Source organism: Nesoenas mayeri, assembly GCF_963082525.1.
Source record: "Nesoenas mayeri genome assembly, chromosome: 4".
In the NCBI taxonomy this organism is placed as follows: Eukaryota; Metazoa; Chordata; class Aves; order Columbiformes; family Columbidae; genus Nesoenas; species Nesoenas mayeri.
This window is the reverse complement of record NC_137540.1, coordinates 24,031,291-24,174,371: the sequence shown is the minus strand read 5'-3', so window position 1 is coordinate 24,174,371 and position 143,081 is coordinate 24,031,291. Positions and strand designations below refer to the sequence as shown.

The 143,081-nt window shown below is 42.8% G+C and overlaps 2 protein-coding genes across 3 annotated transcripts in view; one reads left to right on the top strand and one right to left on the bottom strand.

Annotated features, from left to right (window-relative positions):
• The first annotated feature begins 25,871 nt into the window (after positions 1-25,871).
• Positions 25,872-129,410, top strand: AFF1 (ALF transcription elongation factor 1). The gene is made up of 21 exons (XM_080343533.1): positions 25,872-26,927; positions 58,082-58,202; positions 58,726-59,637; positions 90,528-90,572; positions 95,944-96,030; positions 96,842-96,878; positions 97,250-97,301; positions 103,771-103,825; positions 103,957-103,994; positions 105,470-105,626; positions 109,197-110,114; positions 112,614-112,711; positions 116,138-116,384; positions 117,405-117,496; positions 118,491-118,554; positions 119,370-119,506; positions 120,700-120,771; positions 121,373-121,466; positions 121,569-121,612; positions 122,950-123,179; positions 125,839-129,410. The coding sequence occupies exons 1-21, from the start codon at positions 26,899-26,901 to the stop codon at positions 125,958-125,960; spliced, it is 3,651 nt and encodes a 1,216-aa protein (XP_080199659.1). The 5' UTR covers positions 25,872-26,898; the 3' UTR covers positions 125,961-129,410.
• A 5,887-nt stretch (positions 129,411-135,297) lies between these two features.
• KLHL8 (kelch like family member 8) overlaps positions 135,298-143,081 on the bottom strand; it is a 14,718-nt gene continuing 6,934 nt past the window's right edge. Inside the window, exons 4-10 of one of the 2 annotated variants that reach the window (XR_013922056.1) lie at positions 142,743-142,886; positions 141,835-141,946; positions 139,608-139,776; positions 138,933-139,092; positions 137,772-137,973; positions 137,136-137,337; positions 135,298-135,620 (exon numbers count right to left, since the gene is read on the bottom strand). Coding sequence is in view for 1 of the 2 variants with exons in the window: in XM_080343224.1 (XP_080199350.1) it covers positions 137,214-137,337; positions 137,772-137,973; positions 138,933-139,092; positions 139,608-139,776; positions 141,835-141,946; positions 142,743-142,886 (911 nt within the window). In the remaining variant the exon portion in view is untranslated. Of the gene's footprint in view, positions 135,621-135,753; positions 137,338-137,771; positions 137,974-138,932; positions 139,093-139,607; positions 139,777-141,834; positions 141,947-142,742; positions 142,887-143,081 lie in introns of those variants that run through there. The other variant, XM_080343224.1, reaches the window with a different exon arrangement.

Here is a 143,081-nt window from a genome sequence, read left to right as displayed (position 1 = left end):
GGACATGGTTTAGTGACAGTGTTAGGGTATGGTTGGACTCAATCTTGAGGGGCCTCTTCCAACCAAAAAGATTCTTTGATTTTATACTGAATTGATTATTTTTTCTCATTTCTACTTTTTATATATGTTTAATCTACCCTTATTCTTGGTGGGCTTGGGTGTTTTGTGGATTTTTGGATGCTTCCTGTTACATATGATTTGCTGCTGTATCTTACATGAATTGGAGACTGTTTTAGCACTCTTAGCTAGGTAACTTTCAGGCATTAGCAAGCCAAAATTTCCCCTTCCATGACTGATGGTCAAGGGGTGTTAGGTGTCACCAGGAATTGTGAGCAAGAAGCTGCCATTGTTGGTGTTCTTCTCTTAGTAATCTTGCTGTCTTTCTGCCAAGATGAGGGAAAATCATCTCCCTGCCTTTTTCCTGTTCTGTTTTCAGTGGAGTATTTTTATGTACATCTTTGGCTACTTAAACTCTTTTATGTTCTGCTTGGATGCTGCTCAACACTTTAAAGTCATAATCTCTTAATAACTAGTGACAAATGTCATAGAGCAGTATAAAGAACAATGCAGTGCTGCCCTGAATATCCTCTTTCTTGTGTAAATGGTGTTCCATAGTCTGCACCTAATGGAATTCACTTCTGTAGATGTGGCAAAAACTGAAGTAAGCTGCTTTCCTTTTCTCAGCGCCCACCTACAATATAAGATCCTATTATAACAGCTTTGAAGACCCATTCTGCCTGGGATCTTACTTAGCTCTTTTTTTTTTTAATATCTGATTTTGAAGGCACCATCAAGAGAGGAGTGAACAAAATTTCTATTTTAATCCCAGCTTTAATTTTGTTCATATATTTTCTGTATACATAAAAGGAAAACTGACCTTCAGGCTTGATGAAACGCTGAGAGTCAATCAAAAATCTATTCTCCTAAATCCAGTGGGCCTGTGTCAGGCTCTCTTGATCTAGAATGCTTAGGTTACAGCAGGGAGAACAGAATAAAATGGAAAAATGTACAAAAGATATAAGGAGATTTATTAGGCTTCTGAAGTTTAAATCCATTTGCTGCCCTATCCTTTCCTGGCATTTGCCTTTGTAGAGCATTTGAAGAAACGTTTGTAAATGGAAAAAGTAGTTCAGAATTTTTTTTTTTCCAAGTAATAAATGCATCTGGTTTTCACTAGTTGCCTGAGTTTTGTTTTGTTTTGTTTTCCCAGCTGTCTGCTGTCCCTTTTCACTTGGAAACTGTAGCTATGGTAAATTAAAGTCTTTGTTTAATTTTCATTTTAAAGAATCAGAAAATATAAATCATTTAGTGATAGTAATGGATTCATTATTTAGACAATACAGTGCTTTGGGAGTAGTTGGAATCTATTTGACCACAGAAGAGGCTGTGGAAGAAAAGTAGTTGTGCTACAGATGAGCACATGAAATACAATGCAGGCAGATCAGGACTGGAGATGCAGTAGGGGAATATATCTTGAAGTCATTTCACAAAATCTTTGCTAAACGACACAGCTAAGAGAAATGAGTGTTTTACTTGAATGCGTTCAGTATTATTTGAAATAGTAAGCTGAGTGCAGGTAGTAAGTTAAGAGTAAACAGTCTGGCTCAGTTAAAAGGTGGAAAGAAACCTGCAGATGATACAGCATTTGTTTTGGCACATTAAACCTGCATCATGACACCCAGTGGGTTTTTTGTGATGATTGAAGAGGCAAACAGTTCATAGTATTTATGTTGCTAGTGGAAGAAAAGCACTACAGACAGAAGCATTACTTCCCCCTGCTGGTGTTTTGTGTAAGAGCAAGATTTGCCCTGAAAGAAAAAAAAAAGAAGAGAATCACAGATTGCAATTTGGTAGCTAGAACTGGCACGGTGCTGTGTGGTCTTCTTACTGGTGTATAAACTGCATGGGGTTTCTTTTCAGGGATTCCTTAGGACTGCGTGAAGGGGAGAGACAATGCAGTTAAATGTGCAATGACTGGTGGTAACTAGGAAATGGCAAACTTGTTTGCGAGAACATTTGTGGAGAAGTAAATGTGGAATTTTTTTAATGCTGAAAGGGTAAAAGGAAATAGTTCTTAATTCTCCTTGTAGATCTGGCATGGGAAAATGGGACACAAGAGCTTATGTCCTTTAAAACACAATTACACTGTTAAAGTTGAGGAAGTAGAAAATTTTATAACAAAACTTTAAAAAAAAAAAAAAAAAAGCAAAGTGAAATTAAACCTCTGATTTTATTTCCAGGGATACCAGTGTGTGTAGGAGTTCAGACTGGGAAACTGGAAAGAAGCTGGGCAATAGCGATCATGTCCCTGAACAGCACAGGTAGCAAAAAACTCACAAAGTCTGGTGTCCTTGGGCTTGCCGGCTGGAAATGACAGTGCAGTTTTGCTTCTGAATTCAGTGCTCTTTGATGGATCTCAAGAATCTTGTAGGAAGAGGCATACTGAAGATGAGCTGCTCCGTAATCAACTACAGGTTAAACTGAGTATAGAAATTAAATCGTTCACTCAGTATGCTTTGGTTAAAGTCTCTTGTGACTGTGTTTTTCTCAGAAACATGCAAAGGAATGTCGAGTTTTGTGCAGGGAGACTGAAAATGAGGCAGCTGAGTACATTGTGCGAGCCAGACTTTTCATACTAATCCCCCGTGGAAAAGACTGGAAGCTTGACAGCTTGTTTTATTGTGTGTACAAGTCATGGACATAAAGACACAGAATATTATTGTTAATTTGTTTAAATAGTATCATTTTTATGACATCAAAGTGTTCCACTCCTGTTGGCTTCCAGAGCATTAGGGCAATGCTCCTCTGGAGACCAGTTAGTCACTTAACACATCAAGACCTCTTCCAGCAAAGCTGATTTGTAGGAAATCGAACTTCTAAGTGCTGTTAGTGTTGTGATTGAAAACTATCCTAAGCAGGGATTTGATCCAGGATTCCCTTTTTCCACAAAAAATTTTCTAACATAGAGTTACAGTGTAGTGATTGAATGTTAAAAAAGGTTGTACAGCTGGCAGGTAATTAGAGCACTTGAGCTACATGAGTTGGCTCTCATAAAAAAAAAATTCTGATAAGTATTTCTCATTATAGAGCTGAGCAAATCATCTCCTTGATTTGTTCACCAAATTAGGAACTCTTTGAATTGATAATTTGTATCTTATCAGTGATGTGTTAATTTATTATTTTTTTCACGATTGTGTATATTTGACTGAGATGATTTAATACTACATTCACAATCAAATGGGGTGACTGGGGAAGGTTTGCAAAAGCCTTTTCTGATATTCTTTCAAGAAGTAGCTGTACTTGAAGGAAACATGAAGAATCTGTGAATCATACAGCCCTGCTCAAAGTTAGGTTGCTGTGGTGTTTTGCTGGCTCCAGAATTTGTGTTGTTCTGTTTTTCTCATTCTATTAACAAATAACTTATGTATTAAATTCTTGCTGCAAAGGACCCAGGCCTACAGTTAGCCTGTCTAGATTGGTAAACACGGCCTCTTTGTGTTTCCATCAGTACACGGTCACCCACAAAATGTGAAAGTCATATTATTTAATTTCATTCCTTGCTGCCTTTTTTCATTTAGTCCCTCTGAGAGTGCAGCCTTTGGGGAAAAAAAAAAAACAAAACAAGCTGCATGTGTGGTCCTGGTATTTAAGAGTTCCGTAAATGGCTCCTCATCATCTTCTGGGCAGAGGATTGGGAGGTTCTGTCATACAGGTCTGTGCCATATATACCATCCTAATGCTTGTCCTGACATTCAGAAGTGCTCGGTTGCCCCATTTTCAGCTGGGTTTGTGGTTTGGGCCAGCCTTGCCAACCTGTCCCTGGGTCACTGGCCCCAGGGGATGTCCCCACACAGCTGGGTGCTGCCCGGGCAACCCCTTTATGACATCAGGGCTTCTGTCTCCCGGACGCTTGGAGACGTAGCACCGGTTCCTGCAGGCAGAGCGAGAAGGTACGCGTAGCAGCATGTTGCTCGTTAGGTCTTTTCCCTAATTTTTTTAAAGCATTTCTTGTCTGGAAAAGCCTATTTGTGCTTCAGAGAATAGGGACTCCAAGGAAATTGCTTATCTGAGAGGGGAGGAAAAAGGGCAGACACGAGTCTCCTCTCCGTGACATCAGTGTAAGACCAACAGGACCCCAGCAGCCAGGGCAGCACCTGCAAGTTCAAAGTCAGGCACTCTGTATTGGGTCATGGACGATTTGGTATGAACCTTGAGGAAAGACCATCCACAGCTGTCAATTCCCTTGGATGCATTATCGCAGGACTAATTGCTGTGGGTGGGCAGCACCGTGGGGGTGACACCAAAGCAGGACGTTGGCAGCTGCTGCTGCCTGCAGGGTTGAAAGATACAGGATAAAGGAACTTGGGTTTCTTGCGTTCTGGTCTTGCAGAGAATAAGGAAAAGGAAGAAATTTGATGTGATGAGAAGTGGAAAAGATCTGGTGACTGGGTAATAGAAGGGCTTGAAAAGGCATGATTACCTTATTGTGCTATGTGAAGCACTGTTTTATCACCAGCTCTCTTAAAAATCATGCTGTCGTCCACCTGCCTATCAGAGTCATGCAGCTCACTTGAAAATTAAGGTCTCAAAAAATCATAAATACTGGGTTTGGTATATTCGCCTACTTAAATTTTTGGTTGTGTTGCTTAGTAATATCATAAAATTGTGACCTGTCCCCAGAACAGTTCAGCGTTAACTTCTGGAAAATTTCAGAAGTTGTAAACATAACATCCACAAGTTCAACTGTGTTCATCCTCTTGAAGATTCCCTGTACAGGCAGCCTGGGAAATGGTCACAGACTTTTGCAGTACTGTCTCTTAGTTGTCATTCACAGAAAACACTGACAGCATCTTAGACCTGGATCTCTGTGCATACAATACACAGGATAAGGACCACTGAACCAAATGACTCTTTGCTGGTTTTCCAGCAGTTCTGGATTTCTCTTATTTCATTTTTAGGAGAGAAAGACGCTCCTGCAGCTTTAACTATACATTCTCACCTCTTTGCTCTTCAAGCTGGATGCTGTGAATTGTTTTCTCTGCAAGAAGTCAGCTCACCATCCAAATTGCAGGTAAGGCTATTTTTATGGCTTTTAAAATTATTATTATTTAACAGCCTGCAGTGTGTCTCATTAATTTTGAGTGGAGAGAGTAAGATTCCAGGAGGGCTTGCTGCTCATTTAGCTTTAAGCAGAAGTGTCTTTGGGGAGCAGGACAGCAACGTAATCCCTCTTTTACAAGTGCTCTGTAGCAATAGTATCATGCTGTAATTCAGCGAGTAGCCTGGCCAAGTACAAATTCTATGTCGTGTGCGTGATATTTCTCCATTAGGGAGAAGGGTAGACAAAAAGAGATTTCCAGGAGCGTGACTTTGGCAGCAAGAACACATCTCCACCATAAAATTGCCCCTTTAGCTTTGGTTGCTTTGGAAGCATCTTTCCCTGCAGAGTGGTCCAGCTAGTGCAGAATTGCACCAAAGTGGAGACCATGGGCTACTGGGACAGTTACTGATTCTAAAAATAGCTTTTTGAGGGTTTCTTGAAGTTTCCTCTGAATCAGCTGCCCCCAGCAAGTAACCAAACCAAGATCAGAAGACTGGTGTGAGCTGATGCAGCAGTTGCAACGTGCCAGGCACGGAAAACCAGCATGCAGACAGTGCACATACCAGTCACCGTATTTCAGAAAAACTGGTAAGAATAGGAGGTATTTCAAAGTATTTTGATGTGGAAGGAATCAGTCCTTTCCCCCTCCTCTTTTCAGGCCTGAGATATTTGATATTTTACTTGGAGTTAGGAGAATTAAAATGTGTTCCCAAAATTATGCACTGGTGTAACAGTTCTGTTAGACAATCTGCTAACACTTCAAATTTGAACTTAACACAATCAATATGTAAGTAAAGTTGGAAAAAGCAGCTTTGAGACACTGGCTTGCACTGAATTCACATTTTAACTCCACTGAGTCTGAATTTAGACGTGGATACACAGATGTTACTAAACTAATTACTTGTTTTCCTACTCTTCCATACATTCCCAGATGTGTAATAGCTGCCATTAAAATAGTTGCTGTTGTGAAGAAATAGTTTTTGCTAAAGGAATATTATTTTACTGAAACAATGGTTGTGTTAGGTGTCGTCTTTCTAGCTGTAAGACCCTTGTGATGACGTTTTGCTTTCGTATTTGCTGATAGCTGCTATTTGCTCATAATTACATGACTGTAGGAGCCAAGCGCTAAGACACCAGTCAATGCCTTTGTCTCATGTTTTCCAGACTGTGGTAGGTTTGCTGCAGGCCCTGTGATGAGATAAATTTCACATACCGTTTAGTTATTGGCTTGAGCCCTTCAGTAAATCAAGAGGTCCTCCAGGAAGCTGTGTGAAGCATGGAGTATTGTGGAAATGGTTTATCTCTGGTGCTCAGGAAGCATTTGTATCTGAAGATTGGTCTGCAGAATCTGGCACAGCTTTTATGAACATCTCTCAGCCTGCATACGTGTGTGTGTGCTTGTGTGAACGCTGAGGACATTCTCTTGTACTCTGATATGAGCCATACAGTGGAAATGTTTATTTGCTTGTTAAGGAAAAAAAAAGATGAGAGCCATTTTTATGGCCAAGAAGCTTTTCAGTCAGTCAGCTCTCCCAGTATTTCTAATTGCTACTGTTTTACTTCCAACACTAATGAACTCCTTAGGAATGTGCAACATGTTTGAAGATAAGATCCTCCTCATCTGCTGCTGGAGTTTGAGCAGAAACACAAGGCAAGAATTTACAAGTCTTGTGCACGTACTTGTATGATGTTTTGATAAAGTAACTCCATTGCATCTTGCTTATGTTTATGAAAATTCACTAGCTACTTGGAAAGAGCTTGCTTAGGTAAAGTTGGTGTGCCTGAACCTTTCATTTAAGTATGAGGTAGTCCTTGAGGCAGAGGAGGATCTGGACATCAAGCAGCTCTTGCACTCCACAGCAGACCGTGTTGCCTGACCCTACGATGACACAAAAGAGCGATGCCAAGGGGCCTTTTATTTCCCTCCCACCATGTACACCCCTCTTCCCAAGGATAGCAGCACCTTCTCCCCTTCCCTCTTGGTTTAATTCTTAGCTAGGTAACACCTTTCTGAACTCTAACTTTTCTTTCATAGCCCATTAACCTTGTAGTAAAGGGAGATGATTCTGTCAGTGCAAAGCACACTTGTTTCTGCTTTTTATGCTATGGAAGGATCACACTGCTGAAAAAGACATGGTGGAGAGAAGGCAACCAGATCTGTGGAAAGAGCAACTCTTAGCACCATCTTCCATGATAAGACATTCAGCAGCTTATCTGTGCTTTTAACGAGCAATGCCCTCAAACAGGTAGTGTCACTTTTAGTGAACTGGAAGCTGATGAGGAGCCTCGGTCAAGTGCACTTGCAAGGTGATCACCCGGCAGGATGACTGTGAAGCTGTTAGGAGATATGCTGCGTGGGTCACATCACTCTACAATAGTAAATCATCCCATGCTCATTTCCCTTCAGAAAATATGCGGGTTTGGGGTCAACCTCGGTGTCAAATTAGAAACATTGATTCACAATCTGAAAGAAAAAGTAAGTGATTTAGTTCTAGTGGAAGGAGAGTTTTTACTGTTGGGCTGCTGCAACGTTCACTGGAACTGTGCTCTTGTCTTTTGCTAGAGCCGCAGGGGAATTTAGGAACCTTGTGAACGCTGTCTTTCCCAACCCCCAAACAGGTCCAAAAGCCACGACGTTTATTTCGGCACAGCCATTAGGATTTCACCCTGGATTTTGTGTCGTTCCTTACATCCATTCTTGACCCGGACAGGAACAAAACGCAGCGCGGGGGTGTTTGAAAGCGCCCGAAATCGCTCGCACCGGCTCCGGCCAGGACAGCCACGAGCATCTTCGGGCGCTTCCGGAACCCTCCGGGCGTGTCCGGAACCCCTGAGCGGGGCGGGGCGGCCCGACGCCGCTCACCTTGCTCCGAGCAACAGGTCGCGGAGGCGGAGCGGCTTCTGCGGAGCCCGGCCGGCTGCGGCGCGGCGGAGCCGAGGTGAGGGGGGCCGGCGGGCCGGCTTCCCTTGCCGGCCCCGCTACCGGGGGACAGCGGAGAAGGGGCCGGGGGGAGGCGGCAGCGGTTCCTCCGGACAAGCAGCAGCCGGTGCTCCCCACCGCCGTTTTTCGGACGGCGCCCCTCAGCGGTGTCCGGGCGGTTTGAGACCAGTTGCGCGATCTCCCGCGGCCCGTTGCGGGGGGGGCTGCAGCGCCGTCATTGATCCGCTGCTGCGGAGCGCACGGTTGGGCGTGCGAGTGCGGTGTCTGCTCAGGGCGACAAGGTGGTGACTGGAAACCGGCTTATTTGTAGAAAAGTGTTTTATCAGGGTGGTTGTGTCCAAGTTCCTCGACGGTTTTCCTTGGCTGCTTGGTCTTTTCTGCTTGTTCTCACCTCCCGCGGTTGTGTAAGTGGGATCTTATTAGCTGGAGATCTGCTTGGGCAAGGAGCTTATCTGGGTATTTTTATTCAGGTGAGTAATAGCACTCTTTTCACCTGGGCACAGGTATTAGTCTTGTAGTTGGCTGTAGCACTGTGACTTAGAGGACAATGGTAAAGTATATGTGGAAAAACCCACATTGGAGAAGCCAAAACTGTTGCGTTTTTTTGTTGTTGTAATAATTGAAAGTCTTATGTGACTGTTCATTGATGTGTCCCTTCAAATAATTTTATGTGTAGAAAAAATTTGCCCATAATAATACTTATATTAGTAATAACAGTGTTGAAGGGAAGCAAAACTCTTAAAACCATAGACTAGTTCAGGTTGTAAGGACCTTCAAAGCTCATCTAATCCAACCCCCTGCAATGAGCAGGGACATCTTCAACTAGATCAGGTTGTTCAGAGCCCCATCCAGCCTGGCCTGGGATGTCTCCAGGGATGGGGCATCCACCACCTCTCTGGGCAACCTCAGCCACTGTCTCACCACCCTCAGTGCAAAGAATTTCTTCTTTATGTCTAGCCTATATCCTCCCCTCTTGGTTTAAAACCATTACCCCTTAAGAGATGGGTGTGTGTGGTTTAGCCTTCCAAGCAGCTTCTGTGTTCCATCAGAGCAGCTGTTTGCCTGGGGTTGATGGAAAAAGGCAGAAAGAAGAGGAATAAAAATATATCTGGCTAAGGGATACAGAAATTAGTTTTGCCAAATACAGCACTGTAAGAAACCTGTAAAAATTCAGAAAAGGGCCACTCGGGTGCCTGCTTTCTTCTCCTTTGTATGCTGTGGTTGTCAATATCTAGCTTTTTAAAAATCAAACCCAGTGATCATTAAGAGTACAGCTTCACCAACAACTATGATTGCACCTTCTTTTGGTGTAAAAGTGAAGAATTGGCAGCAGTGGAAAACTGACAGCTGGAAATAATCTATCCATAGGTAAAGCTAATTAAATATATGATTGCCACTAGCCCTTATGATAATACTTTTTGCAGTTCCTGGGGTAGAGGATCAGAGCTTTCCAGACTCAGCTCTATCAGTTTTTCCCATTCATAAATACTGTCTTCAGTGTTGAAATCTATTTTAGATTTTAAAGTAGGTACATGTGCATCTCACTAGGCTTTTAATTAGTAGTAAGTTTTAAGCCATGGTACTATCTGTATGTTTTACTTGCTTCTGGACAGTTTGATGGGAAATACAAAATAACGTTCAATTTGGATACATTTTCTGTTTGCTTGGTGGAAAATCACCTCTCAGTGTCCGACTTAACCCAATATTCAGCTAAGAAGTCCACCTGCATCCATGAGCTTTGCAATGCACTAATGAATTTTGCAGCTTCCTTTCCTTTGATAAAAATCTGAGCTCCTGCAGAGTCAGTTCATGAACATTTTTGTCACCTCTCAGCATGTGTCACCTTCCACAGCTAAATCCTCGAACCTGCCCTTATTAGATGTTGAAAAAGCACAAGGTGTGCTTGATCTGTCCCCCTGTTGGATTGTATCTTTAGTTTAGATAGGTTTCTCTTTTAAAGACAGCACTGGAGTGGTGGCATGGTTTTTTGTGTTGTGGTTTTTTGTTTGTTTTTGGTGTTAAAAAGTTGAGGTTTAATGCTAGTGATCTAGTCAGTCACAAAGCAGTTTTAGGTCTTGGTTAGGTTGTGATGAGGAATATAGAAGCTCCTGAATATCTTATTTTTCATGACATTGAGGACAGTTTTGAGCTTGGAACAGAAACTGCTTGTTGTGGAGGTTCTGCTGGCTGTTTAGCTGACGCATGCAGCTCAGGTGTTGGTTTGAGAGTGGTTACCCCCTCAGCTGCCCTCAGCCCCCTGCGTTGGGAGGCATTGGTGACTCATCCAGGGTTGGGAACAGATATGGACAGTTTCTTCCCCTGGCAGCTCTCAGCTTCCTCAGTTTTAGCTAATCTTGTGATTAATTTGTATCCAAGTGTGTAAAATTTGGCTCACTAGGGTATGGTGCAGGTGAATTATGAGATGGACATCATGGGCAGGAGGTGGTGCACTGTCCCCTCATGCAATGTGGTTTCATCCTCCAGGTGTCATCAGGGGCTTATTTTTATAGTATTTTTGCATATGCTCTGATGTGTAGTGCTAATCTTTCCTCTTTCTCATGGAAGAGTTACGATGTATCTTAAGTAGGGTTAGAATTGTTATTTCTAAGACTTCAGTAAAGCAAATAATAAAAAGGTGACTTTTTCTCATGTAGCAAACTCAGTCTGTTTCCTTTTGCATTGCCTCATTTTTGCATGAGGGTTAGCAGCAACATTTTTGGAGGACAAGTTAGCTGCTGTATAAATGCACACAGGCATTAATTTCTATTTTCAGTCTGTTTTTATAGCCTTGATTCTTAAAGAATGAAATAAACCACAAAAATGCTGAAGAAATAAGTTCACAAAAATTGTTAGCATTTGTTGTATCTAAAAAGCAATTACTACCAGACTTTTGCAAGGTAGGGTGCTTCCTGAGTGACTGGGAAGGAAAACCTTGGCACTTAAGAGTCCCTGAAACATCAGGGAGGTGTGCAGGGGGCTGAAAATAAGTGAAGGAAGAAATTATTTTAAGCACTTTGAGCAAAAAGTGCTGTTAATAACAGAACAGTTGCTTTTAAAATAAGAAGAGGCATCCTAAGTGAAATAGCTAGCTAGGCTAATTGACATCAGAGAGGAAAGCCTTTGTTTATTAACATAGCTTGGTTTTAGAAAATAAAAGCATAAGCATTTGTAACATGTTGAAATATGTCAGATTAATAATGTCCAGAGGACTTCAAATCAATGCTGTGTCAGTATGGTTCAAAACCTGGCCCTGTCAAAGGCGTTTGCAAAACTTGTGGGTTGTTTAATGGAATCTAGATTTTACTGCTGAACACTCAAGCTTTATAGCCGTGTTAAGGATAAGCTGACGCCAGAACATGCTTCCCTAGAACCCTGCTTAGACAAGTGTGTGCATACGTCTCTGTCTGCCTACACTATTACAAGGTGAGGTCCATCTTCTGGCTGAGGAAAGAACAATTGAACACCAGGAACATAGAACTAAACAGAAGTTGAAAGAAAGCTGGAACAGCTTCTTCCATTACATGCTTTCTACTTCTTGCACTTCCGTTTATTTTTAATTTCAAGTAGGCACCTTATTCCTTTGAAGCTGTTTACTTACCAGCAAAGGTTAGGGTATTCATGATTCCTAGGGGGGAACAAATATTTAGGATTTGTTTGCTTTCAGATCCGTACTCTAAACTTACTACGAGTGCCTATTACAAAGATTTCTTAGCTGCAGGTTGAGATGGGTGTCTGACAGGATTCTCATCTTTAGTGGCCTGTGTCTTTCTGTGGTTATCTGATGGTATCTTACCTGGCATTAAGACCATGACCTAGAGGTCAGCTGCTTCATCTGATCATCAAAGCATCTGTGCTCCTGTTTAACATCAGTTGCTCTGAGTTCACGTGTCTTCACGTAATGCTACTGTAGCCTGTCCTCCAACCATAAATAATTTTGCTCTCTCAGGAGTCTGAAATGTTACAAATAAATGTCACAAACCAAAATGTAAACATTTTCAGTCATATTTCTTCCTGTTGGAGGTTTTTGCTTCTGCTGAGGTGATCTTGCACTTTCATTGATCTAAGCTTGCTTAGGGTGCCTTTATGTCTCCAGATGTGTTTCTTTCCTTCACGAGTCCTTGTAGACCATATCTCTGCTGCACAGGGCACCCATGGGACGGGCATCACAAAAACTGTTTTGGTGCCATCAGTTCTGCACACGCTTTGCATTGTCTGCCCTGCTGTGAGCTAAAGGCAAGTTTAGGGCAGACAGAGGATGGTGAGGAAGAAGAGGCATTGGGCACAGAGTGAGCGAAGAGCTTTGAGTCAGAGTATGCTCCAAGTTCATCCCTTTTGTGTGGATATGAGCGAGAGAAAAACTTTTTTTTTGGATGTTTTTTTCTGTGATCGGGCAAAATGGCACTAGTGATGTGGTAGCTGAAACTTGTTGTCTCTGAGTGCCCAGCTATGTGGAACTGCCGTCATGCTGGTGTGAGGAGCTTGATTTCTTGCAGTAATTGGCACAGCATCCTTACCTTTCTGCTTCCTTCTTGCTTCCTGAACACTGCTGCTTTGAATTTTTATCCGGTGCTACCCTTTAATCTATAGCTGTATTTTTAATGCTTGTTTTTTGTTTTTTTTTTCTCTCTCCTCTCCTCCTTTCCACACATGTTTCTATTCATCAGAGGGCTATTTGGTTGTCTGAAGGGAATGCCCTAATGTTGCATTTATGCTTAAAATTGAAGTGAACATCCTGGAGCCTGTAGCAATAGCCTGGTTTGTCATGCTCTTGGCCAAGCCTGTAGTTGTCTTTAAGAGCCAACCTGAAATGCAGCGTCACTGCTGGAGGAAGGGGAAAATAAATGTCTTGCTTCTCCCATTCTTACCTTACATATGATCCATGTATTTGGATCATATATATTTAAGAGCCCTGCAGTGACTGCCAGTTGGATGTCCCAGGCTCTGGGCATATAGCATGTTCCTGGGGATCTCTACCCAGTCTCCCCACTTCAGGCTCATCTAGCTGCAGTTTAGCTCCTATTCTGAATGCTGAAGCACTCGGCAGAGATTGGCACAGATGCTGGTTTAGGTAGCTGCCAGTCCTTTGACAAACCTGCTTGTGAGAGCCAGTGTCAGCATGGCGGGTCCTGCTGCCTAGATGTTCCAGACAGATGATTACTAAATGTATTTTGTTGTTCCTAGACAGTTAAGGACAATTTCTGCAAACGCTCATTACGATATGTAGTAATGAGTGTTTGTGGCTCTAACAGGTCTCTTTGAAATCAACAGAAGTGTTTATAGGACCATTCCCAGCATTTACAAGCTTTTGAGAATTCAGTTTTTGGATCTGTATGTTTAATATCAAGATTGTACCTCAGCTTGTTAGTATTGAGGATAGTGGAAAAAGCTGTCAGCCTAGTGAACTTGAAAAATTCAAATGATTTGCTGCTTTGAGTAAGCAATCTATTCTTTAGTTACTATACAACAGGAAGGTTAGATATATTTCACACCATCTTTCTGAATATAACTGAAAGATGATTTAGACTGCTAGGGAGAACTGGAGGATTCACACAACTCTGAGAAGATCTGTGTGAGAGTGTTGGGGGTGAGTATTGTTTATCTTCCATTTTACAGTGCAAAATGATTTTGGAGAGTTAATTTAAAATTGAGATTTCAGGTACACATACAACCCTAAATGCAGAATATGCACGCACAGACACACATAGACAAAGGAAACAAACATTTAGATTTAGTTTTTGTTCATGATATCAAATGTTTTAGACATTGTTATACTATAATGACTTGCTACTTCAGAAACTGAAGATCTTTCAGTTTAATTCTCCCTTTTCCCCCTCTGCTGACTCTGAGGAAGGATGTTCCTGGCTTGGTCTTCATGACTGTTGAAGCAAAGCTTGAGTGGCATCTACTGAGTACACTGTGCTATTTTTCTGTAAAAGAGATGTTGAATATCTGTTTTTTTTTACCTCTTCCAGATGAGCTGACTCAAATTAAGACATCATAATGGAATCTACAGACAACCAGAGCAGCAACAATGGGTAAGAATGAGTTTCATGTAATTGTGGCTTCCCAGGTGCTCTGACAAATCTTGAAACGGTTTAAGAAAAATATAATCACCCCCCCTCAATTCAAGAATCATAATGACTTTTACCAGGGAATTGATACCTTTTGTAACTTGAATCTGTTGTGAACAGTGTTTGACACAGAGTCTGATGACTCTCAATGGAACTCTGGCTGAGAGTGGCCTCTTGTCCTGGTTAAACTCTGGCCGTCACATGGAGCTGAGGTGTTTGCTTACAGTGCATCATGCCTTGATCTCTAGTTTGCAACCTTGGTGTAGCAAGCAGCAGCATTGCCATCCCAGTTATCTGCATGGGGCAACCCAGCCCATAAAACAAGCATTTCTGTACTCTCGATGCATTTGATTTGAGAAAGGCAGTCCTGACTGGGGCTCTGAGTCTTGCAAGTACACATCTTTGGAAGTTTGGGCAATGAGGGTTTTTCTTTTAAACATCTAACTTGCAAAATTGATTTTTATTTTGGGAGGATGTAGTTTTTCTGCAGTTCCCATTTATTTCTCATTTAGCTCTTTACAACCACCAATATCTTCACACTACAGATCAGTGTTCATTTCCTCTATTATACATGCCATCCTGAGGCATGAAAGGGCAGTGATCAGCGTGCAGTCATGTTGAGGGGTGAGGTATGGATGGACATATGCTTAAACCTAGATATTGCAAAGACATCTAAACTCCTTACTGCACCTCCTCTGCTATCACTCTCCAAAGTGCATCTAACTTCATAATGTATGTTTTTTTAAGTTGGCAATGCATCTGCAAGGAATGGGCTTAAAAAAAATAAAAGGGGGGGCAGGCTTTAGCTTCTGATTAGAATATTGTGTATAGCAAACCAAAATCACGGGCGTTACTTGCTCAGTGTCCTACATACCTCCCTGCTTCATCTAGGGATTTGATATCACCACAAAATTAATCTGGCAGCTGTAGTGAATCTGAAGGGTACATTGTGTTCTGTACATAGATGTTATCTTGATTCAATTGGAATATAAATCAAGATATTTAACACTCTTCACAGTGTGGCTTCTGACAGCTCCAGTGCCAAAGCCAACAAGGACTATGAACTTCTCGCTGTTGTTTTTAACTGTTCGTGAAAGTTTCATGCTGGTTATGGAACATTTTAAGGCATTTGGCGTGATAAATGAGTAGTGCCAAGGAAGATGATGGAAATTGTTCCTGATGGCTGCCAAAAGCTAGCAGGGTGCAGCCTGGTTCCTGGGAGAAGGTGGTTTCTTTTTAAACGGATTCCTTCAATTTAAATATTGAAGGACGAAGGGTTGTTTTTCTCTCTTTTCTCAGAAATGTTTGATTCCTAACATCTGTACAGCATGTTTTTTTCATAACTGGCTGCATCCAACCTAGTCTTCCGTTGTTAAAGTCAAAATAACTTTTTGGTTATATTCTTCCCTACCCTTTTTTTTTTTTTTTCCAGTGTTGTACTCAGCAACTTTTTTTCCCTTGGCCCTGCTGCTCCTCTAGCCTCACTGTAGCTATGCTGTGTGGGTTAGACCCAGTGAAATTTAAGTGCTTTTCATTATTTGCCCAGTAAGGACGTGTAGCTGGCAGTCAGCTTTTCTCTGGAAAGTGCTAAGTTTAAGAAGGTGCCATAAAGCAAGCCTTTGGAGAAACGCTTTGCTGAATCAGAGTCAACAGAGATTTTTGCTGCCCCAGCCTTCTTCAGACTTGCCATTGCTCACAGTGCGCAGCTTCGTTTACCTTGTTAAACTGGTTTTTGTGTATGCTTGCATGTATGGGCTTCTTCATTTTGCTTGCTTTCCAACTGTACTTTGGTGGCAGGAGTTTGGGGATAAGATTAATCTATCTCCTTTCCTCCAGATATGTGGAGCCCTTGAAATTCTACACTTTATGGTTGTAGCAATGTATGTATTTGTTGCGTGGCTTGTTCTTCAACTACTAGTGGAGAAAGACACAAGAATGTCAAGCCTTTTACAGGCTTGTGTAGGGTTTAGGATTGCCAGAACATAAGCAACTCTTTCAGAATTAATCTCTCTGTGGCCTCTGGCTTTCTGTAGAGGTAGCAAGCAGATGCAAGGAAGAAGGATGCTGACAGCTTGGGGGGCTGGTGGGGCTGAGAGCTTTGGAATTGTCCTGCCAGTCTGGGGCAGCAGAGCCTTTATGGAGCATGGTCCTTGCCTTCTCACCCAGTGCAGAATTTCTGCCTGGAATGAAAAGGCTGCCCTCCACTGCTTCACAGGCCCGGGTTCACAATATCTGTTTGACCTTTTTCACTTCCAAATATGAAGGACTCATCAGTGGCAATAATGGCAGTGGTAAGATGGGTCTCTTGTCAACAGAGCTGGGAGAAGGCATCTTAATTAAAGGACAGCAGTGAGTCCTGAAGACTGAAAGTAAGGGTGTGTATCTGTTCGAAAAACCTGATGTGGTACAGTGCAATGAGATGTTTTGACAAGCTTGATAGGGGCTTGAATTTGACCGATTTCTGGGTATAAACAAATACATGGTTTACTTTACAGCAAATACGATACTTCTGGAAAGCCTACTGGCCATGTATTTAATCTAATTATTTGAATATAGCTTGGTATCTATTCCTTCTTCATTGGTCCTCTATGCTTGATTGTTTCACAATAGCATAAGCTTCTGTTATTTGTTCCACAAACTTGATGTTTATTAGTATATTAGTTTATTACATATACACTTATTAGTATAATGTTATATTGCCTTTTTTCCTGAGTTAAGGGATGTTATATTTCTCTTTGAACAGTCCCTGATTCAGATTTCTTGGAGTCTTGCAAGAAAAGCTAAGTACTGATTGGTAACATTTTTTTGTCTTCCTCTCCCCACAACTAACACTTATTGAAAAGAAAGATATGCAAAGATTTATTTTAAAATACCATCCTCGTGCATGCCTCCCCAGCCCCCCCCAACAGTGTTATAGCAGAAAAGGCCTGGGAGCAACTGAATTTCATAGCAGGTGAAAAATGAGTAACTTGAAGTGAAGATGTTCTCTCTGGAGAAGTGGGAGCTCTGTGGAGATGTCAGAAACTTCCAGATGCTTCAGGAGGACTAAGTTGAATAGATGAACAAGGCTGAAGATAAGATACTGTGTGATTACTTTGAAAATCCATGTGTGTGTGAACTGACTAGCACTGAGCTAACACTGGGGTATGTCAGGCATTGTTACTGGTGAGCAAAGCGATGTGGATCTTCCTTTTGTCAGGAGTGCCAGGTCCTGGTGGAGGTTGTAGGTACTGGCTTAGGCAATGTGTCAGCATCTGCACCATATCTGAAAATGTTGTAACTTGATGCTTGCAACTTCTGCGTCTTCTTTTCCCTGGTAAATTTTGACTTCCTTTTGGTCAATATCTCCAGATACTGGTGGGTAAATGGCCAGACGAGGTGGTGCTGTGTACATTAAATGCACACAATGTATGTACCCACATCCTGTGCTTTACTGATGGCCTGAGGTCAGTGGTCTGGCATATTCAGGAATTCAAAATTAAGAAACAGTGGCATCCAGGTAGCCTGCAGAGCTTCATTTACTGTTCGGTTGGATTTGCATTTCTATGCAGTGTTTAATCACAAGCTTCTTCTCTGGAGAACTCTATTCTTATTCAACGCATAGGTAGATAAGAATGGATCTAAAATTAAAATGCTCATAAATAGCTTAAATACATTTGGAATTATGATCACTTGTAGGAAGCTTCTCCTGTTAGGTTTTTAAGTAGTATTACGTTTGTAATCCTCTTCACCTCAGGAGCGCATTTCTGAACTTATGATGAGCTGAAGACTACAGAAAGCTTATTTTATTGATCTGTTGTATTTGCATTTTACTTAACAGAGGCTGTTTCCTTCATTTGCCATGTATCTGTCAGAGACAAGGACCTGAAAGGGGAGAAATTCATATCACTGATTGGTGAATAAAAAAACAAAACAAAAAAAAGACAAAACAAACCCCAAACAAAACAAAAAAAAAAAAAAGGAGGAAAAAGCTGCAGCCTACTAATCTTGAAAACATATGTAAGGGAGGGGTGTACATCTGACAGGGTATATTCTGACAGAAAGTTTTCTTTTGGGAAATGCTGATTTGTTGGACTGGAAATGTTCCACAGGAACTTATCAGTTTTCATCAAATCTTCCACCAAAACAGCACAATTTTCTTCTTATGGCAGCTGATGAACCAGCAACCAGAGGCGGGGAATGTGGGGCCTCTCGGCTGTTCCCTTGGTTGTATGTCTGAAACATTTAAAAAAGCATCAGAATGGCATTTGCTTCACGTGAAACTTCCGTGGCGTAGGATTTCTAGTGCTTTATTCTGGGTGGAATGTTCTATGCTCAGTCCCCTTTCTTCTTCCTTAAAAATGGAAAGTGGCTGCCAGCACAGCTCAGGAATTATCAATTATTTCTATTACCAGAAAGCAGGCACCTGTCTATCCTTGCTGTTTGGAAAACTGCAGTAAGCACAAGTGGGATTGTTGGCAAGTTTTAAAAAATCTGAAAGTAATAAAATGTTGTTCAGGTTATTATTTTCCTTGTTAAAGTTTTAACAGAGAAAAGGCTCAGTTTTATTTTCTTTTGAAATTCCTTTTTTAATCTCCAGCAGATATGAGATGCTGGTTTCACACATGACACTTCTCGTGCTCTTTGCCTTTTCTTTTCCTGAGGAGATCTTCCTAGGAGAAGAAAACAAAAAAGCCATGCAGTTCAGCAGTTGTATGTTACATCCCTGAGCAGCACTGCGGGAGGTTTAGTCTTACCATCCTGTGTCTCCTGGTCCTTTCCTGCTTTGATTCCTGATAGTGTTTTTCTTCTTTTTCCAGTAGTTGAGAGGATCTTGGTATTTCCCACCTGTGCTTTTTGATTTTTGTGCTAAGGATTTAAAATGATTTGATAATGGATTTTACTTACAAGCTCTTTTCAGGGGGTATGTGTAGCATGGTAACTATGGTGACTTTGGTTTAGATTTAGATGATTTAAGCAAGGTTTGGGTACAATCTAGTGACAAAGGCAGGATTTCCCAGGGTGCTTGGCTTACCTACCCCTTTGTTTTTCTACCAGTATCATCACTGAATGCTGTTCTGTAAATACCACAGGGTCCCTGGAAATCAGAGATAGCTGTGCTACTGCTTCAAGAAGCCCAGCTGAGCTGTGGGCTGAGAGGAATGTGGTGGAGACTTCAGGACTAAGGCCCAAAGAGGTAGTTGTAAACATCAACTCCCTTTCTTCTGTAAGCAGGTGTTTTACTCTCAAGATAGGTTTGTCCTGAGGACTAACAGTGAGATCTAGGTGGTTCACGGTCATCTCTTGACAGACTGTATCATCATTGCCCAGGTGTCAGTGATGTTAGCATTTCTTAAATTTTGAGTGCTTGCCTTTGCAAAAATAACAGCATCCTTTTCGTCACAGTGTATCTATGTTGAGTGGATATGTAAATGTGAGATTAAAAAAAAAAAATCCAGCTGCTGTTCCTATGCCACAGTTTTACTTGATCATCCTTTTGATTTACCTGCAGGTTTGCAAGCTCTTCAGAACCTCAGCAGAGGTCTCTTCTATGTGCTTTGAAGAAATTAGAATCATAAATAGTTTGAGCTGGAAGGGATCTTCAAAGCTCATCTAGTCCAACCCCCTTGCAATGAGCAGGGACATCTTCAACCAGATCAGGTTGCTCAGAGCCCCATCTAGCCTGGTCTTGAATATCTCCAGGGATGTGGCATCTACCACCTCTCTGGGCAACCTGGGCCAGTGTCTCACCACCCTCAGTGTAAAAACTTCCTTCCTCATGTCTAGCCCGGTGGTAGGCAGTGCTCATGTGGCAGTACGAAGGGAGTTTAGGCTTCCTTTCCCTGTCTCAGACATTTCACAGGCATTTATGAGATAAGTGCTGAAATGCAGAAGTTAAATAATGACGTGGAGATTTGTCTCCTCCTGCCCCATTTCTTCATAGTCATTCTCTTGGAAAGCCTTTGTGCTTCCAGCCCAGGTGCCTTGCCTTGGCACAGCCTTGTATACCTTGGATCGATGCGAAAACCCTTGCCATAAAGCCAACACCCTGTTAAACATCAATCCCTTTTCACAATACTGGAATCAAGAAGCACTTGAATAAGCGCTTTTCAAGGAGGTGGGGTGGAAAACTGCTAGAAACTTTTGATGCCAACAAAGCATGTTGTTCTTCATGTTTTGTTTTGTTTTGTTTTTCCCGGAGAAAGATTAGCTGTTGTATTGAGTTTGATTATATTTTTTTTTCTTACATTTTTTTTTTTCTTATCAGTTCTGCCCAAAATTTCTGAGATGGATTATATTTAATCTTCAGGGAGATAAGCTGTGTGGAAATATGCAGTCTGGGCTATCTGGATTAAGAAAATCTATACGATCAGCTGGAGAGGGTCTTAAAACATAAAGCAGCCCTGCCCTGGTATTTGTTTCTCCCTTTCCCTTGGCCTTTTTTGCCACTGGACAAGAGCAGTGTCTGTATGTTGGTACACATGTGCTATGCTTGCAGCTGGTGTCATCTTAGGCATTACTGTACTCTAATAAATAACAGAAATTAAGCTAGTGGCAGGCCAGATTAGTGTTTTAAGAGGGGAGAAAATGCATTTTGTGGCCAAAAGTAACTGAATACCGGAGAGTCATGGAAGAGAAGCAGACAGTTTCTACCTTTCAAGTTGTTTCCAACAATGAAAGTGATTATGTAACCTAGAGAATCTCCTCTTACTGGCCCATTTAAGCATTCTTAAAACAGAATGAAAACCTACATCTGTTGCATAATTATATCTGTATATGTTACAGATTTCTTGATTATTTTCACTATATTCTCCACTCCTCCCATCCTTGGGAAGATGTAACAGTTAATTGTTACTTATTGATCCTGAAACTATCAAATAAAAATGTAATTGCATTCACTATTATATTCAAAATGCTGGCTTTTCCTGTGAAACCATGATTATGTATGCAGTGAAATAGCTTATTAAAGCTTTGAGTAAGAGAATGTGTGTTTAAATCCCAGCACACATAGCAAATGTGAGACAGCTACATACATCAAGTGTGCATATATGGGTATATATTAATATAAATTTGGCTCACTGTGTTTCACTGCATAAATTTTAAAAGCCATTCACTGCATAAACCTTTAAATGCCATGATAATAGTTGGTGTATGTATGTTCTCATCCAGCAAAGGAACCTGCTACCACCCAGAAGATGACAAATCATATTCCTTAAAATTTCTTAAGCAGTGTGTCTGTGCAGCCTGTACAGACAAAAGCTGCTTTTTTTAGTATTGGAGACCAAGAAATCTAGAAGAATATGGTTTTTAAAGTTTCCTTGAATAGACAGTAGGTTCCAGCCTGGTTAAGTGCAGGCAAAAGGTTGCAGATATTCTATACCGCTCTGTTAGTCTCTTTATAATGGACTGAAGCATTGAGGTATGACTGCAGAAAATTTGAAGCAGATCATATGGATCTTATGGAAACTGACCCTTTTATTATTTTCTTTCACAACTTTCTTAAAAGCTGTGTCTCCTGGCTTGTGTTACACATCTGGAAATGTGGTCTGAACTGCAGGCCCTGGTCCAATTAATTTCTAGCCAGGCAGAAGGTCTGATGTGTGGTCAAAGTCTTGATACTTCCCTAAGTGTTTTTTTGGAGCCCAGGGTACTTGGCATTCCCTTCACCGGCGGGACAGGGTGGAATTAGTTGAAGTGTAGATCTTGGGGGAGAAATGCTGAATTTTACTTCTGTTGCAGGATTTCTGCAAAGTAGATGTGAAGTAACTTGATTGCCTCTCTTGTGCATACACTTACCCATCTATATCATGATAATGTTTTGCACTATTTAGCAATATTTTGTAGCAGCTTTGATACAAGTGCCAAGTCTCTTGTAACACATAGGAAATAGTTACAACCTCTGTGCTCAAGTAGCTGTGGAAAACACCAGTTAGCAGGTTCCTGGAGAGGTGTGGATTCCCCAGGTTTTAGCAAAATGTGGGAACTGTGGGGTAGCCAAAAGTGTCGATCCCCACATTGGTATTCTGCATTTGCAACGCTGGATGTGCACAGGAAGTAGGAACTTTGTTGGTATAGCAGTGCATTTTGTTCCTTTGTTTAAACAGCAGAAGGTCATGTTGGAAGGACCTTAAATTCACCAGCTTGGTAGAGCTTTCTTCCTATCAATAGCTTACCAATGTTTGAAAGTACTGTAATAGTCTAGATAGATATGGCGGGGGGGCGGGAAACCACAAACTTGATAATGATACTTTCATATAGAGGGATAGATTTTTGACTCCTTCCCTTACTTTGCACAGTATCCCCTGTTTCAGAAAGAGTTTTGTCATTGCTTGTGTGAAAGATTTACTTGACAAAGACTAAACAAATTCTTAATTATTAAAAATAAGGAGATAGTCTTAAGTAACTGTCTCCCCTTTTCTGTTTTCTAATGTTTATAGCTGAAATTGCAGAAGATAATTACATATATAACTCTCCAGGGGAACTAGGATTTTTGCTTTTGTTTGAAAAACCGCTCCAAAATGTTGGCTAGGTATGCAGTTTTGGTGCTGGTATCAGTATGTTAAATTATAGGTGCTCTTAGTTGTACTTATTAAGAGCTTTCTAGCAGCAGTTAAATATATTCTCTTCTCTGAAGCTGTCAGACTCTCAGCATTATTATCTTCCACAGCTTTTTGTAGGGAGAAGAACAAAGTTCCTTGGAGTGACACATGAGCTTGAGAGAGGATGTGGGAGTTTTTTTTTTCAAGTACAACTTGGTCTAAATTGGTTGGGCTTTTGAGGGCAGAAGTTAGATTAACCGATGTCTGAATATCCCAGGCACCTAAATTATTCTGTGATTCTGTCTTGCAAAATAAAAATTTAAAAAACAACAACAACAGAAAAAATCCCACAATTTTTTAAGACCTGTTGTCAATTTGTTTTGCTTTAAATTAAACCTTTTGAAATATGCATTTAAGAATCTTCAGTTTCTTGTGGCCCCAGATGACAGCCTGGCTATCTTTAGTCTCTCTGTCATAGCTGTCTAATAACTTGTCAAAATGTGACAGCTGATTAGGAGAGACCGGCGATGGTCCAAGGACTGGGGTACTCATCTGGAGTCTGAAACTTTTTTTAAGGCTAGGGAGGGAGGAGATCTGTTACCTGAGAAGAGTTCACCATTTGTGAATCCAGCTCCAGCACTGGTAGTCCCAACAACTGAGGAGGTTTTGTATGAGTTTTTTGCTTTGTTTGGATGTTTTGTGGTGTTTGTTGTTGTTTTGTGGGTTTTTTTGTTGTTGTTTTCAGCACTGTGAAGTGCCGAAACCCACTTAAGCTGTTCTCCTAGTGACAAAGGTTTGCACATCATGTATCTGCATAGCATTTGTGCTTCGCGGTTGCTTTCTATGTTCCTTTGGCCTTTTTCCTGGCAGGAAAAGGGGTTGAGGATAGGGTGTGTTTCCTTGGGGTTGTTTTATCTGAAAATGATAAAAAAAAAAATCCTCTCATTAGAAAATCAATGAGTTTAGCTTCAATAAAAACACATTAAAAGAAGCAGAAAGCCCCTTTCAAGTTATGACACAGTTGAAGCCAACAGCAAGAGGGTGTAGATGAGAATTTTCTAGCTTGTTTTTCGGAAGTACCTCGCAGAAGTTTTAATTTGTAGAATGAATGGTAGAATGGTGAACTCCAGACCTGGACCTGAGATTGTTTGAGCCATTCCTCAAATCAGGCCTCAAATCTGTGGAGTGGAAAGGGAGTGTAAAACAAGATCTACCCTGAAAACAAGCCCTAGCATGATTTTTCAAGATTTTTGAGGATGCTCAAAATATAAACCCTACTCCAAAAATAAGCTCTAGTTACAGTCCATTAAAAAAAAAAAAAGACAACTTAAATATGGTCCAGGCAGCTACACATGTAATAAAAGCGATATGTTTTGGAGCAAACATTAATGTAAGACGCTGTTTTATCACCAGAGAAACAGCTTCCCTGGGAGCAGGCTGCTCATGGAAGTGGTGGAGTCACCATCCCTAGGACAGTTTAAAAGGAGTTTAGATGAGGTTCTTAGGGACATGGTTTAGTGCTAGAGTGAGGTTAGGTTATGGTTGGACTCAAAGATCCTGAGGGTCTCTTCAGCCAAAATTATTCTATGATTCTAGGTATGTGTGGTAAACTACCTATAAAAAACCTGACTGAAAGGCCTTGTGGTCACCAGTCTCAGCAGAGTTAAGAGCCTGATTTAGGTGTCTAGGGAAAAGAGCTGCTCTCCTTCCTTCTACAGTGCTTTGAATGTACAAAATGCTTTGAAATAAGAAGTATTAGCTACCAATGTTAGCAACCCCAATACCGGTAGGTAGTTTTGCCTCTTTGGAGAGCCCTGCTGCAATCCAGGATGCTTGTCTTCCCTTCTGAGATTTGCTGCTAGGTGATGTTCTGTCTGTGATGTGCTGTCGTTCTGTTTGTCACCTGGTGAGATGGAGATGGGTCTCTGTGGAGATGCCCTTATTGAAGAGTTGTGTGAGGATTTCACGTTAATCTCATTACCTCTGCATCACAGGACGTACACAGTAATCAGCTCTTGGCGCCTTCTTTGCTGTCTCATTTACATACAACCCTCGCACTAAATGGCTGCTTCTGCAAGCATAGTTTTAAGTTAAAAAGTGTGTATGCAAGCATTTGCATGTGTGTGAAATGTTTATGAACTTTGCTGGGAGTTGGAGGTTTTGTTTTACAGTTACTGTTTCCAAGGACAGGTGTCTCCTGCTTGCAGAACTTGTACTGTTATCATTTTGTAGTCCTCAGGGGTTTCCTTATTTGTTGTGAAATTGTCATCTTGTCTTTAGAGATGATAGTGGTTTTACTGGCACTTTCAGGGCTTCAGACAATTTCACAAAATGTTGGGTGTGAATTTTGTCTTATGTTTTTTTAATCTTGAGTTGTGTTTTTTATTAATCTTGTGTTGTTTTTTTAAATTTGTCTTATGGTTTTGATTTTTGGTTTGGTTGCTTGGGTTTTGTTTTTGTTTTGTTTGTTTGTTTTTGGTTTTTTTTTGGGGGGGGGTTGTTGTTTGCTGTTTTTTGGTTAGTTTGTTTTTTCTTGGTTTCCTTTGTTTTTTATTTATTTAGTTAGTTAGTTAGTTTAAATTCATAATAGCCATTGTCGATTATCAAGGTGACACCCCAGATCACTGATGAGCAGTTGGGTCCATGATTATCTGATAGAACAGTGGTATTATCTGCTTACTTTATAATCAGAGCAACTTTTTTTCTTGCAGTTTTCTATTTACAGTCTTTCCTTTTGGGGCAAAGTCAAGGAATGGGGGGAAAATAATCTGATAGTCTAGCTAGAATATTTTAAGCTATGTACTTAATATTATGTGCTTCTAGAACTTTTAAAATATTTATTATTTCCAATGAATTGGGGTATAAACTCTCTTCCGGTGTCTGCTGAGCATTTTGACAAGATGTTGGGCTTCAAAACAGAAAAATAGGAGGAATGTAACATTGTCACAGTGTTGGTAGAAATCTTAGCCATATATAGTCTGTCCAGAAAGGTTGAAGGGATCTTGGATCCGTTGTTTTGCTTACTGAATGCTTGGTTAATTACTGACTGAAAGGAATTGTAGGAGTAGTTTGTTTTTACAATTGTGTCAGGGAACACCCCGAGCAAGGGACAGGTATTGCTGCTTTCTGTGTGAGTCTACAAGCCGCAGTCAGGACCAGCACCCAGAAGAAATTACTAACACTTCAAATTGCAGGCTAAGAAACTTTTTTCAAGTATGGACACCTGCAAGTTTAGTTGGTGTAGTCGGGTCTTCATCTGCTATGTCGGCGTTGCCGGGTGGAATACCGTGTTTACATCTGGGTCCTGTATTTGTTTTGAAGATGGTCTTGTATTTGGAGAGCTAGGTGAGACGTGTCCTTTGGTTTTTCTTAAAACAAAACAAACAACCAAACAGCAAAAACTCCCAACAAAACAAAAAACCCACAAACAAATAACAAGGAAGACGAAGCCAAAAGCGAAACAAGCACCAATAACACCACCAAAAGAAAAAGAAAAAAAGAAAGGAAAAAGCCCCACGCCCCCTGGGATGTGGGACTCGGGAGCGGCATCCACAGCCGCCACATCTCCCGGTTCCCCACGCGTGCTCTGTCCCCACCAGCCCGGGCATCGGCGGGCGACGCCGCCCGCTTTTGTGCTGCCGGGCCCGGGTCAGAGGGCCCAGGGCCGGGGCACGGAGCGCCGTGCCCGCGCTGCTCTCCGCGCCGGGCGCTGCCGTGAGCCCGTCCCGCAGCATCTCCATGTAGGGAGGTTGGGTTGTACCACGGAGCCCTGGCAGGAAAGGGGGAGGCGCGCACGGTGCGGACGCCCGCGGTGCGAACCGCGGCGAGACCCGCTGCCCAGCGAGCGAGAGGGAAGAAGCAGAAATAGGCGGGCACCGGTGGCGAGCAGCGCTGAGGGCCGCAAGCTGCGAGCCGGCGCTCGGGATTTTTAGCGGGGCTGGCATGGTGTCCACCCCCCCGCAGCTGGAAGTGCGGGGCCGCCTCCCCCTCCCCGGGGCCGGGAATGCGGGCGGCCGGGGGAGGGCCCGGGTGCCCGGATGTCGCTCAACATGATGAGTGAGAGCGCAGCCTGCGCCAGGCAGCCCGGGCTGGGGACGGCGCGTTGCGGGGGGCGGCGGCCGCGGTGACATTTGAGAGGGACACGGTCGCGGGCACCGGGAGACAGGGCGGGGAGGCAGCCCGGCAGATGGAAGAGAAGGTTTTGGCAGGGGGTTAGAGCCTGGAGAGCCGGGGGAAAGAGCTCATGGATAGAGGACGCTTGGCTGTATGAACTTCGCCATGGCTGCCCAGTCGAGGTACGGCATTAAATAACTTTTTGTCGCCGTCGGTAGATTTCATTGCGGGTTTTGCGTGGGCTGGCAGTGTTAGTGATGCCCTCGCCCCTTTTCAGGCGCAGTTCGCTGTTTTTACACCGTCTTTTAGCGAAATGTGTCTGAAGACGCGTCCTGGATAGATTTGTTCTTATATATTTTTTTTCTCGCTGAGTGTCCATTACATTTTCTCAACATAAACTTTCTTTTAACAGGAAAAGCAAAGCCTTAATTACTCGCTATCAGATCTCTCCCAGTCCAACAAATTAATAGCTATTTGAAACTGATTTTCTTCTCCCTTGTGGACTTGTCTGTTGGTTGTTTTATTTTTTCCTGTAACCAGACGAGTGTAAACAGGTTTCCGAGATTGCTTACAGCAGTATTTTAAGATAAATGGTTTATATTGGGTTGGATCGGGGGAACCGGCTGTATAAAATGGAAGCAGGTTGTGTCTGCTTGTGTGCAAATCTGGGTGGGGGGGGGGGGTAGAAGCTGGTTGTAGAGAAGAGCATGAAAAAGAATGATTAGATCTAGTTCCTGTCAGGGAGCAAAATTAAAACAAATATACCAAGCCTGGTTAAATGCTTTTCAACTAACTGTGCTTTTAAAGAAACAAGTTCTTGCTTGCACTGAAGTGTGTGGAGGGGGCATCCCGTCTAAAGTAAATTTCACACTCAGCATGGGGGAGGCAGCTTTTCTCAAGTCATAGTACTTGATGAAGCAGTGCTATTTAAGGTACCTGTTAAATGCCTTTTAAGGTTTTATGATGCTTTAATGGGCATTTCAGAAATGCGAGGAGAGAAACTCTTTGCTCTTTAGTCCCATACCAAACAGCCACCCTGTTCCCCTTTCCTCCAAGCAAGAGGAAAAAAACCCCAACAACAAAACGAACCCAAAAAACAAACAACAACAACAAAACAAAAAAACCACAAAAAACCCCAACAAAAATTTAAAATGGTGACATATCCTAAACAGAAGTTTAGCAATTGCAGTGAATTTTCAGAATGGTGCTCTTCTGCAGCTTTGAGGCCAAGACCTGGCTTGAAATTACACATTGCAAAATGACAGAACCCTGAGGTTTGGGGAGGAAGGGCTTGGAAGATTGATTGCTTCGTTAGCAGCTGAACTCTTCTCTAACTCAGGCTGCCTGCTCTCTCTGCGTGTGGGCAGACTGGGAGGACTTAACAAAGACGTGAAGGTTTAATTTTCCAGTTGTTTTTTTTTCCCCGTTGTACGATCACTTATTCGCAGGATTTACCAACCTGCGTTATCAGTGCATTACTTTAACAGACTAAGAGAGGATACGGCTCGAATCTTGGCGCTGCTGGCCCAGCCTTGCAGCTTGGCTGGGCTCCAGGGATGTGCTTGATGTCTCAGAGGTTGCACGACCCTCTTCTTGGGTGGTGAGAGGGCAGGTGAGGCTGAGTCCCAACAGCAGCCCCCAGCCTCAGCAAACGGGCCAAGAAAGGGCGAGTTTGGCAGCGGCATCGGCAGTCTGCTTCCTGAAACTGTAAGGTGGATGGTGCCAAGAAGAAAGTTCTATATGTTGAGCGGTTCAAACTGAATGCGAGGAAGGTGGAATGGAGGGCTGGGTCTGCAGGGCTGAGTACTGTGGGGCAGATAAAAGGACCGTGCCCCACGCTTGCTGTTTGAGACAGGCCTGGAGAGAAGATGTGCACCTGCCGTTCTGTGCCCTCCCTTCTCCTCTGTTGCGTGCGTCAGCTTTGCTCTTGTCAGGATGCTCTCAGGTGCTCGAGCTGTAAAACTGCGTCAGAGTGTTTTAGCATCATAAGGTAGCCTCTGCATGCGCTACCATCAGTGTTAAGGTCTGATTATTGCTCGCTTTAAGATATTTAAAAGGGAACAAGAATGAACATGAGCAACATAAATGAATCTCTTGCAGGAGAAGAGGCTACATTTGTGTTGCTTGTGGTATTCCTGTTTTGGTGGCATGGATCAGCAGGGGTATGAATCTCAGTCCAAGAGATTTATACTTTGAGAGTGTGTAGAAGCTTTTATTCAACAGTGAAAGATGAATTCATACTCATAATAAATAATTGGTGTTATACTGCATGGGACTGAGAGGCCAAATGTCTCCAGAATTCATTTGTCATAACATGTTACAGGATTTACTCTGCGAGGTAGCTGACAAAAGCTGTGTGTGAGCTTTTTGTGTTCTTTTTTCCTTTGTAAAAAATACAAACAACTTCTGCAAGCTCAGTAAGTTGCTTACAAGGTGGTGTGATACAGAGCAGTGTAGTAATTTTTTGTATCACTCAGTATGAGGCCTTCGGGCCTCCTTCTGTCTGCTTGGGTTTGGTTGCTCTCATGCTGGATGTTTCAGCTAATGACAGGGTTGTGGCATTGGGGACGATGCGTGTTTGGTAACAAGAAGATCCCGTGTCCTTTCTTCAGCTTCAGTGCTGTGATCTTGGGTGGATCAACTGGAACTTGGGTTTCACTGTTCTGAAGGGTGGAAGGGTAAGGAAAGCAAGGCGATAAAACATGTCTTTTGCTGTTCATCAGCTTTTTTAAAAACTATAATAACGGTGACTGAGAAACTGATGTGCTAATGCGTGCCATAACTTTTTTTAATAGTAAATCTTGAGAAATGATTACGTGGTGAGTTGGGTATGCATTTGTTTCAGCTGCTGGAGGATAAACAGCTTATACCAATGGCTGCTGTAAATAGCTTATACCTAGACCTATTATGTAGAGAAGCTATCCCCCAGTTTGCATTGTTTTGTGTACAATGTAGATTTTCTTTTTTAAGTTGCTGGCTGAGCTGTAGGCTGGCAGCTGTAGCTTTCTATGCACTTGCTTCTGGAACACACAGATGATCTGGTGCCTGTAGTGTCCCGTGGGCTTGTGTCAGATTTTCGTGGTATATTCAGGAACATGCGAGCAGAAGCAGAATCAATCTGAATGAGGACAGGTTTGTCGTCTTGTTAGATATGGTGTGGTTATTCATCACGTGCCATTCAGCTGCTCTGGAATGGGGCAGGACCTCTGGGAGGTGTGTGGGACGGGATAGCTGCTTTCCTCAGGCTGGTTGGGATAACACTATCTGTAGACCCTGTCAGTGACACTTAGTTTATTTAAAATCGGTGGGTAAGGAAATACTTTTGTTGTTGTGGATGCTAAGAATTTCCAGTTACATAACTCACCTTTTGACGTGGTCAGGATTAGTATGATCACAGGTATGCAGAATGAGTGCAATTTCCTAATCTTTGTCTGTAGCATGGTCAGAGCAACATGAAACCCGAGTGTTGTGCCGTCATCCCTGCTGGGCTCGCCTTGCCCTTTCTCCTGAGTCAGCCCTGCAGTGAAGGGTATTGATGGGCAGCAGTCTGGGAAGCCCTCTCTTTCCAGCCCATAAAGCCAAGTCATACCAGCTAAACCCAGAAGAATCTTGAAATGAGGCTGTACCACTTGTGGGAGGGGGGAGGAAAAAAAAGTGACGCTGTGCATAAATAAAATGTGGCCATGTCTGCATTTAAAGCATGGTAAATGCAGCAAAACATTTAATTTTAAAGAGAATCATGCTGAGGCTTTTCCCTGAGGGGAAGCTGCATTGAGTGATGCAGCTTGATTTCATTTGGTGTCATTTCACAGCTTTCCAGGCCAGATCTAGAGATGTTTCATAACTGGTTTGTTTTGTGGGGCCTGTTGACACAGGGAAATGCCAGTGTTGGTGATGCTGCATTCCAGTCAGCTGATGCAGGTGAAGAAGGGCTGCAACAGTGTCTGGTTGAAGTTTGCCTCGCTATTCTAAGCTAAAACATCCTGTGAACCCCTGACAGGTTTGCTAGTATGCTGCTACCAGTCCTGCCTGTTGAAATACAACCCTGTTTTCTCCACAACAAAATGCCTGCCTGATTCACAGCATGTTTTGCAGGCTGCTGGGGATTTTCAGTTCGCAGTTAATTATTACCTGGGCTTTCTGAGCCTGGAGTCCATCGCTTTGGGGCAGGCCTGCAGGTGAAGCTCCCCCACAGAGAAGAGATGTTCATAGGAAAGTTTGTTGTTTGTTTTGGTTTTTTGTAAGTAGGTTTGTTTTGTTTTGTTTTTTATTTGTTTGTTTTTTTGCGGTGGGGGTTCCAAGTTTTAGTACAGCCAAGCACCCTGAAATCTCTGAAACAGTATTATCATGGCATACTTGAGGTGGTATGAGAGGGAATGTGTCCTTATATCACATAATTTTCCTGGGTCTGGATCTGTACTGTAGAGAGGAACCTTCTTGCTGCTTTTTATGAGAAAATCACTTGCTAGTTCAACGGCAATATGCAGCACAAATAGCAGGAAACAAGCTTTTAATGAACTGCATAAATTCTCCACGGTGCTTTATTTTTGAGTGTGCTCATAGTGAATGACAGCATGAAGCTTTTAAAGGCTTTAAAATATGATAGAAAAGCCATCTCAGTGAATGGGAATGTAACATTCATAGGAATGTTAGGAAGACATTGTTCTTCACCAGGTGGACTACAGTGCGGTGAGGAAGAGTTTTCCTAGCTCATGAGCAACTTAATGAAAAAGTTACTTTAGTGTAGACATGCCTGAGCCTCCAAAAAAAGAAAAGGGAAAGTACTCATCCTGTTTAGGCTTGAAGACAATGTGGAGATTCTTTTTTTATGTGTGTTATGTTACTGTGAAAGAAGTGACTGGCCATGTTATGTTTTGAGGGTTTGGCTGCTGCAGCTCATCCTTGTCCGTGATAAAAACGAGAAGGCACACATAGCGCTGGCTGGGGTGGAGCAGCTGGCTGAGGCAGATATTCCTGCAATATGTAGTGCTATCATCGGCAGACTAAGACTGTATTGCTCCAGCAGAATGCTTTTATGGGCAACAGGCAAAAGCTGCTGCTGCATCTGCTATGAGCAGGTTTTCCACAGTCACCCATTCATAGGCAATTTGGGGAAGAAAAGTTGCATTCTAGATCCGTACAGAATCAGGCAGCTGTGGAGAGCGGTGAGAGAGGCAGGATCCTTCCCCCCATCTCTCTGCTCTCCTGCTACAGCTGCTTTGTGCAGAGCCAGCCCCCAGCTGGCTGAACACTGCTGAGGTGCAGGAATCGATGATTTCCTTATTTTATTGCACAGGTTTTAAAAAATGCATTTGTTTCACTGCCGTATTCTTGAAGGGGAAGGGAGGAGAGGCAAGCAGGGAGAAAAAGCAGGCATGTGGCACAAAACTGCATTTGAGGAGGTGCTCTGCTAATGTTAGTACTGAATATGTGACTGTTCTCAGCATTGTCAAGCTGAGGTGTCTTGGCAGGTTCAGATAGTCAGTCTTCATCACAGGTGCCATATGTTTCATGGAGATGTTTGTCTTCTAGATTAGTTTAGGCTTAAATATAGTTTAGTGTGTAGACTTGTCATTGCGAGTTGTAGTGAGTGTTTATTGTACCAGTGACCTGAAGTTTTCCGTTAGTGTTTTTGCAATGCTGCCCGTCAGGTGAAGAGAAGATAATGTCCCTGCTTTAATTTTCAGAGAAAGTTCAGAAAGCAAAATGTTAATGTTTAACCTCAGAGACAACAGTAAAACCCTTTCTCAGAACAGTGAAGAGTAGAGCAGAAGCCCTTTTTAAAAAGAAATGAGAGCAAACTCACAAGCATATGGTAGTATTTCTATTCTGTATGCTTTTGGGGGCTTAGAATACCATATACTGTGTAATCTATAAGCAGCAAATGGTGTATCTATCAATGTATGAATGGCTCGTTCACGGCTGTGGTGTTTAGCAGCTGATGTGTATGTGAGGTACAAGCATGAATGCATGTGCGTCTTCCCCAGGCTGAGTTATGGACATGGCAGTTCAAAATATAGGTAGCTACCAGCATCTGAAATTGAAAGAAGTTACTAAAACGTATAGCAGTAAGGGGATATTTACATCTTTGGGGAGTTGTAGACATTTGATAAGAAATGGCTTTCAGTATTCTTGTGCTTCTGCAGTTTGTTACATTGTGTTTAAAAAAGATGCTATAGAGGTAATTAATCTTTGCAAGTACGGCTTAGAAACACTCCCTCATAACTGGTCTGCAGCTATTTCTCAAGGATCCTCTCTCCACAGGAGGCTGTTTTGGAAAAATCGTCCCAATCGGAACACAGGGAATGCGCTAGCAGTTCACAAGCGCTTTGGTGAAATGCTTCTCTCTTCTCCCTGTCCCCACAGCCCTCGGCAGAACTCGTTGTTCTAGTAAAAGTTGTTTTCCTGGTGCCAGTAAGCCTGTGGTTCTGCTGAGAACATGCTGTCACTCCAGGGACCTATTTCTTCATACCTTTGCTAAAATAATGTGTGCTAACAGAGAGATGGCATGGACTGACTGTGCTGTGGAGTGGGACACTTTTTTTTCTTTCTTAAGACTACCTTAGCATTGCCATGACCTGGAGACCCCCATCCCTGATGGCTGCCATGTCTGCCTGTCTGTCACTGCAGCTTATAGGCCTTGTTTGCCCTGAAAAGTTTTGCTGGCATTGCTAAAAGTAGGGGGAACAAATATACTGCAGAGCTGAGATAACTGTGTTGGCTGAGTGTAAACTCCGTGATATCGGTGAGTGAAGGCTGCTTTTTCTGGCATGCGGCTTCTGCGGCGACAGGTGTGTATGGTGGCTGTAAGCTGTGTTGGCTAAAGAGATGTTCTGGACCATGGGGTTTCCCTTTGTACAGGATGGTTTGCTTTTTCCAGCAGTTAACTCTTGTCATAGGTGAAGGACCTGTCTCTGTCCAGTGAGACCATGTGATGTTTCCTGTAGTCCAGCCTGGGAGTCTCTCTTCAGTTTTACCAAAATGTCACACCTGCCTTTGATGTAGTTTTTAAAGCTACTTCTAGAAGTGTCTAGCTATATAAATTAAAAAGCAAAAGAAAAACAAACAAAAAACCACAACAAACCAACAAAAACAAACCAACCAAGAAAACAATGCACTAAAACCCACATGGTTCTATAAGAAGAAAAATGAAATTGCCTCATGCATAAATCACTGGGTTCATAGTACGTGCCTCTTTCTTTTGGAGAAACTAGTTTTTTCCACTACTAGTACAATATTGTCTGACACGAGGTTACTTCTCTGTTCCTGCTCAGTGTCCTTTGGCAAAAATATTTTGTACAGTTACTCTTCCTTTTTTTTTTTAATTTTTTAAAAACCATTATGTTGCCTCTTCAGTGTGTGAGGTGATTGTATTTGGTTCTGCTACTTGTTCAGAGGGAAAATGGAGAGAAGGGAAAGCAGATGTTAGAAATAATGTGATTATACTTGAGCCTTTCTATCATGTTGTCTCTCGTGATTCTTGTGCTAAATTGTGATAGCTGTCCGAGTTTGCACATCAGAAATAAAACTCATTGCCCTTCTTGGAGAAGGGCATGTCGGGGCCTGCTTTCACCAGCACAATACCTGCTCATGGTGCGTGGTTGTGCAGCCTTGGCTGCTTGCCGTTTTTTCACTTGTGCTTCTCTTTAATATTTGCTACCTGAATGTCAAGCTCACTTGTAAACCCTTCAGTTGTAGCCCAGCTTGCAGTTAATTCTTGCTTTGTGCCGCAGGGTTGATTGTGGCTATTGGATACCCACATTTGAGGTATGTCCCAGTCTGGAGAAGGAGCTTTGCTGAAGATGCTTCTCCATGCTTGTCTCCCATGCAGACTGATGAGAAACTTAGGGCAGTACTAAAAGCAGTGCTTCTCCCTTCAAAAATAGTTATCTAGTTTTAAAGCCTTAAGAATGTAAATACAGAAGCCCTTGGAATTTATATGTTTTTTTCCTTGTGTCTGAGGTTGTTTTTTATGCACTTTTATTTTCAAAAGCTCATGATTTTCAACTTGGTTGGATACTGTGTGTCTCAAGTATTTAAATATATGAAGTTCTGGGGTTGAAGGTTTCTAATTTAACATGATATTCTTTAACTTCCATTCTGGAAACAAGATGAACAAGTCTCATATTTTAAGGGAATATTTTAAGGGAATGTGATTGCTTTGCTGAGGTTTTGGAACACTTTTATCTGTTTGCAAACCTCTATCCCTTTTACATGGGCTGGCTTCATTGAACTGGTAATAAGCTTTCTTTGCTTAGCTGGTAGTTTGTGACCCCCCGAAAGAGGAAATACCTGTTTTTGTGTAGTGGACTACAGGAGTAAAAAACCCTACTAGTCTAGAGCCTGAGAAAATTCTATGTAGCTACTGAAGTCAGAGAGAGACAGAAAAATGTGTAGAATTGTGTTCTGTTCTTTGAGAAAGTCTAATCTCCTTTTAGAAACACCACAGTAATGAGGTGTGGTATTTGGAGACATGGGGGATTTTTCCCATTGCATTCTGCATGAAAAGCAGTTGACTCACACATTGAGGCATTAAAAATAATAGACCAAAAAAACCTTCCTAGATTGGCTGACTTTGAAAAATTCAGTAACTCAGTGTTTCACCTTTGAAAAAAGACTTTTAGTCATGTAGTGAATTAAGTGCTACCAAGCTTTCCCTTGCGGTTCTCTCTTTATTTGTAACAAAAATGGCACCACTACTCCCAACCTTCTCTGTTCAAAGCATATGCTGATAAAGGAATACCTATGTGGCTTTTCTTCTTCTAGGTATAGGGAAATTTTAATGTTATCATGCTATCGGGATAAAAATGGCACGATGTATGAAGCAGCTGGCAGAAATTCTTCCCTGCTGAGAAACTGCAGAGTTGATAAGTTACATGGTATAATGTAATCAAGAAATAACAAGTAAGAAAGCTGAAAAACAACATGGGTGGCACTAATAACACTGTAAAGATGTGCCATCTAGTCATAACAGATGTTGGAATGTTTTTTTCCATAAGTTACCTTTGGGGGAAAAAAACTTATTTTTACCATATCATTCAGCAAGTTTCATTTGAGGGGGGAAAAAAGCACTTTTCTTTCTAGTCTTTCTTAGCAGGATACAAGTGTTTGAGCAGTTTCGTAGCTTACTGTGGAACCATTAATACCAACAGCTGAAGGGAAAGTTACTGGCTTAAACTCATCTGTCACAAAAATTAGTATTTCTGAGTACAAAGGTGTGCTTAAGGTTTGATTGTGAGTAGCTATACATTTTATCTACAGACTGCAGCCTTTTGTGCAAGAATAAACCAAGCTGGAAACTTTTTTTTTTAAATCAAAGGCTTTCTGTGTAGATGCGTGAAATTGTGCATACAAGGCAGCCTAGCCAGTTTGAAATGAATAATTTAGTCTGGGAAAGGAGACCCAAAAAACCCACAAGTTTTGCTTTCTTTTCAGCAAAACCTAGACTTTCCCTCTGAAGATGCCCTTAACTTTTTGTGGATGTTGTTCTCTCTTCCTCCCAGACCAGATGCAAATTTGGCTCCCAAGCCTGTACTTCCGTACTTAAGTATGTGAGTCGGTCCATTTCCTAATGATTTGGAAAGTGTGTTTTCTTTCCAAGTCGGTTAAGTAAACTGAAAGAACTGAGGAGATGGGTTTTTCTCATTATGCATTTTGATATACCTTTGGAGGGACAGGCTGAATTTACGTGCAGGGAGCCTGTTGCTATTTCTTTTTCCTACAACATAGACAGCTGATAGAGTCTAGCACTGTGTTTCACAGCCAGAACCTTCTCTCTGAAATTCTTAAGTAAACTAAAGCAGTTTGTCATTATAACATAATCTGAATATTGCAGCCAAAACCTTCGCAGGCTCTGTTTTGGCAGCCTAATTGGTGTGTGCTGTTGCTTTTCACTGAATAACTTGCAAGTGAATTTATCATGAAAACTTAGGAACTATGCTATTTAAAAATGAAACAAAACACTCAAAAACCCACACAAACACCCCTGTAATGTTTGTAAAGCCAGACGTGATCCGGGTTAATTTTTAAATCTAATGAGCGTTTAGTTGACATTCTGTCCTTTGGGCTGAACGTTGTGTTGTTTTGTGGCCAAATACAGTTGTTTGAGTCCTTACGCTAAGAACTGACTCTGTGCTGTACTTAATTCTAAAGAGACATGCATGAAGCGCCCAGTATCTCAGTTGGGGATCTTGCATTCGATACTGTTTCCACTCAGCTCCCTCAAGAGTACTTATTTCTGTAGCTTTCTGATTTGGCAGTAATTATTTGTGCTAGCCAAAACAGGGAGGAGGAGGAAAAAAGTCCTTTTTTCAGCTACAGCAAAAGAAAAACTCAAAAGTCCTGTAGAAGTGCTGTGTAAAAGAAGGTATTGTGAAGAAAACGATTTTCTTTTTGTGTCCCACCCCTATCTTTTGCTTCTATTTTGATGGATTTCTGTATTAGCCATACTTTCATTTTTTCCTATGGTCCGTTGTTTTCTAGCTGTTAATTTGGTGGGCAAGGGGTATCATACATGGAGCAGATGAAAAAGCAAGCAATTTACAGACAGGGGAAATACTGGGAAGATTACTTCTTTGCTTCCCTGTTCCTTTGTACATTGATTAAACATCAAGTTAATGGTTTCCTTTTTAAGAAACTGCTTCCTTGAAAGCAGGCCATCCTCCTCCCTCTCAGCCTAATGACAGAAACGCACAGATGATATTGATATAATCTATGCTTACTTGAGTGTAACAACTTTAAAGACCGTTTATGTACAGTAATCTGCCAAGCAAATAATGATTTGGTTTTGCTTGTTCAATGTTGCTTTCTTTCCTCTAGAGAAGTCCCTGAACACACAAGAACCAGAGTGTGAGGGCTGAAAAACCGTTAGCAGTCACTGGGGTTAATACGATGCATTTAAGAGTCTTTAATTAAGTCATGGCGTTTTCTTAGAAACGCCTTGAACTATTTTTTCACCCCTTCCTCTGTGGTGAGTGATTACAAATAAGAGAGAGTGCAAGCAAGGTGCAGGCACTGACTAGATGCAGATCTCGGATCCTGCTGATGTGCAGTGAAGTCTTGATGGAAAGTAGGAAACTGGAGGAGGGAGTTTGCATGAGTTGGCCCTGCCAAGGGTGTGCTGGAAGCTGAGGCGACGTGCCATGGCTCAGCAGGGTGTATGTGCAAGGTGGTTTTACTGCCACTGCTCTGGACTTCGTGGTTTGCTTTGGATTTTTCTCTGTTGGCCTCATTCAAGGCCACATTAGAGACTTCAGCATGTATGCTCAGTTCCAGCTGATCCATCCCTTCCACATCTTTTTGGGGGGCTTAAACTGTGTGTTATAAGGCAACAAGCTACTTTGTTGAAAGGAGCGATTTAGACCAGTATCTGGTTTTCTAGTTTCCTTTTGGCTTTAAGCTTTCAAGTCCAATTCAAGAGAGCATTCCTGTTCAGGAGCTGTGCTCGGAGCTTGTGCTCAAAATGAATTCTTGACCTGGAGCTTTTATGCAGAGGGTGGTTTTTGCATGTACATGTATATAAGCAGATGCTTGAAATGGGTTCCTGATTCACAGCTTGAAACTGACTAATGACTTCTACATGTACGCAGGACAGAGAAAAAGAGAGGTGAGAGAGGGAAGGGATATTAATCTTTCATATTTTCGCTATTTCTTTTCATTCTCTGTGTATTGCTACAAGCCTCATATTTCTAATCAGGGCTGTATTAAGTGAAAAAATGTGAGGCTAAGGCACAATATGCCAGCTGAGGAGGATTCTGAGAGTTGATCCAAGGTTGAGTAAAAGGAAGGGTTCAGGTGGAATAGGAAAATGCAGAAATATTGACTCTCTCCATTCTTTCTTTCCTCTCTCCCATTTTTCAAGCAGCCTTCTACTCTTTTGTGTTGTATGTTTAGTAACTGTGACAACTAAGGAATTGAGTAATAGGAAAAGACGCCGAATGTGTTAGAAAGTATTTGCTGAGGTTTTAGGGAGATTTAGTTTTCCTGTGGTTTAAAAAGAAAAATTTTTCCAAATCCCTACGATCAGCTTGCATTTTCTTGAAAACACTTAGCTTTCTACTGGTGACTTGGCTGGATGTGATTCAGGTTAATTGGGGTGTTAGCTGATGTTGGAGTTGTTACTCATCGTGTTTGTGGACGCTTCACGAATGAGTCTCTAGGCCAGGCAGAGACTACAGAGCGATGAAGCAACCCAGAGGAAGCGCGTCCCCGTTGATGATGCAGGAGGCTGTTTGGAAGCAGGTTGATTGAGAGACTTGCAACACTTGATGCTGGATGTAGCTCCAGACAGAGTCAGAGGGTGAGGGGAAATTGCAGCAGCCTCCACAGAAGAATTTAAAACCTTCTTCAGAAGTTTGACGCGATGGTTACTGTAGGACATCTGCTCGGTCCCTGGCAGGGCAAAGCTCAGACCTCCTGCCTTGTGCTCAGGAGGATGAATAAGTGTCATTGGGAATGTGCATGAGAGGGCAGGGGATGAGGAACCCCAGGGAGAGGCAAAGCTGATTCATTCTCCTTCCATACTCTCTGTCGCCAGCATGGCGTTCAGTACAGGCGCTGATAGAGAGGCTGTTGGTTGCTAGTGTAAAAATATTCATAAGGGTAGAGGTTCTTCTGGGTTGTATCAGAGAAAGCAATGTATCCCTGAAAGACGTCCTGAGTCACTGCTGAGTGGATAAAATTCTGCGTGTGCCTGGTGAATCTCCTCCTGTGTATTTCTGTAGCACTTCAGTGCAATTTTCCAGCCCTGGTCACACGCTTGGCACAAAAACACCACCATTATTGTCTGGGCAGATGTGACTTCCTTTGAAAGTGGTAGTTTCCCCAGACAAAAGGACAGAGGGTTGAGAGCACTCTTGGAAAGGTACCAGTTTCTCAGAAGGTTAAAACTGGAAGGAAAATGATACAGTCTCCAAGTAGAAGAGCTGTAATGTAATTAAGAAGTACTTTGACTAATTGCCTTTTACCAGTTGGCTGTCAGGTTTTGCTTTCTTTGAAAAAGGAGAATAGCTGTGATGTGACTGTATGTTCTGATGGCTGAGACAGGCCTATTTTTAATATGGCTAAAGCTGAGCTTCCTCTTTAATTTCCATTTACAGGAGACACATCTAACATCTGTTCACCCCGTGTGCTTCCTGTCAAGGTCCAAGGAAGAACATCTTCCTCATTTGCCACAGCCTTTGTACTTTGCAAGGGCTTTGCTGGTAATGACCATTTCCAAGGGCTGAAATTTTGTGCACATCATGGAGCAAGGGGGAGCTATCACCAGTAACCTCCAGTTCTCATGGGCTTAAAATGCATCTGTCAGAGGGCAGGGATGTGGGAATGATCAGCAGAGCTACATCACCCACAGAAAGTGTCCAGTTTTCTTGGTGGTACTCATATTGACTGAGGCTGCATGAACACTGGAGATGTCTGAAATATTTGAATTACTGAGCCCCGTGTGTGTACTGAAATGTAAGGGACCAGGGGAGGTCGCTTATCACAGAAATAAAACTTGAAAGCTATTTCTTACTTGAACCTAGATACACAACAGAGAAACTCATCCTACACATAGGTGTCTAGGCAGTGACTCTTCCCCAGTTTCACCGAAACATGATGACAGTCAACTCTTCTATTGCTCACTGCACACTGGCCCATATGTAGTCATGCTACCTGTCCTCTCCCTGATTTTGGGACCCCACATGAGATGAAGGTGTCTCTGACCCATAAGTGCTGCCTGCCCTTCCAGGGCTGCTTTGATGGGCATCTGCTTGTGAGACTCCTGCGGTTGCATTACATTGGGTCGCTTGGTTGTTTAACAAAGTGCTTTTAATGGAAACGTAAAACCGGATAGAAATCCAAAGCCTAATGGAATAATCTCTTAATTGCAGTGCTGTAAAAGACTATTCAGCACATGATTACTGTACTTGCAGGGGGGACGGTGGGGAGGGAAGAGTATTGAATAAAAGACACTAAACACTTCAGCTGCTAAGAATGATGATTTATAGACAATCTGAGCGTGAGGCTTAGCAGGGCAAATAAATCAACAATAGTAAGTGCTTTTGGAGGTAGAAATTACCTCATTCAGGGTATTCACTGTGTAGGACACGTACATTCTATCAGGATAAATGCACAAAGAGTGATTAATTAATAGTGGCGAGATACTCATGCATGCACTGTCCTTAGACAACCCAGAAAAACTATTAATCAGCAGATTGCCCAATTATTGGCAGATAACTCCTGGTATGTTGTAGTTTGCCATTTCAGCTAGAAAACTCTTTGTCTGCAACCCTGGAAAAAAAAAAAAAGGTGGCTTTTGCTGTGTTAAGTGGTTCACAAAAAATACTGTGTATTTTTAAACAGATGTGCTCAAAGACACATCCATGTTGTCATTTTTCAGTATTACTGCAAGCCTTTCAAGGTGCATTAGTCCTTACAGAAGCTGTGTCCATCTCTCAGGTATCTCTCATCTAGGTTAAGCAGCATCAGGTGGAAATAGCTGAACTCGGTATTGAGCTGGCAGCTGACTCAGTGTACAGCTGTGTGCTTTCCAGAACAGAGCAGGGTTATCAGGGAATATGTGCTCTGGGACTAGTGAGTGCTGCTCAGAGGAGGCAAGGTAAACATTTTGGAAGTGGCCCGACTGGTTCCCACCAGCTCTCCCCTTTCCCACAATTTACAGCGTGTTTTTCCTGTGCTACCCTGTGCAGAAGCCCCTTTGTCACTAAAACCTTTCTTCGCAGGTTTTGGGCCATCCCACATGGCTGTTGGGCTTTCTGTCTGGTGCACACATCTGTGCACCTCACCGAGCACAGTCGGAGGGGTTTCCAGTGGGTCTTGGCAGTGCCAAACCCACCCTGCTCGCCCGTGGGAACCAGAGCTGGCTGTTGCTTTTGGTGGGAGCCAGCATGACGTTCCTACTGTCCTCACGGAAGCATTGTGAATGACGGTGAAGCCAAGCAGTCCGTGCTTCTTGTCCACCTTCTGATACCGGGGAAAGGATAGGAGCTTTTCCCATGGAGGTTCAGACGATGCAAGGAAAATGGTCTTTATTGATTTATTTTTAAATTTGGAAAAATTAGGTAGACATGTTCATAATAAAAGGGGGAATTATTTGTAGCTTTTTTTATTTTTTACTGTTCTCCTAAAGAAGTAGCTTTTTGTAGCTGCTGATAGTAATAGCTTGTGTAAAATGAACTGTGCGTAAGTATTTTTAAAAAGCATGAAAAAGGAAAGATAAAGATACTTCAGAGTGTATTTTGGAACGGTATATGGTCTGCAATGTGCATTAGGCATGCATCGGTACCTGCCTAATGCACCCTGTCATGGATTATTGCTCTTGCGTAGTTTGAACGCTTTCCAAGTCCTTTTGAATGACAATGAGATGCTTTGTTATATAGACGTCAGGCTAATGATTTGAATGCAGTTTGAAACTCCAGCACAGAGAGGCACTCGGATATGAGCATGTGCGCCTCTTAATAAAATTGAGCAATAGTTACAAACCATAGGAAAATTAGCAGGTGCTTGTATGTAGATGGAAAAATTAGGAAATACTTCTGGAATAATTATGTTCTGGCAGAGACTGCAGGAAAGATTTTTTTTTTAAATAGGCTTTTCAGTTTATAAAGAGATCTTTTCTACAAACATTGCCAATCTCTTTCTGTTCCTACTTAGTTCTTGCTAGGCAGATAAGACTTGTCCAACCTGTTACTTGGTACATGCTGTTATATAAGTGGAAAACTCAAAAGAATAGGAAACCTTCTAATTTGCACATGATTTGTTTGCTGCTGCTTTTATGAATGTATAAAAGAATTTAGGTCTTCAATATTCTTTAATTTTTTCTTAAGCATAAATTAGTTACAGTACTGTTTCTGTTCGCAGCACGTTAGGTCTGATTTAGTCAATTTTTTAGGAAGAATTTTACACGCAGTATGTTTCACAAAAAATATTGTAAATATGCTCGTGTTTACTAGGTTGATGGGGTTAAAATTCAGGAGGCAGAATTGCACATCTCCATATTTGAGACAGTTTCAAATGCTTATATTGGCAGGTTTTCCTTTTGTTATGCTTCATAGCAAATTAAACCACCAATTACACTTTTTAGAAGTGCAGAAGAAGGGAACAGGCTTTACAATGGTTCTGTTGCCTCAAGAGAATTGATAAAAGACAGGACAAGATGAGATAGGACAAGGTTAATGGCATTAAAGTGAAAGAGGGGAGATTTAGGTTAGACATAAGGAAGAAATTCTTCCCCATGAGGGTGGTGAACAGGCTGCCCAGAGAAGCTGTGGATGCCCCGTCCCTGGGAGTGTTCAAGGACAGGTTGGACGGGGCTTTGAGCAACCTGGTCCAGTGGAAGGTATCTTGCACCTCATGGCAGGGGAGCTGGAATTAGATGATCTTTAAGGTCCCTTCCAACCCAGACCATTGCATGTGTTTGTGTATCACGCAAAGCAAGATGGAAATGACGCTGAAGCTGGTACTCCACCGATGTGACGTGGTTTGGGGAGAGCATGGGGGCTCTTCGTGGAGAAGCCGTGCCGCGGTTGAGCTGCCTGTGAAGTGAGGACGCGATGCACCATGTGGCAGTAGGTGCGTGGTGTGGCACCCGAGGGCTGCGTGGCAGTACAGGTGACGGGCTTGGGAGCTGCTTGACGGAGTGCGGACACAGCTGGCAGTGGGCTCCTCCGGAAAACCGGTCACTTACTGACTCAGCTGGATGTACAGTGTTGCTACCCACCTGCGAAGGACTGTCATTTAAGAAGAGATTTAAAATGCAGACACATGAAGCAGGTGCTTACTAAACATTTCCATTTCTTTTTTACTGAGTATCTTATTAAAAAAATCTTCTTTAGTGCAGAAAAGAACAAAAATGCGGGGTTTTAGCCAGTTCTATAAAACCAGTGAACAAAAGAGATATCTGCTTGAATACTTTTAAATGTAGTTTTAAAGCAGAAAACTTGTTGTATTTGACTTCTTGCACCTGCAGTAAACATCTATGTATACTTGAAGAAATTACGGAGAAGAATAGATTGTAAGACTTGAATTACTGATTTAACTTGCAAAATTATTTCACATGGAAAATTAAACATTGTATTTTTTTCTGAAATGTGATAGCTGATACCATCTATATATATTTTTTTTTTTTTAAACTTTGCTGTAACCTACCTTTTTCTTAAGACCGTTTAACTGACGTATTTCTTTGAAAGGTTTATCATTTTTTATGAGGAACCTGGGGAAACAGTAAGTGGGTTTGGTGGCAGCCACTGGGCTTTGCTTTACCGAGTGCTACTGCGATAGGTCAGGAATAAAGGGTTTTGTCAGTTGACGTAAAGAAACAGTAGGTAGAAGCAATCACAGTATTATTTTTCTACAATCAGTAAGGTGGAAATGTGTGTGTGAACCAAAATCTAGTAATTATGTGGAAAAAAATGAATTAAACAGTCCTGGGAAGTTAATACGAATGGCAAAACTTGTGTTTTCTTGATCCTTTACTTGTTTATTTTGCTTTTTCTCAACCCATACCAGTTTGCAACAGCCTTTTGACTTAATCTCTCAGATCTCCAGGATTTACCAGTAAAAACCCCATTATTTTAAAGAAACAGAAACCCGATTTCATTTTTACATTCAATTTTTTGTAGATTGCTACTGCAAATGCACAGTTATCTTTCTGCCTTTAAACCTATTACCAATAAAATGATTGTACTGAAGAACGATAACAACAAAAAAAAGATATGTCAAGGCAAAAGCAAATGAACAGGTAGGATAGGTCTCATATAGAGTAGAACGTAGGTTTTATTCTCCCTTTTCCCAGGCAAACCTGGAGCAGTTCATTTGAGGTGCCAGATTTCTGCCCCTGAGAGGAGGACTTCCCAGGCAGATGCGTGTGATGGGAGATTTCATGCCGCGCTTCGCTGCAGAAAACCTTCAAATTCATCAGGCAGCAGCTGATAATCACTTGTGCCTATCTCAGTATGCCTTATCAGTGTTAGAAACAGCGATACTTTGCTAGCAGTGGGTGAGCTGATGAAATGTTGCAGTCGTGCACACACACGCACACAGCAAAAGATTCTCTGCTCTAAAAGGCTTGCTGCTTACCACCTAGGAGCTACCCTGTTCCTGTACTTGTATAACTGACTTAGAGCTGGAATAGAAAGATTTGGCACAGAGATAAAAGCTGAACTGCAAAGATACTGGAGGATCTGGAAGCTTCACAAAACTCTAGTTTTGGTGCTCTGCCACCGGTTTTACTTCGGTCGCATCATTTTCCTGAGCTGGGATTTGTAAGCCAGCGCTTGAATTAGGTTTATTTATGTGTCTTAAGTGACTGGGAAAAGCACATGATCTTTTTATTATGAGTGGGATGCAGATAATGAAGAGGGAGAAACGTTGTGGGAGTGGATGATGCTATAGCAGAGTCTGTTTCTGACAGGTGAGAGTTGTTCCAGCTGCTGTCATTTTGGCGGAGAACAGAAGATGTTGAGCAGGGTCTCTAATGGGTGTACTTGCCTCATTTTTTTTCTTATTTATAATTTTTTGTGTGCTCATACCTTCTGAACACGGTCTTATCCAAACAAATGGCCACTGCACTGCTCTAACGTGGCCCCATTTGAGTTGATTTGTACAGTCTCAATTTATGGCAGTTGCTAAGTGTTTTACCTCTGTTTTTATGAAGGGGAAAGAAAAAACATCTTGCAGCAAGCTCTGGGTGCTGCAGGGACAGGATCAGTACCACTGAAACAGTTATTTCAACAGCAGCTGATGCCCAGTGGCTTGTTACTCAGTTGCCCTGCTTACCTGAGCTTGCCCTGTGACAAGTTAGGAATAATAAAAGGTGGCCTTTTGTTGATGGAGAGACTGACGGCCTTTGACTTTTAAATCCATAAAAATGAGAAAAGGTCACTTCTGAGAAAAGGTCGATCTTGATCTTGTGTTTAGGATGGGTTTGCATGTGAAACAGCTGGTTTAAAAGCTGAGCTCTTGCTCCAGGAACATTTATCATAACTGCAGCTTTTTAACAATCAGGCTGCAAGTAGCACACTTAAGTAGAAGACTGGTTACTTTTTCAGAAGGCTGTGTGCTATGATAACAGTGCTTTTACAACCCTGGGTTACTACAGTACATCTGTGGTTACTTAAACACACACTTTCCCTAGTGAGATTTGATCCTCCGTCACTTCCTTTTAAAGTTACTTTGTCTCTATCTTGTATGGTAAGATTTAGATTGGGTGGAGCAAGATCAGCCCTGGAAAGCGACTGGCTTGTGTGAATGTGTTTTTCATCTGCATCTATCTTCCTCCTCCTTATCTGAGGAAATCAAAATGAGAGTACATCATTAGCGATAGTTTCTTCCTTGCCCATTGACACTTTTATTTGGCAGGTTTCTCAACGTCTGGCGTTCTTCTGGAGGAAGAAACCCTGGAGAAAATTCCAACACTTGTTTCTCCCTGTCTTTTTCCTCTCTTGTTTCCTAATTCTTTTCTCACATCATTTTTGCATTAATTCTACAGAAGTATGTGTGAAACTTGGTGAAGGTGTTGTAACAATTTTTTCCATACGCAGTATTTGCTAGAAGTCTGGGCTTTGATCTGGCAGTGTGTCATGGTTCGTACATGGGCATCTCTGCTGGCTTTAGGAAGGCAGGTAAAAGTATGTTCATCTTCACAGGTACAAGTGCTAGTAAGTTTGGTCTCCTAGCGTGCATGACACTTGGTAGGTAAAAAAAAACACACAAAAGGAATAGCCATTTTTTGTGGTAAAGGCGCATCATAGACTTTTAGGATATCTTTCTATAGCTGTTGACAATCCATTGTTTGTAACTAAGGAAGGCTTGTTACTGGGGAGTAGCTTTTTACGAGAGAAGGCATTATATGTGCACATGAAGTGTTTGATCAGAAGTGACCCTCTATGGACAGTATTTTAAATGCAAGATAGACTGCACCTTCAGTATAAAACCCCTTATTTTTCTGTGCTCATTTTTTATAGGACTCAGTCAAAGGGAAAAAAATAAAGGACATGGAATTCTTGTGTGTTGATTGTTATACTAGGCTCTTCTGAAAAAGAAAAAAAGTATTGCTTTATTCTGTGTTCGTTGCCTTAGAATTATGAGTATGTGCTAGCCAGAGTTTCTTTTAAAAAAGACCATGTCAACTCAGAAAAAAATTATTTTCAAGGTTGGAGAAACATGGAAGGATCTAAAGCCATCCACCAAGTATTTGCTCCTTAGTAAACTAAATAAACTTATTTAGTGGTGTCTTTTACCTTCTTGTCCACTTAATGTCAGAAACTGCCTGTTTCTGGTGGTTTCTTGGGCAATCCAGATGAATTTTTAAGAAGCATAGTATAAGCAGAGAGTGGCGTGAGTTACTACAGCAAGTCTGTGCATAGCAGTTTCCAAGATGTTGACAGCTGTCAGGTATGTCAGTGAAAAGTTCTGTTCTGCTCCTGTGAGAAATACTTTTTGGTCTTGAACCAGCGTGGTTGTCTGAAGGGTTCAACTCAGTTGTCCTTAGCTTGATTCAGCCCAGGCAGCGTGCATCTTCTGGTCATTTGGTCAGTCTGCTGGGGCTTAGAGAGAAGGTGAAGTGTTGCTAATGATTGCTCTGTCATGTGGAGGTATTTGAGGTGGTGGTCTAGGCCTAAAATAAGCCACTGCAGAAGGAGTTTGTCTCAGCACATATGAAGCATCAGGAAAACAACATCTAAGACTTGCCAGAATGGAGCCTAAGGTAATGCAAGATGATGCTAGTGCAAATCCAGGAGAAAGCTGAAAAATGATAGATAAAAACTCAAATGTGGTTCTGCACTCAGTGTGGTGGTGGCTGATGCTTAATGACGACTGCACTAGGAGTCTTGTAAAAAGTCCTTTCTAAATAGCTGGTTACCTTGCGTGCTGAAGCAGGTTTTGGGAGGGGCAGCAGGATGTGCTTAGAAATGGTGTGTGGGACCACTTGAAAGAAGACAAGTTGAACGGAGTGGGATAAAAATGTTAATTAGTTGCATGAGTGCTGTTGAGGCAGTGAGAAGAACAGAGTGGCTTGGCCTTTGAAATTTTCCTGTGCTTTGACAGTAGATGTTTTCTTTCCGAGCTAAACTTCCAAGCAGGCCCAAAGTTTACATTTGGGTAGAAAGGCTACACCCCGTATGTTTGTTGATAGTGCCAAGGCCTTGTATTTACTTCGAGCAGCCTTTGATCTAGGAAAGCATGATGTAAGTACCTTTGAAGGGTAAATGTCTTTTCTGTTTGTGTGATTGTTTCCTCTGGCTTTTTTGCAGACAGGTCTTGGGGTGATCATGGGTGACTCAGAGTCCCCTCCCTGCTAGAGCAGGAGCTGCTCAGCAGGGAATGCTGTTTCTCCAAACAGACCGATTGTCAGACAAAGCCAGGATGTGATGTGCTCTCAGAGGGATCTGGGTGTACATTTCTCAAAGTCCAAGCTGAGCTGAACCACATCGGTGTTGGATCTGCGGGCGTGCTGTGGAAGCAGCTCTGGAGGCCCTTGGGTCTGTGTGAAAATGATTGCTCAGCTGAGCAATCAGAAGCACAACAACTGTTAGCGGCAGAGTGAAGTCTTTGATTTTGGTACAAAGAGTGAAGCTTAGAGTAACTTATTCTTGGCTGTCACCTCTGCAAAGTAACCCCATTCATTAGGGTGTATGTCTATCTGTATCCTGACCAGGCTAACATTTTGATCCTTGCTGATGAAGTGAGAAGAGACGTGGGCTCATGTTGCCTGCAAAAGCTACCCCTCTGTTCAGTCTGTCACAGCTGGGTCACCACAACCAAGGCTGCTTGGTGTGCAGCTGTGAGGGGACTCTCGGAGCCTGGGGATAGCACTAGGTTCAAGTCTCATCCTGGGCTGCACATCTAGTGCTGCTCCATCAGTGCTGCAGCCAAAGCAACAGCAGCTTTGTCCAAATCTTTCTGTGCATACTCAATTACTGAAATAGCACTTGGGTTGCAGATCTTTCCTTAGCTACCCGGAAAGACACATGGGCCTTCAGGGCTGAAAGGCAGTCAGACCACTTACTGAGCATGGGGAAATCCTGAGATGTGTGCCTGGTGAATTAGGCTGCTGTGTACAGAACGCCTCACCTCTGAGAGGCAGAGTGGTCAGGATTTTTCATTGCATGTACCTGGTGATTTAAATTTTTCACATTTCCTCCTTTGCCTGCCACATCCAGATCAAACAAAGCCTTAAATTCATCATTGTTCCAACACCCTGTCTGCTCTCCTTGTAATTACACTTCACACATCCACAACTTCTTAGAAGCCCTCCTAGTATATTTGCATTTAGATGGAGAATGACAACTTTCGTGTTCTCTGTGTAACTTATAATTAACACCTTTGCTGACAGCATTCTATTAACAGCATACATGGGGTGAGGTTGAAAGCCTGGGTGTCTTCAGAGACTTAATTTCTGCAGCATCCTGAGCGGGAAGTCTGCCTCTCAGTTCGTTCAAGTGCTTCAGTTACAGCGATATCGTTAAGTACTGTTATTGAAGGCGACTAAGTAAAGATTGTATAAATTAAAGTGATTGTTGCATCTTTCCAAATTTTCTAAGTTGCTGCTGTATACGGCTGTTAAGTGAGGCTGGTCCTCAGTGTGAGCTTCTGCTTTTTGTTGGGAGCATCTTTCTGCTGACAGAGTCCGACTGCATACTGTGTTCTGGCTTCTCAGGGGTTCACTGCTTTGGAAGGGGGTCATTGTTCCTCTGATATATTAATTGTGTGAGGCTTTCTGGCCTCTTTCAATCAAAAGCTGTCGTGTCTGTGGAGACCAAGGAACAGTCGACGGGGATATGAGAGCTCCAGTTGCTGCAGAGGGGAGGAGGAATAGGATGCCTTACTGCTTAGGGAATGGCCCAGCTTGGAATGCTTCTATTGGAAGCATTTTTGTCTGGAGGGCGCCACATCTTTTTCAAAAGGATCCAAAGGCCTGTCTACTGCAACATTGCTGTAATGGCCTTCATTTACACTTAAGTAAAATTAGATTTTAAACATTTCAGTGCTTGAGGGAAAATCAAATTTATAAACCTTTCATTTGTTTGTCTTTTTTGAGTAGGCAGAGAAGAGATTGCTAGTGTTGATTATTTGCATCTTTTCACAAGGCTTTTTTATCTTTTGAGCCATCAGTGGTTTGTAGAGCATAGGCCATGAAATACTGCTCCAGATCTTGGGCTGTATTTTTAAGTACATAGCCATTTGAGTGTTTTAGGCTCAATCCTGTGAAGGGTTTGTCACGTTTGAAGAACATCTGAGAGTTGCCAATTCCTGCCAGAGTCACTGGGCGCTGCAGGGGCTCAGCCCTTCTCAGGAAACCTTCGGGCTTACTCTTGGGAACTGCTTGATGAATAAAGGCCCATTGATGCCGAAAGGAAGCTAAAGCCTTTTAATGGCTGAGTAATGAATATGTTTTAAACTTGGCAATGGAAATAGGAAACAAGTAAGAAAGTAAACCCAAAGATTACTGTAAAAAGGCAGAGTGAGAAGATACTTAACGTTACATAGGTGGAACAGAGTTTTTTTTCTGGCAAAAGCCAACTTGGCTTCTGCTTAAGCAAACTGGCAGTCCCCTGCTGCCTGTTATAACATCCCAGCCATTTTCCACATCAGCCTTTTGGTATAACCTAAAGAGCCATGTATTTAAAACATAGGAAGAGGTGTATTCAGCATCATGTTTTTCATATGGTTTGAAGGAAAGCTTGCAGCAGTACTGGATTTTCTTGGAACATTGGTTTTTTTCAAAATTACTTGCCAGGAGGTTTCTTGCAGTCACTGTGGAAGTACAGACAGACTGTGAGGCCTTGCTCAGCGGTCTAACGCTGCTGTCATGCAGTCAGTAAACAGGATTGGATGCACTTGTTGAGTTGAAGGAGGGAGAGGAAGCAAAAACTTGAAAAACAAGTTCCAACTGATTTGTCCAGTGTGAAGATATGTATTTTTGGAAAGCACTTTCCAAAGCTGGTTGATGATGATGCAGAAAATAATTGACTAACTGTACCATCTGTTGCACTTCTGCCATATGTTTTCCTCTTATCATTTGTTTCTGTTCAAACTGTGTATGTTCTATGAAATAGCGTTTGATGTGAAACAAACAGAACTTAAAAATATCCAGCAAGCCATAACTTGATGATGTTTCCATAAAGGAAAGGAAGGAAACCTTGGGATGAGGCACTTGTGATGCTGTTTAATATTAACTTTAATGTCCTGCTTTCATCTGCTTGTCTTACAGTCACTGCCAGGCAAGTTGCTTAGGTGATACAGTGTGAGAGTCGAGCACATCTGTTTTGCACGGTACCTTTCTGTGCCATACGTTTATCCATGTTTCTTTTCAAGCAGATGAATGGAACTGCATATTTAATGTTTGTAGGTGTGATCCTGTCTGTATAAATGGGTGGCAGTTCTTCTGTGAAGACTTTCAGGGCAGCACAGCTGAGGCACTGCAGTGAGGCTGTTAGTGCATCCTGTGTAATTTCCATTTGATCTTTTTTGGGGGGGCAATGCGCCTTGCCTTCAAATTAAACAAGAATGTATGTCTCAATCTTGAGAAAAGTTGATCAGCAGCTTCTCATGATAAAAAAGGATCTGTTTTAATGACAAAAGGGCTTCAATAAATTTGTGATTTCCTGCAGTTGTACTGAAAGGAAGTGTTCCCTCCTAATGTTTCAGAGGAAGAGGTTCTGTGCATTCAGAAGGAAGTGGGCGCTGTGTGTGTTTGCATTTCTCCACCCCCTTCCCTGCTGCTGGGATAATTCCTTTTTGGACCCAGCAACAGGTCTTATTACAATAAAAAATGAAATAGATTTTTATTCTCATTTTATTTTCATACGGAGAACACAGAGGACAAGAGGAGAGACAGAGTTTCTTTCTGCACTGCTCTATTTTTTGAAAATGTTGTCATGGGCTGGATTATCACATATCAGCATTTGAAACTCCATACTAAAGATTATCATGTCACTGAACCAGTCTTTTTAAGGTTTCTATTATAGATTCAAGCCTGGGTGATGTTGTGAGTCGGGGTCTGTGCTTTGCGTAACTTTCTGAACCAAATCTCTTATTACTTGAACCAGTGGACTACTTTCCCCAGCATGTGCCGATTTAAGCCAAAGAGTATTTTACTATTTCAGTGTGCAGGAAAGCATGATTTTTTTTTTTTTTCTTGTGGGAGAGGAGGGGAGATTTGTGCATATGCTTACTTGTTTTGGAGCTCAAGAGATCATAAATTTATGCATGTTTGAAGATCATCAAGACTGAACTAATATTTCAGGGCAGACATCCAGTCTCATCTGCCTGTTAGAATATATGGGGGTATTTGGGTTTGCCTGGTGACATGTCAAGCACAGCCCAGCTTGCCCATGGAGCACTATTTTAACTCCCAATTTTTGAACCGTTCCCTTCTGAAGAAGGACAGGGTGAGACCGTGGAGCCCTACAGTTCCCAAGCTCCTTGTGCGTTTGGCACGTTGGTGTTGAGCCTGGAGGTCCCGTTTGCCCAAAGCATTTCCACAAAGCAGTGAGGAAGAGCTTGGAGGTGGGTTTGTTTTGGGGTTGTTCACAGAATCACAGAATGTAAGGGTAAGGGGTTGGAAAAGATCATCTAGTCCAATTCCCCTGCCGGAGCAGGAGCGCCTAGATGAGGCTACACAGGAATGTGTCCAGGCAGGTTTTGAATGTCTCCAGAGGAGGAGGAAACGTTGTGGTTGGTTGTGTGGGGTTTTTATGTTGTTGTTGGTTTGGTTTGGTGTTGTGTTGTTTTGGGTTTTGTTTCTTTTTTTTTTTTCCCCCCCCCCTCTGAATTCTTGTGCTAGGAAAACCTAGATATAAAATCTGCTGATCTGGAGAGGTTCCTGAGGGAGAGGAGCTTTGGCACTGGCACTGTTGGGTCCTGGTCAGCACATAGGTGAGGGAGAGCGTGCTGGAGCCTGGCTGGCGCTGTGGCTGCCGGGGTTTCCTGTCATGGCGCCTGGCAGGCCCTGGAGGCCTCCGCTCCCCTTGGCACGGCTCCACGCAGGGCTGGAGCCCACTGCGGTTCTCCAGGGCTTTCTGCCTGGCTTCCTAACACTGAATCTGGGGAAAACCATGTAGTGGTACGTTACAGCATAACCCAGATTTTCAGAAGCGTATGGACAAATACCATAAGTCACCTGGTTGATGGCAGACTGAAGCAGTGTCTCTAGATATGTTTGGAGAAGGATAACTACAGGCTTGCATTAAAAAAGTGGACTTGTCAGTTTACTGCAGACGCTTCTGCTCTGAATTAGGAATGCCATCTAGTGTAATACAACTTTATTTTTTATTATTTTTTAAGAAAAGCCTCTCAGTATGAGATGAGGCAGTGTGCACAGGAACTTGGCACCTGTGTGATAAAATACATGAATTAGAATGAGTTTTAGCTGTTGTCTTCGGGTAGTTCAAGGGCTTGTCTGTAATTTAAAGAAGGGAGGGCAGGTGCTTTCAACTGCATGAGCAAATGCATAGCTACTTGGTGTTTATTCCCTAATCCTTCTGCTTTTAAAACTGTACCTCCCCCAGTGCACTGCAGCCAGGGGAAAAGTCCTCACAAGCATATGTTTGATCCCTTTCAGAAAGGGAGGCAAAGGGTGTATGGCAATCCTGAAGGGCAAAATGGAGGGGAATGACCCCTCTTGACTGGCTGGCTGGATTGTCAGTGATGCGTGGCCAGCAGCTTGGGCCACTGGTCACCATGAGAGCACTTATGGCATTATGGCAAAATGTGCTGTCCTTTCCCCTCCCCTCTGTCCCTCCTCGCTTTCTCTTCACACGCTCTTTAGAAAGAATTTATTGCTGGGGAGAGAGCTTTGGGGTCAAGGAAGGTTCAGGGAAAGAAAAGGCCTTTAGATGTGTTACAGCTGCTGGTTTTGCAGCAAGCAGCATGTAAGATGTTTTATATTCAGTGTTGGGATACATACAGGAAAGAGAACTACTTCTCACCGTAAATATTATCATTGCAAGAGACACAAGTTATGGTTGTTTAGTGTTTTTCTTTTGTTTGAATGTAATCAGAACCTCTGAGGAAAACAGCTTGATTGCTCTGAATTTGGATGCTTGCCAGCCTAGAAATAGCAGGATATCCGTAATCCACATGGACGTAGCATAGTGTTTTAGTAGAAAACAATTTGCAGAGTCATAATATATTGCCTTTTTAATTTTTTTTTTTTAATTGCTACTGTTATTTTTCAAATTTGCAAGTTATGGGCTTCTCTTGCTCTAAGTTGGAGTATAGTAGAGATGTTTACAGCAAGATGTGATATAAAACAAGAACACTGATCAGTCAGTGCTGATAGCAGATTTTATCCCGGGAAAACAAATGAAAACAGCCTGTGAGGTTTTCCCTAATCCTTCCAACACGTCAAACTGATGTTCTTCTTGCCTTCTTTCCAGTAAATTTTTGCTTGTGCATGTATGTGTACACCCATGTTCTGTTTTAATAGACTTGATGTCATTGTTAAGAGAGATTGTGGTAAAGAGAATGAAATAAATGAGTAGTAATATTGTGCTAAGGCTTTGGTTCAAGGTTAATATTTATGAATTCAAGCTTTAAATGTTTGAGGGTTGTTTGGTTTTGGTGTTATGTGAGTTTTAAAAATTTTTTTTAAAGGTGCAGAAGCTGAACTTCTTGAGCTGATATGTACTGTCCAAATGATGACTTGCCTTCATTTTGCAGGAGGTCTACTCATGTGTGCCCTAGGTCAGGCCTGTTTTGCATAACTGAAGAACACACTCTCATTGCCCAACACAAAGTCCGTTGAAACCAATAAGAAGTTTTTGCTGATTTCAGTGGGCTTTGGCTCACTCCTCGGCTCTGCAAGTTGAAACAACAAAACAAAACACAAAACCTCTTGGTCAGAATTTCCACTTGTTTGTTTTGCAGCAAAGTCTCAGTGTGGAGTGATTCATCCTCTCAGTGCTCTTCCATCTAAAGTATCTTGTGCATTTTATTTGTTTGTTTGCTTTAAGAAAGTTGGTCTACATTATCTACTTGGTCATAAATCTTATGTGAAGGAGCTGATTGGGGGAGAGTATTTTGTATTACTGTTGAAAGGTAGAGAAGCAGGGGGTAGGGAAGCCATCACAAGGTACGACGCTTGACTCCTAGAGTGTGCGGGGGCTGATACTCAAAGTCCTTGGTGCTTTACAGGAACGACCACTGCTACGGCAGTGCACCTTGAAAGATCTTCAAGTCCTATTGGATGTGCCTTACTAAATAGTAATGCAGATTGTAAAGTGCTGCGGTATACTCCAGTTGTGACGTTAGAGTTTTTGAAAGGTAACTGAGGTGGTTAAGGAGGTCAGGAATAGGTCTATGAAAAGAGAAGTTGTTCCCCAAGTGTTCCCCAAGAGACTTGTGTTCGACCTTGTAGCTTTTATGTCTTTCTCCATCTCCTCAGAAAGAGTCATCTAGTCTCTTACCTGGGAAGATAAAATGAGATTGCCTCATTTTAAAGCAATCCGTTTTAAAAACAGATAGATTGGCTGTGGCTTTTGTCCTTTCGTGTTATGTAGATGAGCTTTTAAAATCACTTTTATTTTTATGATCTTGGGCTTCAGCACAGAGCTTTGCCAGCTCAGCAGCTTGTCTCTAGGAGGCCTAGATCTGGTGTGTGCAGCAACAATCTGCAAAGTGCCGTAACAAAATCTATTTGGAGGAAAGCTAGCACAATTTCTGTGTGTACTGTGTACCCCAGCCAACACTGTGAGTAACTTAATAAGTACTATAATTTATTAAGTACTAGGGAGAAGGGAGAAAAAAAAAAAAAAGCAGTGCATATATTTATTTGGTGTTGCAGTTGTATTAAAAACTACTGTGTAGGTCTGAGTGCTTTGGTATTCACGGTGTGGATCAAGACAGAAATAGTAACAGGGTGGGCTGACATGTTGACAGTGTTGTGCAGGCCAAAATATCTATGTGTATCAAAAGACACTGAGGGGCAGAAGGAGCTTTGCTCCCTTCAACACAGTTGTCACACTTGTAAAAAGCAGATCTCCCCTTTGTGTCTTTTGATTTCCTCAGTGTCCCACTGTCAAATGATGAAAATTGTGGCTGAAGAACTGACAGAGAAAAACATGACAGGGAAATCAGCTGATGCTCAAGGAAATGGTGAGAAGTTTTTTGTAGAAAATCAGTTCCAGCCTGAGATGGGATTATGTCTGAAAGGTGTGTCTTCTGCTTTGCCCACTTGCTGTAGTTTGTGATGAAACAGAAGTAAATGGGTGGCGTGTGGCTTGAGTAAGCCAACCTGCATTGTGTGTGAATTTATGCTTGTAATCTCAGATCCTGTCTCCTGGCAGTGCCGGGAGGAGGGGTTAAAACCAACTTTAAATTATCCTTTTGTCAATTAAGCTTTTTGTTTATAAGCTTTTGAAAGGAAAAAATACAAGGTGTGGGTAAGGGAGAGATGAACCTGAGCACCGAGTTGCTGTAAGAGTCTTGATGAATCCAGATCAGAAGAACTCCTTGCAAGAGAGTTGTGGAATTTGTGAAGGGAAGATATTGACTGCAGGTGGAAGAGGCTTGGGAAACAGCAAGGAGCCAGGACTGCCACCGGGGGCAGTGGTTTTGTTCCTCTGCCCTCCCTGTTGTGTTGGCTTGAGTGCTTGTGCGGCCATGGAGGAAATGGACTGGGGAGCAGTGGGTGAAGAGGAGCTGATCCAGGTTAAATTGTGCCCATTAAAATAGAAAAATAATTTTTAAAAGTTTGCTTTACAGTTGGTGCTGGTGTTCCTGAAACTGTGATGTGTTGTCAAACACAAATTGGTGAAGAGGAGGTTTCAGATGTTTCCTTCACACTAAAAGCCAGCATCTTAGCTGTTAAAACCATCTTTTGAGGCTTTGTTAAGGGAATTTTTTTTTAAGTTTGTATAAAAAATATTTATAGGGTCATTTTTTACTTCCTGGAATGTTTGGAAAATGGTGCTTCATTCACTAAAAATTTTCCAGATAATTTGAACAGATTTGTTTAAGAAATGCGGTCAAGTTGAAATGCGTTCCCTTAAAAAAAACCCCACTCACATGCATACAATTTCAAGTAGTAGATGTAGCCAAGATTTCTTCTAGTTTGCCTTAGAGTTGCTCCGAATATTTTGTCTTCTGCAGTTGGTATCAGTCATATCTGGCTGCACGAATCTTCCCCTGCACACACTAGGCAACGGACCAACTAACCGATTATAGACAAGAAATTGCTCACATGCAACATGACATCGGATGCACAGAGGAAAATGTTTCTATTATATAGTTTGTAACAGAAGGATTGAGTATATTTACTGATTTTTTTTTTTTTTTTTTTTTTTTTTTTTTTTAGAATTATTTGCATTTTTTGCAGAAGTGGGGCACATAGAGCTTACTGGATACTTCTGTTTTGCTATGTTTGGAAACAGTTCAGCCCTAACGAAGTTGGAAACTATTTTAAATGTGCATAGTCTAACCTCTGAATATGTTTTTCTGTGTTAGTGGCACAAGTACATCCTTGCTGTGGTTCCATATATGGAAGTTTGCCATTTTCCAGAGCTCCCCTTGAGTCAGGAGGCCCTCTCTGCAGTGGTCGGGCCTCCTGGTTAACTGTGACAGCAAAGCCAGTTGTCTACCTCTCCTTTAGGGGTGATTAAACTTTCAGTAGATTATTATGTGTGTATGGTATTTGAGAAAATGTCACTGGTGGGGAAAACAAGGCTCTTCCCTTCCAGACTGGGACATTTGAGAAGCTGAATGTACGAAGAAGTGTATAGGAATTCTACGTATGTAGTAGGCTATGCAATAGAGTATAAAGAGGAGAGAAATACCTGCATCTGCATAGTGTGTCTGCACATTTTTTCTTCCCAAACATCCATAAATATCAGAGCAATGGATTCCCTTATTTTGCACTAATATTTTACAGAGGAGCTGTGGTTTCCAGGATCTGGTTTTCCATGAAGTCATCCTGTGCCTGTTGTGTCACAGCTTTCCTGCTGTTTTGATATGTGGCTGACAGAGTTGACTGCGTGTGTATGTGGTTCAGGTGAAGCAGAGAGATTCTACCAGGTGTTTTACAAATTCCTGACACTTTAAATACATTTATATGATTGCTTTAAATGCAGCTACATGATTTGCCAAGTAATCAGCCTTCCAAATGTCCATTTAAAGTGGAGGGTAAGTTTTCAAGCCTGTTTATAGTGTAGGTAAAGTTTAATCTCTGAAAGTGGCAACACCTTCAAAATAGGGGATTCTCTGGGTTTTGAAATTACTTTCGTGCTCAATGCATTACTGTTGTGTGAAAACCACAGTTTCTGCACAAAGTATATACTTGTTGATAACACTGGTGTAAAGTGTTAACCCTCCTTTCATTTTCTCTTTCCTAAAGCTTGTACAATGAGGACAGAAACTTGCTGCGTATTCGAGAGAAAGAGAGGCGTAATCAGGAGGCTCTGCAAGAGAGAGACATATTCCCTGAGAAGACTCCCCTCTTTGCAGAACCCTACAAGGTAATGGTAGGGGGTTGCGTGGTGGAGGGAGAGGAGAAAAGAGGTTTGGGGTCGAAGCTGTGGCCTCTGTGTACAGTATAGGAGATGAGCAGGATACATGGAAACACAGCATCTTCCTATCTGCTCATCAGAGTACATACTTAAAGCTCTGTAGATGATGGAAACACAGTGTGGGCTTTGGATTGAGCAGGGTGATTCGGGGGCCTCCTGTAGTCTGGGGGTTTTGAGGGAGGGTACTCAAGAGCAGCTTGGCTGGCTGTCTGCAGCTGTGATTGGAACAAACTGGTCTGATGTTAGTGCTCCTGAACAGTGCAGGAACACCTGCAACCTTGGCTCAGAAGAGCTAATACTGCCTAGAGCAGTCACACTTGTTTTGAAGAGACTGCTTGCAGGATCAATGTGATCTTGTGTAACTTGATGCATGGTAATTAAAATAAGATCCTGAAGAAAGTCTCTTCCTGAGCTGGGTCTCTTGGGACGGAGGGTCACTGCTTTTTAAATTTCCCCTGCCCTTCTATTGCAGACCAATAAGGAAGATGAGTTGTCAAGCCGAATTCAGAACATGCTGGGCAATTATGAGGAGGTCAAGGAGCTTATCAGCAACAGATCCCATCAGAATCTCATAGGGATTCCAAAAAATGTTGCTCCTCTGATTCCACATGGAAAGCCTGATCACCCATACTTCCCTGAAAAGACCAGCCATACATTAACATCTTCATTCCACCGCACAACTCGACATCCACACATGGGACCTACAGTTGTAGCTCCTCCCCCTCCGAGCCACTCCATGCACTACCAAAAGGCACAGTCCAGAACAGAACCAGCTTCAGGTTTGCACACCAAGAGTCACAGCTTATCCAATGGTCAGAGCCAAGGTCAAGAACACAATCGTGGTGGCCAAGAAAGTCATGCAGGCTTTCACCACAAGAGAAATGACAGGCGTGCAGTTGGTGAAGGTCGTCCTAATGAACTGCAGGCCTCCTTTCTGGCGCTTTCTCCATTACTGTCATCTTTGTCTTCTCCAGTGGCCCCTCTGTCACCTCTACATTCCAGCCAGCATATCAATTCCAGGTCACAGAACAGCAGCAAAAGTCATGGGCCGACCCACAGTCAAACAAAATCATCTCAGGACCTAGTGGCAGGATCACAGGAGAAGGAAAGTCGGGACAACTCAGCTGTTAAACTGACCAGCACCACTCAGCCTTCCTCTCAGACTTTTCCCCCGCCTTTACCATCAAAAACCAGTGCAATGCAGCAGAAACCAACTGCCTATGTCAGACCAATGGATGGCCAAGATCAGGCGCCAGTTGAATCACCAGAGCTCAAACATCTGCCAGAGGAATACCATGGAGAACCCTATGAAAAGATCTCAGATTTGAAGGCGAACGCCAAAGCCAAACTATCTAAACTGAAAATCCCTTCTGAGCCCATAGAGGTGAGTGCAGCTGTTGGGGGGTCCCTTCTCACAGCAGGGTAAGTTCAGCTGTGGAAGCACAGGTCACTAAGGAGCAGAGGCCACCAGAAGCAATGATGGCTGTGTGCGTGTTATCACCTGTAGAAAGTGCATTTTGAGGGTGACTTTTGCTGACCTGGATAAGATGTCTATTTGGTATGATTGTCATGATTCTGTGGTTTTCTCAGTGAGGCTTCAGCAAGTTTTATGGTTAGAGAAACTACTTAAGTTGCTGAGATTTTTGTTTTGCCTGTGTAAGATTGTTGCAAAGGAGAAGGGGGAAATGATGTTCTGAGAAGGTCAAGTGGTGAAGCACCTGCAGTTGGGACATGCAGAGTGTCAGTACTCTGAGTGCTGTGGGGTACAGAGGCCCCAAATCTTCACTGAATATTGGGACAGCTGACTGTGGTCACCCGATAGGCTGAAGGTTTGGGAACTTTCTGATAAGTGACCATGAACATCAGAAGGTTCTCCTAAGTAAGTTTGCAAGATCTCACGTTAGACCGTCAGGAAAATATTGATATGGATAAGAAACATTCTCTAGGTTTCTGCCAGATGGATTTAGCCCAGCTTCTTCAGGAAACATGACACCATTCTGTCTCCTACTTCACCAAATACCTTTTGAGCAAGTTCTGAAGATTTAAGTAAATTCAGTGTAAAGGTGGAGTTCTCAATGATAAGCAAGATGCTAAAAGTTGTGTAAAATTTTGCCCTCGAGCAAAGAAGACAATGTCTGTCTTGTCCCAACCATGAGCAAAATGAGCAGAACTCTGCTGCATGTTTGTTCCTATCAGCAGAAAGCAGCCCGAGCAATGAGCTTAAGTAAACCTTCCTTCTGTAATATCTGTAACACTTGTCCTTTCTCCACTAAGGACTGAGAAGGGAATCGCAAAAAGTGTGGGATGGAAAGCTGCAGTTGTTACAGTCAAGAGGTGGCACTTGGGCCAGAGACCAAAATGTGTTGCATGTAAATCTCTGGTTCTTCCTGCTCATCTGAGAACAGCTTCTTCCTCATGTTTGTTATTTTCTTGAAAGGGAAATGCTAGCTTCTTCATCTGCCCCCTGTTTATAAATGAGTAATGTTTTGGGGCTTAGATTTCCATCTTGAGTGAGAATCTGTGGTTTCAAGCTGCAGTCAGATTTCTGTCTTCAGGTGCTCTTTCATCTTTCATTCTGTTCTTTTGGTCATTGGATTGCTCTTTTCCAGGTTGAGACATGTGAATTGATTGCAGCAAGGCTGAGTGCGGGGAATTGCAGATTAGCAGATGCAGTTCAGAACATGATGCTGTTGTTCTTTTACATAAGTAGCCCTCTTACTAGAGAGAAGAAAACTTCTGAGAATACAGATATTTTGTAGAGTTCTCCCTGGATCTTGAGTTGGCTAGAGATCATATGCAATGTGTGGTAGAGACTGGCACAGTTGACCTGGGTTAGATTTGGCTGGCTTAGCTTTCACTGGAGAGGAAAAGGAAAGGGCAGTAGTCAGAGTGTTTGGGAAGGCTCTTCTTAAGATTTCAGAAGGCATCTCTCACCTGTGTTTGGGCTGTGCTGTGAAATGTAGTGGCTTTCAGGTGTGTTGTTTAAAGGAGGGGAATGGCTGGAAGCATACTAGCTTCTTAACCAGGCAGTTGAGAAGCAGTTCTTTCCTTTATAATCGTTTTGGTACAGCAAAATTCCTTGTTGTACTCCATCAGTTTTTTGCTGACCCAAGATCTCCTATCTGATTTGTCATGTGTGATGGAGGCAGAAGCCTCGGATTTCTCAGACCTGCCGTAGGATAAAGCAGCTTGAAGCTCATGCTGGTAGAGCAGTTGAAGAGGAGAAGCAGTGCTGTTGCGTGTGTGTTGTTCAGGAAATGCCCCTTGTTTCAGCTTTGCTGAGGGACCGGCGCAGACTCTGCCAGCCTTGTGGCTCAGCCTCCTGCAAACTTGGGGGCACTCAGTTCCCAGGTACTTTTGGCAGTTTTGCCACACTCATCCTTCAGCTCTTAGAATGTTGCCGTGCACGAGGGGAATGTGGGATCCCACGGCACTGGCCTAAGGCAGCTGGGTGAGGAGAGCTAGAGAGATAGCTTTCAAATTGTTTTGCCTTTGTAATAAAAAGGGAGGGTGGGGGACGTGGTCTACATTCTGTGGAAAAGGGTGGTGTAGGATTATTTGATCAGCTGCAAATAACTGTAGGCCATTTCTTGTGGAAAATGAGAGGAAACTGGCAAAATGACATTGTTGAGAAGTTGTGAAAATACTTTTGTGCTCAGAGACTTCATTTGCTTTGAAGTAGGTTTGGCATTGCACAGTTCCTCAAAATAGGAAGTGCAGTGTGGTCTGCATTTCATTATTTGCTTGACTGGGTATTTTACTCCTGGGGGAGAAGTAAAGCAGTGCAGGGCCTTACCTTCTGCATTACTCATTGCCAAAAAGATAAAGGGCATTTCTGGTTTTAAAACTCTTTGGTTTGGGTGTAGGGTTTTTATTTTTTTTTCTTTTGAGAGAGACCATCCTTATTTTTCAGAAGTGAGACTTCCTTGTTTTCTCTCAGCTCTCCTGGTCCTATTTCTATTTTCATCCTCTTTTCCCATCTTTGTGCTTTTTATGTCATCTTGTGTATCTGTGTTTTAATCTGATTTTTAGATAGGACAGCATTATCTATGATGCTGTATGCTGAATGAAACTTCTTTGTCACTTTCCATTGAGCACAGGACTCTGAATCCAAATCCCCATAAAAATCCTAGGACTGCCAGAGCATTACCAAGTAGCATTACCTGTGCCTGTGTGGGAGTGCTACTGGATCTGTGGCAGAGTAAGAAAACAATAAAAAGGGAATTAAAGCTAATGAAAGAAATGGTTCTGCACAAGCCAAACCCTTGGTTTTAATTATATACTTAGTCCATTTCAAAGCTGATAAATGAAACCTTTTGTGAATATGCTGAATGATCCTCATTTGAGGTAGGTATCTTTAAGCTGTGGCCTCTGACTGTTTTCTGTGTGCAGGTATTTTGGGTAATGGCTCTGTAAGCTCTAGTGAAAAATCTGTGACTTCCTGCTTGTGTCAGGCTTGTCGTTATCATATTTAGTTCTGCTTGGTTTCAATGATTAACATCCATTTGATGATACCATCTTTCAGCACTAAAGCCTGGAGAGCAAAGAGGAAGAACCAGTATGGTTGCACACCTGGGTGTATTCCCTGTGTGTTGGATATGCAGGATGAGAGGTGACTGGGGAACAGAGCTGGGCTGGTTTGCTTTTGGGAAACAGCCAGTGAGGTGTGTTGCGTGGAGGTGAACGACTCACCCAAAGGAGGGATCTTGGGAAGGCTAATCAGGGGGTATTTTGCCGAAAGGTTGGGCCTCCCTTTTGTTTTTGGTGAAACAGGAGCTGCAGGGAGGCTCCTGCCCTCCTGTGACCCTGACAGTGAATAGGTCTAGGCCAGCAGAAACTCTCCTGTTCTCTTCTCTCTTCCTCCCAGAAACCGGGAGCATGGTTTTACACATTTATTATGCTCTTCGGCCTCAGTTATACTGAACAGCCACAATACAGTTTTTCCCGTGATGTTCCTTGACATCATTTGGGAAAGCCATTTCTTCTACCGCATTGGCTAATTGAATTTCTAAGGCATATGTCACCTGCAGCTGTGAATTCGTTATTGACAGCTTCTGTTCATGGCAACACTGACAAGTTAAGCCTTCCAGTCTGAATAGACAAGCAGATTCACTGTAGAGTGAATTAATCCACTGGATAACTGTGCAGTGACTCACTTTGCATTCACACAAAGACATTGAATGGCTCTTTCCCCTCTTCCCCAAATAAAAACCTTCACTTTCAAACATCATCCCCTTCTCTTTAAGGCATTTTTCCAAACTTACTGTGAGAAGACTTAAAAATATAACATACGTGAAGCTTAGATGTATTCCTTTTCTTAATGTGCCAGGTTTTACCTCTCTGACTAGCCCCTAAACAAAGATGCTTTTAAAGCTGTTCTCTCTTTTCATGTCTTTAGGAGAGCCACAGCACCAAAAGCAATCCTTGTATTACCTCTATTGACAAAGACTGTGATGTCTTCAAGGGAATTGGCTTGATGGCACCACCAAGATGAAGTTAGGCTGTCTTGAGAGAGAGTGTTTATAAAGCTTAAAGCATTACCAAGGGCATAGTGTCTGAAGGAATGTACAGGACTTGATGCTCACTGAAGATTTGGCTTTGTTTTTCTAGCTGTTTCATAAAGTTAGCAAGTAGCTCCTTTTATCTCAATGAGACTCTCCTCTTTCACCTGCAAATGAGGAAGCAAATAGGGAAGCAACCAATTTTTAAAACAAACAAAACCCAAAACTACTGGTAATCAATTAAAAAGCCCAGACATATTAAGTCTTTTTGGTAATACTGTATTATCCTGAAGCACAGGGTACATACAAAGATCTCTGCATTCAAAATGGGATTGCTGTCACCAAATTCTGTTCACTCAGTACACATTTATGAACAGTCACCCTTTAAAACATGATTGGTGCATAGTATATAGAAATAACTACCTAGAAAGAAGTTTGGATGACAAAAATAAAAAGTCCACTTTAGATAAATAATTTTTCATTGACCTCTGTTCACAGCAGCTCTTCTTCTGGCACTAGTGGTCAGACAGGTGCCCTGTAAACTAGAAATAAATTTTCATTTAAAAATGAAAATCTTGAAAAATATATATATATAGTGATGCCATTTGGTCATACCTAATGAATACAAGAATATTTAGCATTAAGCTACTATCATCTTCTTTCTACCAACCTTATACCTATTTGTCACGTATTGAATAGGATGGAGATTAGTGATGTGGGGGTTTTTTTCTGCCTTATGTGATTGGAGAAGGATTTCCTTGTTTCAGTGTGCAAATTTGGTTTTTTGTTGGTATGTGACTGTTAAAGAAGCAGTTCAAACACTGATGACAATTGTTACTACTAGATTTTTAATGTTTGCTTGTTGCCTCTGTAGCAAAGCACGCTCTGCAAGAGCTGAAGGGTGAGGGCATGTGGGGCAAGGAGCAGCTGGTTGGTTCAAAAGCCAAAAGGACATCTTGTATTGTTACTTCAGTTGAACCATACTCTGATGTTCAGAGTTCATGTGTCAGACTGCAGAAGTCATAAATTAGCTTGTTCATCTTCCTCTTTGTGATACTTAGAGAAGGCACATTCAGGTCCAGTGTTCAACTAGTGACTCAGCTGCAAGTCTTTCCAAGTTTGAGATCCTTGCTTGTTCACTGGGCTCCAAGGTGTGGGCTTGGCTTTTCTGCAAAATACTATTAGGGGATTTTGTTTGTTTGTTTTGTTTTTCAAAAGAGATGAATAATGCGTAGTGCTCCATTCAGCCCTCAGGCCACCAGAGCTGGGTAGTTTGTGTTCTTGTTGCTTGGAAGTCCAACTAGGGAGCGTCAGTGTGAGGAAAGGAAGAGGGAACCTGCATCCGCCTGGAGCGTGTGGTGAGGAGGGGAAGGAGAAGATGCCAAGAAACAGGGTTTCTGGGAGAGTGGTTGAGTCCTTGCCAGCTTCTCCCATCAGGTATGGATGGGCTTAGCTCCTTGGCTTAAACCAAGCCCAGCTTCCCTCCACAGAGTGTCTGTGGGCACCATTGCAGAACATTTGTCCAAATTTGGTTGGTAAATCCATCACTTTGCAAAGCAACAGGAGACTGAGAAAGAGTAGTTAGATGGGGATTTCAAATCCTGCAGAGAGCAAGAGCAGGACAGATAAGGTACATAAACTGCCTTGCATCTTTCCAGATGACTTTAGAAGTTAGTGTGTCATCTGAAGTGCTGCAAGCAACTTGGGTTTAAATTAGCTGCCACAGCATATTAATCACTGGGAAGTATTTTGGTTGAGGTATTTTAGGTTGTTGTTCTTCCTATGAAGGGCGTGTGATCAGCCATCCTTACCAGAATGAGTTAGGATTCCAGCACAGCATTTAGACCGTTGCTTTTCTCTTTGGTAACTGTGAAGAGTGCTGTTTTTAAAAAGAGGAGACAAAAAAAACCCAAACACCCAACAAAAGAAAACTGTAGTCCTCTGCAGTTTGCAAAGTCAGGAGCCACCAAGCTGAATTTAAGGAGAACTTAAGAGCACTTCTGTTGTCACCGTTGCTGTGCAGAACAAAATTAGTGCTTGTTAAATGTTGTGTATGTAAACAGCCACTTCTTTTCTGCAATAACCCATTTGATATCGGTGGCCGCATGTCAATGAGTAAAATGCACATCCAGCAAGAGTATGTAAGAATAATTTTGCAAACCTTCCTGTGTACAATGGGGACAAACACACACAACAGTTACGAAGGTAAGTGAATAATTGTCCATAGAAACAGATGTAGTTATGTGGAAAAAGTGTAATTGATAACTCTGTCTTCATAGCACAGTGTTCGTTGTGAGCTCTGGTAAGTGAAACAAGAAGCAATAGTTTGGAATTGAGGGGGAAAACCAGCAAGTGCTGTAAGTTACTCTGTCAAGCTCTGTCTAGCACAACAAATCGCAAAACGTATATATGACAAATTCTCACATTTCTCCTGAGCACTTGACATTGTCAGGTTAATATTCTTGAAACTCAGGGCAGCAGCAACGTGTGGATCGGGACAAGTGCCTAAGTATGTAAAAGCATTAAATTGCATGTGCTCAGTGCCTTGTGAGCGAGTATGGAAAATTTCAGTCAGATGGTTTTGCTGGATCCCTGAGGTTTCCTAACTCTTTTTCAAGCTGTAATTGTCTGTTGCCAACTACGTGAGTTTGTATGGGCTGGAGAGAGTGAGAGGAAGGTAGCTGTGCTGCTGGGGCTGCAGTGAGGTTAGGGTAGCTGTGGTTTGAGGGACAGCACAGAGTTTGTGGTGCTGTTTGTTGGCATTTGCTGCTGCTGCCTGTGTTTCCCGGGGAAGGAAAGAAGCAAGGAGGGAAGGAAACATCACTTGAAGGTGTCTGAAAACATTGTTGAAGAGTCTGTCTGTCCTGCAAGAGTTTGATATGAGGATGCTTTCCTTGTGTTATAATTGCTTAAGCAAACCCAAATCACACTTGCAGGGCTTGTCTGCATGCTGTGCTTAGTCTGAAGCTTGCGGTCTCTGTTTCAGTTCTTTACAAACGTTTGGAGGCCTGACTTATTTTTTTTCCAGTAAAGCATTTGTCTAAAAGAAGTAGCATTTCTTTCTGGGAACCTGGAATCATGTGTCTTGAGAAGTATCATCGTTTTGGTTTCACTGACTGTAAAAGTTATGTTGACGTAACTCAGGAGTAAAACCATGACACCGTGAGTTGTGTGCTGGGTATTTTCCTTCCTCTGAAGGAATTTTTTTTGGCTCATCCAGAGGACTCCCATCTTCTACCCCGAAAGCTTAACCATTGCTGTCATTGCTCGAACATCTGCTACCCATCCAGTGATCATGGTAAAGTCCTTTGCCAGAGCTGCTGGAAGTTGAATTTCAGCAGAAGGAGGACATATTACTTGACCCTGAACAGTATTCTGAATTTGAAACCAAGCATCAAACTGCACCTTGCAGATGGCTACATTATAGACAGCTTTATTTACTTCTGAACATCAAAGAGTCTCATTTTAGTTGGGCAAATGACAAATGTTACTGCTTTCCTAAAATTAAGAATTGGAAACAATTATTTGCCACTTCTTTTACTGGATGAAATTTTCTGCACAGATCTTTTAAATGCAGAGGCAGCCTGTGCCTTTGCAGCACGTCTTTGCTGCTTCGATAGCAACTTAAGGAAAGGAGTAATTCAATGAAGGGAGTGACTGCAGAAAAATAGATTAAACAGCCTAGTTTGGGAATGGAAACTGTTCCCTGACTGTCAGGAGGGTGCTGCTAGTGCATGATCATTACTGGTTGTGAAGCAGCCTGTTTGGGACAGTAAACTTGCAAGGGAGAAGAATTACCAGCTCCTGGGATGATATGTCATGGAGGGATTGTTTGGTTGGTTTCAACTGTTTTGTTAAACCAAAGTGGTTGTTTTCAAACGTTGTGTAGATAGGAATAGTTTGTAGCAATTGCCTAACACTCCTGCTAAAAGTCTTTGTGGAAACAAGAAAACTGTGTGTCAGTGTTATCTTTGATTATTCGTCATATGGGTCTCAAATGGTGACTGCTGGTGAGCAAAGCTGTTGTGCGAACAGAGTAACATACGCTCATATAGTGACATATCAAAGAGGGAAATGTTATGGGGAAGAAGCAGCAAGTGAAAATAGACCTCGAGTTCCTTACTTGTGGGTGCACATCACGAAGGAGGTTGTGATCAACCACAGAAGCATCACAGGAGGCATTTCATACGGCTAATGCAATGGTTGTTACTGCCCAATATTATGACTAATAAACAAAAGAAGTGATCTGGAAAGCCTGAGGAGAAGGCAAAGAGCAGATGACAGCCAAACCTTCCAACAAGGCGACTTCAAAGCAAGCACTGATGGCAGGGAGAGGTGGCAGACGATGTGCATGGTAATGAGCTCCAAACAAAGCACAGCCACTGACAGCTTATCACTGCCAGTTTCAAAAGTAAAGCCAGACATTTGTCTTGGAGGAGGAGGGCATGACTGTGGTGGCCTCATCAGTTTCTCTGCCTGGTATCCAGACTCCACCATCTTGCAGTGGTAAGGTCTTTGATTGTAAGAGGTGTAAATAATGGTGTGTTTCGTTTTGTTTTTATTATTTTGTTGTTGTTTTGTTTGTGTGTGGTGTCTGGTGTTGTTTTTGTTTTGGGTTTTTTTGGTTATAGATGTAATTCTGGAAGGAAAAAACCCAAAACCAACAAGCCCACACTCTTTTGGAAGTCCACATTGCTCTTGATGTTAGGCAGTCCCTGACAGACTATTTTATCTTAGCCTAGGGCGATAAGCGTGTTAAAATGAAAGGTTGACGAGTAGCTCTCTTTCTGACCTGATATCTGTTTAAATGTGAGATGTGTATGGTTTGTTTGAAAATGATTTATGATTTAAGAATACCTCTGGAGTTTTAAGTTGAAAATTTTTCTGTCCTGGACACAGCTTACTTAATCCATCGGTTGTCTGCAGCCTACACTGCATTAGTTGGTCATATTTTAGAAACCTTTATGGAAAACTTCATGCTTCAATGGAGCCTTGAAGCTGCAGTATCTTTCCCTCTGTTAAAATAAAGTGAAACAGGCAAAAAAAGGATAAATATATTGTTGGAGACCATGAATCACAATTACTTTACCTCTTTCCCTGCTCTCCTCATGCATTTATGTTGCATTGATTTTTCCTAGTCTTTCCTCTCCTATCCCCTTTGCTGCTGGACCAAGCCAGCGAGCAGTGAGATGGGTGTGGTGTGTGAGGTGAGGGGACTGAATGTGGTGGCAGCTCCTGAAGTTATTTTTCCGTAGGTTGAAGTATCCATCAGCTTTTCACAGTGTACAGTTAGCTAGCCATTCGTCAGACTTCCCCTTAGAAGCATCTCTTTAACAACCAGGATGGAGTTGTTACTGGGGTTTATATTGTGGCATAAAGTGCCTAAGTCTGGGGTGGCACTCACTCTTCAACATGGCACAAGTCATTTGCTTAGAAGAAACTGAACTTTGATTCCACCAGTATCCTGTCACTGGGCATAGTGGTTGGTGCCAGTGATGTTGGGAGTCATTGGGGTGTTCGCTTGCAGCTTTGCAAGTGGATGAATTCTGCATTTCTAGGAGAATAGGGGGTTGTAATTACTTTTTAAAAAATCACTTGACGAAAGAATTTATTTTTATAGTTTCTTCACACGCATATATAATGATACTTTAATATTCAAGTTTCTTGTAATAGCATTAGTCTGATTAACTCAATTTGATTTTTCTGACTGTCTTGTATAAGAAAAAAAAAACCTAAACAAACAAACAAATCTTTACTATGAGGACTTAAACCGAGCTATGCCATTCCCAGAAAGCATCCCTAATAACTTGCATGTAAATATCCAAAGCTGTTGCAGCGTGAGGCCTTTCTCGTAACCCTTATGCATTGTGGCAAGCGTGAGCTGAAATGAACTGCAGCCAGAGAAAGCTCAAATACAGGATTCTTTGCTGCTTGTTGTTATACTAAGTGCCCGAAGAGGTGTCCTTTGACCTGTGTCTTCATGACCCTCTTTGGCTCTCAGAAGCAAAAGCAGTTGATACCTTTTCTGCTCTTACATTTCCTTTTTTTTTTTCTTTTTTCTTTCCTCTCCTTTCCTTTACTTTAGCAGCTGTTCTGCAGGTACATCCAGAGGCACAGACCCTGATCACCACTCCTTGGGGTGGTTTCACAGACATGAGCAGTTTGGGGGTCTGACAGAGAGCTGCTGGTGATGGGCTCGGGGTTGCATACAGCCTTTGCATTTTAAAATACATAAACAGATTTTGTCTTCTCTTGTTTTCTCTCACCTGATGTGCATGCAGTATCTTAGGAAAAATCAGAGTCAATCCCAGTGGACAGTGGAGAATTATATGGTAGTGCTGTGTTTTGGTTTGGGGTTTTGTTGTTGTTTTGCCTTTTTTTTTTTTTTTTTTTTTTTTTTAACCAATCCATAGCATGCAGATGTAATTATGTAAACAGAAAAAGCTACTTGTTATATTTGATTTAACAGGCAGTCCCACTGGGTGCAAAAGACTTTTTTTCCCTTTTGTGCCTCTCCTTTGGAAGAAGCCACCCATTTTATCCAGGCTGGAAATAAACCAGCAATAAAATGCCAAAGCAGCTCTAATAGCTCATGCGAAACGTCCTCCACCAACCTGTCTATAGATTTTTTAAACTCTCCGCACTGTTTCTTGCACAAGTGGAAAGCGCCGGAGGGACAGATGTTGCCAATTTGAACTGTACAGGGGGAAGGCAAATATTGCTAAGCAACCGTGTGCTTGAGAGAACGTTTTTTCGGAGAGGAGCCAAGGGAGTTATGCCTGGGAGCACTCACAGCTTCTCATGGCTTGGTGCAAGGGAAGAGATTAAAAGTTCTTTCCTGTCGGGGCTGCCACCGCCAGCACAAAAGACACCACAACCTACTGACACTGATTAGGGCTGACAAGGGAATGTATGAAAACAGGAAATCTCCCCTGCCATGTAGGAAGGCAGTAAGACATGTTCACAGAGGTAAGTGCACCACACAAGCGTGGTTGGGTATTAAAGCTGCCTCTGCCAGGATGATTCCAGGCGTTGGCTCGAGTGGGAGGAGGTGAAACCCCCAGGCAGGTGACCAAGCCCCATGAGGTCCGGGAGGACCTCACCTGGGTCTGGCTTCTGTGTCTGGCTGGGAGCAGGTTGCTGAAGGATGGGCTGGTGGGAAACGGGGCTGTTTTCAGTGAGTCTTGTAGTTGCAGGCTGCCTCACGTAAATCAAGTTAACTTCTGTAGTCAGCAAAGAATGAAAGAGCTTCCAAGCAAGGCAAGTCTTTAAATGCCTTTGTATAGTTATGCTCCTCCCCAGCCAAGCAGCACTTCATAGCTACATGCCAGGCTGGGGGTCACTCCTCTAATGACCATCCTGGATGCTGCTGGAGATGTTTCCTCAGAGAGTGAATTTGCCTGTTTCAAGCGTCTGAATTATTTTGGTAATATTTTGCCTGTTTCACGCCCTTGGTGTTTTGTTTAAGAGATGTATTTTCAGCAATAAAACACAGATTCCTCTTTGTCCGCTGGGCGTCACGTTAATACTTCCCTAATGCTATTTTGAGCACCTTCTGGTCTTTGATCTGATTCTTTGCATTGTTGGAGTAAAAGGAAATGGTTACCACACGCTTAATTTTTTATTTCTTACTTCATGGGCTTTTTACTGGGTACCATTGAACCATGGCAGAAGTGGGATTTTGCATTTTAAGGATGCTCCTTAGGCATCGTCTGTGTCACCAGTGATGCAAGGGTCCAGCTCTGAGAGCAGCCCTGCCTGTGGGGACCCGAGTTAGCTGGTGCTAAACCAGTGCTACACTGATCCCGAATTTCAGCATTTCTGGCTGACGTGCTGTGCTATCTCCGAAGCTCAACTATACCACTATGTCAGTGTTTGAAATAGCATTTGGAAAGCAGTGGTATTCTTGCCTGGTGTAGCACTCAGCGTAGTCTGTTTCCTATCAATTATGCATATCTTATTTGTTTCCTTGCGTGGTTGTTGTGGGCTTTGAAGTTTCGGGTCTCATTTTTCATTTTCACTGATGTCTAATGATGTCGCTGTCTGAATGATTTTTATATCCCCCTCCCTCCCAAGCTTTAGTTGTCAGTTTTCATCATCATAATGATGCGTGTTTATTACTTAGACAATAAATTAGTGCTTTTTTTAAAGCAGCAGAATATTTTCATTCCTGGTTGGAAAAGGTGATATTACTACCTTTTTGATCTGCTTCTTTTCCACACACTAGTTTCTGTTTCTAAACTGCATTAGCAGCATTGCATTTTCTCACCAAATTGTTCAACTGGTCCAGCAGTTCATAAATGTCATTAGATATCGAGGTGCTCTTTTTGCATGCAGTCAGGTGTAGCAAATAGTGTGAGACATGATCTTGGCTGGCCATACCGCTCCGAGTAACAGGTCTAGCTGCGTTTCCCAGAGAGGCTCTGCTGTCAGCCTTTGCATGTACCCAACCACATGGAAAACAAACTGCAGCTGCCCATGGACGCGACTGAGCATTTGTTTTGGGCCTGGGAAGGAGCTGCTGCTGGGAAGTGTCCTCTGTTCCCTCCCTTCCTCACAGCTGCATTCATCTCATAAAAAAGCATTACTGCTGTCTATGGGTCTTGCTTCTCCGGGGTACTGGATTAAATCGCTTTGGCCTTTTCTACCTATTCTTCCGAAAGAGCTTTTCTTTAATTGAAAGAGGAAAGAACAAGTGTGATGTTTGCTTTGGCTGCTAAGGAAATAGAGCTTGATAGTGTTGGACTCGTGGACTAATTTTTAACTGGTTAGTCTGTTTCAATATTTGTAAAAGAAATAAAATTTCACCTAAACTTCCATTCCTGTTACTTACAGAAACTCCAGTTTGGGTGACTTATCTGGATGTGTACTTTCCTTTCAAGATAAATAGTAATTATCACTATTTAATATATTGTCTCATTGTTTAAATTATGCCACAGGCAGAAATATTATCTTGGCTGTCTTCTTAAGCTTCATTTAGTCAAAAGGAAAATATGTCCATTAAAAAGAAAAACAACAACAAAAAACAACAACACAACAAAAACAAAACAGAGTTAAAGTTTTCAGAATATCTGTTTTCCTCTTTTGCTGCTTGAATGTAGGATGAGTAGCAGCAACGTAACAATACCTTTTCCTTTTCTTGAGACATGTTGAGAAAATTACATTTCTGTATTAGCAGAACTTTTGAGAGAACTTATTCCTCTTGAAGGAGAGCCTAAATTCAAATATTTGTTTTAATGCACTATTGTATTCAATAAACGAAGCACCCCAAAAGGGAAAAATTCCTAAAGTTCAGGCATAAAGCCCACAGAAATGCATAAAATTTTGACCACTTCCCCATGATTTTTAAGACTGATTACTGTATATATTCAGAGGTATTTTTCTGTTTCTCTAAAACAAGCACAATGGCAGGGTGAGCGCACGTTTTAAAAGTCTATTGTAAAATAAACAATGTGCAGAACAATTCCTTATTAACACTGTGATATATATTTATTTTAAAGTTTGTATTTTTTTAACATGGCATAAGAACACTAGAGGGTTTTTTTAGTAAGCCTTATGTACATTGCACTTTGAATAGTAGTGGCTTATGAAGAATGCTATAGGTTTTGGAAGACGAGGGGGTGAATTAATGTAACAGAAGATAAAGTCATGTCAAACCTGCCAACCTTCTCCTTATGAAAGGAATATTTTGGTTCTTTTCATCAGCCTATCAGCTCATTGCTGTTCAGACCAAGTTGCAATTCAGGCTCAGTTGGACACCATCTGTTTGCTAAAGGTGAAAGGTACGGTGTTTCCAACCTGAATGTTTTCACTCGAAGGACGCATTTTACTGAAGGCACTGTTGGCTGTCGTGTTGCCTATTTGCAGTTTTGCGTTGTTAATCCTTGGCTGGATGTGTTGAAATAATAACCATCTGTGCTTCACCCGTGCTAGGGATGCACCGACTTCCCTACCTCTGTAGTTTGCAGGGTCAGCGCCGTTCCTTCATCTCTCTGCTAATACAGAATTCATGTTACTACAGAAATACTATGTGCATTTTCGTAATGAAAGCAAGAAGAGAAGCACCGTGCTATTTATTTTCCTGTTTGCGATGGTAGCAGTAACCCCTTGGGTGTGTCCTACTCTGTCCCAGACATTTCCTTAGAGTCCCACAGCTTGTGTGTGCAGGGACGAGCTTGTCATCCACCTAGCAGGAGGTTGTTTGGGGATTTTGCATGTGAAAATATCTCTTGTAGAGACTTTGCCTTACAGGACACAAAGAACAAATTGCAGTACACAAAGGTGTTGAACCCAATCCATCGTATGACTAAAAATTATTAACCTGCCTGCTGACACCCCTGAAATATTTCAAATAGTTTTGAATATTTTGACATTGATCTGTGGGAGCATCTCACACAAATCATCATATGAGCATTGATTTATGAAGGAAAATACAGGCAGTGAAACAGTAACACTGAAAATCTGGAAATTAGTATAGTGGGCGAGAGCCACAAGTAATTAAGTCTCCTCCAGTTTGCTGTCTTCAAAAGCTGCTTCAGGGAAAGATGCAGAAAGCTTTTCATTAGGCTGGGGTTGGCTGGTGTCTCGGTGATTCTTGTAGCCATCTCCTTTTGGTCACATTTTAATTATAAACAATTCAGATGGTATGTTAAAGAAACAAAAAAGCCACTTCTTCCCTCCAGATTAGACAGACAAGAAAAGAAACAGTGAACTGGCCCTCTCCTGTCCTCTCAGCATCGCTTTGTTTGCTGACAGCTGTGTGAGCCTAGGAGGGTGATGGCCCATAACCTTCCTAACGCCCCTGACTTTGAGAGATTGCTTCTCAAATGCCAGCCAGCTACGTGAGCTCAGCACCTCCTGCTTTGCTTAGCTGCAGATAAAAATTATATGTGACAGCTCTGCAGCACTTGAGCCCAGCCATAAAGACTTTCTGGGACTTGGGAGGACACTATCTGTGATCTGTAAAAATGTCTTCCAAGGATGTTTGTGTTTTGAAATTTAAGAGGTGAGGGTCTTCTGCATACAGATTTTAAATATTAATTTTAGACCAGTTGTTCTAGGCGCAGCATGAGCAAAGCAGGTCCTAGTAGGCTGCGTCTGGCCTTGACCTCTGTACCCACCTGGAAAACAAGCTGAGGGTGCTGTGGGCTTTACACTGAGCACGCAAAGCTGGTGGCTGAGGGGAGGTTGAGAGTGCCTGTGTGCGTGTATTGAGCTGAGTAACAATAAGACCCTCTCAGAAGCAGGCCTTGTCATCTTGGATGCTGCTTTTACAGCTGAAAGTTAAAGTTAAGCTACTTCAACAGATTGTTTTTATAGTGAAAGAGTGACCAGGTGACGGGAGACGAGACTTGATGTGGCTTCCGCTCTTCTGTGGCAAGATAGGGAAGCCTTCTAAGAGGTTAGCCTAATAGTCATTTCAGGGAGGATAGTTTTCATCTGTCTATGTATGACTGAAAAATATGAAGGTACTCTGTTCTCCCAACCCAAAAACATAAAATCTAGAAATACTCTGTTTGCATTTAGGTCAGTTATAAAATGATGGTGAAATTTACTTTTACAAGCAAAAGGCTATCCTACTATTTTTTTTCCCTACAGGTTAAGTGCCTTGGTTTGGAAGCATGGAGAAATATTTCTTAAAGTTCTGTTAAGGTTTAAAAATAGCATCTGGGCTCTTTCTCAGTTAAGAATTTTGCTTTTATAAGGAGAGAGAGGAAACTCCTGTCCTCTCAACACACATTTTCTTCTTTTTTTTGTTTCTTCTTTGGGACAAGTGTCCCAGGCAGCAGCTCAGGGCTTCTGTTGCTGCTCCATGCTCCAGCCTGCCTCTTCAATTCATTTTGTTCTCCAAATTTTTATTTGTGGTGGTGGCAATGCAGAGAGGTGGCATGGGCTACTGTTCTTCAAAACAGAAAGGGAAATAAAAGGTCTTGGTTCAGAAAAGCAGTCCTGTTAAGTATTAAAACAGTGCAGGAGCCTGCATCTCCAAGTCTTGTTTACTGAGTCATTAAGGGGAAATGAATCAAGTGTCACCACTGCCATCATAAATCAAACTCGGTTGGTTTTCCAAGGGAAAAGTAGTGTTTGGAAAGGGAAGAAACTTCTGAGAGATGGCAGCAGTTAATTATCTGAGGTGATCCCCAGAACGACGGGATACCTCGCACTACTAAAAACCCGAGTTTCCTTGATGATCTTAACAAATGTACTTACTGTTTTCTTACCTTTTTGTTGAACTCAAATGAAGATCAGGCTCACATTAGGGGGTTTGGAAATGAAGTATACCATCTGTAATAAAATAACACATACTACATGGCTGTTGCTGTGGAAGGGAAAACATCCTAGTGCCCAAAATGATGGTTGACATCAGTAGTCAACCTGCTCAAAGACTGTAGTTCCTGATGTGACTTGAAGTTATTTCCAGTATGAATACCCAGGGTTTTGTGATACTGGTGCCGGCCGGGTGTTTGTAAGATATACGGTAGTGGTCAAGAATTGGATGGGAAAGAGTGGAGGTTTGGAAGCGTGTGCAGGTTTTCAAAAGTGTTGATGGATTTAAATTTTTTTTCTTTTAAAGCTGTTGATTTGAGAACCAAAGTGCATCCTTTTTATACTCTGGTATTGTTAACAAGTATCTTAATGTGCAGATTTAAAACACAACAAACCAAAACCCCTGAAAGTGGTTGTGCTTGACTTGAGTCTAAGTGAATAGTTTATTTGTGAAATGCTGTTTGCTTTTAAGAGCCTAATTCCTGCTGGTGTCCAGCAAAACCTGAGTCATTAAATGATTAGATCACTGTATGAAGTAAAGCTAAAGCTAATGAGAAACTCAAAACCTTTGAAACATGTACCACATCATTTGAGTTTCCTCACTTGTGCTGCATATTTATTTAATTATGGCATTTTGTAGTTTTGCAATAGCTTTGCTGTAGTTGATGTATCACTTATGCAGATATATGTATTAGCTTTGATACAACATTCTTACTAACGATCATGTATTAAATTTTGCAGGTAACATTGATGCAGCCCTAATGCATGTTTTCATGCCTTTTTTTTTTTTTTTTTTTAGAAAAATGTTGAAAATAATTATCTTTCAACCAGATCTGTGCTGTTTTTTCCTCCAGCTCCCAGAATAATAATACCACAGCTGTGATTTCTCTTCCTGCCCTGCTTCTTTCCTATGACTATTTTATAACAGCAAAAACTCATATGTAAATTTCATTATGTCAGGAGAGTACATGTGCAGATTTATTTGTTTATGTGACAGATATTATGAAGAAAAATCTCCAGTAATACGAGTTCTGATTAGGTTGGCTACTTGTAATAGCTTTATCTGTATCAGTTGCAGTGACCAGCTTTTTTCTGGAGTAGTCTGGGAGTCAGGTTACTCAAAATACTGTATAAAGTATATCTTATAGCGTGAATTGCAGCAAGGTGGTACTGGAAATTAGAACATACTTGAAATAATGGCTTGTTGCTCTTACTCATGCTTTTCATACCTTCAGCACTTAGATTGAAAGACACCTTGCATTCTGAAGGAAACACGAGGACACAAGACTCAGCCTGTTACAGATGCAATACTTATGGATTCATGTTAAGCAGTATTAAAATCATTTACTGGAGAGACTTTAAGGAGACAGTGGCCTGTTTAAGGAGATGAGAAAGTTTTGTATGATCATGGGATCAGAATTATTGTGAGGTACTCTACAGGTGGTAGTTAAAATGGGGAGGTACTTTGCGCAGAAGTGCCTTACTTAAAGCAGTTTACTACTGAAATAATCAGCCTTGGTTCTGGTCTGCATGGCTATATGCAGATAGTGCTGCATTTATGCTTAGTTTGTTTGGATTTCAATTATATTATTATTAGGTGAAGGCTAGCAAGTGATGCAGGAATTGCTTTCAGCAACTCAAGATTATTAAAGAATCCTTTATTAAAACATATCAACAGTGTGTTGCCCCACAACACAAAACCCTTTGCTCCTTCAAAGGAAGACAAAATAGTGATTTTTTTTTTTTTTTTTCTGTGCTATTTGAGCACAAGGAGGCCCATGCATTTATTTTTAGATTGAGCAAAATAATCCATCTCAGAGTTAGAAAAGCGTGTAAAATCTTTAAAGAATGTTTTATTTCCTCCAGGCACCCACGCAGGAACACGACAGTACAACCATTGTTTACTGAGCATTTTGATGTAAAAAACGCTTAAATTGCCAGGATCATTCAGTGTCAGGCTGAAGAAAGCAGGAGTTTAGAAGTTCATGGAAATGGTTTGATTTGTTTTGAAACCCGCGATGAGGGTGGTGGCAGGCAGGAGCTGCTGGGCTGATGCCGGGGCAGAAGCAGGAGGGTGTCTGGTGGTGCAGCTTTTGTTTCGGTGAAATAACTTCAGCGTTGCCTTGGAAAGAAGAGGAGCGGATGCAAATGGGTTAAGTGTGCTTGCAAAACAGTCCTCTGGGGACGTGGCTACGTGCAAACTGCTGGTGCCCACAGAGGACCTGAAATAGCACCCAGAGAAATTATATTAGAAGGCTCTGGTGGACTTTGAGACTGGTGGGTTGGATTTGTAGTCTGCGATGAAGTCTTGTGTGTCAAAAACAAGCAAGCAGCATAAACGTAAAGGTGAAAGCAAATGCATTTATAATGTAATTTTGAAGATTATGTCCCACTGGGTGGGGGAGAGCCTTTCTGTTTGTTTCTGTTTTAGTGCACATAAACTGAAAAGTATAACAGGGTTTTTATTTTCCATGAACTATAGAAGTAAAACAACTCTGTAAGTAATGGCCAGCAGATCCGCTTTAGCTTTGCTTTGATTTGCTGGAATTGTTCCAGTCTCGCTGCATTACGTTTGAGAACTCAGTTGGTGAGAGGGCGGACATAGGATGTGTTACTCGTTTCTGCTCATCCTTCACCAATAAACCCATGCAGCTGGGCGCCTGAAGCTGGGATAGAATGTGAACAAATGCATCCCCCAAACATGTATTTTTTATAGCTGCTGCAGTGTGTGGTGCCTTGTTAGTACTGCACTAGAACCAAGTTTCTTCTCTCTCCACAAAGATAGCCTGATAACAAGGTTTTTATAAAATTGGTTTTCTATTTCAGTTTTCTTTCTGTTTCATTTCCTCTTTTTGTCCCTTTCTATATATCTATGTCTCTTTTGTTGTGGTGGTTGTGTTTTTGTTGAAATGAGGCAACCTTTTTTTTTTTCTCCTGTGCTGAAAATTATGTGTCTTGCGGTAATTTTTAACCTCCTGTGAAAATTAATCCTAGTCTTAGGCAACCTGCTGAGAAAATTGCCTTCCCTTCTCATGGGTTTTTCGTTCTCTGACAGCCGCTTCCTGAATTTCCTACAACAGCTCAAGCTCCTGTTACAGGGTCCGTACTTCCAAATAGCATCTGTGCATTATTGTACAGGATTCATGAAACCTCAGGCAATATTCTGCATAACAGAATGGCCTTTAAAATCTGTGGCTATAATTTATTAAGCCAGTTGTTAAGGACATGTTTAGCTCTGTACAATTTGAGATTTTAAACAAATGATATCAGCAAAGATTTCGCAACTTGATAATAAAAGTTCCTTTCTGAAATTTTTTGAGCTTAGTGCAAAAATAGCACCAAAGAAAACCTAAATGTATGCAAGTATTCCCACACTTAGGGAAGGGATGGTCTCATCCTTAAAACATAGCTTGTTTTCAAGCCTTTTTTGTCTGATTTGTTGTTGACTTAATCCAGACCTCACAGGCAACAGTACAAAGACTTTCTCATCTTATTAAGTTTTAGCTCAAATTCCATATTTTTCCTTTTAAAAAACTAATTTTTTTTTTTTTAAATTGTTATATTTAAAAAAGAAGCTAACAAAAAGCTCAACTGCTACAATTCTTGAACCTGAAAGAAACTGGAAGAAAATCTTGTATTAACTGCCTGCCTCTTTTTTATTCTATGCCATTTTGCTGCTTTGATTTGCTCTTCATCAGTGTCGCAGTTTCCCACGTGCAGTCAGTTCTCCTGTGTTTTGTAGGGGTCTCTATTACCCCAGCAGCTGTGGTAGTGATGTTTTCCCTTTGCATATCCTTGCAAAAACACCCATGTTTACAAACACAGTTGACACGTCTGAATAATTTTGACTTTTATGTATGCGCATGCTAGGTTTTGGGTTAACCATATGCTCTTTGAATTGCCTTCTCCTGCTGCTCCCGAATCCCTGCAGCGTTGCAGATGGTGCAGGAATGTGGCGGAGAAGCTCTTCTGCCAGCCGGGACACTGCTGCGCTTAGTAAAGCCCTGCAGAGCGCCCGGGGCTTGTTCTGTTCTGTTCTCAGCGCCGTGGGCCCCGCAGCCCTGCAAAGAGGTGCCAGCTGGCTTTAAAAAAATCTCTGCTCCTTGTGTGTGGGCTCTTTTACTGATCTCGGTCCTCCACCAGTGATGTTGGTGCAAGATTTGCTTTAGACTTCAAGATCGGGTCACTCTCAGGCACTGAGGAGCTCACCTGCAGGCATGGTCACAGACAGAAGCTGTTTGGTTTCTCCCTTGGTAGGTGAAATCAGGTTCACCTATGTGGTTGGTGGTGCCAGATCTGAACAAGTTGCATTGTATTAGAAGGTGTGGATGCTGATAAAACCTGTGGGTTGGGAAGAAAAATGTGGTTTTATGCCCCAGAGAGCTGTTGAGGGTAATAAGTTTCGTTAGCACGTCCTGCACCAAGTCATCACTTTCTTTTGTTTCCAATCTGTTTAGCTGCAAGCAATTAAAAAAACCTGATCTGTAGTTCAGAGTACTGAGACAAAAACAGTACATTGGACCTAGGTTAGGGCATGCAAGAAGAGATGGAGTGTCTTGACACAATCTTACATATTTGCATACTAGGGAAAAGGAAATTTGCTGGTAGCAAAAAGTACATTGATTCCATGGGAAGTTTTCTTTGTGTCTTTTTGAAAATCTAAAATACCCAGTTAGTGAAGTTTTAAAAATCATCAGGTGCAGCATAAGAGGCACTTCAGATTTGTAAAATGCAAAGAATTGTAACACTTTTCCTGCTGCAGGTCATGGCAGTTTCACCACTGTAGGAGCTGGGTTAAGCTGTGAACTGTGTACTTCCAGAGATAACTTTGACCGTAGGCGTTTGGCTCTGGATCCAAAAGCTTTATAAGACATTGGCAGCTATGTAAAATTAAGACCTTTGCTCCCTGCAGCGGTGCTGAGATGAACACTTCTGGTGTTCATCTGGTTCTGTGGCCAGGTGATCAAAGGATCTGAATCAACAAAAAGCAAATCCTATGGATAAAACAGAAAAACAGATGATTGTCTGCCAGGTTAAGTCCTGGACAGGCTCAGTAAAAGTGCCGGGGATGGAGCCACCATACGTTCTGCAGCCACCAAGGGCCGTCAGACCTGATCCTCCAGCCTCAGAGCCGTTTCTCCTTCAAAATTATTTGTGTTTTGCCTTCCCTTCTTCTCCCTGGCTCCCTCCCACTCAAGGGAAGAACCTCAGAAGCATTGAGTCTTGCTTTCAGTGACTGCTGGGGGAGCTAACTTGCTTGCCTGCCCGAAAGACTTGGGAAGCTAATTTTGGACTCAAGGCTGCTGTTTTAGGTGGGATTATTTTACAGCGCTTCCTTTTTTTTTTTTCTATCTGAAAGTCATTACTACTAAAACAAGACACATCGGAATGTAAAGCTCACAGGCATGATGTTGTTAGCTTTATTATCTAATTTGTCTTTCTTCGTAGTTCTCCCTTACCCCCTTTTTTTTAAGCGTGTCTTAAAAATTGTTATGTACTGTAAGAAAATTTTGTCTAATTCATTGGATACTGTTTGAAAGATGGTTAGGGAACCTCTATATCTGCAAAATAAACCCATAACTGGTAGAGTTCGAAAAACTTTTGGCATGATCTCCTAAGAAAGGGTTCCCCTGCATTTGGGAATCAGTAAGTGTGTGAAAGAGATCTGTTGAACAAGTGCACTGTGTTTGCAGCAAAATAGAAACATCTTTTAAAAACATGCTTAACGACCACCCATGCTGATAGTTTGCTTGCAGGCTGGTGCCTGTCTGACTATAAATGATTTTAATCACAAATGTGTTCACACAGCCTTCATATTTGTTCTGAGACATACTCTTCTGAATAGATAACTAGAAAATTGTTGCTTCAGGTTTCCCTGACAGTAGCTTTGTCACCCCATCCTCCAAAAAAAGGCGGAATAAAGTAAGCCAGGTTTCAGATCATTGGACTTGTCTTTGTATCATGGATATATTTTAATTTGGTTTGTGATATGGAACATTTAAACATCCTTGACAGAGAATCTGCTTGATGTTTGGTGTTCCTCATGATAGCATGCAAAAATATTTATGTATTTATGTGTTTGTTTTGATCAACAACACAATTCAAGCTTCAGATTTTGGCAACATTTTTCAATATGTAGCAGAACATTATTGCATCCATAGTCAAATTAGTAGAAACTTGTTTAAAATAAGTCTTGTCTCATTTGTTGACTAGGTCATTTTGAAAATGTGCTCTGTGTGTGCATGCATCTCACGTACGTCTGTAGTATGGTGAGGGTGGGTTTCTAACTGCACAAAAATGTGAGTGGAAAGTTGCTTTGAAGAGCAAACTAGCCTGTTATCCCTTGCATGATGGTGTGCAAGTAGGGGAGTCCAGCTAATGTGCAAGATTTCCTGCTCTTGGCTGGTTGAATATGTACAGGAGAAGCAAGGACAGGATGGTGGGTTTTGGTCCCGTTTTTGTCCTGCCTGATGTTTTCAAGCAAACCCTTCATGTGTATATAGTTTTGTGATCTTCATTGCATTCAAATGGCAAAAGCCTGGGCAGTTGACAAGAAAAAATAAAGATAAGTAAGAATAGTAAATGTGATAATAAATGGGAAGCAGCTGTACATGTGAAAGTGGTTTTTGTTGGTTTTTTTTTTAGCATGAACAGGTGACCTTCTCTGCTTATACTCTGCTGATAGCTGCAGTGGCAAAGCTCTCATTAGGAAACAAAGAAAACTGACAACACAATGAAGGGCAATGAACTCGTAATTGGCTTTTCTTATTCTTGCTGAACTGCTGGCTTGGGTTTTTCTCAGCACTAATAATTTAGTCTGAAATTGGACAAAGCTGGAATACTTGAGCTACACACACGGACACATTGCAAATCCTTTTAGATGAGGAGCAGATACCAGGCAGTGGATGAAATGCAGACGTGCTGTAGCTGCTCTTCAGCTACCCCACCTGGCTATCTACAGGCAGTGGTTTCACCTGTGACGGCAAAGCACAAGGGCTTGTTTGTGCACTGGGTGTCAGAGAGGCAGCTCCAAACGGGCTGTGACAGCAGAGGCATGCAGATAAGCAGCCTTGTGGAAATTACGGAGATGAGAAGGAACAGAAAGGTCTGCAACACCTTAATGCTTGCCCGAAAGGCAGCCCGTATCCGTTCCAGTTAATGTCTGCTTCCAGACCTCCCATCCTCATCTCTGCATGAGTTATACGTTGTTACCGCCGCTGGCCTGGTTTGAGCCCACACATCTCAGTGATGCCAATCAGTGACCTCTGAAATAATGCATGGCCAGCTCTCTCTTGGAGACGATTTTTTTTGACAGCCTGCTTGAAACTATTCTGGCACGGCTTCCTGACAAGGCAAGCTATTTAAAAACCAGGGAGAAAGCTTCAACCCCCTCCAGTTCCACACGTGCGAGCCGTACAGTCCTTAAGCTCCTTTTGACACATGTGGCAGAGCAGGATAAAATTGTGTGCTGTAATTTTTAATGGAATGCCTTTTAAAAAAAGAAGCAACCTTAGAAGCTCTTCAGCCCCATCCTCATTAGCAAAAAAAGTCACTGCTTATTTCTTGTAGTATCTATGGCAAAACCTGTTATTTGAAAATGCCCAGTTTCTGAGTTTCCTGGCTTTGGCCAGTGGTCCCTCCTGCTGTGACAGTCTGGTGGGTGTCGCTGTCAGCAGGAGAAGAGCTCTGTGTGGGGACAACTGATGCTGTCCCTTCCTTGCATTACCCCCCGGCTGGGGTACCACATGGCTGCTGGTTACCAGTCAGGTGCCCACACATTATCGTGGCCAGTGGAGTGTCTCATTTGTGTACCAGGTGGTTCATCGAGCAGTTGAGTCCAGTTTTGGGTGATTCTTATTATCCCAATTTCTTCATTCATCTCCCTTTAGCATATCTAAGAGAGCTGTGCAAGGCTCAGGATGTGAGCAGAGCCTTGCGCTCATGAAATTCTGTGGTTTTTTGAATTGCTGGCGAAGAGGGGGACTTGGAGGTACTTCTGAGAGTTCCGTCGCACAGTTGCTATGCAGCTTGAATTGAGAGCCTGCACAGATTTTAAATTGTTTTCTAAATTAAGAGCTCCTTCTCTTCTTTTGTGGGTATGTGCACCTGTGCATTTTTGCAAGCCTGTTGTAGTAAAGGCAGACTAGTTCCTCATAGAACTTCTAGGGCTCCTTATGTTAGTGTAGATGCTTGAAATTATGTGGGCCCTGATCCTGAAGTCCTTTTCAGCTCAGGATAAAAGTAGTACTGAATCCTTCAGTGGCTGGTTTGTTGTTGTTGGCGGGTTTTTTTGTGGGCTTGGTTTGGTTTACTTTTAATGGGCAAGGTTAAATCCCATTGCATAGTCAAATCAGCAGATTGCGTGCTACCCAAGTTCGTACGGGAAGGGCACCATGCAAAATCTTTCACAGCCAAATATTAATAGGTGCTTTAACTGTTAATTTGGCTTCTTTTCATCTCCTGTAGCATAAGAAAAGCTACTGTTCATGTGGTTAAATGCATTATGGTTCAGAAGACAAATATTTAACTTCCTCAAAGGAAGCATGATGCTATGGAGCAAAGCAAAACTCTCCTCATCTGGTCAGCTGCAGGAGGCTGACATGTAGATTATAATTCCTGCAGGTCTCTAGCCTTTTAAGTTGTTTATGCTCCGAAAGAGTGAAGGGACCGTTAATGTTTTTATCACTCTGGTAAAGAAACTGCATTAAAATTTACCACCTGAGAATGTGGTATTGATATACATTTTTGGTTTCTGTAACCATACATTGGCTTTCTGGATACGTTATTATGTTGTGCTGTGTGCAAGTAAGTGAGCAGAAAAGGAGTTGCTGGAATCTGTAGGAATTTATCAATTAATATCTCTGAAGTAAGTTTATCAACTGTGTTTTGCCAGCACGAAAACGAGTATGACAGTGTTGTCTGAAATGGGGAGACCTCATCGCTTTCTACACTACCTGAAAGGAGGTTGTAGCATGGAGGGGGTTGGTCTCTTCTCCAGAATAGCAAGTGATAGAACAAGAGGAAATGACCTCAAGTTGCACCAGGGGAGGTTTAGATTGGATATTAAGAAAGAATTCTTCACAGAAGGGTTTGTCAGGCATTGGAACAGGCTGCCCAGGGAAGTGGTGGAGTCACCATCCCTGGAGGTGTTTAAAAGGTGTTTAGATGACGTTCTTAGGGACACGGTTTAGTGCTAGAATTAGGTTAGGTTATGGTTGGACTCAATGATCCTGAGGGTCTCTTCCAAGTGAAATAGTTTTATGATTCTATGAAAGGACTCTGAATGACTCTGTCATTCCCCACATTGTTATCTGGGCATATGTGTACTTGCAGATATGAGAGGTTTCCAAAGTAGTGTATGCTAAATGATGCTAAATTTTAGTAGATGCTAAATGAAGTGCTTAACTCCTTCATTCAGAAATCCAAAACAAAACAAAAAAAATCCCACCCACCCCACCCTGAAGTACCTCTTTTATGTATTTGAACTTTAACAGGTATCTGCATAGTGATTTCTTTTTGGCTGAGGTCACTAGTAGTGAGAAAAAAGGAAGGGGGAGAGAGTGGATATGGCATTTGGGTGTCACTGGTCTGAGCTGTTATGTTGAACCACAAGGTTGGAGTGAAGTGCTTTCCAGACAACTCCAGCTGTGCTTGGTGGTACTTCAGGCTGTAGCCTTGTAGCGCTGTCTCTTGGTAACCTTGAAATGATATGCGTTTGCAAAATATTACTTGGCCTTCATCAGCTAGTTTTACAGGTTGGCAAATTGGAAAAATGAATAAATTGCAAAAAGTATAAAAAGGGGAGGATCTGGCAGTGTCTCACCATTTTAATAACATGTTGCTTATTATTTAGTAACTGAGGCTTAGAGGTCATATTAATGGTAGTATCTGCATTTTTCCGTAGGCAAAATTTATTTAATGGGTTTGCTTTATGTTTATCCAGCTTTTTGTTCCAAAAACCTTAGAAACAAACTTATTCTTGATATTCTGAAATGTCTGTTTTGCCAATTAAGTCTGTGAATCCTCATCAAAGAGATACTTGATTTTATTTTGATGACCTTGTTAAACCTTTCTTTTTAAGCTTGCAAGGAAGTCAACTATTAAATTAGCCTTGCAAAACTTGTTATGCAAATTAATCAATCCAGATTCTGCTCTCATCTTATGTTGTCAAATAATTTCAAATCTATCCCTTAATTTATGTAACAGGCATGAAACATGTTACACAGTCTGTGTCTAGCTGTTCACTTGGATTTTTTTGAGTGAGCACTGCAAATTACAAAGTGGCATTATAGTTTCTTCGGCCTGCTCTCTTAAAGTAGTTTTCTGGCTTTCTGAACAAGATTTCTTTCCAAGTTATATCTATTTATTTGACCTCTCCAGAATATGTGCCTGTATCAGCAGAGGAGCTGGGCTGGAGTCTTGGGCCAAATGTGAGAACCCACCCACAGCTGGATGTGTGTCTGAGCTCTGGTGGTGCTTTCTGCTGGGGGAGGTGTAAATGGAGAGATGTGCTCCTCTGCATGCGTTTTCAGAGGCTGTGACATCACTGGGAGTTGGGACTTCACTAGAGCAAAACCACATTTGGAACATAAATTCATATTATTGCTCAGAGGGGTGGCTGTTGCTGAAGTGCAGCACCAGTTTGAATGGGAATGTTGGCATTAAAAAGCAAAACTCAAACACCCGGTGACTCAGTAGTTCTGGATGTCCGTAATTGCAAAAGGCTTGACCTCGGCCATCAGAATGTTTTGTGAGTGGCACTTGGAGGTGTCTGCATCGTTCCCAAACTGACAGCAAGCATGAATGTGGCATGAGGAAATCTGAGCTGGAGACTGTGCAGATGACAGTGTCAGCCAGAAAATGTGTGCAGGGCTTAAATGGAGTTGTCTGTGTGGAGTGTATTACAGCATTCCCTGTAAAGGCTGCAAAACTGCTAGCAGGAATAGACAGTAATGTGTAATATTTAATCTTCTACACCCACAGTCCTCAGTGGAGCTGATGTCCTTTCAGTGATTTCTTTGCCTTTAGGGCTTTTTAAGTCTTCTTCAAGCAACATTGTATTTCTCATTTTCCCTTAACTCTTTTCTTAAAACTGGCAAAAGGACAGCCCTTACCTGCTGGGTGGTAATTGTGGTTTCATGATAGTTGCTAGGGTGAAACAAAACCGAGATGTGACTTGAAGAAAACAAAGGGGGCAAATAATTACTCAGCATGCAGAAAAGCCCAGCTCCTTCGGCCACTGCAGGCGCAGGTTGTAAGAGACGGGGAGCGCTGGGACATCACAGCTCAGATGGAGTGATGGGGTGCGTGCCCTCTCTCTCTGCACCACTGGGTTTGGGGCACAAGGACTGTGATTTTCTGCAGCCTCGTGGTAGAAATGAGAGTCTCAGTCCTACCTGAGACACAGGAGGGTTCCCTGGTGCAGTCAAATGGCTCTGCCCAATTCCCTTGTGGTTTTGGCACTGAAAAAAAAATTTATGTGTTTCCAAACAGTCTCTGATATTAATCTCTCGAGCAAGTGTTTTACCATGTGCTTGATATGGGTACTGCAAGTCTGTTTGTGGGCAACGGTTTTGTTTGCACATTTTGTTGTGCATTTTACTGCTGGTGAAAGTGTCATTCAGTTTTTCAGTCTTACAGTGTAGCGGGATAGCAGAACAGAGAATAAAGATGGCTGAAAACCCATGCTCTTCAGGGAGAGTCTCTAGCAGGGGCGTAAGTTTCATAGTGTATCTTATCAGTAAACTGTTAGCCAAAGACAAAAGCAATCCTGAGCATCCCTGTCCCTTTATGTGTTGTATCTCTCCTGCACATATTTTGGGGGTGTGTACTTAAACATTGTGTCATTAAAAAAAACCAAAGTCTTAGTGCTACCAGTGCAGGCTTGTCCAGTCCTAGTTCAGTGTCATGTGTTTTCTTTACTTTAAATTTTGTGCCCCGAAAAAGAAAGCCCTTTCTGCTAAGCAACTGGACCTGTGAAGAACAGCAGACAGTCACTGAGCAGTGATTCTCCTGACTATTGCACTGTAAATACTCATTGTATGTAAACCTGTACTAATTCCAGAGCCTCATCAAGCTTATCTGAAAGGACTTCAGGAAGGGATGTGAGTTGTTTGGGAAGGATAAGAGACATCCAAACTGGCTGTTGCAGATGCTCTCTGACTCTCAGGTTAAGTGAATTCCACTTTTGTCATCAGTTATCACCTCATAAAACTTAAGTTTCTGGAATGGGAGGAGCAAACAGAACTTGATTTGTTGCTATTGATCTATTGTAGAGGAAGGTTTTGAATATAGTCCAGGCAAGGGTCTTGATTTCTTATCTGTTTTGTGGGAAGGATTTTTATTGTGGTGCTCTCACAGAGTGTCTCCAGAGCTTTCTGAACTAATCTGCTTGTTGAATGCTGTTTTTGTGATATGCAAGTTTATTTACCACTCATGAAATTAAGAAGTAACTTAGGTGGTTGACCTACTGGTTTAAGGTTGCTAGGAAGGAAAAGAAGGATCTCTTTTTTGCACCATGAGCTGCGAAGTGTGGTAGAAGTTCCCTGCTCTGTCCTCTCCAGTCCCTCCTCCTGCCTGCTCTGGGTGCTCCTGCAAGCCTGGCTGGATCCCGGCGCCTCGCTTTCCCTGCCGTTACTCATCCAGCTGTGCCTCAGCTTCTGTTTGTGTTGGGGTAAGTAAGGTCAGAAGCAGCTATCCATGCGTGATTTTTTGAAGAAAAGTCAAATCTTTGTCAAGTGAGCACTGCCTCGATGAAAGCTTTATATAGACTTAGACAAATGACGTTACAGGGGAAAGAGATTCCTCATCTCCTCTTCCCCCTCCAATATAAATAGTGCAGCATATGGGAAACAGATGAGTGGCCTTTCTATGAGAGCACTAAGGACACTTCTTGACTTTATTATAGTGTTTGCTTGCTTTGCTGTTTACCTTGTCTGGAGAAGATTCTTTTGATCATGCACTGTAGTTCACTGTCCTTTTCCTACAACACAGGAATCATCTTCCTGACTTTCTCTTTAATCAGTTATGCAGATTGCTGGACATTTCCATTGAATTTCCTATTTATAGGCAAGAAGCTGGTCTTGGATGTACTTTGCTGGTTATAAGTACTCAGCTGCAGCTGCATCCACTCTGTTCAGGGGCATGGCCGCTCACTTGGCAGTGCCATTACTCTTCTTGTCCCCACGTGCCTGGGGAGCAGGAGATGTTCGCTGGGCTCATCTCAGCCCTGCCTTGCTCACCAGTAACCACACTGCCCATGCGTGGTGTTGTGTGCAGGGGGGTGTTCTGTCAGGAGCTGCTGAGTGGTTTTGCTGTTGCATTAAAAGCAGATGTACATGTTTGCACAAGCTGCAATGTCTACTCTTTGTTCCATAACTGGCAAATATTAGAATTGCTTTTGCTTTGTACTCTTCCCCAGAGCTTTGTCGTGCTGCACTTGTGAGCCTGGTTGAAGGCGGCTGTGGGTGCTGCTGGGGCTGTTGACTGGTCCTCTTGAGGTGGTGTTGGTGGAGGACCAGGGTGCTGCCAGGGGGCTGGCCTCTCTTCAGAGCTGCTCACCATGCTTGTGTTGGGGAGGCCTTGCCAGGCAGGTGTGTGGGGGTCACTGCCTGGGCTCCAGTGAAGCATAGGGGACTCCATCTAAACATGAGGAGAAAGTTCTTTCCTTTGAGGGTGCCAGAGCACTGGAACAGGCTCCCAAGGAGAGGTTGTGGAGTCTCCTTCTCTGGAGACATTCAGAACCCACCTGGATGCATTCCTGTGTGATCTGTTATAGGTGACCCTGCCTTAGCAGGTGGGTTGGACTACATGGTCTACAGAGGTCCCTTCCAGCCCTAGTCATTCTGTGATTCTGTGAAATGGTTCGGGGGAGGTGCAGGGGCAATCCCTCCATCTAGATTATATGCAGCCTCTTTCAGGCATTACCATGTTACTCCTACCCAATGGTATGTTCAAGGTTTTATTCTGAACTGCGCAAGTTACAGTTGTATTGCTTTTCTGTTTTTAATGGTGGTTGATGTTTCCATGAGTCCAAGAGCTGGTATTCAAGGGCCTGGTGTATCATTTCTCCAATTAAAACCACCTCAACTTTGCCTTCTCCAAGTTTGGGTCTTTATACTGACTATTTTTTTCTGCTGAGTGCACATGGGTACTTAGAAGGCAAGTCACGAAACAAGGGGAATCCTGTCAGCTGAACAAACGTCATCGTTTAACAAGCTGTTTCTCTTTATGTCATTGCCTCAAGAGATGCTGTTTGGAGACACTTTCCCTCTTTTTCACCTTTCTTACAATGTATCTTCTGCTAAAGACTTGAAAACCACAGGCTTTGTAGAACCTTAACTGCCTTTCTGATGAGCTTTTAATTCTTACTAGCATTTTATTATTAATGAGCTTCCATTAAATGTATAGAACCGTTGGTAGGCAAATATTTGATGAGCGCATCTCTTTGTCTCACGTCAGTTGGTAAAAACAAAGCAAACTCATGTTCCTTCTTTTTTTATTGTAGCAAAACTTCCCCAGTGATGTCCACTCCATTGAAGAAATTTTGAAGGTGGGTGCTCTTAAATAATAGGTCTTTGTGTTTGCTTACATTTTGCACGTGTTTAAGTAGTGTGTGGGAAAAAAAGTATAGCTGTGCTTCTGTTAGCAGATGTTACAATCATTAAAAGTGTTTCTCTGGGTACAGTATGGAGAACTAATGAGAGAAGTGAAACCAGCCAGAGCTGCTCCTTCATCAAGTCAGGGGTTTGTGTTAATGAGCACGTGCTGGATGTTGCTGCCTCTGGTCCATGCTGCCAGCTCGGGCAGCCTGGCTCGGAACAGAAGCATGCACCTGTCCTTCCCATGGTGCTGCCGCTTCTCCTTCGCTGTTCTAGTCCATTCCTGCAAAGCTGAGCTAGCTCTGGTGCAAAACTACCTCTGTAACCCTGTGACAGAATGGGCTCTGAGCAGCACATGGACACTCAGTCACTGGGTCTGAGTAAGTGTCACTCATCCACTGTACATGGTGTCAAAATTCACTGTGACCTGCAAGCCAGTCATGCTGATGCTGAGAAGACAGCTCCTTGATGTCAAGTGTTATTCTGAGACACTGAGGTCCTAATGGAGGTGTTTGGTTTCTGTGATTCACTTCCCTCACTGGTGCTTCAAGCTGCAAAATCCCAATGTTTTTATTGCTGTCAGGAAGCTGTCATTGGGGTAGTGTTTCATCTGAAAGGTACCTGTGCCCAGGTGCTCACTAGCTGCTGCAGTCTGGTTGGTGTCGCAGTACAAATCCCCTGCCTGGAAGTATTACATCCTTTTCTGTTCCATGGGACACCCTGTTTTCTTGCCTATTGGTGATGTATAAACCTATTTCTGTAGCAACCACAGGGAAGCTTGCCCAAAAACATGGAGAGATGTAGTGCAATGTATTGAGGAGTTTATCATCTATGGAAAGATTGCACAGCTACTGAGGGAAGTGAGCAATGAATGGAATGGCGGGAGGGGAGAAAGGAGAAAGCAGGAGTGGGAACAATGCTATCAAATAGCTAGCCAGGTTAGTTGTATTCTGCTTCTAGGTCTTGCACAGAAATCCCTGTAGATTGCTCTGACTCCTGCTTGTTAAGCCAAAAGTAGCAATTTGGTTGTGTTCCTTGTAAATCTTTGCGGTTTATGTTATTCCCATAAATAAGGAAACTAGAGACGCTTCTGAGCTTTCATATTTGTGCCTTGATAAAGAAAGTAGCAATTGTTATTTATGACGGAGTAGAGGTTTTCACACATCAATCTATTTGTTGCCAAAGGTACAAAAATGTGCTTTGCACTAACACGTTCCTCATTAATTTCTTTTAAGCTCCTGAGCAAACTGTGTGTGGTGCAAGCTCATCTAGAGATGCGTTCAGGATCAACGTGGTTCTTAACTTTGGGAGCTGAGCAAAGTGGTAGTGCTGTGTTACTTTGCCATGTTGCTTTTTTTGGGGAACTGGGAGGGAACAGTTGTGATGACAGCCACTCTGGATGGGGGTGTGTGTGCACACATTGAGTACAGAGGAGATGTTGAGCTGGGGAGGAGAACATGAGAGAAGTATTCCTGAGAAGGCAATGAGGGTGGCAGGCCATGTGAATTCACTTCTTAGAGCAACTACATGCTTTTCAGGGTTAAAAACTGGAGGACTGGGAACCAAGAAATTTCTGTCTTGTGGGATTTCAACAAGGTGTTTCTGAATTTCTGAGCCCCGACTTCCTCAAAGGCCTCAACTATATTAACCCCCATTAAAGTATTAATTCAAGTATTAATTTAATAAATTTACTGTCCGGGGGTGGATGAGGAGTGAGTTGAGAGTCTGTGGGTGAGAATTAAGGGGCAGGCTGGCAGGGGTGACACTGTTGTGGGTGTCTATTACAGGCCACCAGATCAGGGTGAGGAGGTTGGTGAGGCCTTCTATGGGCAGCTGAGACAGGCCCCACAGTCAGGGCCCTGGTTGTGGTGGAGGATTTTAGCTTCCCTGATGTTTGCTGGAAGGAGTACTCAGCCAGCCAGCCACAGTCCAGGAGGTTCCTCCAGTGCCTTGACAATAACTTCCTGATGCAAATGGTGGAGGAGCCAACTAGGAGAGGACTGCTGCTGGATCTCATCCTCACTAACAAGGAGGGTCTGGTTGAAGCAGTAAAGGTTGAGGGCTGCCTTGGCTGCAGAGACCATGAGATGGTGGAGTTCAGGATCTCCTGTGGCAGGAACAGAATAGCAAGCAGAATCACAACCCTGGACTTCAGTATGGCCAACTTTGGCCTTTTCAAACAATTGCTAGGGGAAATCCCATGGGCAAGGCTGCCTAGAGGTAAAGGGACCCAAGATAGTTGGTTAGCATTCAGGGACTGCTTCTACCAGGCCCAAGATCAGAGCATCCCGACACGTAGGAAGTCAAGGAAGGGAGCCAGGAGGCCTGCGTGGTTAAACAGAGGAACAGCAGGGCAAAACTCAAGTGGAAGAGGAGAGTTTATAGATCATGGAAGGTGGGGCTGGCCACTTGAATATAAGGCTGTTGTCAGAGGGTGTAGGGAGGCAACTAGGAAAGCTAAGGCCTCCTTAGAATTAAACTTTGCAAGAGGGGTCAAGGACAACAGAAAGAGCTTCTTCAAATACATGGCAGATAAAACTAACACCAGAGGCAATGTAGGCCCACTGATGAATGAGGTGGGTGCCCTGATGACAGAAGATACAGAGAAGGCAGAGTTACTGAATGCCTTCTTTGTGTACACTGCCGGATGCTGTCCTGAGGAGCCCCGTACCCCTGAGGCCCCAGAGGAAGTCAGGACAATGGAGGAGTCTGCCTTGGTTGATGGGGACTGGGTTAAGGACTAATTAAGCTATCTGGACATCCATAAATCTGTGGGTCCATATGGGATGCATCCATGGGTGCTGAGGGAGCTGGTGGACGTCATTGCTGGACCGCTCTCCATCATCTTTGCTAAGTGTTGGGAAACGGGAGAGGTGCCTGAGGACTGGAGGAAAATAAATGTCACTCCAGTCTTCAAAAAGGGCAAGAAGGAGGACCCGGGTAACTATAGACTGGTCGGCCTCACGTCCATCCCTGGAGAGGTGATGGAACAACTTATCTTTGCTGCCATCTCAAGGCATATGAAGGAGAAGAGGATCATTAGGGGCAGTCAACATGGCTTTGCCAAGGGGAAGTCATGCTTAACCAACCTCATAGCTGTTCATGAGGACATAACCAGGTAGATAGGTGATGGCAAAGCAGTGGATGTGGTCTGTCTTGATTTCAGTAAAGCATTTGACAGTCTCCCACAGCATCCTTGCTGCTAAACTGAGGAAGTGTGGTCTGGATGATCAGGTAGTGAGGTGGGCTGTGAACTGGCTGAAGGAAAGAAGCTAGAGAGTTGTGGTCAATGAGATGGACTCTAGTTGGAAGCCTGTATCTAGTGGAATCACTCACGGGTCAGTACTGGGACCAGTATTATTCAATATATTCATCAATGACTTGGATGACCAAGCTGGGAGGAGTGGCTGACACGCCAGAAGGCTGTGCTGCCATCCAGAGACCTGGGCAGGCTGGAGAGTTGGGGCGGGGGAAATTTAATGAAATATAACAAGGGAAAGCGTAGAGTCTTGCACCTGGGTAGGAACAACCCCAGGTTCCAGTATAAGTTGCGGAACGACCTATTAGAGAGCAGCGTAGGGGAAAGGGACCTGGAGGTCCTGGTGGACAGCAGGATGACCATGAGCCAGCACTGTGCCCTTGTGGTCAGTAAGGCCAATGGCATCCTGGGGTGTATTAGAAGGGGTCTGGTTAGTAGTTCAAGAGCAGTTCTCCTTCCCCTCTGCTCTGCTCTGGTGAGACCACATCTGGAATATTGTGTCTAGTTCTGGGCCCCTCAGTTCCAGAAGGACAGGGAACTGCTGGAGAGAGTCCAGTGCAGGGCAACAAAGATGATTAAGGGAGTGAAGCACCTCTCTTATGAGGAAAGGCTGGGGGAGCTGGGTCTCTATAGTTTGGAGAAGAGGAGCCTGAGGGGTGACCTCATTAATATTTATGAATATGTAAGGGGTGCGTGTCAGGAGGATGGAGCCAGGCTCTTCTTGATGACAACCGATGATAGGACAAGGGGTAATGGGTGCAAACTGGAACACAGCAAGTTCTACTTAAATATGAGAAGAACCTTCTTCACGGTCGGGGTGCCAGAGCACTGGAACAGGCTGTCCAGGGGGTTGTGGAGTCTCCTTCTCTGGAGACATTCAAAACCTGCCTGGACACATTCCTGTGTAGCCTCATCTAAGTGTTTGGACTAGATGATCTTTAAAGGTCCCTTCCAATCCCTAGCATTCTGTGAGTCTGTGAAATTAATTTATTTATTAAAGTATTAAATTTTAAAGTATTAAAATATTAAAGTATTTATTGAAGTGTTTTAGTGTATCACGTTGTAGCATAGAGAGTGTTCATCTCCAGAGTAGCAAGTGATAGGACAAGAGGAAATGCCCTTACAGAAAGGGTTGTCGGGCTTTGGAACAGGCTGCCCAGGGAAGTGGTGGAATCACCTTCCCTGGAAGTGTTTAAAAGGCGTTTAAATGACATTCTTAGGGACATGGTTTAGTGCTAGATTTAGATGAGGTTATGGTTGGACTCGATGATCCTGAGGGTTTCTTCCAACCAAAATGATTCTGTGATTCTGTATGTTGAAGACAAAGGTGGTGTCTGTGCTGGGCTTTTCGCCTGTGTTCGTTGCAGTGCAAGCCAAGGCTTGAGCACACTGGGCGGGGCCCAGCTGGTGCCAGAAGAGGCAGGTTGGAGCCTGCTGAGCCCTGTCCCACAGCCATGGTGTTTGTGTTCTGCTTTCACTTGGACCTGTGGCTGGTCTCTTCCTCTGGTTTGAAACTGTGTCCTAGAGCTCTGTGTCAAAGATATATTGCTCGTTTGGAGCAAAAATCCGGTGTTTCAGGCAGAATAACATCAAGAATAGCTGGTGGTGGGAGCACTCTTGCTGACCTCAAGTTAGGAAAAGCCTTTTGGAGCGTTGTTGCTGTAAGGGGATGTCAGAACTTCCATAACAGGAGAGTTCTGTGCTTTGAAAAACCCCAGAACTACTCATATATGAGTTTTATTTACTTTCCCCTTTATTAACTGCGATAGCAGTAAGGCTGAGGACTTATCCTGCAAACACAGTAAGTACTTAAGTCTCTACAAGCTTTGCTGAGGTTGCTGTTACTTGGGCAAGGCAAGAATGCTTGCAGGAAAGGAGCCAAGTCCTCACTGTGGTCTGTGTGCTGCGCTCAAAGGACAGCTTCTTGCTGCAGAACTGTCTCTCGTGCTTGTGGGTTCACAAAGACTTTTTTTGGTATATCCATGTGAATTTCTTAAGCATAAAACTTCACCTATGTCTATCAGCAAAAGCACTGTAAGCCACTTTTTTCAATCTTGTTCCAGGAAATGACCCACTCATGGCCACCTCCTCTGACAGCTATTCATACGCCCAGTACAGCAGAGCCCTCCAAATTTCCATTCCCAACAAAGGTAAAACTGTCTCTTTTTGCTAGGGCTTTTGATAAATTAGAAGAGAGCTTTCTCACTCTTTTGTGTGTTTTCATCTGATTTTTGCCCCCCATTCGCAGACAAAGGCTGTTGAGAGAGTTTATCTTTAGATTAAGTCAGATACATTAAAGCACAATGGATCCTGAGTTATAGAACAACTGCTTTGCAATGTATTGTTTTATTGAGAATTAGATCAGATTGTGGTTCAGAGTAACTGTTTTTGAGTGGGCTATATGGTAGCATAACTATCTTTCCTTTTATTATATTTTTAAGCAAGCTTTGTATTTATCAAATTGCGAGATGTTTGAACCGGGGTGGGGGGGGGGGGGGGGATGAATGAGTAATGTTTCCATGACTTGCGTATTTGTTATAATTGTAGTCTTCAAATGTGACTGCTTTTCAGAAACATTATAAGCACTTCTGTTGCAGCACCAAAAAAAAAAAAAACAACAAACCACCAGCTTTATTTTTATTATTTTTATTGTCAACAACACTATTTGCTGACTGTTAAACAGAAGTGTTTGGCAGCTCTTTTTTTGAAAATATTTCTTAAAAAATGTACATAGCACTAATGTGCTAGTGACACTTTTTTGGTGGCAGTAGCATGTATAATTTCTGTCCATGCTAAGCTTTGCCAGACCAGCTTAAACTATTAGACAAGTCATACTTTGACAAGTTAGTCGAAGCATTTATTACAGTAAGTAACATGTGGAGAACAGATAATCTATACGCTGCTATTAAGAGAGAGATTATTTATTTTATTCTCAATTTGCACTTTGTCATTTCTTTCTAGGAATCACAGCATGTTGGATCTGTAGCACAGAATCAGAGTAAGTAGAAATCCGAAGAAAACACACCATTATGTACAAGTTGACAGATAGTTTTGTGTGTTACATGTTGAGGAGCATGTCAAATGTTTATATTGATTAAGGAGCATGATTTCTTGTGCTTTGTTGAACAGTGATTAATTTAGAAAATGCTTAAGAGATTGTACACGTTCATTACCTACAAATTAAGGCAGCGGTTCAACATAAAACAGTATTTCATTAGGAAACTGCATTTGGAGTGATGAATAATCTCAGTGGCAAAAAATTACATCCTGGAAGAAAGTGACTTCCTAATTTGGTGCTCAGAGATCATAAGGTAAAATATGCTACAAGTGAGGCAAAAAAACCCCAACTGATTCATTTTTGATTTACAGAACAGTATGACGCACCTTCAAAAACGTTGCCTAGTTCTCAGCCAAGAACATCGTAAGTAACGAGACTCAGTTCCTGTGCTCTACTATGCAGTTACTTAAAAGAATTTGGAATTAATTAAAATTTGGGTTACTTGATGTTTCTGGAGATTAAAGTTTTATCAGTTCTGATTTTTCTCAGAAATTTTCAATGCAGGGCGTTTTCACCAACAGAAATGTTACTGTTTCATGATTATAATAGTCATAAACAAAACAATTCTGAAGGAAAAAAACCCCAACTATGAATGTACCAGATTGTGGGGTTTTTCTTCTCTTTTAATTTGTGGCTACTTAACATCTTGTCACACTTTGTCATATTTGAACTACTAATAATGCGTTCAACTGACATAAATTATAAGGAAGACAAACTGATCTATTCTCTGTATCATTTTGAAGCCTTTGAGGGCTGGTAAAGCTACAGCTATGATAACTGTGAAAACTAGATGTGAAATTTAAAAGATATCATATGGTATAACTTCCTGCAAATGCCCAAGGAAAAGTTTTCTAAAAAGTGTTCTTAATTTGACTTTTATATTTGAAAAAAATATATCCCTTTATGGAGGACTTTCTAAAAACCTCAATTTATATTCTAATCATGTCAGCTAGGTGCAAAGTGAGATGAAGATGAAATTTCTGTGGCTTTTTTTGATAGTATGTGTATGTTTTTACTTTTCTTTATATATTTAGTCTTTTCCCTATCATGTTACATTTTCTCTCAGAAGAAAGTTCTTAGAATTTGAGTCTCAGTGTAAGATGTTTGTGTGTAATCACAAAAGTTTTACAAGGCAAGGAAGGAATGCAAACTAATAAATTAATTGCTCCAACAGGAAATTTTAAGTTGGTGGAAATGATTCGTAATCACAATAATATAACTTAATGCTGTCCTAGTAGGTGAAAGTGGTTATCTATTAATTAGGTTAATTACAGAAATTGCTTGCAAGTAGTTTTGTGAGGGCTGACTTGAGTCTTTCAGGATTAACCTGGCCAGATGGCAGCATTGATAGGTTCTGAGCCTCAAGTAATGAATAGAAATCTTTTCACGCCTGGAAGGCTAAGTGGTCCCTGTACAAGGCAATTGCCCAACTATTAAACGCCTGTCAGTTCATGTGATATATAAAGATCTCATGTTACTCCATTATATGTTGTTCCATGGAAGGCTGCAAACTACAGACTACAAAGCTTATTCCACTTTTTTTCCTTATCCTGAACAATTTAATAAAAACAAACAAACAAACCCCAACAAAACTGGGACAGTCACAAGCGAGAGGAAGAGTATCTTTCCATCTCAGTTGAGTTGGTAGGATTTTACTCTCAGGATCAGTAATATCAGTAAAGCCTCTTGGTGCTGTTCCAGCATGGTGCAGAGGAGCCCTCACTGGCTGGGAGTGTGGGATTTTATCATGCTGAGCAGTCACCTGCTCCCTTAATCCATTCTTTGTTTTGTTCCTCCTTTTCCTACCCCAGCTTGCTCCTCCTAAATGATTTATTGGCATTTTCATTGTGCTGTTAAAAATACTATTTTCAGCTGCTCCAGGCTCTGCCTTCCTCCTCAGCTACCCTACAGCCATTGCCTTTATTTCAACTCTTGTCTCCTGCTTGTAAAAATCTCAGCCCAGAGACCTGTAAATTTGGGCACGGTATGTAGCTCTATCCTCAGCCCATGTCCCGTCTGCTTAGCATCCTTATGGGATGAGGCTGAGAGCCAGCACTTGTCTACCAGGGACATGCGTCCCCACGATTTGACAAAGGCAGCTGAAGCAGGAGGAACAGAGTGGCTTAGGTTTACGTCCAAAATGGAGAGAAATGATATTTGCTGAAGGACTTCCTCTACATCTTTCCCTTGAACTTCTGCATCCATTCTTTCTTGTTTTGTTTTTGTTTTCATTTGCACAACAGGACTTTCTTTCTTTGCTGTTCAAAGCCCACGTGGCTGTCTGAAAATCCAGCTGCCATGAGTAGCTCGCCTTAGAAAGTGTAGCTGACTGAAAACAAACAGCGTTTGTGCTGCTTAATTAGAGGTTGAAATCCCGGTGCATCTGCATGCCCAAATTAAGCATTCAGCTTTACAGAGCGTGCAAGGGTTTCCCAGATGGCTTTCATTCTTGAATACAGCCCCAAAGTCAGCACCTGGCTGCACTGGAATGGAAGTAGCCCTTCTTTTTTGAAAGGGGAGATGCCAAGCTCATTCTTGGTATGCATCTTTAACCCAGCTGGCAGAGAGGAACCAGCCTGTGCTTTCAGCAGGGTTGTTTGGCAAGGGATATTAATTTTAGCGCTGCTTCTGTCACTAAAAGAGCTCTTTTTAAATAGCTTTACAGGGAGACTGGTGTATATATAAGCTGCAAAGAACAGGGCCATCAAGTGAAAACTAGGCATCTATTAGCTCCTCAGCTAATTAAAACCTTAAAATTCTTAAAGCAGATTTATTTTCTTTAACTAGGCTATTAACCAATTTGTTGAAACCTTGTTTTGGGGAAACTGGCTTTGTTTATCCTTGCCAAAGTGTGACTCATTTAAACTTTTAGTCTTCTTCCGTGATCTTAAATTGAAGTTAAGTAGTTGCAATGTTATTTACCATCAGCTTGGGTGAAAAAGGCAGTCATTTTAATTACAAACAGATAAATAAGATTTCAAAGAAGATCTAGGTAGAGTTTTCTTGTGTTATGCTCTTACCTCTAAAGGAATGCATCTGTAGTCCAGAAGTCTGGACCCAAAAACAGTCTCAGGACTTGTTAGCATCCCTGGAAGTGTGTTCGTTGTTACGTTTGAAGGACTGCTTCCCTTAATGGGTTGCGGGAAAAAAAAAGCTTAGACAGAGCAGCCCTTGTGGTACTGAGAGCCTCTTCTGCATCGGTGAGAGGTAGTCGGGGACAGTGGGGCCAGAACCTTTGCAGGAGGTGTCACCTGTGTGAGAAGGGTTGACTCTGCACTGAGGGACACCAGAGACCTTTGGGGTTTCTTCACACCATCCTGCTCCGTGGGCAAGAACAGAAGTCCCAACCTTAATCTCAAGTAAAGTCTGATTCATAGGGGAATCATGCAGAAACATACCCTATTGAAGCCAGGATTTTTCTTTGAATGGCGCAGTAGCAGCTGCATGAACATGTTTCCACAAAAGACTTAGCAATTGGAAAAATAGCTTTAGCATTGATTTATTACACTGCTGTTGGTACAGTGCAAGTAGTGAGTTTGTCTGGGCTTGGGGAAGGGAGGACAAGAGGACTTAATTTGTCTCTCTTATTATTTGGACACCCTGACATAAGTCATCTTTGCGTTCTATCCTGTTTTAAGGGGCTTACAACTTCAAAATAAAATCCATTAGAAAGAGGAGAGCCATCTAATAAGCATGTTCAGTTGGTTTCCAGAATTGCCAACTCTATCTTATTTGGAAGGAAAATGTGACAAAGTATCCACCTTGCCAAACCAAGAATGTAACATTTCTTATTAGGTCCAAAGATTTAAATAAAAAGGTTAGACAAAAGACTTTTTAAAAGGAAGAAAACATTTCTATTTTCTGGCCTTCCAAACTGAGAACTGTAACAATTGGTGAACAAATGTAAAAGTAAAACAGCTTACTTTAGCCCTTCAGCACAGTAACAGGCACAGCCCATCACTCAAACACAAGAGAAAACAAACAAACAAACAAACAAAAAACCTCTGAACTGGCAACATAACTAGTAAAAGATTAAATTGGATTGCTGAAACTCTCCAGCTTAATAGTACAAGCAGATGGGGTGACAGCAATGTAGGAAGATGGGAGTTTTGACATGCAGCATGTCATTCAGTGAAAAGAGCCTGTAGCGCTGTTTGAGTGTCATTTTCTAAAGAGACTGAAGATTTTGGGTCTTCTCATTAGGTGGATATTCAATTTCAGGCAAAAAGTCTTGATTTTTCATAGCAAAGATGTATGGCACTTCCTGAAGTGAAGTTCATTTAGGGGTGCTGCATGCTCAGATCTTAATCGCAAGAGCATTAGCATCTCAACTTGCTTAAAAAAATGTTAGCTTTTGGGTTTATGTATTTGAAATTGTCTTTCCAAAGGACTCTAGTATTAGTGTTTTGAATATTTCTTTCCTTTAGAGACGTCCACAGCAAAATACGTATTTTTATGAAACTACTTCTATGAAAATAGTAAAGATGTAAGAGAAGCCACCTCTGTTGTTAGTGCTGTGAAAGGCTCAGCACAACTCACTCCCAAGTATGCAGCAGTTGAGATGGTGAAGCCTCATCACAGATCTCCTCCATAAAGCCGTGCTAGTAATTTCCCATGATTGAAGGATTTGTCTTACTTCCTAGAAAGAAGGGATGGGGCCACAAACATGTAACAATAGTCAGCCAGTCCTGCTTAATCGATGTGTTGTAGTTTATGGCGTATCACTGTCGGTAGGTGTGGAGTTTGCTGTAGGACTCCATTTTGATTTCGTGAGCTTGCTTGCTCTAGGTTGGGTTGAGGTGCCCTAGAAAGTAGAGTGATTTGCGTTCTGCACGAGCAGAAATGCTTTAAAATATCAGGAAATAACTAACTGTGCTTTCCATAGTTTTCTTTAAGGGAGCTTGCCTCTCTCCTGAAATGGTGAAAGAGAAGGATTTGTAACTGGTATTGAAAGGAAACATAAAACGGGCAGCAACAAAAACCTTATGAATAATTGCTTGAGTCTGTTCTCTGTTGACTCTGTATGTGTAATTTCCATTAGCCCTAATAGGAATGACGTAGCTTTCTGTTTAAAGGGAAGATACAGTCTTTCTTGTGAATTATGGAACTTTAATCTGATGCTTGGAGAGGTTAAAAGGTACTGAGAGAGAGCCTAAGTTACTGTTCAACCCTGAGCACCCATTACTGACTGCTAAAATAGATTTTTATCTGTTGACCAATGGGCAAATTGCTCTTAAAATTTAATTTGGACTTGGGATTCGTCACTTCTGGTTTGTGGAATTGTTGTTCACTGTGAGACCATGCCCAGCTTCAGCAGTAAATGTGGTCTTGTTTCAATGCTGCACGTCAGCAGCTTTGCTATAAGTGTAAAATAATTTGTCTACTTAGTGGGGATAGTATTCAAATAAGGGAATAATTTTTTTATTCAAAGTTTTTACTCCACTGTCACAGAGTCATAAAAGCAAACTGCTCATGGTCATTAGGCATGACACACAGAGCTGTAAATCTTTTTTGCTTTGTTCATAACTTGATATGAAGGCTTGGAAGGGTGTGAAGGTTTGTGTAGTTTTTCTTTTCCTAACAAGGATCAGGGACGCTAACTGTCTTTCCACTTTTCCAAGGTTCTGTGGCTCACTGGGGATTTTTCACATTTGTTTTCTTGCTATAAAATTTGCTGTCGTGAGGGATGGGAGGCTTATTTCTCTTATTTGGGCATGAGAAAAACTTCTCATAGAGAGCCCTTAGTTTGAAATGAGGTTGAAATAAACAGAGTTTTGACTTGAGTGATTAAAATCCCTGTTTTGGTTCCCAAGGTTTTTTATCCCATTTTTGGAATGAGACTTGTGTATTTCTCTGGGTTGAAGAATTGGTCTCCAGCTAGTCTTGAGATTTGAATCACTAGACTTCTGAATAGCAAGAGTTTTGCCTGCCTGTTTTCCATCTGCTTTTGGGATGCCTGCATGGTTGCCAAAGAGAGCGATAATAATTTAGGAGAGCTTTGGGTCCCTCCTTGCAAATTCCCCTCCAGTCTTTTGAGGACTTTGGTAACGTGTTGAAATTGGAAGCAGTAGTTAACCGCCTACCAACTGAGGACTAAGTTACACTTTTGGAAACATTCGCAGACAGCCTGCTCTCTAATCTAGCAATAGTAAAACCGAGTTTGTGCTTCCCTGCTTGTAAGTGGCTTTGAGTATTAGAGCTGCTTGATGTTATGGTTACCGCCAAGACGTGCAGGAGCATGAAGTTCACTGTCTAGAGAAGAAATAGGAGATGGGTTTGACTTTGGCATTTACTTATGTATGTGTGTTAGGAAACTTCGGCAGCAAAAAGAGAAGCCCTGTGACAGAAGTAGTATTTGCAGCCCGTGAGAGCATAGAGTGTGAACATGCAGAGCTTTTGGTGCAAAGATGATGCTTTCTGCCCCTTGGGCAGCCTGTGCAGGCTAATAATGTGCCAGTCTCTGGCTGTACAAGGATCAGACTTCTTCCACCCAGCCCTGCTGTGTTAGCGTGGTAGAGACCCTTTGTCCAGGAGCATTCTCCTTGCAGAACTTCGACTTTGTTGTCTGTAGATGGCAGCCAGTGATACTGACCTCTATTGCAAAATGTTTTGAGATCAGTTGGAAAGGCCAGTAAAAGGGCCTGGGTTGTGTGTTATCATTTTATCATTTATTCAGGTTATGTGAGGGTTTAGCAAATTGAGCATGCCCAGTGTTCAAAAAGGATGTGGGAGGTTGGTTTGTTTTGGCAAGGGCAAACCAAGACTTTTTCAGTGTCTGCTGATTGAAAATGTGTCTGCCTTGGCTGATATTTATCTTCTGGTTGTCTTTCAGAATGCTCCAGGACGACCTGCAGCTCAGTGATAGTGAAGAGAGTGGTGACGACCAAGTCAGTTTTAGATGTTTTATACACTAGGCACACAGATATCCCTTTAAATCACCACAATTTGTTGCATTGTTCTGAGCTCCTTAAGCTAACCTTTCTTCCCCCTCTCCTCTTTGTTTTTGTCAACAAAACAGGTTGTTGAAAAGCCACCTTCTTCGTTTGCTCCTCCAAGGTACAGGTTTGTTCCCAAACTACTACCTAGACCAAATAATGAGGAAAAACAAAACTGCTTTTTATGTATGGGGTAGATGGGAAAGGGTTCCTGGTTTCTCTCATAGATACAGCTTTGTTTTCTAGCTGCTGAAGCTGTTGTTGAAAAATGGCTTTAATTGTGTGGGGTTTTATGGAGAGCTCCTACTAGAAATGAATAATCCAGGTATGCTGGATTTTGCCTATGAACCAGAATTGTATATCTATATCCCCAATCCTTCCCTTCTTTTCTCCTCTTCCCCTCCACCAGTGTAATGTATATGCTGCGGCCGATGGGATTTTCAGTTGTAGTAATGATGAGTGAGGTGTGAGTCCTGTTTTAGTTCAGAAGGAAGCCCAAAACAGCCTAGCAGGTGCAGAACAAAAAAAGATTAGGTATACTCATTAAAGCTGCTTCAGCTCCTCCTGAAAAGGCAGTGGGCTGTAAGCAAGTCCTGCCATGTACTGTAAATCAGAAGCAATGTTCAAGGTAGGCTGAACAGACATGTACCTGGATTAGAAAGGTGGAGAAGCCCTGAATTTTTCCTGTAGGAGGGTACTGATACATTTTTGGCTTGATGTCTGTGTTTGTCAAGCATAGGGTGATGTTTTACCAAGTCAGACTTGCAGAAGGGCACACTGATTCTTGGCGTGAGCCACTGTCTATGCAAGCTCTTGAAACAGAGTGTTCTCACGATGTCAGTCTGGATGAACAAAGAACTTGCTTTCAAATCATAAAAATGTGTTGATGCTGATGTGGGAAACGGTTTTCAAAATAAAGAAAATAAAAATCAACGTTTTAATTTCTTAAGCCTATTTCAAAACAAGAAAGCTGTGTGTAAGTCATGGTTCTTTCTCAGTTCCATCCACGCCAGTTGCCAGAGCTGGAGGAAATAACTTTTGAGTAGGGGTAGGTGTTGCAAAAATTGCTGATGCTTGACATGGCTCTTAACAGTTACAGCACCTAGACCAAGGAACATGGATGAAGAAGTGAAAACTTAAGGGGGCTAAAACAAACACGAGAAACCATCCTGGAATGTACATTTCTGCCCTGTTAGCCTTTGTTGGAATTTTTTCTTTTTAGGGTTGAGACTGCAGAAATGCACTTGTAGGTTTGAGGGGGGGTGATTTTGTTTGGTGTTGTGGTTTTTGGGTGTGTTTGGTTTTTGTTTTTTCCTCCACTTTGGCTAAATGCAGCTTCATGTTGTAGCAGTGACATCCTGCTTATGTACTTGTTTGACTGGGTTGGAGTTGAAGGTTTTATTATTTCCAGAGGTTTTTTATTCCGGTGCTTTATCTTTCAAGTATGGCAATGTATTCCCTTGGCCTTCTCCTCTCTCCTCTCAATACCAAAACATGGGGTTTCAGTTTTATTTTTTAATCCTGCTATGTTGATAACATAAGTAAGTAACCTTCACCCATGCTGCCTTCTAATTTTATCTCCTGGTGGCCTTGCAGTGCCCTACAGTCCCAGCCCAAGAGTGTGGCATCAGCACATTCCAGCAGCCCAGAGTCAGGGAGCACCAGTGACTCAGACAGCTCTTCAGACTCGGAGACAGAGAGCAGCTCGAGTGAGAGTGAAGCAAACGACCCTCCGAGAGCACCAGCGCCTGAGGTGAATGCAAGTAAAATGTAGAGGCTGCTTAACACAGGGCGATCAGGACTAGGAGATCTGAAATGCAGTCAACATTCAGGTGTCTCCTTGACATTTGTGCTGCATCATTAGACTTTTCTTGCCCTTTGCTTCCCCTCTAGAGTTTGTTAATTAAATAACCCTTAGTAACAGCATAATTAGACTTCGATGTACCTAACCTTGAAGTGTTCCCCTTTCTCCTTTGGTGTCATCAGTTAGCACTCCTGGAGGAATTAGTGCCCTTGCTGGGCAGGCACAAGCAAGGCGCAGAGGGGGAGCATGGCTTGCCTGAACCATTTGAGGCCCACCTCTGGTTATGCAGCTTTTATGGGTGCTGAGGCTATGGACTGCTTCAGGGTGAGACCAATTTTCTGATACATTAAGAGGAGCCACTGCCTCCTTGCTGCTCCTCTATGTGAGTGACAGATTTGTCTTCTCCCAGATCACAGCTGAAGTGATCAGACCTGCAGGATGGGCTTGAATGTGCTCAGACTTGCTGTTGTTGAATTTGGCACGGATAGTGCTTCCCTGGCATTTCTGAGACTTTTATTGGAAAAAGCATACAAAGAGAACTTGGTGCCTTAAAGTCGCATAATTGAGACCATGCATTTTAAAAAATCTCCTGCAGACATGCTTGTGTCCCGTGGGTTCAAACAGTTCCTCTGGTTTGTTAAACATTCTTGGGCCAGTGGAAAAGCACATGGTTATATAATGTGGACCACAGCTAATGTAAGCCAATCCACTGACAGTTTTGAGGTACTCTCACAAAGCCCAGAAACCTTGTAACTTATTTCTCCTCCTCACTCCAGCCCTAGCTTTCCTTTCTTTTACCTTAGAAGCACATGAACAGGGTGAATTTTGTGTGCAGGAAACAAACTTTGGGGCAGCATGTCTTTTCATCTCACATCCACTACACTTCACCCTCCAGCAGTTCAATTACAGACTTTGTCATTTGCAATGTGGGTGTCTTTGGAAAGAAACAGATGTTACGCTTCTCCTCTTCTACCAAATCCTGCATGGTTTGTCCTGAAAATGCTAGATTGTAAGGTCCTTCTCACTCTTGGTGAAGTCCTCGATATTTGCCATTGACAGTTTTGTCCCTTATTTTATTTAGCAAACTGTTCATTCATGGTGCTGAAGGAGCAAGTTACTGCATGTGGCCTGTTTGATTATAGTCAGCTCTTCACATGCAAAGGCATAGACTTTAAGACCTATAGGCAACAGTTCCTTCTTTTAAAAAAAAGAAGGTAGTTGTCTCTTACAGTTCACTGTGTTCAGAAAACCTTACTAAAACCTATATGAAAGTGTAGATCACAAACAAGATAACCGATGGTAGAAATACTAGAAAAGGATCAGAGTATGCCACCTTCTGATAGCAATCCACATTATAAACCAAAGTTTGCTGAATCTTTTGGCTGTGTTTTTATTGTGTTTGACAAAAAAAAATGCTCTTGATTGGCTAAGAGGTTAAAATTCCAATGAAAATGAAGCAGATTTTTTGTTATCTGAAAACTGTAATGCAATGTGTAGTTTAATTTTATTTGCAAAGCTTCTAGATTGACTCACCCAAACACAGTTGAAGATGTCTTGTTTATCTACATGTTCTACAGCACAAAACAGAGCTGAATCTGGATATACAAGAAAATCAGAGCGAAAGTGATTAGTCTTGGAAAACCTTTTGTGTGCTAGGGTTTCTCTTTTCAGGGAACAGTTGTGGCCCTTCTCCAAAGTGAGAGTAATGGCTGGGGAGAATGGGTGAGGGCGGGAGTGTAGCTGTGCTTTGATGGTGCCCTGATAATGAGTTACGTGTTTGAGTGATGCTGACATATACACGGTATTTTCAGAACAGGCCCCAGAGAATCATGCCCCTGATGTGCAGTTTCTGATGTCTGTTTTAGGGTTGGTGGTATGTGCTTTTCTCGTGATTTGTCAGACTACTGTTAGATTAGGCAGGACTTGTAGCAGCCACGTTGTCTGTCTGACTGTCACTCCAGAGGTCTTCAAACCTCAGTCATCGCCCATGCCTTACTTGAGCCAGAGTGAAGCGAGAGTTGGGTTGTATAAGCAGAGGCCTCAGAAGAGGCTGGGTTTGATGTGCCAGCTATACCATTTCTTTTGGTAAATGCTTAAACTGCAGCCTACCTGCCAGACTTCAACGAAATGCGACAACTGACACAATCCCTCGTCTGTTTTGAAAGCAGTGCTGTGTGCAGATAACTTTTTAAAAGCATTGTGAGGGCAGGACCTAATCTGCTTTTACAATTGCTGCTTTTTTATATATGTCATCCAATAGTGCCATGATGTTGGTTAGTAACAAAACAAGGTGAAGTTCTAGTGTTAGACTGAGAGCCTCTGGATGAGGATTAGGGGGATGGAAAACAAAGGAGATGTTTGTAGGAGGTATCTACTACTGGTTGCCCAACCAGGATGATGGATGATGCATTGATGAGTTATTCTATAGGCAATCACAGAAGTTTCTGGATCAATTCTTATGGAAGATTTCAACTTCCCAGACATCAACTGGGAATATCATACTGCTGTGACAAGCAGCTCTTAGAAATTCTTGACGTTTCTAGGAGAGAGCTTCCTTGTCAGAAGTACTCAGTGGGCCAACTAGGAAAGATGCCCTCCTAGACTTGATATTTGTGAACAGAGAAGGACTCGTGGGAGATGTAATAGTAAGTGGCTGTCTTGGCCACAGTGATCATGAAATGGTTGACTTCAAAATTTTCAATGTAATGAGATAAAAGGACAGCAGAGTAGCTACCTTGAACTTCAGGAGAGCAAACCTTAAGCTATTCAGGGAACTATTTAGCAGAGTACCCTGGGAATCTGCTTTTGAGGGCTTAGGAGTCCACGAGTGCTGGTCAGTCTTTAAGAACTCAGGGGATCAGGCAGCCTAAGGTCTATCAGTATTGTTAAAGCCTGAAGCAAAATAAGCATTGAATGCCTCTGCTTTTCCTTCATCCCTATTAGTCAGGTGACAGTCTTTGACAAGTATTGGTCCAATGTTTTCTTTAGACCTCCTCTTGCTGTTGGCATACTTAAAAGTCCTTCTTTTTTGTCTGACACAACGCTGGCCCGTTTCAGCTCTAACTGAGGTTTGGGATATTGTGTCTTCTCCCTGCATATACAAACTGCAGCTCTGTAGTCTTCCTGCGAAACCTGACCTTGCTTCCACAGATGATACGATTTCTTTTTCTTCTTGAGGAGGAGTTCCCTGTTCAGCCAAGCTGGTCTCCTGCTCGACTTAAAACACAGTGGCATTGCCTGTTCCTGTGCTTCTGGTCTCTTACCCAGTGACAGGTTGGGCTAGCAGAGATCCAGGAGTGCCATGCAATACATTTGACTGAGCCTGTACAAAAATGAGGTCTGTGTTTCTGAAGTATGATGTGCATGTGCTAGAGCATCCCCGCTGTCTCATGGTCTTTCACTTTCAAGCTCTTTTAACAGTAAGGGGGAATTTTACTGGGTTCTGGTAAGGTGTGCTAGGATGGAAATGGCCCATGAAGGCATCAGTCTTGCATCCTTCCTTTCTCCTTTTGTCTACAGCCTGACCCACCAACTTCTAATAAGTGGCAGCTTGACAACTGGCTAACCAAGGTGAACCAACCAGCAGTGCCAACAGAGAGTCTCAATGAAATCACCCATGAGGATGGATGTGAAGAGGGCAAGGAGCAGGAACAGGGTGTCAGCAGCAGTTCCTCCCACCAGCATGTCGAGCCGAGGGAGTCTCATCACAAGAGCTCCAGCCGAGCGGCCAGGGCTCCTCAGGGTGCTCATCTTCCCACCAAACGCAGCTGCCAGAGCTCTCCTGTGCACACTGAGGAGCCCTCACCCAGGCAGACTGTGGGTATCAAAAGACCTGGCAAGGCTCCAGCGCACGAGGGGCCCAAGGGAGGCCTGAAGGTGGAGAGTGATCTTGGTCCTTTTGAGATCAAAGACCAGTCTTCCAGAGACAAGCCAAAAGTCAAAACGAAAGGGAAACCAAAATCCAGTGACAGAAAAGACTTGAAGCCAGCGCCGAAAGAACCCGCTGAGAGCAGAAAGCGCAAGAACGTCCATCAGGCCAATGCCAAACCCTACTTGGACCCAAAGCTCGTGAGAGACATTTTGCTTGGCAGTGCCCAGGAGCATCTCGCTCTCAGTCCCCTTCCTCAAGAACAGGGCACAACCCCCACTAGGACTAGCAGCCACAAGCCTGCCATCGTGGCCAGAGAGAATTTTCACAAGGAAAAACTTCCCTTGCCTACAAAGGAGAAGAAGTCGCTCTCGCCAGTGAGCAATGCCCCCACCCCTCAGTCCCTCATGGTGAAAATAGATCTCCCTCTCCTGTCCAGAGTCCCCCAGCCCCCTGGGAAAGGCGTTCATGAGAAGAGAGCAGAGGCCAAGGAGCTCCCTGGTGCAAGGAAGCAGGACTTGGAGAGGAAAAACATGGACGCTCCCGACAAGTCCCTTCAAAAGAGGAAGGTGAGAGGTGGAGGGTGGAGGTGGGTTTGTGAAGGACAGAGGCGGTGTTTGGAAAAACCCATGCAGAGGATTAGTTTCCACTTCATAGGTTGGGAGTGGACCCATCACGCTCCTCCTATAAAGGTGTTATCAAACTTCTAAAGGGAAGGATGTCAAAACCTTCTTCTTCTTCACAAATCTCTTACTGAGCAAACAAAAAGCCTTGTAAGCTGTCTAACAAATTCTTTGTTTTAAAACAGTTTTTGCTGTGCTTTCTTGAAATAAGTGTTTTCTGAGACAACGAAACCCCAGCCCTTTTGTGTCAGAGGAGCTTCTGGCAGCAGGCTGTGTCAGTGTGTGGCTCACCAGCCCCCCAGTACCATTCCTGGGTTTCTCTGGCTTTCAACTGAAGCAGAGCTTTGTGGTGTCCTCTTCCTTTGCACTCCTTTGAAAAGCGTCATGGTATCTGAAGAGCCTCCCAAGGTGTGCAGCCATCTGCACTCTGTTGCTGGAGAGCACCCTGACTCCAGTTTGTGGGGGTGCCCAGAGGGAAAACCACACCAGGCCCCCCCGATCTGCAGTTTTCAGTTTTGTCCATGTATGCAACTTCTGCTGCCTTTAACCATGCAGCTTCAGTCTGAGTAGTTTAAGTCTTTGTCTCTGTGGTGTCATTTATTTCCACAGAACAGGTGTGATTGCTTATGCAAGAGTAAGGCGTGAACTGTATTATTACTAGGGGTTGTGGCAGCAGCCCCATGCCTTTTGCTTTTCCGCAAATGCAGACTTTTAACTGAACCAGGTTCACTGATAGTAGCAACCATCACTAAACCCTGCTTTGGATCTCAGCCCTTGGAATAAATACATAGAAAACTTCTTTGGTTTTCCCTGGAGCTGCTGTGGCACTAGCAGTGATGCTAATGCTTAAAAGATATATATGTCCAGTAAGGGGCTTTCCAGAGACCTCTTCAGCTATAATAGTTGCTTTTCCTTGGAGGTGGTAGTTGTTCACAAGTGTTTTTTGGAAAGGTAACTCCCAAAGACGACCATTAATATACTTCCAAGCCAACTGGTTCAGCGGCACAAAGCATTGGCTGCAGGACTCACAGGGTGAATAGATATGTTGCACATACTCATGGTGGATATTTCAGTGCCTATGTACCTTTTTGGTCCTCCTCACAGGGCAGGTGGCTTAGCACGTGTGGGCGAAAAACCTTGGTTCCTACACAGTTTCATTTAGTCTTGTCATTTTCTGAACTTCCTGTGGCTGTGGGGGTGGAATTGAGAAGAGCAGGGAAATGGTGAAGACACTTGAGAGACCCTGGCAGTCCTTTTCATGCAGAGCAGCAGGAGAAAGGTAAAGGGGCGGTAAATCTGCCACTTCTCTTGTCTCTCAAAGACCCACGAGAGGAGCTGTTTGATGTTAGGCACGACTTCCCTTGCAGTGCGAGTGTCTGATCGCAAGAAAGCCTGCCTGAGAGCCTCACCGTCTGTATTATGTCAGTGTTCATCAGTGTCCTTGGAGGCTCAGGCTTCATCGCAGCCAGCTAGGTCAGGTACAGCTGTCAGACATCTTTTTTTTTGCAGCAGTGTGGAGCTCAACCTGAGAAAGAGCTTCAGGAGACATGATCTAGGTACTGGAGCCATGCCCCAGTCATGCTGCCAGAGGTAGGCTCTGTGTTGGGCACGACGCACTGAGTTCCATCGCAGTGACATAAACCTGGGTGTGCTCTTGGGAGAGACAGAAAGACAGCCCGGGAGTGGTTTTGGCTGCTGCTAGGCTCACTGTGGGTAACACTGACTGAAAAGCGCAATTTCTTTTACATTTTCTTGGTTTGTAGCAAATTATTCTGAAGTTTTTCACTCAGGTGAGCTGATGATTTGCACTCTTTGTATCGCAAGGTCTATGGAATGCAATTAAAAAGTATCATTTATTGCTTCTCTGCCTTAATGTTTCCTGTTCTAGAGGACAATGGCAGCAATTTTAGCTGACTGTTTGAAATTTCACCTGTATCTGATTCTTGTTAATAATACCAAAAATGCCTGCACATCTGGGAAATCAGAGTGATCTAACTCTCCTGTGAATGCATTTTTTTTCCTTCCTTTTGATAAGTTGTATCACAAAACACAATTGCTTTCAGTTCATGGCTTTGCCAGGAGGAATCTGAATACATTTCTGTACAATTCATACTCAGTAGGAGTAAAAAGCCCACCTAGAACAGATGAAATGCTTATTTTCAGGAGTGGAAGTACCTTAATATTGATTACTGTTAGCAATGAGAGGCTTAGCAGTTCCATCCCCTCCACTACAAAATAATTAATCTGTCCAAGCAAAAGCAGATAAAATGTTATTTTAGGGTCCTTGTCAGTGAGCCTGAAATCTACATCTGCTGGGCTCTGGCTTTCCGTATCTTGGGTTTCCTTTTTGTAGGCAGAATCGATCAAAGATAACTGTGTTGTCTGTACTTTATTATACAAGCTTTCAAAAAGTGAGTGATACATTATTTTTTTTCTTCCTGTTAGAGGGAAATGGAGAAGGAGACTGATAGGAAGAAAACGAAATCAGAAAAAGAAACAAAATCATTGCAGTCTTCAGCTAACAAAGACTTCAGTAAATCAAAGTGAGTATACAGTGGTGGGATGGCAGAAAGATGCCTGACGCTGAGTATTTCTTGAAAAGGTTACGGCACGTAACTGTATCTCCTGTTGTTATACTTGTAAGTTTGCTTATAAAATAATGTGCTCTCTGAAACTTAATCTGCTGAAAATCAGTCTTTACATGCTGGAACCAATCATGTGGCTAAGGGAACGTAATTTATTTGCCTATTTATTTGTTGCAGATGTACAATGATACTTGGGTGTCACTTATCTTCCTCTCCCTTCTTAATGCTGAGGATTCTGGTTCTAATAATTCAGCGTGAGCTGATATTTCAGTGGTTGGTCATCCTCCCATATTTGATTCACATGGCTGCAAAAGCGTTGAATGTTGTGGCATTTGTCCCGATTTCTAACAGTTGAGATGGGAATGAAGGCTTGACTGTTTTTTAAACAGGAACTTGTCTATCCTGCAATCTTACGTTGCTGCATGTTCTGTTCCATACATTACACGTAGCTCAAAAAATCTGTTCATGCTGCAAGAAATTTGCATTTTCCTCCTAAGCTGTTAGGGCAGCCATTGGCACTGCTGTCTTTCAGACCAAATGCAGAAAAGGAATTTTTGCAAAAAGTTTGTATGTTGTTTGAGTTCCAAAACAGTGTAGTAGACAGCCTGCATGCTGGGTTGCAAACTGGCGTGGTGGTAATCTGTCAGCAGATGCTTGCCCTAGATGATCTGGGAGGTGGCAGCTGTTCTGCGGGGTGCAGTGTATGCTTGTTCTGCACAACAGTTTAGGGACTTCAGGGAAAGTCTGCCCATGTCTTGGCTCATTCTGGATTCTGCTGTCAAACATGTTTTGGGGAAGTTTGTGTTCTCACAGCATGGGAAGCAGCAGAAAGCTTTTTATCAGATTCATGATACTTCACAAGCATGTAAAGCTCCTAGTCTTTGTGAGAAGATGATGTGAACGTGTTTTGCACATGGGAAAACTGAGATGCAGACAAATAGAGCTGCTTGATCAGACTGCTGCTGCAAACAGATGGAATGGCTGACAGTGCAGCCCAGAAATCTGATTCCCATGACATAACCTCTCACAGTTATTCACTTTAAATACCTTTCCAAGAGCATACCACACATTAAACAAACAAATAGGAACAATGACACGTAGAGATTATTCCCAGACCATAGATGAAAAACTAACAGAAAATTCACTTTATTTACTGCAAGATGCTGAGCAATCGTATCCACAGCAAAGAGAGTTCTGGCAGCCTCTTGGGAAAGAATATTGTACTAGAAGTAACTATAGTCTGTAAATTTTGACTTGGTGATCGTTGCTATTTTCTTAATTGGAAAGGTCCTGCTGAAAGAAAAAAAAAAAAAAAAAGGGTGTTAGGGCCAGTACTGTCTGCTCCCTCAGCTGCTTTTTCTGTCGCGGGTTACAGGCTTTTAATAGCATTTGCTGGCTGGCTGCTGGTGCACAAGGTGTCTGTGCAAGGTGGGACCTCCCTTCTCCCAGTGGAGAACACAGAGGTGGATGTGGTGGATATCGTAGAGCTCTATTTTTTTCTCACCTTGCTGCTGTGTGAGTCTGCTGAGAATATCTGAACTGGGATACTCTAGAATAGCACAGATGCACAACTCTCCCTTTGTCTAACCGAACCAAGATGCTGCAGTCCTAATAGGTTTTTCACTGTGACTGAACCAAATTTGTATGGTCTTGAAATGTTGCGAGACCCAGTCCAGAAAACAAATTTGTGTGTATAAGTGGGTAGGTAGCATTTCCCTCCTTCATTAAAATAATCTTGTCATCTTTTTGTCTTTTTTTGAATATGACCTGATGGACACACCACCATTATCTCTGTCTAGAATTTCAGGTGGCCTTTATGGCCAGTAATTTCTCATTTATTCCAGCATAGCAATTACAGTGCTTCTGGTAGATCTGCTGAAATGTACCCCATAATTTGTGCATTAGCATACTGCCAGCATTTTGTCTGGGTTTATGCTGGAGCAAATGCTTCCAAGAGCATGTCTTTGAATGGGCAGTGTTCCCGGGAGAGGTGGCTGGTGCTTCAGATATGGGCTACTGCATTGAATTCCTGCTTGCCTGGGGCTTGAATTTGACTTGGGTTTGTTATGCAACGCTGAAGTTTGTGTCCTCACAAACCGACTAAACTGCTTTTCTGCAGAGAAAGCACTGACGTACTCCTAAAGCGCTGAGATGCTGAGGCTAACATGGAGTTGGGTGAAGGGGTGGTTCAGCTGTGGTAGTAAGGAAAAGGTTTACATTCTGGGGTTCATTCCTTTTTTTTTTTTTTTTTCCTTCTTTGTGAGAATGAGCGCCCCTTTTAGCCACGTTCTGCCTTTTGGAGTGGGAAGGATAGGATGCATTTTGGGAGGCAGAGGGCTCTGCATCAGGTCGGGGGATGCTGCTGTGCTCCCTGTGAAATAGTCCTCTCTGGATTGTCAGCTGTATCGATACAGCAAAGCTGGGGAGTGTGTGTAGGGACTGTACCATGGGAAAAGCGGGTTGTGGCCCACTGGAAAAGGGGAGAGGACAGGACTGTTCCCTGCACAGCAGAACAAAGCAAGGTGTGCAGCATCACTCTTCAGTTCTCTCACAGGGTTAAACCTAATTTCTTCCTCTTCTGATGGTGCAGTCCCCAAGTCGCAGTCCCTCCATTTTCTTGGAAACTTTGAGAACCTGAATAAAAATTTTTGTGAATGAGCAGTAGTGAAACAAACTTTAGAGCTATTTGGTGCTACTTACTGGAGTTTTCTGGTAATCCTAACCCCAGATGATTAGAAATCTGATAGGCCACTGTGTTACTGAATGTGCTCCGTTCTGCCATTTAAAAGAAGAGCCTTTTTAAGTCTCTCTCCCTTGAATCCTCTGAGCTTTATAAGTGTTGTTTAGCTGAGCTGGCAGGTCTTAAAGGAACAACTCAGTTTAATTCTGTCAAAGCATGTACAGGATCAAGTGTCAGGGCGAGTATCTCTGACCACAGGAGATATCTTCTGCCGTAATGGGGAGAGACAGACAGTGCTGCAGTTCATTTGCCTTGTTGTGTGATTTGTCTCGGGGGTTTTAGCCACTGTAATTACCTCTCTCCCTCTTTCAGTGCAAAAGGGCTGTGTTGGAGGGGTGTCTTTTTTTGCAATATACTGATATTCTGGTTGCAAATCTTTACTCCAAGAGCAAGTCCTGAGGCTTATTCCTACTTGAAAAGCAACTTATATGTTGTTGGCAGCTAAATATGTAGTATTTAATGCACAATGAAGTTCCTGAAGTTTCATTTTGCTTTTGTTGGATTCTTTGTGTTAGCAAGTCATCTCGCATTTCCAGAGAAGTTTAAACAGAATTGGTACGTGATGTAACAAAGTTTTTAAAAAATCCCTACATTGTCTGTACACTATATTAATTCCAATTGCTGAATTTGCTTCCCCTCTCCAGAGCACTGAAAGCTTCATTTGAGACCCAGAAGAAAGATCTCCTCCTACCCCCGCCACTGCCACCCATGTCTCCTGCACATCCTGCACCAAAGTCAACCAAGACGGCCCAAAAGAGACCCCGAAGTGAGAGTGATGAGCTGCCTACCATGGATAACACTGCCAGGAACAAGAGCAACCACAAGGATCCTTTGTTCTCCAAGCACAAGAAAGTGGAGAGAAATCACGCTGAACTGTCGAAGGGCATCAAAGTAGGTACCCCTTGTAACTGGTGGGGTGTTTCCTGCAACCTGTGAGTGCTGTGTGATTCTGTTTAGAAACATGCCCTGAGGATATTAAGAAGGAAGGAAGGTAAGCCAGTCACCAGAAAAAGCTCTTTGAAGTATTTTTGCCCCTTTAACAGCTGTGACCGTGTGTTGCCAGCCCAGAAGCCTGTGCTGTAACATCTCTCCTGACTTTTTATCATCTGTTTTCATCTTAGCAGTGAAACAGTGAGAAAGGGTGACCATGTGAAAATGGAAGAGAAGAGAATCATATTTAGGGCAGGAGCTGTTTCTGACTGTAGGCAACTGCAATTATAATATTAGTATGAAAATCAGTACATTTACAAAAAGAAAGAGTGGCTTGCTTAAAAATAAGAAACAAGCAACCTGTGGTTTTGACTGCAACCTGGGTGTAGGGTTTTATAGCTTGCTTACAAAATTATTATTTATGATCCTTGCAGCTGGATCTTTGAATTATTGGGTTATAAAATTAAATTATATTACTGTTCACTAGTGGTTCTGTGTGTGTGGTCCATGATATTGTCATGTGTTTGTCTGTTAAGCCAGACTGTGTGTGCTGTTGTAGCTGGCTTCTGACTGCTTTTTCCTGATAATGTACTTAGTAATGCAGAATCAGCAATTACTGTGTGGTTAAGGTGGGAATAAGTGTGAATGGATATTACCTGTTCCTGCTTTGGCTAGTGATCGTGAAAAATGTGCTACTAGCAGCCTTACTGCTGTCATAGTCATTGTGCAAGGAAACCTACTTAATTTTTCCATGCTTGGGAGAAGTTGGAATTGTGTTAAGCCTTAGTAACAGTCAGGTAAGAAGCAAAATTTTCCTTTCCATTATTGGAGAGTGTGCCGGGAAAGGGGGAAAGCCTGGAGAATAGACAATGCCTGGGACAAATAAATATTTTCTCTTGAAATTTAGGAAAGCCAGGCTTTTGAATTGGTTTACATGGATCTCTCTACTCAGCTTTATTTCTGCTCTGTGTTTTATTTCAGGGATCTGCAGGGGATGTCACAAGTCCTTTTTCTGTGCCTTCATTGCCAAATGGTACCTCCAAGCCAAGGAGACCTCAACTCAAGTTAGAAAAGTAAGTTTTGTTTTTGTGCTCCTCATCTGTACTTTCTGAAGACACCGGGCAAGGCTGGCCCTGCAGCCATCCTGGCTTCTGCTCCGTAATGTGCTCTTCTTCTGGGAAGAAAGCGGGAGGGAGAGATGTCTGGAACCTGCCCTGTGCCGCTGCCTTGTGTCTGGGGCTTACCACACCCACCATAAAGCAAGGGTCTCATTTCAACAGTCCCTTGTTTGAAGGAAGCTACTCTAGAAATTTCGTGCTTTTTAACTAGGAGAGGAGATGTCTCTCTGTGCCTGGGTGCAAGTGATGGAGTTTGATTTGTCTGATCCTTGACAAGCGGCAGACTCCTCTGAGACAAGGACAGGGCAGGTGAATGACTTTTCTGAGAGGGCATGACCCTTTTTTTTCCTCATTTTGTTAGTTACACAGGTGGCTGTGTGCCCTTTGCATGGTAAATAGATTGCCACAGTGCACAGAAATTCCCGTGGTCAATCATTTATGTGTTGATTGTTACCAAGGCCTGTAGAAGCCTTGGTGACCATATCTCTTGTAAGCAGATAACTTCAGTGCAGGCTCTTCTGGCCTGAGATGAGTGTGCAGCACTGCAAGTTTTACTGTGTGTTTCAATCAAAATATATTTGTGGTATCACATATGTGAGATCACATTAACTACTATCTTTCAGTGGGAGCAAAGAAGTAAACTTGCCCTCATAGTAGCCTGACCGCCAGTGTTTTTTTATTCCAAAATGCCACTTTTCAGTGTTATTCCAACATTTTTTAAGAAATTAATTAGTTTTGTTTGTGCATTGAGATGCTGTCTGTTTCTGAATATGCAAACAGCGTTCATTGACCATCATAATTGTAGTGTGTGTTTGATAAGGCTGTAACAGGCTTACCAAAACAGGATGTTTGGTGTCATAGCATCCTTTAGATATGAAGGTAAAATTGGTAATTGTTATATTCTTTTTTTCTCTGTTTTCTGTTTTTCTTTTCTCTGTCCCCAATTCAGACAGCATCCAATGGAATACTACATAGAAGAGGCCAAGAGGCTGAAGCACAAAGCTGATGCCATGGTGAGTCTTGGCCCTGTGCTAGAAATGTTAACCAGCTCTTGTGTTCAGACCTGATACCTTTGTGCTTGTGGATAAGATTCTCTGGCTAGCATTACTTCCACCTAAGGGAGTATGTTCGAGTCATATGTTTGTAATTGCCAAATTTTCAGACATTTCCCTTTGTTATAAACACACCTAGAGAACAGGAATCAGAAGTGATGTTGTCTGAGGTTAACAGGCCTGTTTGCTTTGCCAGACCTATCACAAAGTCCTCAGAAGACAGATGGAAGAGTTAGTTTTAAGATAGTTTACTCTGAAATGTCAGGATCCTGATGGTAATTGTGTTGCTGGTGAACAAGACTTGGAGTGCCCTTTGCAGATGTAACTGGCTTTCTCTGCTGTGCACGGTTTAACAGCGTGCATGACTGAACTTTTTGTGCTAATTATGGCTCAGTCAGGTAATGTACATTTGCTATTTGCCATTTTTCTGTGCAAATGAAGTGAGGGAATACTGTAGTGGGAAAGCCTCATCTGCCTCTCACAAGGCAGACCTCCAAGACCAGACAATAATATCTGAAAAGTGTGAAGATAATAAATTGCCAGAGGAAACCATTGAGCAGGAGGAAGAGAGGCAAATAGCCAGAGCACACAAAGCTGATGACTGAGACCACATTAGGGGCTCTGCTGAGAAGCCTTTAATTACCACCCAGAGGCCTGACTTGTGTCTTTTTCTTTCTTGAAATCCTGCCTGCCTAGGGAGAAAAAAGGAATTCAGGTAAACTTGAGAGAAACAGGTTTTTTTCTTAGTCTAAAAACAAGAATTTTCTTCCCAATAGACCGACAAGACTGGAAAGGCCTTTCAGTACCTAGAAGCTGCTCTTTTCTTCATCGAATATGGAATTGCCATGGAATCGGAGGGACCAGCACCAAAATCAGGTTACAGCATATTCAGTGACACCATAGATCTCATCAAGTAAGTGGTTTTTGAAGCGTGATGGTTATGCAGTGCGTTTGGAGGGGGAGGGTTACTTGTATTGCTTGTTTGCAACTGTGGCAGCTCTGAATTCCCACCACAGAGCAGAGTTCAGGTTGCTGTACAAGCACGAGACAGACAGGCAATCTCGAGGCACCAGAGACAAATTTTTTGAAATGTTTCAACATTGCTCATCAGAAGAAGGCAGCACCATGTTCTTCTCAGTGTATGAGTCTTGCAGCTGAGCTACACCAGAGGACACTGGTTATGACAGTCGAGGGCTGAAGGAGTTTTTACTCTATCCAGATCTGAAGTTGCTTTTGCATGTGAGCCTCAGTAGCATGTCAGTGAAAAAAGGCAAAGCAACAGTACAGTGTGTGGAAGAACAGTTTGTGCCCCAGAGGTCTTCCAGCTTGATTGAAGGCAAATTTTATTGATTTCTCCCATGTGTTTTTCTGTCAGCACACTTTATTTGGATTTCTTTTAGCAAACTTCCCTGTTTAGTTTCACAGCCATAGCAGATGTATGTAGATAGCAGCATGACATACACAGTCAGTCTAACTCGAGGAACCAGGTATTGGATAGAAGAAAGACGAGTATCACTTTAGTCATATTGAAGTTATGGGTTATGTGAGTGTTTTTTGAGAGCTGACTTGACTTCCTGCCTTAGAGCTGTCAGTCATTTTTTCTGGTAGACAAACTTTTTAAAATTACATTGTTTGCTTTCTGGTCTTGATGGACCATATTTCCAAGGTGCTGTTGTTGCTCTGTTTTCAAAGGGAGATATGCTCATTTGTTTTTTTGCAAAAAGAAAGATTTCCACTAAAACGTCTGTCTTGTCCAGAAACACTTGAATTGATATTTCACCTTCAGTAGCAGGGGCACTTCTTCTTGGCCCCAGGCTTGTGACTGGCCCATGGCAAAGGCGCATCTACTTTGTAGATCATTGTAAGAGGAGAGAGAGTGGCCTAAGGGGCACATCTGTTCCTGCTGCTTGAAAAACAGTACATTTTGAGACACAGTCCTCTGCTCAAGATCGTGCCCAAGCACTTGGTGCCAGGACTAATAACTCAAGGGAGGTTTCCTTTCTTTGGGACTGGTGTTTAAGATAGCTGCACGCACTGGTTTTTCATACACAGTGGGACTTCAGAGCAGTGATGGCTGATGAGCTTCTGTTTGTTTTATTTCCTTAGATTCATCATGACGTTGATATCCTTCACAGACGCCTCAGCATCTTCACATGAAAAAATCTTTGCTGTGTTATGGTGCGTAGCTGTTTTTTCTGTGCCTTCATATTCTGTTTTTAGGCTGGATAGAGCAAAAGACCTGTTACTTTCAGGGGTGAAAGAATGAGTTAAATGGGAATCAGAATTCTGCAAGGGAAAAACAAAACAAAACAAAAACCAGTAACAATATAAAAAACAGGATGAACTGGGACAGCTCTCAAAAGTGAGCTGGAATGTCACAAGTGGCACAACATGTGGAAAGTGCAGGCTCTAAAATTTGATCTGCTGTTAACTTGAGATCATGTAAGGGCTTTCACCTAAGGTGAAATAATGCAATTTGGCTGCCCATGTTTGAGGCGCGTAACTGAAGCTGTAGCTGAGGCACTTCTGGCCAAGGGCTTACTCAGCCCGTGGCACCTAGAAGAGGCTGGGCACCTGCTTTTATACAGAAGACCAGACACGGCCCTTCCTCAGATTTGTTTTGGGTTTTTTTTGTTGTTGGTTGGTTGGGTTTTTTTCGTTGTGATTTTTCAGAGTCTTTTTTAAGATGTGCAGGAGTAAAAGTTCTGAGCTTTCTTGACTTTGCAGCAGTGCCGATGTGAGCGTGAACACTGACACTTGGTTGTGTTTCTGTTCACAGCATGCGCTGCCAGTCCATTCTGCACATGGCCATGTTCCGTTACAAAAAGGACACTGCAATAAAGTATTCCAGGATCCTGAATGACCACTTCAAGGTAGGGCATGCGTAATACTAAGCTGCCACCTAGATGGCTGCACTACTTACTAATGTTGACTGAATAGCCCAAACCTAATGAGAGCTCTGTTCCTTGCTGCAGAGTTCTTCCAGAGTAACACAAGCACCTTCTCCGTGTGTTGCAAGGTAAGATTTAAAAACATGTACGTTGTACTGTGTGAAAACAGTAGCTGGAGTATTTGAGTTGCATGCTGCATTTGAGAGCACCTCACCGCTCGCTCTTTCTTGCCACCTGAAATCATATTGTTAGGGGCATGAGTATGTTTCTGCTCTCTTTCATATCTTTTTTTTGTTGGAAATTGAGGTTTTTTGTTATGACATCACAAGTTACCACATATCAAGCAGAGCAGTTCTCCACCAGAGAAGATCAGAGGGACAAGGGAGGTATTTTTACTGTGCTGTTTCAGAGCCCCTGTTGTTGTCATCTTTGTTCTGTTAGAGATCCCTTGAGACTTAATGAGATACCATCCCCATCTCCCTGGCTGCTCTCTAGTAGGATTAAGCCTTCACCCTGTGGTAGCATAATTTTGAGGTGACACTCAGTGTTTTTTTTCTTTAGTTCAGTCACCAATTAAGAAACTGATTTTCTAATTTGTGAGTTACTGAACATTTTGTGCTTTTGGTGTATCCGCAGCAGTGTTGCTGTGTACATGGCAGCAAAAGTCAAAGGTACACTGTCACCTAATGGTGTTTGACCCAATGCCAGAAGACTGGATCTGTGTTTTAAGGACAATAAGTAAGAAAGTTTATTTGTGTGCTGTGGTAAGCCCATTTGGCACATAGCTACCCAGCTCCACGTCTGTCCCTTTTAAGTTCTGTAGTTGAGAGAGGCTTGTTTGGTCTTTGATAGCCATGCTGAAATTCCAGTTATTTTTCTGCCACTTTGCACAGCAGTTTATTGAGAAGGAAATATTCTCCCAAGAGCAGTGGTGGAAGCCCTGTCATACCAGCAACTAAAATTAGGTGGAGTGAAGTGATGTGATGAAGCCAGCCTGTGTCTGGAGGGTGGGCAGCTGACTGCATTTAGCTTCCCTAGTTCTATAAATAAGTGTGTGTAGGCTGACCTGGGCTACTTTGACTAGCTGTCAGAAAGCTCTAACCTCCATAGCGGGGGAGCTTCAGCGCGCATGGAGAGAAATTCATTAGGAAAAAACGCTTAGATAATCCAATGAAGGTTTCCACAAGTAGGTGTAGATTTTTGGAAGGTAAATGTGTGGCCCTTTCTGCTGCCTGGTCCCACGCTTTCTTTTATCATGAGGAGTCCTTAGAGTTGTAAAGAGCTTCAAAGACTTTGGTCTTGCACTGGATGGACAATTATATGTTACATACCTGAACGCATGGCAGTTTTCAGCACTCCATATTGCAGGCCTGCATGACGCCACATAGCTCCTGGCATAGGATAGTCTTATGGCAAGACTCTGAAGGTAAATAAATGTTCACAGTGGCGTTTCTTTCTCCTGCAGAAGCACAGGCATGCCTTCTCCTCTTTCTCCAATGCCATCTCCTGCCAGTTCTGCGAGTTCTCAGCCAGGATCGAACGCTAGCAACTGCAGTGGCAACAGCATTGGCTCTTCACTCACCATCCCCTATACTATCCCAAGCATCACCTCTTCCTATGTCAACATCACTTCCTATATCCTCTATGCGTATGATATTTGGGAACAGGCTGATGCACTGGCCAGGAAGAATAAGGGTAAGCTTTTGCCTTCCATCTTCTCTGTCTTGTGTTGTGGTTATGTGTATGTGTACCTGCTTAAATGCTAATGTTCTCTGTAGCAAACACCCTACCTAAAGATCAAGGCATTAAATATGTTGGAATAGGCAGCTATGGCATACAGACAGGTTATTGGCAGAGATACCTGATGGTGATATATTGGTGAGTGTTCCGATTAAAAGGTTGTCTTGGCATCCTCAAATGTCTAAGAGCTAAGGGATGAGGATATCAAGTGCAGGAAACCAGCCAGCTCACTTCATGGTAACACAAGAAGTGTAAGGGGCTTTTCGCTGTCTGTATTTCCCTTTGGGACACTTAGCTTTTCTGAGTTGGTTCATTTTTTTTCACACACAGCTTTGTGGCCTGTAGCCTTGTGTTCTAGCTTGCTTGTCAAACTCCCAGGTGAAAACAGTGAAGCTGGATTCTCTCCATAACTGAGAAGCTGAGCAGCACTTGTAGTCCTTGCTGAGCATGTAACGAGCATTTGCCAGTAACATTGCATAAAATAGCTGCTACTTCTTTTATTTTACAGTTTCATTGTTAAAAATGTTGTATTTTCCTGTGGTACAAGCAGTGGTGAAAAAGCAAAAGCCCTAGAGTGGGTGCAGTTCAGTCTGTAACCTGTCATCCTATGTGGTATTTGCAGTGTCATTTTTCATAAAACACAAATTTTGCTGTGGCGAAGGGATATATTGCCACAATCTGCTGCCAAACTTGCAAAAGAAAAGAAGCACGATGTGCGTGGCTGAGTTGTTGGAAGGCTGTAAAAATGCTCACGCTAATCAGGCAGTTGCTAAAATTGAAGTCTTTGCAAATCACCTTTGAACAAAGTAACTCCATTTGCTGGCTGCCCTCAGAGCAAATCTGTGCTCACAGCAGCAATTCATGTGCAGTATTTTGGATTATATCCTCAAAAGGCTGATAAAAGACCATCGCACAGAAGGAGCAGCGGATGCTGCTGGTGAGCCAGAGGAATGAGTCACAGAGGAAAATCTGTGGGAGGGCAGCCTGAGCACAATCTTGCATCAATCCAGACTAAATTTGAAACTTACTCTGCATTGCCATTTTAATGTAGGGGAATGATGACTGGGATAGTAAATACTCCCAAGGGAGTGGATCTGTGCAGGAGAACAGCATGTGTAGGCTTCGCAGGTGTTGTCACTGAAAGAGATTAAAAACTGGAACTTGTTGATATTCAGTGTACTATACAGATGCCAAGTGGTACAGAGAGTAAGTACATGACACTTAAAAAAAAAAAAAAGAAAGCCGCATCCTTGACTCTTTTATGCAATTCATAGAGCATAAGAAGAAGAGGAAAGAGCAGAGGCCTTCAGCTATCATGTTCTATTAAACAGGGAAGTCGTAAGTTAGTGGAAAGCAGTCAGTTGTCATTAATGTCCAAGTCACTTGTGCAGAGCTGAAGTGGTTTTGGTGAGTCCCCAACCAGGTGCTCCCAGCACAGGACCCAGCTCCTCACCGTAATTCAGAGCAGTGCTGTGGATCATGGGACTCAAACAGGTTGTCTTCTGGCCTCTGATCTCCCACAGCAAGGACAAGCTGAGGTTGCACGTGTGTAGGTGAAGTCGCTCTCCTATCACATTGTGCTGTGGTCACAGATCACATGATCTTCTGTTTGTTCAGGCATGGGGTTTGGACTCCTGCTTACAGCTCTTCCATTCCCCGTTGAGGGAATGGATATCCATTTTGTAAAAAAAAAGCAGGAAAATTAGGAGAATATAAAGTATAAGAGTGAAAACATGTGCTCTGCTTCTGTAGTGTTCCTTGCACAGCCAAGCAGAAATTTTCAGCCTCTGGTTTCAGCCTTTTTGTGTAAAAAAAGGAGAGCCAAGAGTGGTCAGATTCTGACAAAGGCACCTGGCAACACAGTCAAGGCTAGAGGGATTGGGACAAGCCCATGCTGCTGGAACACAGGTCATGCAGGAATGTTTTGGAAAGGTGACTGGAAAGGAACGGGTGTGACAATTTCCTGTAATTCACCGTCACCTGCACAGCCAGTTGCCAGCACAGAGCAGGGCACGCAGCCTGCCGGCACCTCCGGGCAGGTCAGATGTTTGGCAAGAGCTATCTCAGGCTAGACATGAGGAAGAAATTTTTTACACTCAGGGTGGTGAAACACTGGCCCAGGTTGCCCAGAGAGGTGGTAGATGCCCCATCCCTGGAGACATCCCAGGCCAGGCTGGACGGAGCTCTGAGTAACCTGATCCAGGTGAAGATATCCCTGGTCATGGCAGGGGTTGGACTAGATGAGCTTTGAAAGTCCCTTCCAACCCAAACCAGTCTGTAAAACACACAGCAGGGACTGCTGGGGTGTGAATATCTGAATGTTTGCCCACCTACCACTGAGTGCTGATGTCCTATCAAAGCCAGCACTTGGGGAGGCAGTTTGGTGTGTGCATGCATGCTTGAGCACGTTTTCCTCACGCATGCTCTGCCTTGTGTCCTTGTTATGCTTCCCAGCCTTCTAATATTGCTGAACTCTCTGCATTAATGATGCGTTTAATGGGACTTGCTGACAGTGTGCTGCTGTTGTTACTTCTCACTGTCCCCTCGCCTGTCAGATGTACCTGCTGTGTGAAACCAACCAAATGTTTTCTCTCTCCCTCCCCTTTTTTTCCAGAGTTTTTTGCCGAACTCAGCACAGCGACGTGCACTCTGGCACTGAACAGTAGCATGACTGAACTGGTACACTATGTTAGACAGGGTTTACAGTGGCTGAGACTGGAAACAAATACGCCTTAACTGGTGCTCAAGGTGGTTAAGTACCTTGAACTCTTTTGCACTTTGGAAGCCTCAGAAACAGTCTGACTTGTTGAATCATTGGATACAAAGCACCTGCAAGGGAATATAAATCAAAATGGAAGGGATCTGGTTACACTGGAAAAACTTTGAACTGTATTTTTAGGGTAGCGATTTGCTGCCTTGAATAAAGAAGAGATGGAGGAAAGCCTCAACGTTGATGGCACCTTCCTTTAAAACGATGAAGTGCAATGAACTGTCTCAATGGCTCAATGTATTGATGGTCTATAAACATTTCTATTACAAATAACCAGCAGGACAATAATCACTCATGAAGAAGTGCCGACAAGTAGGAAATCTGCCTCCAGAGGTTATTATGCAACATCCCACAGTCCACAACAGTTGTGTGCCCAGACGACGTGTCAGAGGAGTGTTTTTTGCAAGCATGGATGCAGTCTTTGGTGTTGGGTCTTTGTTCCTCAGATGGCAAGTAGCAACCTCCTTGGCCCCTCACAGCATTACGTTACAGTAAAAAAAGCTTAGTGGCCTGCCCTGCCTGCTTTCCAGCTGCACCATCTTGCATTTGCCAGCTAGCTGCTGCCCTGAGAATCGGGTGAAGCCACTGCCTTCAATGCTGCAAGTTCACTTCTTAAGTCATCGTTGCTTTGGTCCTTCTCGTCACGCACTCGCACGTGCCCTTAGCACTCAAACTATGTTACTTTAGGGTCTTGCTCTGTTTAAGCCTCATCAGCCGAACACAGTTGGGGTAGCAAAAGCGACTAGGTGTGGTTGGAAACAGCTCTTCCTCTCTTCTGTGTTGGAGGGACATCACTCGCACTGAGGACACCTTGCCCACTTGCTTTTTATTGTTACAGTGGGTGGGGGTGGACTGACTGTCCTGGGTCACTGTGATTGCTTGGACATTGAGTCTGAGAGCTTGCATGAGGAGGAGTCACTTCTGTTTCAGGAGGAACTAAGTGGCTGAATGTGGAACATAAGACAAATTTTGTGTTTGGATATTTGCCTGTAGCCACTGCTGGTCTCGGTGAATATCTAAGAGCAGGATTTGGTACCAAAGTAGGGCATCCTTTGTGTGGGAGATAACTCATGTGCTTTTTCTTAACCAAACTAAAGGATGGGCCCAAGTACTTAGAAATCTGTCAAGGGAACACGAAAGGGAATAATTAGCTGTTGGCAAGCATTTTTTTTCCTTTCCAGGAGCTGCATTTTTGCAATTTTGCAGCTGACAGTAACGGTGAAGGCGGCATCCACAGCAATCAGTCAGATGACACCCTTCTCTACCCAAAGATATCCTGTTGTGTGACAGCAGTGTCCTGCCATCCTCCTATCTCATAGTGTGCCTTAGCCCTCTGGTCCCCTCTTGCATCCCTCACCCGATCTCTGACAGACCTGTGGGAGTGGTGAAGGGGAGGATAGTATCCCAAAATAATTGTGCTTACAGCAAAGAACACATCTCCTGTGGATTAGCTCCCTTTTCCACATAGTTTCAGGATGGAGGAGCAGGTCTGCATGCATGCAGCAGTACCCCCTTTGTAGGACACACGCTTGTGGTTTTGAGGCTCACAAAAATTGACAAATATCAGCAAAAAGGTCTGCATTTCCAAACATAGTTTCTGTAGAAACGGCGCCTGCCATGGGAAAGCCTGGAGGCCTCCTGTGCCTGGGAGGAGCCTGTGGCTCTGCCCCAGCCCCCAGCACATGGGAGCTCCCCCCTCACCTCCCCTGGCAGTGAAGGGTGGCCGGGATCCCCACTGGGTCTTCCCCACACCTTCAAGGGACTGTCCTTTTATGTTCACTTTATTGAAAGCCTTAGTGCATTTCAGGGATAAGCTGCCCTAACCAGTGGAAGGAAGGTCCATGTGTCCCCCCGCTCCCCGTTTTACCTATCGAACTTCACTTGGGCTCCTCCTTGCTGGAGGAGCGACTGCTCACAGTAAGGCAGGGGCAGAGCGTTGGCTGTGGCTCAGCATTGGCTGTTTTGTTCTCAGGAAGTGTGAGGCTGGCCAGCCGGCCTCAGGGCCTCACATGCACTTTGGAGCTCGATTCCAGACTGGTGGGTCAGTGCCTTCTTCTGGCTTTGTCTTCAAACAAAGCTTAGTTTTAGGATCACAAGCCAAGGAGGAGGAAGAAGGAAGAAAGCTTTTCTTGAACCTGAAAACCCACGAGAGTGTCTGAGAACCGTAGCAGAGCATTAGGGGTGAGTGCGATGTGAAGCAGGGACACGAGTATCCCCAGTACTTGCATTTCACATACGCACACCCCCCTCCATGCTGCCAGCCCCTGGGTGCACCGGCTCCTGCCCTCGCCAGCACTTTGCTGCCCAGGTAGTGATAATCTCTTGCCCTGTTCCTAGGAAAGCTCCTGCAAGGATGTTGGCCGAGCAAAGTCGGTAAGAAGACACCCAAGGAAGGCAAGTGGACTAGTGGCATTTGCTGCTTTTCAGTTGGGAAAAGGCAGCATGTGTTTTGCCGTCATGCAAGGGCTGCTCCCGCACCAAGGGCAAAACTCCCCCAAGCTTAGAAGGAAATGAGGTCACAGGCAGGTCGGGAGTGATTTGGGGGCTCTCATTTCAAAAACCGGGAGTGGTCTGTGGGAGCATCAGTACCAAACTACACAACAGGAAGCTCTGTTTTGTTTCAGGTCATGGAGAAAGCTGTTTAAATAATAGGTTGGGGTTTTTTTGGTTTTTTTGTTTGTTTGTTTTGGTTTTTTGTTTTTTTTAAAAAAAGCCATCATATTTCAGCCTTGAACCAGGTGAGAGGCCTGCAGAGGGTTAGGAAAGATGCTCATTGTTTTCACTTGGGCCTGTTCAGGCCTTTAAAATAAAAACCAAACAAAAATAGACAAACCAAACCAAAATGTAGCAGTGGAGGAAACAGCATTTGCCATTAGGAAACAAAACCATGAATCCAAGTTAAAACTGAGAGGATGGTTAAGTCCCAGGAGAGGAGGCAGCTATGGTGGCAAAGTAGCATCATTTCCATGCAATATTTATTTAGAAGAAATAATACATGTATTGAAATTGTCAAATGTTCTATTTTTAAGATGCCATTTATTTAATAGTTGAAAACCCCACTTACATGGCGATAGAGATCTCTTCTGTAACTGAAAGTCAAAGTCTGACTGCAATGTCCTTGTTTTTGGTTTTGTCCTCTCCCCTCCCTCTTGGTTCCCATTATAAATCTGTACATCTTAAACTTACTTTGGGGGTGTATGTCCCTCTTGTAAATAACTTTTTCTTCCCTGTGTGTGATGGAGCTTCCGAGATGGGTGATTCATTCATATGGGGAAATAAACGATAAATGAAGTAACCAATTCATTATGAGTTGTTGCAAGAGTCCTTGTCTTCTTGGCTTGTAGAGAAATTTGCCTTTCCTCTCTGAATGGTCTCACTGTTTCTTTTCTGAAAGAGGTTTAAATATGAATTTCTGTAGAAACAGTCTCTGTTTCAATTGCTCCCTTTTGTTGCCCCTCGCCCTTTCCTTTAGGAACAAGAATGGGTGCGAATTTTGGTACTCAGAGGGTCACAACATCTGCCTCTTGTCCTCCCGAAATGGTTTCTGGCAGGACAACCCCATGTGTGCCGTGAGGCTCAGTGCCCGGAGGGGCTCAGCTGGGATCTGGTTCATGGACACTGACATGAGTTCATGTTTCAAGTCTCACCAAGCCAGGTCAGCCCCAGGCGGGAGGATAAGAACAACAAACATAGGAAGATAGTGTGTGGCTGGGCCGTACAGACGTGGATTAAGCATCTGTGAATTTTGTTGTGGTTTTGGCGGGGTGCAAGGGGCAGGTGGACATGAGCTGTCCTATCTGCTGGCTGGGGGGAAGCTGCTTTTCTCGGGACGTTCTTGTCTCCTGTCCCACCATTTCCTTCCCGCTCAGACCCCAAAAGGTGCATTTCCCAAAGTGGGTTTGGAGGTGGGAAGCGGAGGGAGGAGGTCACCCAAAAGCCAGCAGGGAGAAGGGGGAAGGGACGGCTCTGCCCAGAGCCCTCGCCCCCCCCAGGCCAAAAATATTTTGGGGTTGTTTTCCAGTAATGTTTTGATGTTGTTGCTTGTTTATTTATTGAACCTTTATTGACCCAACCTAATTTTGCAACTGTGTTTAATTTATTTTGAGATCTGTTACATTAATACATCATAGATTAGCTTGCTTTCTCGCTTTGGCTTGGCTCACCCTTTTTAAAGACAAATGTTATTTTTGGCAAAACAGCTGCATTAAAGTTAATTGCAGTTTCTCGGCCCTGTGCTGGTCTCCAAACACTATAAAATATCCTTTTGGCAGCCTGTGCTTTCTTTGTATTAATTGCACTTTTAGTAACCCGTCACTACCCAAAACTGATGGTGTTCCTGGACCATCATCAGTGTTTCTGAATGCGTTTTCTCTAGACTTTTGTGCTCCTGAAACAAGGAGTTGTGTTTGTTACAGCGGCAGCTCGCCATCTCTGCTGTTTGCCGTATGCTTTGTCAAGGTCCGGGGTTCCTTGATTTCCCCATTTTTTCTCCTGCTCAGTGTTGCTGAAGTTAAAGTTTAGGGGTTTTTTGGGTCCAGCAATGTTGTCCACTTCTGTAAAGCCATCAAAACTGCATCCCAAGTGATGACTTCTTTCTGTTCTCTTTCAATATTTGAAGGCACGTACCAGCCCGTCTGTGGTAGCTGAAAGGTATTTCCGAAAGCTGCTCCAGCCTGCGTGCTTTTTCCTTGTTAGACGTGAGGTGCAGCAGGCTCTGAGCTTGCTCGTGAGCTCTCCTCGCTGTTCTGAAAAGAGACAGGTAGGGTTTGGGATAAGCCTTTTTGCTTTGTCTTAGTTTTCCAGAGGGCCTTGGGAAATGGGGGTGAGCTGGGACGCAACAGTGTCAATATCTTAGAGCTCATGGAGAAACAAGGATGCTGAACCTCTTGCAAAATGTATTCAAGTCCTTCAGAGGAAAGAGATGTTCATCAAATCTGTGAAGATGAAATAAAAACCAAGCTGTCTGGGGATGGGGAATTTCTTGTTTTGCTGATCTGAAGCAGAGATGTGTGAGCAGAGCACGTCAGAGGGGGACACAAGCTGTGCTTGTTGGTGAGGGTTTCTGTACCTCAGAACGCGTGGTCATGTGGAGCATCTTCCCTGGCGCGTGGTTGAATTTCTGGAAATACTCGACAGCACAAACTTGGCACTGTCATCAACTCATTGTCTCCTTTTGAGGGAAGATATCAAAATGGCATGTTTCAAGGTTTTTTTAACCTTGAAGTTTGAAATCCAGGTGGCCATTCTGATGAGACTGTGATGCTGGGAGTCATTTGTAAGTACTACTTTGTCAAAATATTCAAGCATGTTTCCAAATCCCACTTATTTTGTCTGAGACTGGGGTGTGTTTTACTGGGCCAAGTATCCTCAGGAGCTCTGGGTACCCAGTAGGTATGTGTTTCCGTTTTTTCCTCTCTCCTAATGATGGCATGTGTAGTAGTCCCATGCTGCCCTGTCCTTTGGTTGGTAACGTGCAAAAGAAGACAGTCAGTCTTCTGTTTTATCAGCTCATTTTGCCCGAGTGTGCAGAGCAGAGATGCTGTTCGGCTCTGCTCTTCCATTCTGTCCTTTCTGTCCTGCATCAACTGTGGTTTTGGCGGGGGAGCTGGCAGCCCCTTGCACAAAGGAAACGTGAGAAAAGGGAGGAGAAAGCTGCCATGTGGTGCGCATAATGCACTATGACAACGTGACATCTAAACATGATCATGTTGGCGGCCGTAACGCGCTGTTTGTTTCACCTGGCAGCTGTTCAGTCGGAGATCTGGCTCGGACTGTGCCAGAGCACTGCGGGGATTTGCAGTTGCTCTCTCCCAGCATCCTGTGCTGAGTTAGGTGTGCTGACTTGCACTGACCTATTTCTTTTATTTCTTGGAAAATGTGTGCAGGGGACGATAATTTATTTATGATTCTTGGCCTGTGTTACGGCTCACCCATCAAGCAAATGAAGACACAGAAATGTTTATCACTGGCTATGTAAGCAGAGCCAAGCCTTGCTGCCACTCCCGGGAGCGGCTGTAACTGCATAGTTTCCTGCTTAGAGCATTAATTTTCAGGACCCACTAATTTAATAACCATCAGAGAAATTCTCCTGCGGGACACTGCCAGGTATTAAATGGCAGCTGCAGCTACGCGTGTGTTCTCTCCGTCACGGCCCAGGGCACGTGTGTCGCATTATTTCTGTCAGGACGCGTGGGTGCCGCACCAGCTCACGCAGGTTGTGCGCCTCCTGGGAGCCTGAGTCACTGTTTAGGTGGAGAGCTTACAGCAGCCGAGTGTCTGCCTGGGCTTTTTGCTCAGAGTGATGGAACACGACAACCCCTGCAGACCAGGCAAGGCAGAGGGCAGAAATTATATAGCTGCCTGTTGGCTTTGTGTGTATGTGTCCTGGAACTGGCTTAAAATGAAACTATCTGGAATCCAAGGAATTGCGTTAAAATGCTGTGAAGTGGCAGGAGCGCTGGCCTTGCTGATGCAGCCAGGAAAGAATTACAAAGAAAGTTTGATCTCTTGGCTGGGAGTGCTTTATTTGCTGCCAGTTCCAGTTGAGAGAACATGCAAACGTTTATAAAACAAACGCAGATGTGGTAAAAGTAGCCAGCAAAAAAAAATTTAGTGGAGCATCTGGAATAAAGTACTCAGGTTTGCAAAACTGCACTGCAGCAATGTTGAAAATATTTTTAAAAGCAGTTTCAGCCCAAATAAAGATAGAAATCCCAATTTATTAATAGCTATGGGAGTAATATGGACTTACAGACTTTCCAGGCATTTGTTCTAATGAAGCTTGAACAGCTTAATTGCCTGATTTTTTTTTTTTTTATTGCCTGGTGACAACTCGTTTGTAAAGTGAATCTCAGTATCGTGTGGTGTGGGAGCAGCGGTCCTGTCACAGGAGATGGCGCTGAGCATCCCGCAGCTGCTCAGCAGAGGGAGAGGATGTGCGCCCAGCGTGGTAAGAGCAGCCACTCCTGCTCCTCGGGTGGTGCGGGGCAGTTGTGTTGGGCTGGAGGTGCTGGGAAGCTGCGCCATCACTGTTGTATTCTCAGCACTCGGTTTTATCTTTTACCCACCTGAGCCAGCCAGGGCTGGCCCCTACTCTTCAGCATTTACCATTCATGGATTTCTTTTTGCCTGTTGATGTGAATTTTCTCATGCAGCTCATTTCCAGCTCCTAGAAGACATGGAATCACTCCAGAATCAAAATGTCGTCGTGAGTGGAGGTAAGACACAGAACTGAGGTTGTGCAGTGGGGATGCGAGAAGGCAGCCTGGTTTTAGGTAAGTGCGCGCAGAAGTACAGAGCAGCAAGGCATTTTCATAAAATTCCCTGAGATTTCAACAGCCCAAATCTGCCGGACCGCCTGCGTCTCTATTTGTAGGACTCAAATGCAGTCGCGTAGAGGAAGAGGCTGCTCAGCCCAAGCGCTGTTTTCAGAATCGGCTGCCAGTCACGTGGCAATTGTGCTTTTATTTAATTACCTTCCCGCTGCTCTAAAACAAGATGAACATGATGATTTTCTTATTTTTGATGAATAAATTGCTTCTGACTTGTTCAGCCTGCCCCTATGCACACACTACGAGTGTTATAACAATGCTGGTGCTGGAATAACTGCCCTGAGATCCCAGCACACCCAAAAGAAGATCCCAGACAGACACAGGATCCCTTCAGTACCTGGCTGGCATCCTTGTCACCTCCTGCTCCCACGCAGCAGCCTGAGGCCGCTAGTTGATTGCCTGATGGTTTTGTTGCTTAAATACACCTTGTGTGCACAGTTCTCTGTGAAATCTGCCTTATTTGCAGGGCTGCATCCCCCTCTACAGGCAGACGTTTTGGTGAAATCATTTCCTCTCAGCAGGTTTTCAAATAGGAGGAAAGGCTGTAGTCTTTCTGACGGGACTAAGACTGCATATATATATAAATATATATGGGGGGTTTGTTTGGTTTTTGTTTTGGTTTGTTTGTTTACATTTTAAAATATGCAGGTAACATGCGCATCACCTTCTAAAGTCTTCTGCCCACATCTGAATATTTTAGGAGGATGTCTAATCCAAACAGCTTTGCTCCAAGCACAGCTCTATTAGAAATGAGCTGCTTTCAGGAAGAGCCATTTTTAAAAGTATTCAAAGCTGTCAAAGTCTAACCAAATGCTCACAATCCCCTGTGAACGTAAACACTAAGGCATGAGTTTAAGATCAGTTTGAAAGGAAGTATTTTACAAAATTGAAATTAACACTAATACATGCAAGATCCTTGCATCATCGTGGTGCTATGGCACGTTCTGGAAAAAATCAGAAATGTGGGGTGGACAGGACAGCAGGGCCAAGGGGGCTGGTCGGGCTGGTCCAGAGTCTGGTCTGGCTCCTCCTGGAAGCCGCTGAGATGGTTAAAATCAGCAGGCTGGAAACTTGGATGTGACTGTGACCATACACTTGATTCTTCTGAAATTATTGTTTCTTTGTGTTGAAAGGATGTGCTAACAGACATCTTTGGGTTTATGAATTTTATGGGTGAGGTCATGGCTTTTAGATGCAGGAAATAACAACATTAACAGAAGCAATAACAATTCCACATTTAGGATCAGACACGTGTCATGTTTAGATGTGATGATTTCATGATCCTGAATGTTTTAAGGTTTTGCTACAGCAAATGCCGGGTTCGGTTTGAGAGCAGGAGATGCGGTGGCAGTTTAGGGCCGGCTGCCACCAGAGGCAGGGCTGCCCTGTTCCCTCAGCCTCAAGGGGGTGTCACTTTGTCATCAGTTCTGCATCATTATCCTCTTGCCAGTATCAGAAGATAAAAAAACTGGAATTTGCTGCTGTTAAATCTCAACAGCTTTATACACAGTTATTAGAGTTTGTTGCCATAATCCTATGCATTTTTTTAAAATACTTTGACATCATTATCGCATTTTCAGCAATAGTGGTTCTAAAATCAGTTCTGCACAAAGTGTCTGTAGTTCTGCTGCCAGCTAAGATGCAGAATGTGGACAACACTGTACTGGCAACAGGCTTGTTCCTTGTAAACCTTTTTTTTTGCATTTTTCCTGCCAGCCTACAGCTTTATCCCTCCAGAAGCCTGAGCACAAGTGGTGGCATTGGGGGGGTGCAAATTAAAATACAACAGAAGCATCTATCTTAACATGTTCAGCCCTATGACCATTTCCCTTCCAGCCACAGGGGTGGGAGCAGAGCTCTCTCCACCCCGCACAGAATCCTTGTGCATTTGCCGTGACCTGATTTTCCTGTTGAACACACGTGTCTCCCTTTGGTGCCTGGAAGGTGATTGATTGCTGTGGGTTACTCACAGGCTCCCACGAGTGCTAGCACTTTACCACCAGGAGGAGAAATATCTCAGCAGACAAGCGGCACTGCCAGGCTACTTGGTTTCATGGTCGGTGTTAATTTTGTGGAAAACTTACCTTTAGGTTTTGGGGATTTTTGGTGTGTGTGTGTTTGTTTTTAAAGTTTTCTTGTTAGCCAGGACATCCATAGAAGAACCTATTTGGTTCCAGAGAGGGAACCTCCACCCCTCCCAGCCAGATGAGGAGCCAGAAGCATGGCAGGGGTGAACAGATCCTTGCAGAGCAGCAGGGCGGTACGGCTCGTGGCTCTAACGCTCCATTTCTCCTGCTGACAGAAGTTTCTTGTTGAGAATTATATTCTGCAGAAACCAAAAACCACTGTTGTCATGTCTTCCCACAATACTAGGTTCCAATCATACTACAAACAAGGTACTTTGAAGTACAAATGTTTTATTGCAGTATTTCATTATTTACAGTACCATTCACTTCATGAATTCACCTGGGTGCGACCCAAGTGCGAGCCATTTGAAAAAGAAAAGCTAAACGGTGGTAACTCAACAGTAAAACATGACTGTGCTTTATGCTTGTACTGCCCTGCCCGTTCCCTGGTACGGAATGCAGAGAATTTTGCTGCTCTCCCCGGCCACTTGAATAACCTGGTAATGTGAGACTTTGGTCACAAAGGATTGTCAGTCGTTGGTCAGTTCAAGGTGTTGCAGGAATAGGAATCTGCCGTCTTTCTACCTGGACACGACTTGGAATTCGGGCTTTCTGACTGGGTAACGACACCTTTGTATGCAGCACTGTCAAGTTCCCGCTTCAATTTTCGATGTAAGTACTGGTTTATTTCCAATTCGTTCTGTTGCTGGTTCTCTTTGGTTTATGTAAGCTTTAAGTCATCTGCCTGTTCTGAGGCTACATCTTCTTGGCTTCAATATCTTAAAAGAGCCTCTAGAATTACCACGGAGTTGCTACTGGATACTGAAATTGGACATTTCATCTCCTAGAGCTGTATTTAAAGGTTTTTACAGAATACTGCAACTTTTATTATGTGTTTACACTTCATATAAAAACAGTGATTTGGGCAGCACTGAAGCCTACGTTCTCACACACTATCGTCTCAAAGTAGGACAAATTACTCTGGTTACGTCAGGAATGATCTCTGAACAGAAAATTGCCTTTTGAGGGGGGAGTAATTACTACAAATTTTATCGAAGACTTGAGAATTCCAGTATTCCAGTGGCTACACTCAGGTCAAGAATCTTTTCAGCTTTCTAACAAGTGTATTAGCTTGAAAAAGTACTTAGAAAGACATGTTCAGACTGAGTACCTGCAGTTTCTGTTGCCACCAGCAGTCCTCTGGGAGGTGGGCAGTGAACTTCTCTGCTCCAGTCACCTTAGTGTGCAACAGGGATGTCGTTACCTTCTCAAACTTGAGAGACTTTGTGTTACAAAGCTCTTGTACAATTAGGAAATGTTTAAGACTAATTTCCTGGAAATAAGTTATTATAAATGGCATTCCAGTCCTCCAGAAAACACAGCGCAGGGCTGTTGGGTAAGGCTCAGAAGTACAAACTGCTGTTGTTTCTCCTCACCCCATGCCCAGCTTACAGTTCAATAATGAGTCCCTGTAACAGCTGCCTCAAGTGGTTCTGAAATGCCAAATTCTCAAAAGTGGGATGATTGCAGCTCTTGGCAGGTTTTCTCCTGTGAGTCTCACTTTTATTCCATGTTTCCACAGGCTTTTCTGTATCACCGTTGTCAGAAAGCCACCAAAAGCTTTACAGTTGTAGAAGGTAACATTTTCACAAAGAAAATGTATTGGCTTTATTTCTTAACCTACCATACAGAACACGGTGTTCCAAAGCCCAGCGGTGCCTCCCTGCTCCCGCTCCTCTGGCGCTGAGGGTGGCAGCAGAGCTCACATGCAGTCAACGACATTGCTGGATCCCTGGCCCACATCGCGGACCTGGCTGCTGAGACAGGAGCACACGGCCACGCCGGCCCCTGCCCTGCAGTGCGACACCGAGCCCACCAGCTCCCACCTGCAGAAAGGGGCAGAGGAAAACAGGAAAAGTTCAAAAGTTCCTGCCCTTTATGAGCAACTTGGAAGCATTTATTTTCTGTGTTTGAAATTCTATTATGCAGCCTAGCTGTTTGCTCTACACAAAAATACACCCTGCTTGTTTATTATTTCTCCAGTAAATTTAGTCCAAAATCAGACTGAAACAATGAGAAGAATGTAGATTCTTATTGAATGAAGGGAAGAGGACAAGGGATGGAGGGGAGGTGCTGCTTAAATATTTACAAGAAGAACTTAGTGGCATAAGCAGTGCTCCTGCATCACTAGTCACAGATATAACTCAGTGATCACCAGGAAAAAACAGTGAGACTCCTGCTCTACACGATTTCTATTACATTGTGGTTTTATATAGGCAGATATAATTGCCTTATTAAGCCAAATAAAAAGTTAAATTACCTGTTCGCTATGGGATCAAAGGCTTCCACTGTATTCAGGTACGCGTTGCCGTTGTGACCTCCAACTGCAAAGATTTTACCCATGAGTGTCGCTATGCCAACGCCGCCCCTCGGCGTTGTCAGCTCCGCCACGTATTCCCATTTGTTACTGCGCGGGTCAAACCGCTCCACCGAGCTCAGGGGAGAGTTGTCATCAAAGCCACCTGCAAAGAGCCATCACGTTATCACAGTTGTAGCCACCTCTAGTGCTGGTGACAGCCAGGACTGGCGTAATCATGCTAATCCCAGCATTCAGTGGGAATAGAGTGTCCAGCTCTATTTCTGTATGTGGATTTCACAAACCCCTAAAAATTAACAGCTCTCCCTCCTGTTGTCATATAAGCATCACCAAGAGTGAGTTTTCTTCAACTCATCTTGCAAGGAGTATTATTTATATTATTTTTTCTCCTTGAATTCATCTTACATAGTTGTAATGAAACAGCTTCCAATTTGGAATAGAAAAAAAAAACTTGGGTAGAAGGATGGTCTCGATCTTACTTTGAGCAAAACAAGCTCTTGAAGTGTTTTCAAATTGCAGCATTGCTGAATACATGAGTAGGAAAAAAATTCCTCAGAGATTTTGGTGATACATTCCCCTCGCTGGGACAGCTGTCAGAGAAGCATTTTACTAAGAGGGTTTTTTTTTTAATCACAGTAATGCACAAGGCAGAGCTCTGCAACTATCACTACAGCATTCCTACCTGGCATCTTCCTCCCTCAGGTTAGCAGGTAAATGCCAGGTAGAGCGGAACAAGACAGTCCTAGGACAACAGGCTGTGGAATAAGTGTAATCACTGTGTGAAACAGCTACTGTTGTCTACAGTCAGAATAGAGCTACAGTGCTTTCCTAAAAGGAAAGTCAGGATTAGTGAGTCTCAAGAGGACTTTATATATAGATGTACTGTCATGAGCACTACAGCACCCCTGAAATGTGGGTTAGGAAGTGCTTTTTATTTTCTTGCTAACGCAGTTTCATTTAAGTGTGCCCTGGCTGTGCTTGCTTACTTCTGCCCAAGAACACAAAGTACAGGTCGGGTCTATCAGTTCCTCTAGCAACAACGGCCTCTTCCAAAGGGCAGCACTTGGCAGGAGCAGCGCCACGAAATGCCACGCGCCTACTCACCCACAACGTACAAGCAGCCGTGGAGCTCACTGACACCGTTGCCAGCTCTTCGCTGACCCATCTCTTTCACTTCAATCCACTTATCCAAGTGGGGATCGTATTTCTCCACGCTGGAAAGAGACGCTACGCCGTCATTGCCACCCACAGCGTAAACGTGGTTCTGGAAAACAGTTGTATAGGGAAAGATTATTTGTAATGCATATGTATTTACTCAGCTTTTCAGAAGCAGTCTTAAAATGAGAGGAAAACATGGCATATCCCTACGGTCCTAATTATGTACTTTTCTTTAAGAATTCCAACAACAGACTTAATTATCTAACAACTGGTAAAACGGGTAAAACGCTGTTTTCCAATCAAAGAAGTGAAAAGGTTACATAGTGCTACAGATATTTTGCAGAGTACGTATGGCGACAGGTGCAGATGCATGCAGTACCTGTAAACACAGTAACCATTACAAACCTGAGTCTTCTGAATGCGACGTGAAGCATTAGCCTGATGTTGTTGCAAGGGTCCTGGTACTTACCTGCAGTACCTCAAATACTGTTGCAACAGGGAGCATAGTTCAATTTGTTTTGAGTGTTTTCCTAAATATCGTTCCTCACCTTTTGCACAGTTCTATAGTATTTTCGTGGCTTAGACCTACCAGCTGCAATTTGGGAGGAAAGAGTCACTTACCACGAGGGCTACGGAGCCAACTCCTCCCCTGGGAGTGTTCATCGAGGCAACTGCACTCCATCGGTCAGACTCAATGTCGTATCGTTCCACATCACTGAAGCAAGTGTTGTCATCTAAACCTCCTATCGCGTAAATAGGGCCACCAAGGGAGGCAAGAGCAATTCCTCTCCTGAGAAAACCCACAGAATCAATATCTCACTGCAAATCTTTAGGGAAGGGGAGTGTCATACCAAGTGCTATGTTAACTGACTAGCACCTGTTTCAAACTATGGGAAAAAAGTAAGGAAAATTTAATAGGTTTATTATAAATAATCACTAATCAATGTGGCTGGCCCTCTGCACATCAGTGTCAGTCTTGCAACATTATCCTGAATGTCTTTTGAATGTCTGCGGGCTCCCATTAGAAGGGAGTTCTATCTTAGATTCACCTCTGCTTTCCCAGGCACCTGTATGTGACTGTGTGATCCATGAACGGGACTGCTGCAGCTACAGTATCTTTAGACTGCAAAAACACAAAGCTCCTGTTACAATTTAAAAAAAAGAAAAAAAAAAAGACAGTGGTGCATATAATGTTTTGACTGAATGTCACCTAAGGCCCAAGTCCTCTACTTTTATGCTTTGATACATTAAGTTGTCTTAGTTATTTCATTTCTCTACCTTGGTACTGAATTTTACACCTCCTATCTTGTTTTATTGAACCTGGTGGTTTTTAACTTTCTTGGTACAGCTGCTGCTACAATTTGAGAATTAATTTTTTGGGGCATGATACTAATACCTACTGAAAGGCAAACCTGTGCTGGATATTAGATGACTGAACTCCAGCAAGCTTTAATTGCAATTTCTTCCATTCAGTTCTTTTTTTCTTAAGTCTGTGTTGAAATAGTTGTCAGATTTTTTTTTTTCTACTAAGTCTACCAATATGAAAGTACAATCAATAGCACAAAATGAAAGTATTGTCATTACAGAACTCCGTGTAAAGTATGGTCTAGAAGGTAAGTATTAAGTTTCTGCTTTAACTACCAGGACTGGTGATTTACTATATCACTGAGGACATTCTGGTCTCATTACACAGAGGGCAGGGTTGCACATATCTAGACAGGAGTAAGAGAGGGACAGTCTGTCTAGAGAACAAATGTTGTGGTGAGAACAGATGTCCTGGGCTTATCTTAAATTGCCTCAGCAGATAATGCAGTCACACTTTCAATGGTGGCAGTTTTTTCTCAACGGAGTGTTCTGATGCCACCGTTGTGAACAGGAGGAGGGCAGCACAGCCCAGGCACAGCAGCCATTTCTTTTACTGAAGTACTGATCAGGTAAGAAACGTTACAGAAGTCCAGGGCTGGGTGGTGGCAGGATGGAGGAAAAGGAGCAAGAAGCCATTTCTAGGAGTCTGAGTCTTCTACTTTGATTAGGTCGCAGTGACAAACAGCTTTAGGACTTAGCTGTGCTCAGTATTTTACTCCTACTTGTATGTGACGATTTTAGAAACAACAAATAACAAAATGGAATGTAGAATTAATGAGGCTAATTTAAATGACAGCAGAAACAAAAAATTACCCATCTGTGAATCCAGTAACTCTTTAAAAGAATTGTGTCAAAAGGCAAGAACAATCCTCAATCTGGCTCTCAATGTTTCCAGCAAAAAGGCCTCCAGCCTTTTGTGGTTTTCTGGACATGAGGTATTTAACTGTGCATGTTCTGCTGGCACTTGTCTTGCTCACTCTTAAAAAGAGCAAAAAACCCTCACAGAACCAGTTAATGAGTTGAAAGTTCCTTATCAGGCATAGCAGAAAGGCCCGAGATATCAGAATGTAAACACAGCTGGAGTGGAAGAGCTCTCTGCTCCAGAAGCCAACCCCCCCCAAAAAGGCGGGGGCGGAATATAATGGAGCAACAAAATAAAGCCAAAGACTGCAATAACCACTGTTGCCAGACAGGGCCTATCCCCAGAGAGATGAATTTTTGCCATGAGATACAGTATATTACACACAACTTTGTGCAAATATGTGATATATGCAAGTAACTTGATGCAGATTTGTGTTTGCTTTACATCTAGTAAATAAAGGCATTTGGTAGCATTCAAGCCCCAAAACAGGAAAAAAAAATCCTAACAATAGCAGAGTTTAGAAACCCAAATAAAGGCAGGACAGACATGATGGTTCTCAGCATCACCAAGAAATGATATGTCACAGATTAGGACTTAAAATTTTGCACATGGGACACATACCTCTTTGTGTTCATTGATGCCTTCATCATCCACTTGTTAGTGAGAGGATCAAATACTTCCATGCTTCCTAAGTGTTCATTTCCATCATGTCCACCTACTGCGTAGACTTTACCTGAAACACATACACATCTTTTGATACAGAGATCGCTTGGCAACATCTCAGTTTTCATTTATGTAATATCCCTGCCCATGTGGAGGAAAAAAAAGCTCCAAGAAAGGTCAGAGTTTTCAAAGGCTTTCAATATCACAATTTTAATTAAGTAAGGACTTTACATTTTTATATGCTGTACTCAACCAGAGATCTGTTCTAATGTGGACTTTTATACAAAGCTTGAGATATGTAGACAATAAATCTTCCCATAACTTGAGTACTGCAGGTCAGATCAGTTTTGGACATTTATATCGATCTCTCCAGATTTTCTACAGGGGAAAAATAGCTGTGTTCTGCTGTACCAACACAGGGGTTGCTGTGTACAAGGAAAAGTTGTACCCCGGGCGCTAAGCTGCTCTGGACTGCACAGGCCTGGTTTCAGAAGATGGAGACCCAAAAAATAAAGGTAGGTCTGCTCTTGGAAGAGTTATGGTCTTAGTGACTTGCCTGTACAGATTTAAGTACGAAGTACTAGCAAATTCTGGCTGTCTCTGCTGTGTAAGGCCATTTCTTTATGAACAGATTAAAAAAAAATTAACTCCCTATGAAGGCAATAGGCTGTATACAGATTGCAGTAATCTATTTGCAGTAAGCACAATCAAAAACCCCTTCATGGGGAAAAGGCTTTACTAAATTGAAGAATACCCAACAGTTAAGCCACTGCAGGACAGACTTACTTAGTAAAAGCACAAATTCCAGCAAAAAGAGCAAGCAATTGCCTTTTGAATAGTGTTGCTTGAATACATTTATTACTGACCTCCCACAGAGATCACACCCACATGCCTTCTCCTGCTGTTCATTTCGGGGCCGAAGAACCAGTTGTTCTTACTGATGGAGTAACATTCGATGCTGCGAAATGGGTCACCCGATCCACCTCTGCCACCGACACAGAACAGCACACCTGAAGAACACAAAACAAATTTCCAGAAAGCTAGAAGGAACATGGGGGATAAAGGTGTATAGCAGAGTGGGCTGAAAATTATGTACGTCAGGAGAAGTCATACTGCAATTCAAGGGGTACAGACATTGCCCTGCATACTGGATGCTGGATTTTGGCCTTTGCTTGGCATGCTGTTATGGCAATTAACTATCTATG

Excerpts from the sequence above, each read along its gene's own strand:
- AFF1 (XM_080343533.1), top strand. The coding sequence starts at position 26,899 with ATGAACTTCGCCATGGCTGCCCAGTCGAG. Across the intron at positions 96,879-97,249 it reads ATCTGTAGCACAGAATCAGA|AACAGTATGACGCACCTTCA; the intron begins GTAAGTAGAAAT and ends TTTGATTTACAG. Across the intron at positions 103,826-103,956 it reads AAGAGAGTGGTGACGACCAA|GTTGTTGAAAAGCCACCTTC; the intron begins GTCAGTTTTAGA and ends TCAACAAAACAG.